Genomic DNA, 144179 nt, shown 5'->3' with positions numbered 1-144179 from the left:
CACCTCTTCTGACCCAAGAGAATAAAGCTTTGGCTCAGAGGGGAGTTGGGAAGCAATACAATCAAAATCAGATGCTTATGTAATGCCCATTACACGACAAGCTGGCATTCTAATGCACATTCCATGCACTAACAGCAATCCTATGGGCTGGTTGTTGTTATTATTATTATTATTATTATTATTATTATTATTATTATTATTATTATTATTATTCCTGCTCGTAGTGCTTCCAGGAAGGACTATTGTTATTTACCCTATAGTCACAGAAAAGGAAATACAGGAGGAAAGAAGCTTGTCTAGGGCCCCACAGCTAGTGAGATGGGTGCTGGGCTCTAACCTGGAACTTCGACTGATATCCATGGCTCTGATGAGCCATGGGGAATGGGGTATACTGTGTGCTGCTTTGGAAGCCAACCTTAACCAGTACCTTAAGGCATTGCTACTGAACTACAATTCCCAGCATGCAGCTGAGCTAGCTATCATCTTAACTCCTTGTTTACCAAAAGTTCTTGTATAAAAATCGTGTTCAATGGCAAACTCCAATCTCTCTACAGGATGACTGTGCAATTGTACAAATGTAGGTGAAGGGGCAGTAGATTGTAGAATGGGCGAGTTTCTGGGTTAAAATAGCTCCTGCATTTCCATTGTCCAAAAGAGGGCATTGGAAACAGCACAATGAAGATTTAGAAATGTGCACCATGAAAACTTAGTGTGGCTCTCAAACTTTGGAATCGCATGAGGAATCTTGAAAGCCCATGATGCTTATGTCACATAGAGGTTATAGTTTAGCCATTGCTGTTTTGAGACAGAATGGTCTTACTATATAGCTCTAGCTATCCTGGAACTCACTATGTAGCCCAAGCTGGCCTCAAACTCACAGAGATCTACCTGCCTCTGCTTCTGGAGTGTTGGGACTATAGGCTTGAGCCACAATGCCTACCTAGGATTTGGTTGTTTTTAAAAAGTTCCCTTATGGAACTCTAAGGCATCATGCAGAAGCATAAACTAGGAAGCATGGCTTGATAACCTAACGAGGCATCAACGTTAGTCATGAGGCAGGCAGAGCAAGGAGGAAGAGCCTTTTCTGAGGAAATGGGTGAGGCAGAGTAAGGCTGTTCCTGAATTAATGGTTCTTGGCTGGAGTGATCAGGAGGTGGTGCTTGGGAGTGTGAGAGCCTGATAGAGCAGCGTTTAGTAGGGGCTGGAATCCGGATGACTGCTTTGTGTGTGAAAGATGTACCCACCTTGGTAAGTCAGTTGTGATCTCTGGAGATGGGCTACAGAAAGGTAGTCCCTCCAGTTCTACCTGGCCCCGGATGCCAAAGCATCAGAGTCTAGGAAAGAAGACATGCTTAATTACTATTTTTTACCCACCCTTCAGTAGGAAACTGATGGGCCATAGAAAAAAAGATGGCACCTTGAAGACCACCCCAAGAGGAACAGTGGTCTCCAGCAAAAGGACAAGAATGAAGGAAAGTGGGGACTTCAGTGCAGGCTGTTTTGTTCACCCAGATTCCTAGTCCATCCCTGTCAACTGAGAAGAAGGGCAGCAAGTCTTAAGATGTGGCTTAGAAATGCATCTTTGGAGGCAGGACACACAACTGACTTCTCTGTTCCTTTAAGGGAGTGGTCACTAACCAGGAAAAGTCAGTAAAAACCATTTTGTGAAAAGAAAAGTTGGCTTAGAGATGTGAGCTTGAACTTTTATTTAGTCTAAGGAAAAAAAAAATTGAATCATGTTTTGCTTAATCTTAACCACTGGTCTTTGTTTCTGACGCTATACATTTTCATATTCCTCCTCAAGATTGAGTAGAAAGTGAATGGTGGCTCTAGCCTTCAAGGGCGGAGTCTCTCCTAGCTGGTGCTGGCAGCAGAAATTGGACCACCCTTGTTTTCGTGTCTGATTCAATTCCTTCTCAGAGAAGTAAAGACAATGTTGTTGATCGATCATGGTGACGATAAATAGCGTGATATGATGATGATGATGAAGAAGAGGAAGAGGAAGAAGAACTTACGCAATTGCTTTATATTGTTATGAGAATTGTTTCATATGATTTAGAATCAAATACCCCATTTAGTCATTGTATCACAGTTTGGCTGTTGCCCCTCCCCCTTCTAAGTCAGGAAACTGAGGTTCACCAAGGTTAGGCAGCTTGCTGAAGATGTCTAACTGGCTTAAAAATATAACATTCAGACCTGAGATGCTATGAATTTAATAATCTCTCCCTCTCCACAGAACCATCTCCTTGCTTCACAGCGGTTTCCTGGAATACAGGTAATTTCACCTCATTCCCACAGGAGCAAGCAAAAGCTGTGTGAGTGTAGGACCGCCATGCATGGTGAGTACTGGGCTTGTACACTAGTCTCATTGCATAACCAGGACTGGGTCTTGGAAATACTGGCACATGGGAGGGTTGTCTCTGAGATACAGAAGAAAGGTAATAGACCAAGGTCAGATTCTGCTAACCTAGTTAGAAGACTCCATTTGTATGTGTGGGATGGAGAATGCTAAAACTACAATTCTTGGGTCCTTCATACACAATAAAGATTATCCCATCCCAACTGTACTTAGATCCAAGAAGGAACTAAAGAGGATTGTATGGTTGAAAACAAAGCAAACCTTTTGGTGCATTTTTCTGAACACTGATCAATAAATTAACCATTAACTTGGAGAACCTGAATATTGCCCACAAAGAATCCAAAACAAATGGACGGTTCTGATAAGAACTGTGGAACGCCCATGTGGTCTTGGCCAAGACATGTTCTTTCCTTAGGCTTCAATGTCTCCATCTTTACAGCACTAATATCCTTTGACTTCCTAAGTTCTTTCTCTAGAAAGAACAATACTGTACTGTGTTTAAAAACTGAGGTGTAACCCTGCCTCGAAAAACCAAAATAAAATAAAATAATAAAAACTGAGGTGTAATCTGGGCATGATGGCACATGCCTTTAATCAATTCCAGCACTTGGGAGGCAGAGGCAGGTGCTTCTCTGTGAGTTCAAGGCCAGCCTGGTCTACAAAGTGAGTCTAGGACAGCCAGGGCTATGCAGAGAAACCCTGTCTCAAAAAATCAATCAAACAAACCAATTAACTAACAAAACCCTGAGGTCTAGAAAAATTTTCACTTTGTTTATAGCCAACATGTTTATCGCCTTTAACCAAAACGCATAAGTTTAAACCAAAAATAATCAGAACAGGCCATATGCATAAATAGAAATGCCACAGTGAAACCCTTAATATATAGCAGTAATAGTTATAATAACCCATACAAGGTGATCCAAGCCTGTAATCTGGACTGTGAGAAGCCGGAGAATAATAAATTTGAGGCCCGCATGAGCTATGTAGCAATTTCTAGTTAGTCCTCCTTAGGCTACATGGAAAGACTGCCCAAAAAACAGCAGTAAACAAAAACAAAAGTAAACAGGACAAAGTGATCTCTGATAATCAAGTGTGATTTTAACTTTTAGTGGTTTTTTGTTTTTGTTTTGTTTTTGTTTTTTTTCAGAAACATGTATGGTTAGTTGAATTTTAACAGATCCAAGTGCTCTGCCCACAAAGTACCCTGGGACAGAAGTCTATTCTACAAAGAAAGGTTATTTGGGAATAAAACAAAGATAATTCTAAACTATGGGCAGAATAAAAATAATTTAGTTGGAATGTATTTTGGGGTGGTGCTGTGGAAGAGCCACGCTCTCAGGTGCTGCCACAGAGCAAGGCTGGGACACTGAAGTACAAAACAGAAAACAGGAAACAGAAAGCACAGTAGCTCTTCTGCCTTCTGCCTTCTGCCTTCTGCCTGATGCCCACCCGAGGCACTCCAAGGACAGTTCCCAGGAGCCAAGAGAAAGCCTTAACTGTCCTTTCAGCTTTCCGTTTAAAAAAAAATTTCATGTTTGTGTTTTGGTTTAAGATTGTGAAATTAAGTGGAAAAATCACACAATGAGACTGTGAAAGCTTCGGAAACTTGGACTGTGCATTGTTGGAGTTTAGACTTTTGTCTTATCCCTTTGGAAAGCTTCTGTTTCATTTTGTTTCCCTTTCTACTCTCATTCTGGAAGAACTAAGTGAGTTCAATCACTGCGATGACTTGTGGCCTCTATTACACCCCTTAATTTCAGTAGGAATGGTGACCCAAGAAGCAAAGAATTTGACCCCAGAAAATAGCAAGGGGATGAGAGAACTGACTATGACCATAGGATTAATGCCCTGGGGGTCCAGGGCAAGGGTGAGTATTAACAGTTTTGGAGCCAGGCTTTAACTGGGCCTCACATGTGGCAATGCCTCACTGTTCTGAGCAGTGGGGGCAGGAAGATGGAAAAAGCCAAACCTTTGGGCCTCCTGCAGACCTAACGCTTTTTATGTGGTGTCTTGGTGGCTATTTCACCTGCCTTGGACACAAGACACTAATGCCCTCATTGTACAAATGAGGAACTGCAGTGATATTCCCAAGAGCATATATTTTGGATTCTGCCTACCATATTTTTCAGACTATAAGATGCACCTGACCATAAGACACATCCAGGTTTTAGAACAGTAAAACAAGAAAAACAGTAAAAAACCAACAATCACACCACAAGGTGTACCCTAATCCCTCTCCCCCCCCCACTTTTGGGGGGAAAAGGTGCATCTTATGGTCTGAAAAATATGGTATGTCTGTTTCCAAACTGTTCATTGTGTGATTCCTAACTAATGGGGTCTATGAAGTAAATCTTGCATGGTTCTTATGTTTGTGAGTCCCTTCTGGCTCCAGAGGCTCTCGAGTGACACCTACTGGCTCTCAAGGCTCTAGGGACACCTGAGGGACTCCCTATGTCTTCTGTTTAGCTGTGGGCATCCATCAGCTGATGTGGCAGTGGACAGCTCCCCTCTCAGACATTTTGCTCCTGAAAAAGCAGGAACATCCCTCCGTGCTACACCTTCTAATCCTCACAAAGAAGTTTTGAAGGGTTTCAGGACACAAAAGAACAAGGAGAAGAGTGACGAGCAAGGAAAAAGCACAAGAAAAAGCGCCACGCCCATTGCATCTTCCATTGAACATGGCACTGAGAACCTTAGAATGTACTATAGTCCTTCACTCATTTCTCACAGCAGATCTCTGGGATCTGCACTGAGGATGTGCCCATCTTCTCAGTAAAGAAAGAGGTGAAACCAACCATTCCTAAGCCTGGCAATGGCAGAAGGAAGATTTGGACCTAAGGACATATAATTGATCATTTCTTCATAATAAAATATTTATTTGTATGTTATATGTGCACACATGCGTCACAGTGTGTGTGGGAGGAGTCAATTCTTTCTGCCTTCTGGATACCAGGGATTGAACTTAGGTCACCAGGCTTGAGGGCAAGCAGTGTTACCAGCCGAGCCATCTTTCCAGGCCTGGTCAGTTTTCATTAAGACCATTTAAAAAACAATCCTCCCAAAGACAAGAGTGACACTATTCCTAAAAGGCCTTTGGGTAAAATGAAGGCAGAGATTTTTGGTAGGAGTTATCAATGGCAAGAAGCACATGAAGAAACAAATGGAGTACCTCAGTCTCTCTCAACTTGTCAGACCCTCTCCTGGCTTTTGTCCAGTCACAGACCAGTACCCACACCCTTGTGTCTTCCATCCTGCAGCTCCAGGACTTTCTGTCAGCCTTCTCAGTGGCTCATCTCTTTCTCCTCTCTGTTCCTTGCAATCAGTATTCTTAGTACTCTGGCTGTACTGGGGACTCAGTCTTGGAGGTGTTACCTGGGAAAATAAGCCTCCAGGGTCCTTTCATTGTAAGGACTGCAACAAATGGTAAATAGAAGGAAGCACTGAGGTTGCAGAACCTTTCAGTTCCTCCACAAATGGTCAGAGCCTGCTGCATGCATGGCCAGCTCTTTTAAACCTTCCTGATCACATCTGTAAAATGCATCTCAGGATGGGGTGAGCATTCAGACAGTTGTATGCTTGCAAACCACTCACCAACGGAAGTTCTCTGTCCCCTAAAATCTACACATGGAAGCCATCCAATGACAGTTTACTTGAAGACAAGAGCTTTAAAAAGGTAATTAAGTCTAGATACAAGAAAAGTGCCTAGTTGAGGAAACAGTTGCTGGGGCTGGGACCTTGAAAGATATGTCTTCATACCTCTCCATTGCTGGTGGGAGTGCAAATTTGTACAACCACTATGGAAATCAACCTGGAGGTTTCTAAGAAAATTAGGAATAGATCTACCGCAAGACCCAGCTATACCACTCCTGCCATATACCCAAAAGATACTTCCATGATATCACAAGGACATTTGCTCAACTGTGTTCACAGCAGCTTTATTCGTAATAGTCAGGAGACAACCCAGATGCCTCTCAACTGAAGAATGGATAAAGAAACTGTGGTACATTTACACAATGGAATACTACTCAGGTATTAAAAACCAAAGACATCATGGAATTTGCAGGCAAATAGATGGAACTAGAAAATATCCTGAGCAAGGTAACCCAGACTCAGAAAGACACCCATGATATGTACTCACTTATAAGTAGATATTAGCCACATTGTACAGGATAAATGTGCAACAATCCACAGACTCAAAGAAGCTAAGGAGGGTACAAAGGAAGATGCTTGAATTTCACTCAGAACAAGAAAGTAGACTCAAAAATTGGCTTACAAGAAGTGTAGGAAAGATGGAAGAGAGATTGAGGGAATGGCAAACCAATGGCTGGCCCAACTTGAGACCCATCCCATGGGAGAGAGCCAACCCCTGTCACTCTTAAGGATACTCTGCAGACAGGAGCCCAGCATAACTGTCTTCTGAGAGGCTTTACTGGGCAGGTGCCTAGAGTGGCTCATCCTGTGCTATTCACATGTAAGCACAGGGCTTATAACTTAGTTAGCTTCTGTGTTTGGTTTCTTTGGCCTGCCTCTAAGTCCCTAAATTACTAATACCAGAAAGTTTCCAGTTGTATATTAAGGTTCAGGTAAGATTTTCATTTGACTGATTTACTTAGCAAATATGTCATCCGAAAGAATGAAACCCTAACCGTGGCAGACTCAAATATAGCAGAAAGACTGTGAAGCCTGGGTATGCGGAGGAGTTCTTGCTTTGCCCTTTAACAGCTATGAAGTCTTGTGCAAATCACATGATTGTGTAGAGTCTTCTTGTTCATGACTGTATTTATGCTGTGCAGGAGAATTGTGAGGGTTAAGAAACATCACATATATAATCCTAGCACTTGGGAGGATGGGGACATGGAGGATTGAGAGTTCAAGATCAGCCTGGACTACACAGCAAGACTATATATATCTCAAGAACAAAAATTTGAAGTGGCATATAATTAGGGTTGCCATAAAAAACTTCAGGCATTGCCAACAGTGAAGGAGATGTCGGAGGTCCTCCAGAAAGCAACCCCTGAAACTACTCTGAATCATATTGATTAAGTGCCACCATCAATCACAGTTATTGATCTTAACCTTAGTCTGTGAGCATTTGCTCTCTAGTTACCTTAAATTCCTCTTGCCACCCATCTGGTCCTCCTGTTTCTAATTAAAAATTGGAAGTTGCACGAAAATTCGACAGGAACGGTTTCTATGAAATGTTTTCCCCAGAGGAGCAGATTGTACTGCCCATGGAGTCAGTTCCCAAACTAATTTAACTCTCAGCCCTAGCCTTCGTACAGAAATGTGCAAAGCAAAAATGGAGTTGTGGCAAACCGTGCCAGTTGGACTGCCTCACACTTCTGACTCACTTCAGAACCATTATCATGTCAATAAAAACATCCCCTCCGCACCCTTCCCAGGGTTTTGCAAGGAGATGTGGTTAGAAAGTCAAGGTCTGGTGAGAAGCCCTGCACTAAACTTGTGATCAGGCTAAAAGACAAGGTGGCACTGTCCCTTCAGGGGGCACCATGGTCATGTGGTTGACGGGAGGAAATAGCAGTAGGGAAAAAAATTCCATATGCTTCAAGGGAGGTAGATACATACTAAAAATAGCCATTGCTTATCAAGTATTTAAGATGTATATTATCATTTAATATGTGTGTTAAATTGTTTTATTAGTCAGGATAGGTTGGTTGTGCTTTTAAAAACGTCCCCAAATTTCAACAGCTTACTATCATAGCAGCTGATTTCTTATAACATAGTAGGAACAAAAGGGAGGAGAGGGAACGAGCTGCTTCCTGAGAAACTGCAGCCTCTCTAGGATTCTAGAATCATTCACTGAATCATTTGCATGTTTCTGGGAAATTTGCAAAGAAAGAAGTGCAGGTGTCAAGGACCTCACAGATTTCCTAAGACACAGGCCTGAATGTAGCACATTTCATTTCCACCCACCTTCTAAGGGCCAGAACTCAGTCACATGGTTGAAGAGAAGCTGGGAACACCCACAAGGAAATGTCCACTGGAAATAACCAGAGGGAAAAGGAAACACAGTTTGGAAAACTGATATGATCACTCACTCTTGCCCCCATACTGAAGATGAAACTGGGCTTTAGGCAGGTCAAATAACTTGCCCAACACTAAACACTACACAGCAAACAAGTGGCAGAAGCAAGACAAGTTCTTGGTGTGTGTGTGTGTGTGTGTGTGTGTGTGTGTTAGGGGGACCTAAGACCCTGACTACAGGTTATGTCATCCCTCCTGAGCACACTCTTCAATTGTGGGCATTATCTGACATTTGCAAGGTAACATGTAGATGCTACATTTTTCAAGGCCACAACAGAAAGACAAAAGTGACAATAGTGTGAGGACAAGTTGGCCCAAGTGTGTGTGTCCTAGGGATCTGATCTTCTCACAGGCATCACCCTAGCCTCCCGACTCATTCCCTAGTGCTAAGAAGTAGAACTGAGCTCATCTTGCAGCATGGCTGTGCTCTTAATTGTCACACCCTACTTCCAGGACATTTTTGATTCCCTTGTTTAATGCCATCTGCTGTCCTATAACTACAAGGATCCCTACAACATTCTAGACTTACCACATGAATGTCCAACAGAAGAGCATCAGCCCCAGCCCGCCCTCGTGGGTCATCTGAGATCTAAGATGAAGAGTTTATATTCTCATTTTGTGTTCCAGCTATGCAGAACTGTGCATAGCCTCCTAAGTAAATATATCCGGCATCTTACCCCAGACCTTCATACTCTTTGTTCCCTCTATATGGCTCTAGAAACACTGCTGTGGATCTGACCATTGGAAACCCACGTCTAGCCTCCCAGAGAGCTGGTTTCATTTTATAGACACGGTTGAAGACCAGGGGCAGGATTGACATAACCCATTGATATTCTCCTTGGTCAGATGGACAAATGAATCTATTCTTTGCTAACCAAGATGGATTAATGGCTTTAAGGGGGTTCCACTATCCTGATCTGCCATCTTTCTGATTGTCCTAGGCCCACTCTAGTATGTTTTCCAGGACTCCTATCACATCTTTAGCAGGTTTCTGTCGTAGAATCAGTCCATGCTAGACAGATTTGCCTTGAGGGTTCTTCTCCATGGATGGCAAAGATTGTCCATTCCATGCACCATTATAAGTCATTAGTGCCATGCTGGGACCATCACTGATCTACAGGACACTGAAACCATAAAAGTGGCTTCTATTTCTTCCCCTGGACTTAAAATTGATATAAATAGAGGCACTTTAGAACTTTTTATCATGCCCTGAGGCAATGGAGACTGCTTTAAGTTTTGATCCCTCTTTTCTCTATTCAATCTGTACTGTTAGAATCTTCTATGGCCCTGCCTTCCTGTAGCTCTCATCTGTCCACCACAACCTGATTATGTGTCCAGAAAAATGAAGATGGCTTGCGCTCCGGGTCTCCTGCTACTCTGTCATAGGTCAGTTTCCCTTTCCTACAAGCTCATCTTCTCTTTCCCTTTCCATTTCCAAGGTTCTGCTTAAATGTTATCCCCTTGAACTTGAGCACAGGAACCCCAGGTTTTATAGGAGGGAGAAGATTAAAGCAGGTTTCTGAGCATTCTGGATGGATGCTGCATAAGGAAGACCGGATGGATGCTGCATAAGGAAGACTGGATGGATGCTGCATAGGGAAGACTGGATGGATGCTGCATAGGGTAGACTGGATGGATGCTGCATAGGGAAGACTGTATGGATGCTGCATAGAGTAGACTGGATGGATGCTGCATAGAGTAGACTGGATGGATGCTGCATAAGGAAGACTGGATGGATGCTGCATAGGGAAGACTGGATGGGTGTTGCATAGAGTAGACTGGATGGATGCTGCATAGGGTAGACTGGATGGATGCTGCATAGGGAAGACTGGATGGATGCTGCATAAGGAAGACTGGATGGATGCTGCATAGGGAAGACTGGATGGGTGTTGCATAGAGTAGACTGGATGGATGCTGCATAGGGTAGACTGGATGGATGCTGCATAGGGAAGACTGGATGGATGCTGCATAGGGTAGACTGGATGGATGCTGCATAGGGTAGACTGGATGGATGCTGCATAGGGAAGACTGGATGGATGCTGCATAGGGAAGACTGGATGGATGCTGCATAGGGAAGACTGGATGGGTGTTGCATAGAGTAGACTGGATGGATGCTGCATAGGGTAGACTGGATGGATGCTGCATAGGGAAGACTGGATGGATGCTGCATAAGGAAGACTGGATGGATGCTGCATAGGGAAGACTGGATGGATGCTGCATAAGGAAGACTGGATGGATGCTGCATAGGGAAGACTGGATGGATGCTGCATAAGGAAGACTGGATGGATGCTGCATAGGGAAGACTGGATGGGTGCTGCATAGGGAAGACTGGATGGTGCCTGCATAGGGAAGACTGGATGGGTGCTTGCATAAGTAGGACTGGATGGATGCTGCATAGGGAGACTGGATGGGTGTTGCATAGAGTAGACGGATGGATGCTGCATAGGGAGACTGGATGGATGCTGCATAGGGAAGACTGGATGGGTGTTGCATAGAGTAGACTGGATGGATGCTGCATAGGGTAGACTGGATGGATGCTGCATAGGGTAGACTGGATGGGTGTTGCATAGAGTAGACTGGATGGATGCTGCATAGGGTAGACTGGATGGGTGTTGCATAGGGTAGACTGGATGGATGCTGCATAGGGGTAGACTGGATGGATGCTGCATAGGGAAGACTGGATGGATGCTGCATAGGGTAGACTGGATGGATGCTGCATAGGGTAGACTGGATGGATGCTGCATAGGGAAGACTGGATGGATGCTGCATAGAGTAGACTGAATGGATGCTGCATAGGGAAGACTGGATGGATACTGCATAGGGTAGACTGGATGGATGCTGCATAGGGTAGACTGGATGGGTGTTGCATAGAGTAGACTGGATGGATGCTGCATAGGGTAGACTGGATGGGTGTTGCATAGAGTAGACTGGATGGATGCTGCATAGGGTAGACTGGATGGATGCTGCATAGGGTAGACTGGATGGATGCTGCATAGGGTAGACTGGATGGATGCTGCATAGGGTAGACTGGATGGATGCTGCATAGGGTAGACTGGATGGATGCTGCATAGGGTAGACTGGATGGATGCTGCATAGGGTAGACTGGATGGATGCTGCATAGAGTAGACTGGATGGATGCTGCATAGAGTAGACTGAATGGATGCTGCATAGGGAAGACTGTATGGATGCTGCATAGAGTAGACTGGATGGATGCTGCATAGGGTAGACTGGATGGATGCTGCATAGGGTAGACTGGATGGATGCTGCATAGAGTAGACTGGATGGATGCTGCATAGGGAAGACTGGATGGATGCTGCATAGAGTAGACTGGATGGATGCTGCATAAATGGGTGTTGCATAGAGTAGGACTGGATGGATGCTGATAGGGTAGACTGGATGGGTGGTGTGCATAGAGTTAGACTGATGGATGCTGCATAGGGTAGACTGGTTGGTTGTTGCATAGAGTAGACTGGATGGATGCTGCATAGGGTAGACTGGATGGATGCTGCATAGGGTAGACTGGATGGGTGTTGCATAGGGTAGACTGGATGGATGCTGCATAGGGAAGACTGAATGGATGCTGCATAGGGAAGACTGGATGTTGCATAGGGTAGACTGGATGGATATTGCATAGAGTAGACTGGATGTTGCGTAGGGTAGACTGGATGCTGCATCTGCTTATCTGGCTGCCTAGGCACCATAGACATACTTCAGGGACAAATCAGTTTCACATTAGTTTGTGAGTGAGGTGGGGGTCTCTCTCTCTCTCTCTCTCTCTCTCTCTCTGTGTGTGTGTGTGTGTGTGTGTGTGTGTGTGTGTGTGTGTGTGTGTGTCCAAAGTTCAATATTCCATGGATGATACAACCTGAAGCTCACACCCGTTTGTTTGGTCCAGGCTTTCCAAGAGTGGTGGCCAAAGAGAAGGGACAGGGAGAAGACGAAGAGGGTGGGGAGAGAAATGGGAAGAAAAAGGAGTGAGGGAGTGAGATGGAGGAAGAAGGGATGGAGAGAAAGAGGGAGGAAAGGAGGCAGAGAGGGAGAGAGAGAGACCTTTAAGCTCTTAAGTCTTTAGACTATCAGGACTTTTGAGACTGACTAGTCTTTCTGGTTTCTTTTGTGAAGTATTAACTAATTAACCACTCTAGATTCTGCTTATAGAATGCTGGGTCTTATTCACAAGACAAGCACCTGTTAGGAACAAGATAAGGTGTCCCCATCAACAAACTAAAATGTAAGAGTCACAATTTAAACAATAAGACAAATGTGGGACACGCCAATGAAGTTGACAAAATGAAACAACTTTGGTTTCCTTCCCCTGCCTCTTCCTCCTGAGGCACTGAAGCCATGCAGTAACCGCACACTGAGTGCTACTGTGTGGGGGAGCATTCTGGAAGCTGCTGTGAGATGGCAGGGGTCTGTAGGGGGGGGGAGGGCAGGCAGGCATAGAGGTTCCTGCCCTCAGGGAGTTTTGAGCTGTAGCCAGGAGCTCTGTGTTCCACGAAGTTCTCTTAACAGGTTCCCTGCTGTGTTAGCAGGAACTCAAAAGCAGATTAAAAAGAATTTCTCCCCAGGGTAACAGAGTAGTTGGAATCGGATGGAAAGAGAATTGTTAATTTGACATTTAAGATTGAAGGACAAGTGGGTATTTGTCTCACTCCCTCAGGTTTGTTTTCTCCCTGCGAGAAGCAGCCAGCTTCACTGATTGTCAAGTCTGAATGGCACTTTCCATTTTTCTCTATTGAAAGCGCGTGCTTGAATGCGAAGCATCTATTAGTGGACTGCGAGCAGGAAGAACTCTCTGGATAATGAACTTGATTTTCCATGTGAAACGCAATTCATATCCACGAATTATCTTTTTACAAAGGAAATGCGGAGCAAAGTGGCTCACACATGCTATCTCAGTCGACCTCACAGACACCTCTGAAATGAGCATCATTAGCTAGCTTCTATAGATGACAAGGGGAAATGAGAGTCCAGGCCTTTCGATGGTGTCAGTTCACTTCTGGTGGATGAATAACGCATTATTTTATTCCCTTTGGTTGAATTTTTATAAACAGTTTAACATGAGCACCTGCGTTACATTTGCACAATTCAGCTCATCACAGCCTGGTCATGTGTCTTCTCTGACTACGCTGGTAACAGCCTCATCTGTAATAATTGGTAAGCGTTCAACTCTCTGTAACCCAACTTGCTTTTGTTCTAGACTAAAGTCAATAACACTCCAGCCCCCAGAAGTCTCATCTATTTCTTCATTTGCAGGATCTCTCTGGGGTGACGCCACTTGGCCAGAACTGGGGGAACATTGTCACTCTCCTGTCAGAGTATATTACCGTGCGTACAGCGGCCTCGCCGTGTCTCTGAAAGCTCACAGCTTAGGATGGAGGTGTGGTTACCCTATACCTTGCCTGGAGCTTCCTGCCACTCCATCGTCTGAGTCCACAACAGCCAAGGGGACAGAGGAAATGTACAGATATGGGAAAAGTTAGGTCTGTATGTTTGCAGTGAGTTGCAGATATTTTCAAAAAACCTCAGAAAGCAGCCCAACTGAAGCAGGGACGCACGGGCAGCAGACGAAGCTGGAAGCAGGTGTTTGCTTAATTGCTCCAGCTGCTGCCAAGTGTTTGGCACAATTTCCCCCGTATTTTTCAGTTATTGGCACGGGGAGCTCGTTTCATTTTTCAGCTGAAGTATGTAGGAACCCTTCCCTCTCTTCCTCCCATTTTTACAGGGAAGCAAGCAGGCCGATTTTCTCTCAAAAGTTGCAAGTAAACACAGCTCCTTGGCTATGTTATTATTATTTGCCTCAAAACAACACATTGACTATTGAAAGGGAAATTAGCTTAGATGTAATTTGGTGTTTGGTTTGATTTCGCCAATGTTGCTATGGGTTGAAACTTTAATTTGCCTCAGAAGGTTTTGAGCCAATGCTTCCGACTCCTCTTGTGACTTTGATTTCTGAATTGTGTATCTGAGCCTGTCGCCTCCTCTCTTGTTCTCTCTTTAAAAGGCAGTTTGTTAAATTCCTCCACTGAGGTGGCACATTCGTTTTGCAATTTGACTCCCCTTTAAATCTGGAAGGCAACCATTGCAAAAAATATTGGCTTTGGGTTCTTTTATGACTTACCATCCTGCAAGTATTTATGAACACTGAAAGCCATGTCGAAGCCTTAGAAGGGACAATGTGACAAAACCAGGCCAAGCAACCAGGAAGAATACAGAAGTGCATAAGACGTGGCCTCTCTTTCAGCAGGTTTGATCCCTAAAGGGATATAAACCGCGAATCAGGAAAACATAACACAGTTCTGAGAGAAGAACCATTGTGATGTGTTAAAGAAGGGCCTACGCATAGCAATTACTGCTGATGGTAGATACAACATAAAGAATAGATAATTTCTCCATTTTCTCCCCTTTCTAAAATAATTCTGCTTAGAGAGTGATGTTTGATTATTGAATTGTTAGAAATGTTGAATTGTGATTCATCACTCATACTTTTAATCAGACTAGGGTGAGGGGGGTACTTTGAGTTAAAAATATTTTAGTTTTGGGCTTTTGTTTGATTATATTCCAAGGAGAAAGAAGGAGGAAGCTGATTCCTCCTAACCAGGGCTTTAGGAGACCTGGGTCTGGTTTTGTTTTCCCATCAGCCACTTAAGGTTTTGGTTCCCCATGGCCTAGCCTGGATTGTTTCCATCCATATAAATGATTTGAGTATGATGCCGTAGCCTTTGTCCTGGGTGGGTCTAGTGTCCCCCACAGGGGGCAAAGCAAACCCGAGGCCAGAGAAACCACCCTAGGCACCAAAAAAAAAGAGAGAGAGAAAGAACAATCTTTGGGTTTCTGAGTTTTCAACTTTAAATCCCAAACTCTTTGTAGAAGTCCTGGAGGCCAAAGCCACTCAGTTTTGAATAAGTCTGACGCCTTCTAATTCCCAGTGAGTGTAGAACAGGCTTTTAAAAATATTAATGAATGGCCTGGTCAAAAAAAAAAAAACTTCTACAAATGTCAAAAAAGATCAACAAGATGCCTCATTTGTGCTGAATTGTGCCTACACATAAGCCTTGAAGGTGAAGGTAAGTGCGTGAAGGTAGCTGCGTGCAGGAGGAAGTGGCACAGAGGACAGACGGAGAAGGGCTGTTTCTCACCAAGGTTTTTCTTGTTCTGTATAATAGGCAGCAGTGACCCGAGCCCTGATTTAACACAAGCCCACATGTTGCAGCTGGTCCCCCAGCCATCCCCTCCCTTCTGACTCTTCCTGTCCAGGTGACATGTCTTGCCTCTCCCGCAAATCCTGCTGTCACCTTATTGTTTCCCTAGGCAGTCATTTACCATGTACCTCTCTGCCACCTGCCACTTTTCATCACAACTCTATTTTTATTGTGTGTGTATATATAAAGATTACAGCATGCTGTTTTGTTATAATTATAGATAATTACCAAAGTTAAGAAAATTAACACATTTACCACCTGAAGTTATATTTTTATGTGTGTGAGTCTACATGTATATGTAAGTAGAAAGCACCTAAAAGCTACATTCATACCCAATTTTCAATATGCAGTACAATATAATTATTCATGATACTATACATTTAGAAGTCAAGGACTTGCGCTTTTATTGCTACTATTCCCTAGCCCAGTGGTTCTCAGACTTAAAGTGTACAGAGGTCACTTGAAGAGCTTGTTGGGGGCTGGGGAGATGACTCACTGGATAAAGAGCTTGCTATGCAAGCACGAAGACGTGAGTTCGAATCCATAGCACCCACGTGAAAGCTGGCCATGGCGGTGCACATCAATGACCCTAGTGCTGAGCGGGGATCTGAAGCAGGCCAGAGACAGGCAGATTCCCTGAGCTTGCTGGCCATAAAGTCCAGCCAGTGAGCTCTGGGTTCACTGAAAGACCCTGTCTCAAAATATGAGATGAACTTCTAGACACCACATGTGTACAAATGCATATATACACACATGCACATGTATATACACACAAAACCACAAACAGTCTCCCACACACACACTGCTAGGCATGCCCTTCAGAGTTTCCGATGCAGCACGTCTAGGGTGTTGCCTTGAAGTAGGTATCTAAGAAGCTCCAGGGTGGTGTCTGCTCTGGGGTCACACTGGTGGCTGTTGCAATAACTCCTTCCTGGAATCTCAGGGACAGTGGGACTAGTTTCTCATAAACAATCCAGTGTTCATGCTTGACACATCCTTCTCATCCTCCCTGTGAGCGAGCTCTCAGTCCTGTCTGTATCACAGAAACTTTACTAGTCGTTGCTGTTTAATTTAACCTCCTAACCACTTTCTATCAGCTAATCACCTTTTCTTGTATTGAATTTGTTACTCACATGTTCTGTTGAGTCTTTATCTGTGTTACTTCCATTTTAATTTCTAGAAAATCTCTTCTGCTCATACCTGATAGGATTTCTTTTTTAATTAAAAAAGTAGGTCAATTGGGGGGGGGTTGTTAGTTGGGTGTAGTATCATGGCACATGTGTGGATGGCAGAGGACAATTTTATGGAGACAATTTTCTCCTGGTCTCTCCTTCTATCTTTATCTTTACCTGGGTCCTAGAGGTAAAACTCAGGCCCTAAAGCTTGCACAGCAAACACCCTTACCCACTGAGCCATTTCACCCGGCCCCGAGTGAATTTCTTTATTCTATAGCATTAGTTCTCTGGCTCCCAATTGTGTTTCAGGCATGTGCTAAGCATTACATAGTTTGTGTTCAGAAATACCATATGTGAAGGCTATCCTAAGCCAATCTTATGAATGAATTAAGTATTGCTTTATGAACGAAAACAAAACAGGCTCAGAGAATAAGTAATTTGTCTAATAGCCTAATGTCTTTAAACACTCCAGTTGCAAGACTTTCCCATGTCCCACGGGGGATGAATGCCAAGCTCCTGGTGAGTGGCTAAAATTGCACGAAACACTCACCCTCATGTTTGCTGTGTGTTTGCCTCATACACAACACACCATAAAGGTGAATGTATAAATTAGGCAGTCAAGGGACTGACAATACACAACGAAATAGGACAACAGTAACCATACTGTAAAAAAAAAAAAAAAAAAAAAGTGATGTGTTTATAAACTGAGGATTTTGGCACTACCTGTATAAACTGAGGACATGGCCACTCTGAGTTATGGTTAAGAGAAGGTTTTTATTATAGAAAGGAGAGAGGGTACAGCCAGAAGCATCTGGAATAGTCCAGAGCAGAGAGAGAGAGAGAGAGAGAGAGAGAGAGAGAGAGAGAGAGAGAGATGGACTGAACATGGCCAGCAGATTAAACCTGAGACACAGAGAGAGAAAGGAACAGGAAGAGTGAGAAGAAGGCAGAGAAAGTGTGGGTGGAGGAGGCTCTGGGGAGGAAGCTGTGGAGAACTTTAGGGTAAGGGACCGGGTGAGAAGAACCAGGATGCCAGCAAGGGACTCTGGAAAGTGTAACAGGCCCTTGTGATAAGGAGGGGACCAGGAAGCCAGCATATACTTCGGTATACTAATAGGAACTACAGACAGCCATTGGTCCTTTCTGCCAGTGGTAAGGGAAATGGCTTCTTTGGTAAAAGGGGAACTGGCTTCACAAGCTCCTGAGGAATGTTGGCTTTGTTTAACTGCAAATACTTGCATCCAACACTGTGAATATGGTCTTTCATCTCAAAAGCTCTTCTAGATGTTTCTGGCCTTAGCATGCCAACCCCCCTCCCCCCACCTGCTTTCCTTATTAAAAATTTTTGCTGTTTTTCTTAAAGGAATCACTTCTCCACTTCCCTTTGTGTGTCAGGATTGCTAACATCAATATTCTTGCACTTTGAGGACTTTTAAAGTTAAAAATAAAAGTTGCTTGAACATCAACACTCTGGTACGACAGTTCAACATTTCATCTGATAACAGGGCCAGGGCCCCACTCAGCGATTAACGGGCAAGGAAAGTATACAGTGTGCACACACCGGATGAAGAGACAGTTCATACAGCCAGTCTAGAGGGATAAAGTGAGGACAGGATCACTCCAAAGAATGGTTGAGAAGGATTTTTTACTGCAGATATGAGGGAGGGTATAGCCAGAGGTATCTGGAAGAGTCCAGACTAAACCAGATCATGAAATGAGAGGGCTAAGGGATTGGGGGTGAGTGTGGGGGAAAGGATGAGAAAGGAAGAGAAGAGAGAATAGGACAAGTGGGCCGAGAGAGCCAAGAGAGAGCCAAGAGAGAAAGAATAACCAAGAAAGCTAGTGGCCGAAATGGCAGGATTATATAGGAAAGAGAAGCCCGGGGAAGACAGGTCCCTGGGCAGACAGATCCCTGGGCTGTAGGAGTTTGGAGTAGGGAGCGTGGTGAGAAGAGCTGAGAGGAGACAGGACGCTGTTGCTGGTACTTGCAATGCTTTGGTTTGCTAATAGGCACCTCATCTAGCCACTTGTCCTGAGTTTGTTTCATAGGGATCTCACAGCCAGGTAGGCTGAAATTTTATTACACTCCTCAACATGGCAAACAGCTTAGAACTCATTATTTATTTATTTCTGGGGTTTTTCCATTTAACAGTTTGTACAGCAGTTAGGCAGGTAAGTCAAATCGCAGACAGCGGAACCCCAGAGCCAGCGAGAGAGCCCCTGAGTGCCCATTAAGCGTCTCAGTTCTGGTTCTGACGGCAGAGGTTCTGAAGCAGGCACTGCCAGCACCCGCAGAATTCTTACCAGCCCCGAGTGACTTTAATGTGGGCGTTCTCAGAACCTCATTTTGAGAAACAGTCCTGCGTATTGACATAATTGGCAGCATCCCTTTCTTCAAACACTTCCCTTTGGTTGCTATGATACGCCCCCACCCCCCTCCCTCCCAAGTCTTGTGGGCTCTCTGATTCTGCTTTCTCCCACTTCCTCTTCTGCCTATACCACTGCCCCCAGACTCTCCTGCTCCTTCCCCCAACTGTCTGTCCCCTGAGGCATGGCTCCAACTTGGACAGATGGTTCCCAACCTTGCCCTTCTACTGCCAGCCTCCTGGTGAGATCCGTGGAGCCGCGTGGAAGGATTTTGGAACAGAGTTGTGCTTCATTCAGCCTGTGTCCAGGACTTAACTGTGAGGCAGGTGACATTGACTCTGCTGCTTCATCACCCCCACCCTGCTCTGGACCTCTCCTCTTCCATTAAGATCTCCCTGCTCTGCAGTTTTCTAATCAAATCAGTCCTGCGGGGAAGCAGTCTGGCTTCCCTTAGCAGAAGGGCGCTGACCAAAGGGAAGAGGGAGCTCGTTTGAGAAGGATTGGCTCTTCTCTTCTCTGCCGTTTTTTAGGAGCATAGACTGAAAACCAGCCAAACTGCTGGGAGGGCAGGACTTGGCCCTTCCGGGTCCTGGGCAAAGATAAGCAGTACCCGCAGTGACTATAGGCCTGCCCTTAGAATCACACAGGGCGAGGACAGACTACGGGGCTCTGGGCTGACTTCCTGCCACTCCTACCCATACGCTTTTACTGGCTCCATATCACCCTTTGCTCGCTCTTGGGAGCAGCGTGCCCTGGCAGCCAGTCCCTTTGTGTGAACCTTGCGTCAGAAACCACTTGCCTTCGTTGCACTGATCACAGCCTGTAATTATTTGATTTACTTTCTGCCTCTATCTGGAGAGTAAGGCTCAAGGGGAGTGGGACCGAGCTGCCTCGCAACCTTTCTAGCACAATGCCGGCCCATAACAGATGTCAATAGCAGAAGGAAGGCTGGCTGCACGGTCAAGCCCTGCCACCCGCAGTCCCCAGTAGCTAGCCTGGTGCTGAAAGGCAGAGGCCATGGAGAGCCGATGTTCTAATTGTGTCAGGTGTGGAAAATGCCTTGGAGGCCATGGGACAAACTATGAAACACTTTGGAGTAGGAAAGAAAAAAAAAAAAAAAAGAAATCTCTTTTTGCTTTGAACGGTACACTGTTGAGCTGTTCAGATTTCACTGTCTTCGAACTATTTTACAATGTAAAAAACTAATACTAATATAAATGATTCTTGTGTGTAAAGCCGCCTGTAGGTTTTTGCCCAGTGGAGTGGTAATTGACACTTTCCCTGCTTTCAACCAGTTTTTTGTTTTTTTTTTAATCAAGGTCTAAATGAACTGTAGCTTTCCTGTCTGTCTATGCGTGCTCTTAGAATTCTCCTTTGAGCCAGTTACATCTTACTGATTGCTTCGTTAGGCAGTGAAATAAAACCTCTGAACCATTAGTTTCATATTTGTACATGAGTCAACATTTTAGCTTCTTAAGAATATTTTGTTTTAATTTGAGCTTCATGAAAATCAAGTGTTTTGTGCAACAACGGGTGCTATCAAGAAAACTAAAAGTCCTCCTACAAAATGGAAGGAAATACATGCAAATCATGTCTAGAATTATGTGTCCAGAATAAACAATACCAACAACAGCAGTGGCAAAAAAACAATTAAAAAATGTCAAAGGTATTAACTGGACAGCTCTCCAAAGGAAATACATAAGCACACGAGAATGTTACCAGAGTCGTTGGGTCAAAACCTGAGCTCTCCTGGCAGAGAAGGAAGGACAAAGGAAAGGAGCAAGCTGGCAGAGGATGAACGGAATTCCGCACCTGGCTTCCCATGACTAACACTGGGCTGGAGAAAAGCCCTTGACATATGAACCAGAGAGACGGCTGCGGTGCAAATGTACTATAAAGGGATGCACGCCTCCTGGCCCACTGCTTTGTTTTGTTTTGTTTTGTCCTCTTAGTATTCCAGCCACCCCTGTCCTCAGGAGTGTTTTCTCTCCTGTCTATTTCTACCTCCAATCCTGTGTCCCTGGTGAACTCCTTGGACGGAGAACACAAAAGCCTGGAATGGGGCCCTCTGAACTCAGATTTATCTCTCTGTCTGTCTCTGTCTCTGTCTCTGTCTCTGTCTGTCTGTCTGTCTGTCTGTCTGTCTGTCTGTCTCTCTCTCTCTCTCTCTCTCTCTCTCTCTCTCTCTCTCTCTCTCTCTCTTTCTCTCTCTCCTGATTTATTTTAATTGGCCGAAAGCCCGAATATGTGTTCCCTTACACCGTGGGCTTCCTCACTCTTTCACTGAAGGCCCTCTCCTCGTCTGCCATCTAGCTGCTTGCCCTTGCTGAGCAAGCTGAGCCACTCTGGCCCTAACTCAAAAAAGCGTGCCTTTCTTCTTCTTCTTCTTCTTACCTTCTTCCTCTCCGGAGCTGCTGAGGTTTACGGATTGCCTGCCTTGTTTTTCTCTCAAACACTAAGAAATTTGTGCCTGATCCTCCTCCTGATTCTGTTTTAAAATCAGTTTCTCAACAAAACCATGAAGCCAGCCAGCAGGGACTACCATACTGTTTGGTGACACCTGGGCACCCCTAACAAGCTAGGCTTCACCATCCATCTCCTACAGCCAGTTAGTAATGAGGGAAGAGAAACAACTACAGAGGACCAGTGACCCACTCCTAAGGGCCATCTTCAGGTCCTGAGGTGAGGTTTAGGTTTAAATAGAGAGCAAGAGATAGGCATAGCTAAGTGGTTCTGGTTGAGTCCCGGTTCCTCCGTTCACCGTTGTCTTAATAAGCTTCTCCACCAAGGTGGTCTCTGGCAAGTTAACCTGACAAGCCAAATCCCTCCTCTGGCTAGCAATAGGCTCCGGCATTTTCCTCGTCCCATCACAAAATTCCTGGGGAAATTCCTATCCCATTTCCAGTGTCTTATAGTTCAACGAAGGGGTGTGCTCTCCTACAGTGTCAGCTCTCCTTCAGGATGATTTCAATAATGTGCTCAGTGTTACTGGTCACATGATAATCAAAAACTAAAATGAAATACCTCTCACACCTGCCAGTGAAGAGCCAGCCTGCCTCCACTGCAGGCTTAAAAGCCATCTCATAGCAAAGACAAACTAGGTGCATTCCTGTTTATGATTAAATCTGTTTCTCAAGGATTTGGCTGTGTCCCATCTGTAACCTTCACTACAAATGGTTCTGTACTGCCTGTTCCAGGAATCGCAATCATATCTTTCTCTCAAAACGTTATTGTGACCATTTTGTAACCCTACCTTTGTTTCAAAAGGGTTGTTCTGGCTACCTTGCTATGGCTACCTGCTGTTACGACCACCTTGCAATCACGTCTTTGTTTAAGGAGATCCTTAAGACTAACCTGTTATGATGTTCTGTTCCTGTAACCCTGCCTATTTTGCCCACCAAATCTCCAATTTGGGAGCCCCTACCCCTGAGCTATAAAAAGCCTCGTCTTCCTGGTTGTCCTGGAAATTTCCCTGTAGACCAAAATTCTGTAGGCCTCAGACTCACAGAGAGAGAGATCTGCCTGTCTCTGCTTCCTGAGTGCTGGGATTAAAGATATGCACCACCACCACTCAGCCCCCAGCCTGCTTTCTCATAGCACCCAGGACCACAAGCCACCCATAGTAGGCCTGGTCTTCCACCATAATCACTAAATAAGAAATTGCCCTACAGGCTCTCCTACAACTAGATCCTACAACCAGAGGCATTTTTTCTCAAGGAGGTTTCCTCCCCTTGATGACGATAGTGTGTGTGAAACAAAGCAAAGGTTTCGCTTGAGCGCTTCTGGTACCTTGCTAATCACAGCCAATTCTTTAGCTCCAGCTAACCAGGACCACAAATCTGCAATTCAGATATGCAAGGCTCAAAGCTAGAGTCTTTAGGTGACTCTCAAATGCTCCTCTGGAAAGTCGCAGCCAAGCCTCAGTTATCTGCATTTCTCTCAGCACTCTATCTTCCAAGTGACCATAGAACAGCTTACCAAAGTTCCAAAGTCTTTCAACAACCCGCCCCTAAACAACACAGTCGGGTGTGTCACAGCAAAACCCCGCGTTCCTGGTACCAGTTTCTGTCTTGACATGAAGTTGGAGGCAGCTGCAGGAAGATATGTGTAGGGGTAAAGATGTGGGTCTGGAGCTCAGTGGTTGCTAAGAGTAATATATGAAGAATATCCATCCCTAGTTTCAAGAAACAGCATCCTCAGAGGGCATAGACTCAGAGGAAGAGGGGACACTGGGTATGGTGTTATGACAGGCATATCCTCAGATTTGTCTCCTACGTCAAACTGACAAAGAAGGTTAACTATCACTTGACCATCCCTTGTCGAATGGACACCCAAACACGTGTTTTAATCCAGCCAAGTTGACAATCTAGATTACTCTCACAGCCTTTTTGTTGTCTTATTTAAGTCAAATGGGAAAGAGAGGTTCTTTACAGAAAGCTGTTTTCCAGAACACAAGAAAAGATGGGTTCAGGAAGAGAAAAAAATCATTTAACTCTTGCACTGTTCTCCAGTGTCAAAGAATGCAGCTAAACGCACACATGGTCAGCATCCTCTGAGATGTGAACTCAGTTGGGTGACAATTTTATCTGCTGAGGCAGCACAGGCTTTGGTCCAGGGCTTGAGAACCATCTTGTTTTTCTTGAATGCTTAAAATGTTTACATTTTTATTTTTATTTTATTTTATTTTATTTTCTGTGTAGGTGTTTTGCCTACACAAATATCTGTGGACCACATCAGTGTATAGGAAGAAGAGGCTTCAGAATACCTAGAACTTAAGTTACAGACAGTTGTGAGCTGCCATGTGGGTGCAGGGAATTGAACCTGGGTCCTCTGAAAGAGCAGCCAGTGCTCTTATCTGTTAAGCCCAAGACCTTTGATTCTTCCATTGAAGGAGTTCCCAGGTTTGACTTATCAGAATCCTATCTTATACTCTGCTTTGAAGTCTACCCTGAAGGGTCAGCCCAGGACTGAAAGCAATGGATTTGCCCTTTGGAAGGAGGGTTGTAGCCTATGCACAGAACTCATCTCACATTAGTGTTCAGTTCCCAAAGGGTTTGGCTTTGATTTTTTTAAACTTTTGTTTAAAAGCCCATATCAAGAATATTGATATCAAGAATAGTCAATATCAAGAAATATTGAATAAAAAAATCCAGATTCTAACTTTTCTTAAAATGTGGATTGCTCCAGCAATTCTGGTTTATATGTACTTTTTGCCTTCTAAACTAGTTAACAATATCCTAGACAGTGAAGCATGCTATTAAATACTTATGAAAACAGCTATTACTTCGGATGCTGTTGATTTTATACAGTCTAAGTGAAGAGAAGTAGGGGCTCGGTGTGTCCTTTCTACTCATCAGTATTCACCTGACCTATTCAGTCATTCACGCCTCCTGCAGCACTCTCCATTTCCCGAAGCCAGCTATTTCCTCCTTGCGCAATGAGGCAAAGGGAATTTGCTTTCATAGACTTTGTTAGTCGGGATACCAGTTGGGGGAAATTGCATAGTGTTTATGCTGACTCATCTCATGAAGACTTGATATCATTAAATTAAGGTCTTCTGTGTCCTTAACCACTTACCTGGACATATTTATTTGTACAAGTACACTGCCCAAAGACCAACTTAGATCTCATAAAATGTGAAGATGCATGCTTTGGTCACCTCCTACTTCTAGCTAGCTTCTATACACCAGGAGAGGCTGTTGGGAGTCATTGGTGGGTGTGGGAGGCCCGAGGGAACATTTCCATACTATTTTTTTGTTTTGAACACAACCCTACCTTAACTTCTAACATAGGCTTAATTCCCGAAGTTTAAGCATTTTGAACATGAAGTCTTTGATCTCTGAATTGTTTATGGTTTCCCTTCTCTTGGGATACAACATAGTGTTTCCATAGCTTCCTCACTCACCATAATGTGCTGTATAGCCTGTGACTGTGCTCCACTTATAGGACAGCCATGATCAGAGCCCCCACCCTAGTCAGCCTTTGGTCTAGGGACACAGTACACATCCCTGTTCACCCCCTACACTAGCCTTTCACCAGAGCAGTTCCTGGGTGAGGCTTGAAGCCTTCATAGCCTGGATATCATATGACAAAACACAGCACATCAATTTTCTAGTGGCAGTTAGTGCTCCTGAGCTCTGCCTTCTATCTCATCGGTGCCATTAAGTAGCCCCCTATCTCTAGATCACAAAGTTCCGCAATCACTACTGCCTCACAGAAGGGTCTTATAGACAGTGTGTCTCTACCATCGTCTCCTGGGATGAGACCTAAAAACAAAAACCAATTCATTTAGCTAGTTGGTATACGGCTGTCTCTGCATAGTTTCCCGGTACATATTCAAATCACAGCATTCACTCACCCCAGCCCAATCGGCAGCGTCCTCCAGGCTTTTACACGAGTGAGTGCATGACCTTTGGCCACCTGGCAAAAGATCTGATTGCATTCTTTTCCTCTATCCAAGGGCCGAGCTTTACTGTGGACGTACCTTCAAGATCTGGGCTTGTGAAGTACAAGCCGCTAATGCCAAGTTCAAGGTCCTCTGGGTGCTGGCTGTGTCTTCTCGGCATTCACAGAGCCCCTGCCCCTGCTCAGTCGTGGTACCTACAGGGCATTTCTGAGGCCACACTGAATGCTTCCTATCCACTTTCCAATCTGTTTATTCATGCTTGAAGTTGCTCTGACACAATTTTCATTTACAATTAAAGTTTTTAGAGCCATAGACACAGCTATACACATATATGTATATGTAGATATATTACATGTTATTATCTTATGTATATAAGCATATATTAACATAAACATTTCACTGGCTACAACACATATACATGGACGTATATAAATCATAGCTGTAAAGGAGCTACTAGCATCATGAACACCAGTCTTGGAGAGACCACTCTCATTTTCAAAGCACTTATCTCATGACTTCTTCTTCCCTTTCTAGTCTTGTTCTCTAGAGCCCCCACCAATGACTTATAGCAAGACCGGTACATTCATTTGCTTTTGTCAAATTGCTGGATAAAATTTTATCTACTTACCTGCACAGCATATTGCTTTGAAATATATTTAGAGTGTGAAAGGACTAGATGTAGCTAATTAACATATGTATTCTTTACATAAGCGTCACATTTGTTTGCTTCTGCTCTTGAAGATTCATCTACATGGTTCTACTTAGTTGTAGTTTGTTCAAGATTTTTGCCACATAGTATTCTACTGTGCACTTAACCCACAATTTATTCAACTACTTTAATTTAGGTTGCTTCTAGCTTTCTTCCTTACTAATAGATTTGCTATGAATATTGGTCTTTCAGTGAATATGAGCATTTTGCTACTAAAGAGTAAAATTAATGAAATATTGGTATGTGTAGTCAATATTAGTCAGTGTTACTCAGCACCTTTCCCAAGTCTCAGCACCAGCATGTGGAAGCTACTGTCCAAGCACATCTTCACCATCCCTAGGCCCCTCCAGGTGCAATCACGTGCTCTGACTGCACTTGTCTGCACTTGTCCAGTAACATTGAATGTCTGTGCTTTGCTGTGTGTGCATTGGCAAGGGATGCCTTCTGTGGATGCATGTGTTTAAAATAAACTTATTTATTTTTATTTTTATCTGCACAGGTGTTTTACCTGCATTTATGTTTGTACATAATGTATGTGAAGTGCCCATGGAGTCCAAAGAGGGCATTTGGATCCTCAGAACTGGAATTACAGATGGTTGTGAGCTGACATGTGGACACTGGAAACCAAACCTGGGTTCTCTGCAAGAACAACAGGTACTGTCAGCCTCTAAGCCGTCTTTACAGACCCTAGCATTACAGTTCTTTAATTTATTGGCTATGTATACATACTCATTCATATGTATAGATATATGTGTGTATGCATGCATTTGTGATATATATGTGCACACACGTGTGCACGCGCGCACACACACACACACACACACACACACACACACACATTATAATGGACCTGAGTTCAGTTCCCAGCACCTACATCAGGCAGCAGCCAACTGCCTATAACTACAGCTCCAAGGGTTCCAGTGCCCCCCTCTGGCCTCCTTCAACATCTCTTCCCACATACATATGCTCATACATGCATATAAATAATTAAGATGAAAATAAATCATATGTACATATATCAGACTTTTCCTCCCACTATGTAACTTAACTTTTCATTTTCTTAATAAAAATCTTCTAAGTGAACAGAAGTCTTAACTTATTTATGTTTCCTTATGCACTCTATTTAAGAAAGTCTGGCTCTCAGAAAAATATTTAAAAATACCGGGAAGCTGTTTTCCTGTTTTATTTAAAACTGACTCGTGAATGGCGTAAGGTAGGAATCAAGCTTAACTTTTAAAACCATATGTTGTACAGCAATTTTTTTTCCAAATTAAACTATTTCTTTTTATTTTTTAAGGATTTATTTTCATTTTAATTATGTATATACATGTGCTGGTATGTACATGTGGGGCAAGTATTGGAGGAGGCCAGAAAGGGGCACTGGAACCCTTGGAGCTGTAGTTACAGGCAGTTGGCCATTACCTGATGTAGGTGCTAGGAACTGAACTCAGGTCCATTGGAGGAGCCATATGCATTCTCAACCACTGAGCCATCTCTCCAGCCCCAACTTCCTTTGAACTGAAATATTCCACCCTGGAAGGAAACTCCTTAAGTCTCTGTAAGTTCTGAAGGAATACTTGTTAAGATTCTGACAGTAAACAACTCCCAAGTCTCAGAAAGTCCCTGAAACCTACCAGATTTACAAGGCCTCTCCCTCCTCAAGGTTATATGCTGCTGAGGAGGAGGGACTCCGACCTCCTGAGCTGCCTGTAAGTTGATGCCTAGCTTGTGGGTGGAAGAGAGCTCAAGAGTTCTTGCTTTCCTGAGTCACCACCTAGGCTGGGGTGAGCTTTTGTACATGCAGGTGCGTTTGGGTTGTCTGTGCGCCTGTGAATAACCCTCATCATGCTCCTCTCAGTGACTCCAATAAACTCACTGATTCACTGATCTGGGCTGTGATGGTGTAGCTACTTTGGTCTGTTGCTGGTCCCCTATCCGGAATGAGTGGCAGGGATGAATATCATGTTTCTCCAGAAAAAGTCTCACACAGTATTATTTTTATTCAGCCGAGCCAAAACTATTTATTAACCAGACCGTGCTTAACTCCATGTTGTTAACCTCAGACTGTGTATATGTATTGATCTGAGGTGTGCGTGAGAAGTGGTTGGTGGTTAAACTTATTCTGTGTTTGCGTTTGGATTGTTTTCTCAAGCAGCACTTATTACAGTCATTACGAACAAGGCATCATTTTATCGGAATCACTTCATTTTAAATTTCCATCCATCCAAATAACATGGATACTGATATCATCCTATTTTATAGGTAAGGAGATACTTTGCCCAGAGCTGCCTAGCTTGAGAGTGGCAGGAGCAGGACTCCAGGGAAGTTCTAGTTGACTCTGAAGTCAGAGAAGCTTTTTGGGGGGCCGGGGGGGGGGACGCAGGAGAAACAGTGATGCTATTATGTTGGCAGGAGAGACAGCGAGGAGAGAAGGGCTCCACAAACAGACAGGCTGGAGAGATGGTTCCGTGGTAAAGAGCAGGGAGTGCTCTTGCAGGGTCTCTCTTCTGGTTTGAGTCTCAGTACTCACCAGGCAGATCACAGCGGTCTGGAGCTCCAGTTCCAGGGATTCCGACGCCATCTTCTGGCCTCCATTGGCACTGCATGTATGTGATGTGTATACATCCATGCAAGCAAAACACTCATGCATATACAATCAAAATGAATTAAAGATCTTTAGAAAAAAATAAAGAGGCAGAGAATGCTTTAACCAAAGTATGAAAATATCAAAGTTTTTCACAGAAGAGGTATTTTAATCTTTTTGTGTTTTTTGTTAGAGTTTTCAATTCCTTCCAAGGCAAGTTTATTACTTCTCCAAGAAAAAAAATTTTTTTTCAGTTACCCTCTTGGGTTCCGTTGGAATGCTTATGAGCCTGCAGTCTTTCCAGCCTTAGAAGCACTTTCATTCCTCCATCCCTCATCCTGTACACTTAACTAGCCACAACGTCTACCATGTATTCCTTCAACTATTAAATTCTTTCTCAGTTCCCAACACTCGCTGCCATCTGTTCTGATGAACTCCCCACTGCCCCTCCTGCCTCCAACCATTCCTGTCTTTCTGCAGTCTATTAAAGGGATGATGCACTATTAAAGCACTACACATAGTGTCTCCTTTTCAAAGCAACAGTCAACTTTGTTTGTTTGTATGTTTATTCGAGACAGGATTTCTCTGTGTAGCCTTGGCCGTGCTAGATTCTCACTTCACTTTGTAGGCCAGGTTGGCTTCAAACTCACAGAGATCCACCTGCCTGTGCCTCCCGAGTGCTGGGATTAAAGGTGTGTGCCACCACACCTGGCACAAGAGTGAACAATTATTAAACCTTACTATGTGCCAGGAATGACCCTGAACCCTATAATTGCAACATCTAAGCTGCTTCACACATCCCTGTCCATCCAAATTACCACCTGTATTTTATGTCTCCTTCATCACTGACCAAGTGCCAAAGCCCAGTATTCAAGAACATTCTAGATCTGCCCTAGAGTCCCCTCTGTGGCTTTTCCTTCACTACTCCTTTAAATTCTGCTCCTGATGAAGTGACTCCTCATGTTCCCCTAAACAACTCATAGATATTTCTGCCTCCAGTCTTTTACTGAAAGTCCACTGTCTTGACAGTTGTGCATCTTCTGGTACCTTTTATTATTTAAGAGCTACATTTAAATTACAGCTCAAGGCTGATTTCTTCTAAAGTCCTTTCCACATTTTACTAATCCCATTTTCAAGTTATCTGGTTACTTTTCTCCATAAAACATAGTTCCTAATCTTCTCAAGTACCAAAACTGTCATGGCCTTATTGAAAGGCAGCAGATATATTAGACACTAGCATGCAACTCAGAGTCAGTTGGATTTGTGCCCGTTTACTTCCTCATGACTCTGGAAAAGTTAGTTTCTCTAAATCGGCTTTCTTGTCTGTAAAATAGGGATGATAGTAATTTGATTGTTTAATATTTTTAATGTGTATCTGTGTTCATTTTTGTGGGTGTGAACCTGTGGATGTGACAGCATGTATGTGCAGATCAGAGGACACCCCAGATGTTGGTCCTCAGATGCCTTCTACCTTTCATTGAGACAGTGCACCTCTTGGCCCAGAACTTTGCCAGGTAGGTTAGTTTGGTATGAACGCCCCCAGGAATTCACGGATTTTGCCTTCTTTCTCCCCATTGCTGAGATTTCAGGGGTATACCAAAATGCTTCTCTTTTTATGTGGATTCTGGGCGTTTAAATTCAGGTTCTTGTGCTTACAAGGCATGTGCTTAACCCACGGAGTCATTTCTAACCCTTCGACAAATGTTTAGAATAATTGGATGTCTGGCATTGTGCTGGGCACTGAGGGTTGCAAAGGAGAGGTGTGGTCCTACTCTTGTGGAACTAACAGCTCAGTGGTGGAAACTGGGATAAATCACTGGTGTATATATTTGTAAGCAGTAGCTATTGAGAGTGAATTGTGGGTTATGATAATCTCACCAGGCCAGTTTGGTTATGAAAAGCTTTTCTTTTATCTATGCTGACGTTGGGAGGATAAGACGGGGTTATGCAGGCAAACAGGAAGGGGATTCAGGATATAGCAAGAAGTGAATATGAGGCCTGGGTGAGTGTCATCCATTGCAGTGAGCACTGAGATAGCAGATAGTTTGGACGATTTCTTGGTGTTGCTGGCATTAAAAAAAAAAAAAAAAAAAACATAGCTGTGACCTCAAAGGGACTAACAGAGTCTATTCTAGAACTGAATAAGGCTAACCATGCCCAGGGAAGACAGATTTAGGTTATCTCAAACACTATGTTACAATTTGGGAACAGTTTCATGAAGCTTTATTGTAAAGAAAATCATAAATCAAGGAGCTTTCAGATACATTGGTGGTATAATGGGCTTCCTTTGTTGTCAACTTGGCTGCATCTGAAATTAAATAAAACTCAAATGGTTTGGTACATCTGTGAGGGATATTTTTTCTTAATTGAATCATTGGAAATGGAAGGATCCACTTTTAATTTAGATCTTCTGAGGTGGGAAGATCCATCTTTAGCTGGCAGCCTATATAAAGGACGTGGAAGAAGAAAGCATGTGCTCTTTGCCTGATTGCTTTGCAAGGCCATGCCTCAGCATATACTGAGACATCTAGCCTTGTGAGCTGAACAACTACTGGATTCTTGAAACGTTCCTTGGATGGTGGCCATTGTTGGGCCAGCTGGACCATAGACTGTAAGCCATTCAAACAAATCACCTCCTTACACACACACACACACACACACACACACACACACACACACACATACACACACACATATATATACACATGCATATATATACACATATATGGGGTGTGTGTGTGTGTGTGTGTGTGTGTGTGTGTGTGTGTGTGTTCTGTTCCTCTATAGAACCTTGACAAACACAGGTGATAACATCAGGTAGATGGGTTACAGCCAAATGGGAGAAATCTCTGCTACAGGCCTCAGACGCTATCTGATGCCATTCTTCACCATGGGTTGGTGAAAGGTAGGAGACTGTTTGTACTTTCCTAAAGGATTTATCTAATCTTCACAAGGATCTTATAAGATTTTATGTCACACACAGGTGGGTAGCACATGGTTAGTTAAAAATAGCCCAAAATATTTGGCGCTGGATCAGCAACATTTTGACTCTTCATAAATTAAAATGATTGTTGGTCAAGTCAATCAACCTTGTAGAATGATAAACTTGGGTTGGTTGCTCTTGTTTTTCCTGGGCATTTCAATTTATAACATATGGCAGACCATCCCAAAAGTTGGTTGCTTGAAGCAGCATTTGATTTGCGTGAATCTGCAGTGTGGGTGGAACTGAGTGAAGAGGGCTCAGGTCTGACAGCAAGGAGACAGAAAGGGTCAGGCAGAGGCTGCATCATCTGTGACAACTCAGCTTTAGAAAGCCTTTCAGCATCATTTCTATGCAGCACTGACATCCAAGGTAGGTACCGTAGATATCAGGTTACCATGGAGAAGTATCAGTGCTGTATCATTTTTAATGAAAAAGTACTCATATGACTGTTTTTGGAAAATGAAATATGTTCATCAAGTATCAGGAGAACGTCCATTAAAAATACGACTTGATATTTTTACCATCAACATCATCCATCTCTTGACATTATCTCATATCTACCATAGCAGTTTGTTGCTTTGAGGTGTATAACATCAAGACACATTTATCTTTTTGTAATCATTGATAACACATCTTAAAGCCATAGGACCCATATGTTTCCATATGACATATACTTATGGAATATAATAGAATAATTAATTTTATTAGTTTTTATATTCTGTCTTTCTAACTAGCCAGATTTCAAGGTAATGGAGTTCTCTCTCTCTCTCTCTCTCTCTCTCTCTCTCTCTCTCTCTCTCTCTCTCTTCCTTTTTTTGGTTTTTAGAGACAGGGTTTCTCTGTGTAGCCTTGGCTGTCCTGGACTCACTTTGTAGACCAAGCTGGCCTTGAATACATAGCAATCCACCTGCCTCTGCCTCCTGAGTGCTGGGATTAGAGGCTTGTGCCACCATGCCCAGCTTGTTTTTGTTTTTTATATATCTAATCCTAATGACTGCCCTGCCCAGAGCAAGTACCTACTGCGTGTTTGTGTCTTTTAATATTGAACTGTAACTGCTTATATAAGATTTTTTTTCCATCAGGTAGATTTTCTGTCCTTTGTTGTTTCAAATTCTGATTATTTGCTCTATCTATGGCATATATTTTATATCTAACGTCTCCAGTGGCTACTGACTTCAAAGCAAAAATGAAAGCCTTTGATTGAATGGAAAAAAGAAACACATACCAAAGCAGAAGCTGCTTCCCATGGAATCATGAGCTGAGGGATAGGAGCTAAACTGTGTAGAAAGGACAGTACTGCCAAGCTCCAAATCCTCATTGGCCTGTAGAGTCAAGATCTGTCTGTGTCTATCTCCCACATGTGGAAAACAAAGCAGGTGTTGGGGAGATGGCATCTTACAGTTCTATTGCTCTGAGGACACACCATGAACATGGTAACTTATAAAAGAAAGCATTTAATTGGAGACCTGCTTACAGTTTTGCAGGGTGAGTTTATGACCATAATGGTAGTAAGATTGGCAGCAGACAGGCATGGCGTTGTGGGTAGGGAGGAGATAGAGACAGAGACAGACTGGACATCTGGGCTTTTGAGACGTCAAAGTCCACCCCAGTAGCACAGGGTTGTTGGAAAATGAAAATGAAGTCAACAGATAAAATATGCTTAAAAGGAACACTAATGTATGGCAAATATTGTTATAGTGGAATTGCATATAGGCTACAGATATTCTTGACTTATTAGTAAATAAAAGGACAAAGTATTTGGTTTTTAGTTATCTATCAAAATGATTGCTTAGCAAAATAACTCAATATGTTATAATATTAAATCATGAGGCTTCCTGTTGTTTATAGTTTCTTAAGGAAACATTTTTATCACCATATAGTTCAAATGCATCTTGAAATATATGAATTTATAATCATGGAATTAACAAGATCACACTTACTGCTCTGGGTAAATCAGGGAATATCTATAATTTATTGCCAGAAATGGAAAAAGTCTTGAACTCATTGACAGGGATATTGTTATTAACTGTTTAGTATAAAATATGTAAAAAGGAATGTGTATTAAGTGTCAATTTTTTTTTTCTTAAAATTGGGCTGCTGTAAAAGCCAGAAGCACGCTAGTCTATTCAACAAATGTTTTAGTACCTCCTGTGATTTCAAAGGCACGGTGTTGGTGTGGAAGACAAGATGAATAATCGCCGCTGCTGGGGGGTGGGGGTGGGGGTAGGTGGGGACACGGGGACAGGGGACAAGATCTGAACCCATTGGATAGAGGAGTCGGGCATCACCGTGTAGGACAAGCACAAGGCAGGAAGAACCTGGTGGGGCTTTAAGTAATTTAATTTTGCCTACCTGCCTGTCTTTATTTATTTTTAAATTCTATATTGGATGCCCTTTACGCATGGGCTAGGTCGCTTATTGCCAGAGAGTACGCGACCCTCTGAAATCTTTTCCATACCCTATTTCTTCCTTTCCTCACCAATTTGATCTCTTCAGCCGCCAGCACTGCATTTGGAACAGTATCTATTATGTGGGTGGCGGAACGCGGAGAAGCTATTTTTGTTCTAATTTTGAGCACTGTTTTCGTGGGGGAAGAAGGGAGGGTGATAAGGCTGATCTGAAGCTGAGCCAAGCGGGCGAGGATGTTCCGTGGAGGCGTTACTAAGGTTACTAGAGAGAGGACCGCAGGTGACAGGCAGGGTTTTTTATATAGCAAGATACATTTTCCAATGAAGGACGTGGGCTGGGCTGGGCTGCAGGCAGTGTCACGTCGTAATATGTGTTGGATTCCCTGGAGGGAAATGAGAGATTAAAGCAGGCAGCCTCGGCTTCCCCCCTCCGGGCCTTTTCTTCCGTTGTCATTGTTTCCCCCGAGCCATTATGGCTGCAGCACAAAGTCGCCGCGCAGGAGAACGGTGCCTTGTAGTTGTAACACGCCTCTAAACCGGGCCGGAAGTTGCTCCCAGCCGGTACCCGTAGGGACAGGCGTGCGGCGGGCGGTGGCTGTGGCGCTGGCTGCGGTGCCTGCGTGGCTCTAGAGGACCGACGCGGACCTGCAGCGGCTCGCTGAGGCCGTGGGTCGTCGCTGCAGCTGGCCAGGACTCTTGGGGTGAACTTGCGAGACAGAAAGGAGCAGAAGGGAAGGGGTGTGTGTGTAAGGAGGGCCGTGGGCGTATTTGGTGTCAGAGAGAGGACTTTGAAACTGGTTCCTCATCGTAGAGGATTGTAATTTTTATTTTGACAGATTCTGCAGGCGGCAGATGCCCCATTATCTAGCTTTTCTTAACTGCAGTCGATCGATAGTATGATTTGAGTGAGCTTTTTTAGTGAAGCTTGCTGAGTTAAGATAGCTCATGGGATGGTTGAAGCTGTCAGAGGGGGAAAAGTATGGGGAGTCGGAGCAAGGAAGTGGGTCCGGGATGAGGAGTCAAGACGATCTACTAGTTCATATTTACAGGGTTTGCTGTACCAGATACCGTTCCCAGGCCCTTTAAGTTTGATCGCTCATTTACTCCTGCGAGGTCTGGACTCCTGCGCCAGAACTTGGATTCTGCTCCTCTCCAGGCTCCACACTCCGGCTTTCCACCATCAAAATAGGAAGAAAGTAAAGATACAGTATTAGAGGATAGTGTAATCTGAACAGCTGTGATGAGATGTGCTAAAGGGCGTGAAGTCTAGATGTACAAGGCAGTAGTAACAGATGCCAGACAGGGAAGGTGGAAACTGTGACCCGCAAGCCTCAGTCTCCAAGCGTGGCTGTGGTCCTCAGCATTTGATGGGACAGGGAAGAGAACTATATACTCAGAGGCTCACAGAACTTAACAATTTGACGTAGCTACCTTATTTAACAGATGAACAAAGTCCCAAGACGTGGAGTGACACACTGAAGGGAATCAGGACTGGAGGCATTGTCTGTCCTAGCTGCACTTGCTAAGGTTGAAGTGAATGTCACTTTACCCCGACTGGTTCCTTTGAGCTATAGAGATTATAACATACCTGTACCCCTGTTAATGGGTTTCCAAAGTTCTGTGCACTTGCTGACACAAATACTGAAGCTAAAAATAATATAACTTGACCCGGACTGGCTCTTTTCAGCTCTGGGAGTTGAATATTGATGGATACAACAGTGAAATATGCCATCTCTTTGCCTGTGTTCCAAGTGCTGGGCGTTGCTGCAATCAGATGTCTTTTCAGACATAATTGAGTGAAAGCCGAGGCTTTTCAGCAACTTTAAGAATGTCAATCTAGAAATAAACAATAAAACTGACTAAACTGAGGGGTAAGGTAATTTAAAAAAAGGAACCTCAACTGATGTTTTAAAAATTAAGGGAAATTTTTAATCAGTTAATAGTGCACTGTTTACAAACACTAATTCTGGGAAGTTGTGCCTAATCATATTGCCAAGAGACTGTTGAAACTGGGGCACGCCTGTAATCCCAGCAGAGGCAGGCAGATCTCTGCAAGTTCCAGGCCAGCCTGGTCTACAGAGTGCATCTAGGACAACCAAGGCTACACAGAGAAACTGTCTCGGAAAAACTAAGAACAAAACCCAAGTAGATCAGTTTAGCTACTTGCTTTGTAAACTTGGTTTTGCCTTGACTCTTCTCATTCCTAAAATGTGCATACCAGTTTTTACCTTGAGAAACTGTAAGCATTGTTTGTAAGGTACTAATCACCATGCCTATTACAATGTGATAAGATAGTCATTCCTTGCATAATAAGAGAGACACTTTAATACCCCTCCTTGAAATTTCTTCATCATTCAGACATCACAGAGTAATGCTTACACTGTGGTACAGCCATCACACACCACAATACCGACAACCTCAAAGCAAGGATCTTTCTAGCCTATGAACCTATTCAGCTTGTTACGGTAATTGTTACTGGAGATAATCACAGTACAACAGTATTTGCACAGTTAGGCAAAGCTACACATGTAAAGGGTATAGCCGAAATGCTAGGCAATACTTTCTCAGCTTTATAAATTTTTTTTTCTGTGGTCTGTCAATGACGGAAGCCTCTTTAGGGGGTACATAACTCTAATCAAAGTCACTTTGCAGCATCCAGGCTTAGGTTTCACTGGAAAGGACAACGATTAACTTCCTTGTTCTCTTAACAGCAGTTAAAGGTGGGAAAACATTTGCGCATTTCTGAAGTATCAGTTTGTTATTTCAAAGGGAGTGGAAGTTTTAGACAACTGCATAGCCACAGACAGATAGCTGTCTACCGTATGGTAAAGCCGTGGCTGTTCAAGATCACTGAGTTCCCATTCTTGTGTTTGCTGCCTGTTTGGCAGCTCAGGGTCTACACAGCTGAATTCATACTTCTTTGCAGATGCACGGGCATGGAGGCTACGACTCTGATTTTAGCGATGATGAGCAAGGTGGAGAATCCAGCAAGAAGAAGAAGAAGTAAGCCTTTATTGATCATGTTCTTTCCAGATGGACATGAAGTATACGTAAATGATACTAAAAGGTTTTTAGATTGACTTTGCTTATGGAAACAGTTGTAGGAAGTGAGGTTTTATTCATTACACTGTAATAAATGGATTTAAATTTGGAGGTTGTTCTGGGGGGAAAAATGAAGTTTTGTTGTGAAGGGGTTATTGGAAAAATGGAAGGAAAGGAAAGATTTCTCTATTCTGTTTGTTTCTCCCCCCCCCCCATTTGTTAAGACTGTTTCTGCAGATGTCACAGCTTAAAGGGGCTTAATCAGAATTGGCATGACCAAGATCCTCTAGCACACAAAGCCTGGGTGTCACAAGGAGGACATATTCTTTTCTCGTTGTCATCTTTGTTTTCTGAGACAGTTTCATTATGGCCTGGAGTTCTTTATATGGCCCAGGCTGTCCTAAACACAATCTTCTTGTCTTCACTTCCCAAGAGCTGGGATTCGGGTACGGGCTGCCACGTCCAGCTGGAGGCTACATCTTCACCACGTCACTGCGCTTAGGGGCATTGTTCTTAGCGTTTAGTGTATAGACACTTCATGTCATATATCAACATAGGAGTGTTTGAGACATGCTGACAGAAATTAGATAAATTGGTTTATTATTCCACAGTGAGACCAGTATGTTAGATGTGCTAACTAGGACTGAACATTTCATAAGATCATCAGTCTTCCTGAAAAGAAAAAGAATAATAATAATTATAAAATACTATAACAATATATGTTTTCTAGATTTCCATTAAGAAACATTATTTTCCGGTCTGAGGGTTCTTTTGGTAGAATGCTTGCCTAGGATGCATGCAGTCCCTGGTCAGTCCCCAGTGCTGTGTAAAACCAAGAATAGTGGCACATGCCCCTGAGAGGTAGCTGCAGGAGCATCAGAGTTCAGGCTTTTCCTTGGTTACATAGTGAGTTCAGGGCCAGCCTGGGCTACATAAGGACCCTCCCTCAAAAGAGATATTTTAAAGAATAGAATCTGAGCAGACTTAGTGGGTACTATGGTCTAGAGTTCCCATTGCCTATACCAGTCAGGGTGACCATTTGTGTCCTCTGAGTCAAGCTTCCTTTCCATATCTTTTTATTTAAAAAAAAAACAGCACTCTTTATTATCGCTAATACAAAGTCACATTATAGAGAAATACACATAGAAAGCCCTATCTCCCAATAACTAATTAGAAGCAAAGCATAATACTCAAAATAAAATTTAAATTTATCTTCCTAATTTCTATATTAGGTTCATACTACTAATTTACTGTATATTTCAGTGATGTCATAACACTGATATCTAAAATAAGAAGACTACATGTAATTATCCACATCTGCCTCATTAACATTAGGATCTGAATAGAGCCTGTTCATTAATTATGTGGTCTAATCTCATAAAAAGAGAAAACTAGGCTGTGAAGTTCAGTCATACCATTTTATGCATAGCATTTTCCAAACAGGAAATTCCTGAATTTCAACTTTCATGACTAAAGAAAGAAATGAACTAAATATAGGCTCAAAATTGACCATGACCTTTCTGCCGCTCAACCCAACATGATGTTTAGTTTCAATACAGGAACGGTATTAACCGTGCACGTACATGTTTATCTAGTATTGTACTGATGTGGCGAGCACATTATTTTTAATATAGTTTATTAATTTATTCATATTACATCTCAATGGTTATCTCATCCCTTGTATCCTCCCATTCCTCCCTCCCTCCCATTTCCCCTTACTCCCCTCCCCTATGACTGTGACTGAGGGGGACCTCCTCCCTGTGTATATGCTCATAGGGTCTCAAATCTCTTCTTGGTAGCCTGCTGTCCTTCCTCTGAGGGCCACCAGGCCTCCCCACTTTCCATATTTTTTAAATGTTAAATCTTCATTATTCCTACTTGTCGGATAAGTAACTTTATAATAAGATTAGGGTGGTAAATGATTGAGTCGAGAAGTGAACTAGGAATCTTGCTGGTTACAACCAGCCATTTTATAAATATTAAATAAAATTAAGATCCAAAATGTTTCATTAAAGATCAGTGAATCTTTTAAAGTTTTTAATTTTTTGAACTAATATGTTAGTTACTTCTCTGGTTGTGACCCAGTGCCTGACAAGAAGAAACTGAAATGTTTATTTTGGCTCAGGACATAAGAAGGGGTACAGTCAGTCATGGGTCACACCTGGAGGTAGCTGGGCACAGTGTTTCAGCATTCAGGAAGCCAAGAGCAGCTATAAAGCGAGGCCCGTGTTGTAAAGCCTCAGTCCTTCTGCAGTGATCCGTTTCATCCAGCCTTCCTAAAACAGCACCAGCAGCTGGGACCAAGTGCATTTCACCTTCAGACTGCCGCAGCCAGGTGCAGGTCGCTGGTAGGATGCTTGCTGAGCAATCACAAACATAGGAAGAATTAAGCAGCGTCCTTCAAAAAATATTAACTCTTAATAATTTTTTTAATATACTAGGACAATCGAAGATGAGTTGCTGCTTACAAAACCATTTCAAAAAGAAAAACATGGAAAGGTGGCCCCTAAGCAAGTCGCTGCAGAGCTCCTGGACAGGTTTGGTACCTTGGTGTTATGACATTCCTTGGTTTAAGCTGTTTTATAATCTTGGGACAAGCGGATTTGATTATGCTAATAAAATATGGACATTTGAATTTACTTAAGTTTTTTTTTTGAACAGGGAAGAAGCAAGAAATAGAAGGTTTCATCTCATATCTATGGATGCTGTATCCTTTTTATAGGCTTATTTTTGTAATTAATAGAGTATGTAAAAATATGCTTGTTAACCATGTTTTCTAATTTTTAAAATCAAAATCTTGTCAAGTTAGGTAGACTAGTTTTATTTTACAGGCTAGTAATTGTTGATATAGAAACTTACATTTATATTTTCAGGTATAATTCTCTTTTGCTAATATATAGGAAAAATGTAGAAGTAAAAACAATGAAAAATATTAGTTGTGGTCTATAAATAGACTTTTAAAAAGTCTATGAACTTACAAGTGTTACAGTCTGTTCTTGTCAGGCTTCCAGCATTTCCCTTTTCTGTTCTTGTCTTCTTTATTTTAATTTATTCCCTTCCTACCTGGTTTTTGGCTATTTTAAGTTTTCTGCAGAACTTCTGGTTTAAAATCAAATCTGTCTGCGCACCATCGCTAGGCCTGGACTGGAGGTGTGACTGGAGACTGCTTAAGCTCTAAGTCACTCAGACTGTGCTGTGGTGCCACCTTGCTGACATCACACTACCTCGGGATAGGAAAGAACAGGAGAGGCCAAGCAGACCTGAGGTGTTTCTGAGTGTTTGCTCCCAGCTCAGGGTCGAGGAAAGGAAGCCCCACACCAGAGTCATTTGGCTCAATTTGTGTCATTCTTTTCCTTTAGGTTATTGTGTCCTAGGTTTTTGTTTGTTTGTTTGTTTTTTAATCTCTCTTACCTTTTAACCCATTGGAAGCTTAGCCTAATAGTCTTATCTCCCACAAATGTCTAAACACATGTTCTCCCTTCTCTGACACTTTCATTAAGCATGTTAGGACACCTAGTGAGAATGAAAAGTAGGTGCTGCTTTTCTGGCATGGATGGTAGAGGACCCGGGTTTAATGAAGATATGTTTAGCTACAGTAGAGTAGTCATGGTAAAGGTCTTGCCGGGTGTGGTGACACAGCCCTTCATTCCCAGCATTCAGGAGGCAGAGGCAGGCACATCTCTGAATCTGAGGCCAGCTGTAATGGTTTCAGTCTGTGTCTATTAGTGTTTTCAAGTTGCTAGCCTTTCCTCCAAGTCTGGGATAGATGAGGCAAAAAGGAAGCCTGGGAAATGTAGTTCAGCACAGGGATGGTCCCTGCTGTGCCTTTTAATCACCACCTTTTACAGGCTTGTATTTCTTTTATATATAATGCCTGAGTTGGAGTTGTTAGTTTAAGGAATAGGGAGGGATATGTCCTTGTCTACTCTGTCTCCTGGAAGCCAAGCTTCCACTGCCATGGTTTTGCTCAAGGAGAAGTTGTGTTGACCACAGCCCTGTCTATTGTCCATGACTGTCTCATGTTATACTAGTAGTGCTGAGGAGTGACAGCAGAGACCATTGAGCCGCAAAGCCTGCAGAATTGGTCATATAGCTCCTTGGAGAAAATGAGCCACACTAATAGCAAGCCCATTTAGTGATAGTTGGAGAGTTTGAGCCCAACTCAAGGTGTTTGGGCTGCCTCCCCATCAATTTCATGTTTTCATTAAGTATTCTATTAGAATACAGTATGATCAGTGAAGGCACTCTGTCTTTATGGATGCAGTCACAAAAGTTGAGACAGCTCAGTTTTCACGTGCTTGAGTATGGAGAATGTTGCCAAGGTTTTAAAACGAACATTAAATATACATATATCTTGTTATTCTGCATGAAAATGTATATGATCGTGTGAATTCTTTGAATATTAAAAGAAAGTTTAAAATTTGCTGTGATTTATTTATTTCATTTCTTTTCTTTTTGAGACTCTGTCTTACTGTGAGGAACTCTTGTTGCTCCTCCTACCTCAGCCTCCTGAATGCAGGCGTTGTAGTTGTCAGCCACCATACCTGCCCTTCTCACTGCTTATGGTTGCCTTTTGTTTTTGAAATCTTAGTGTTGGTAGGATTTAATTTTATAAATATTATATCTTATTTTTATTTACTTTATCATTAATTATTATATTGTATAACAATGGAAGATGAAGTCTAATTTTTACCTTTAACTTATAAGCCACAGTTTCATTATTTGTAATCTTATGGGTATTAGGCTGGATGAGAGAATAAAGTGATGTGCAGTCTAGAAACAGAACAGGAAGCTCCATCCTTCCCCTGATAGTTACACTTTTATCACGAGAATGAAGTATGCATGAAAACGATTCCAGGCGTTCCAGACATTGCAAACATGCTTGAAATGTTTTCAGCAGAGAGTGAAAGTCTATTGGACAGCTGTCCCTCCTGACTGGCACATTTAAACATGGTAGGTAGACTGATGCCGTGCTTTCTTTTCATTTAGTGGTATATTGCAATGGGGCAACTTCTGAACAGTTACAAAAATCCTTAATGTTTGGCATTTCAGTATCAAAGGCACACAAAGCTTGTAAATGACTATATTTTGTACTATGGTGGCAAAAGAGAGGACTTTAAGCGGCTGGGGTAAGTATTGTGAAGTTTACCTGGGATGGTAGGGCAAGTGTGGATGATTTTTGGCTCTCTATTGTAAACTCCTTGGCAACAGGCCTCAGATAGCTTCCTCATCTATTGAACCAGGTATGATGCTGGAAATAACAGTTGGTGTGAGGAATGTTCTTGTCTAATGTCTGCAAAAGTAAGGCAATATCCAAGAGACTCCCTAAGCATTATAGGCTACTGCTGCCGCCCTTGGTTGCTCCCTAGAGGTTGAAGGTAAGTCCCTACTGCTGAGGACACCAGACACTTAGACACAGGATTCAGATGACCTGAGCTGGACCCTATCTGAAAGCCTCCTTTCTAAAGGCTACCTTTCATGGTACCAGAAGGTGCCATGCAAGTATCCAAAGGAGGGAAGCAATCAGTAATTACATGCATGTGCGTGTGCGTGTGTGAATAACAATTGAAAAAGTGACCCTGAATTTGAAGGAAGGTATGTGAGAGGAGTTGGTGGTAGAAAAGATCTAATCATATTTATAATCTCAAAAAAGTGAAAACATTATTTTTAAAAATTAAGGCAAACAGGAAACTTTGCTCTGAAATTTCCCACACTTGATCATTCTTCCTGTGTTGAGGCTGCTGGTCTTGCATGGATTCCCCTCTGACGTAATTTCTGAGTAGGTAGGGCCCTTAAGGACTGTAGCACTCTGTGAGCTATCCCAGTTTTATCTTCACTGTTCACTGAGCCCATACTGCTCAAATGTCTATTCTATTTCCAAACTGAAATTCTTCCTCTATTGGTGTTCCCAGGGAACTACTAAAATGCTGTAACATTACTTGGGTCTATTCTGAAACTTGTTTGCATTCACATTTCCTCAGTCGGTTGAGCTACAGAGCACCATTTGTATAATTAGACAGCCTTAGAGATGAATGGATTTGTTTCTCTACTGAACTTGCTCCATTCTTGCTTTTTCTTAAGTAGCTTCTGAAAATATTGAAATAGTTGTTTTATATAAAAATGTCCAAATAGAACTATACTTTTACTTATATTTCACTCAAGCTTTCAAAAATTTCAGCACAATTTAGCCTAAATCTGACTAATTTTATTTTTATACTAAATTAAAATTTTTATTTTGTAGGGAGAATGATAAGACAGATCTGGATGTTATACGAGAAAACCATAGATTCCTATGGAATGAGGAGGACGAAGCAGATATGACTTGGTAATTTTACTACATTGTTTATTTATTTTGTGTGTATATGTAAAGGTCAGAGAAAGCCTGAAAGCGCGCGCACATGCCCCATATGTGTGTGTGAACCCATAGAGGCCAGAACAGGGTGTCAGATTGCCCAGTTTGGAATTGCAGTGGTTGTAAGCAATCCAGCATAGGTGCTGGGAACTGAACAGCGCATGCTCTTAACCACGGAGCCTTCTTTCCAGCCCCAGTATATGTAGTCTTAGTTGTCATTTTTCCAAGGCATTCAGCTCTTTCATAGACAGTTTCTGAGTCAAGGATAGAAACTTAAACATCTAGGATTCTTGATTCTGGTTTGCTTCCTTGGGTAATCTTTGACAATTTTAATTAACTTCAAATTGTTTGACCTAGTCTTCAAAGATAATTATGCTATTGTTAGTTATCTTATAAGTTATTGTATGTTTCTTATAAAATGTTTTGAATACTTTGGGAAAAAGAAATACATGAAAGTGGCTTTCAAAGTCCAGACATCACTAAGGATAATAAATGAAGATAATTCTCCTTCTCGTTTCTCTCAGTCTTTGAGTTTCTGAGAGCCGTCATTAACAGTTCACATCTAGACAGTCAGCACATCTGTCTGTATTAGACCTCTTTTAACATTAATATTTATATCATATATGTTACCTATTTGATATTGCTTCCAAGTAGCAAACTATGGTTGGATTTCTGAATGAATAATACATACTTTTTATGGATTTAGGGAGAAGAGACTTGCAAAGAAATACTATGATAAATTATTCAAAGAATACTGCATAGCCGATCTCAGTAGATACAAAGAAAACAAGGTATGCCCTATGAATATTTATAGCTGGATCTCTTGTTCAAGTACAGTATTTTTATTAACTAGCATGATCCACACTATCCTTCCATGTCATTGGTTTGAATCTGTTATCTTGCACTATGACTGCTTGACCACTAAGATCATGGGGTTTGCAGAGGGTCTGTGGAATTTATGAAGGATGGGGTGCTTTGTGTTTGTGAGATCAGCCATAAGGTCTAAAATTGCACACAGTTGGCAACTGGCTTCCATCTGGCTCTCATCTTGAGCCTCTAGTGATTAAACACTACAGAATGATGTCTCATTTGAAATCAATAGTTTTTTTCATAGATTGACATTTATGGAGTGGCAGATGCACTTTTATTACATAAATATTTCTATTTTGGTAAAATTAACTTTCAGTCAGTGCTAATTAGAAATGGCAGATTCCCATTTCCACTTTACATCTTTAGTTAATATTAAAGCTATTTTTATTCCTAGTTCAACTTCCATGGGAACTAGAGACGGTAGTTCAAGAATGGTTGATCTCAGTTGGAAATGTCAAAAGGAATGAGAGAATACTCATCTTTATTAACAGCTATAGAAACTCTAAGTATTTCTCTTTCACTTCGTTTGCTCCCTTTAGTGACTTTAGTTTGCGAGCTGTTTTCTAGTTCTGTACAGACAGGATTGATAATTGCTTTGCGTAATCCTGTTAGAAATCTGTGTGGTTGCTGTAGCCCAGAGGCTTGTCAGTTTCTTACAAGTTATTTGCGGATGCTGTTGGATAGCATTTGTCTTTACCAGCTAACTATCATAACAAATCTGGAATCACCACAACAGCTGGGGCTACTTGTAGTTACTACATTGCAAACCAAGTCTAAAACACCTTCTTTCTAGAGTCATGTGACAAAATAGCTGCTCAGCCTTTTTAAATTTTTTTTATAGCACATTCCAGTATTATTGAAATTAGACTGGACACTGTATAGTCTCTATACAGTGACTACCCTTCTGAAAAAACTTTAGTCTCGTTGGGTGTGATGGAGTAGGATTGTAATCCCAGCAGTGGCAGGATTATGAGTTCAAAGCCAGCCTAGGCTGCATGGTAAGTCTGAGGGAGACCCTGTCTTATAAGAGAGAGAGAGAGAGAGAGAGAGAGAGAGAGAGAGAGAGAGAGAGAGAGAGAGAGAGAGAGAGAGAGGAGCTGTAGTCTAGTTGAGGAGAACAGGTGTACACAAATAAAAGTGCTTAAAGTTTCTATTTAAAAAGTATTCCTAGAATCAGGGAGCTGGAAAGATGGCTCAGTGGTTAAGAGTGCTTGCTGAGAGCCTGATGAGGGGCTAATGAGACCTGATAGGCTGGGGTCAGATGTTAGGGGAGGGCAATAGAGTGGAAGAGGAAGGAAGTGTGGGAACTGGAGGATAAGAGTAAGGGGGTAACAATCAGGATGTAATATGAATAAATTATTTTTAAAAATAAAGAGTGCTTGCTGAGGAGTCCTCAGGGCCTGAGGACCAGAGCTTGGATCTTAGCACACAAGTACTAAGCCAGGAATATGTACACATGCACACATGCAGGAATGCATGCACACATGCAGGAATGCATGTACACATGCATGTGCACATCCCTCCCTACCTCTGCAGTACCAGCCTGGATGTGGTCAGAGATAGGAGGATCTCCGTGGCTTGCTGGCTTCCATCCTAGCCCCAACTCCCCTCAAAACTGCAAGCCTGAGGCTTAGAGAGAGACTCTGCTTCAAAGGAGTAGATAAAGAGTAATAAAGCAAAACACTTAATGTACTCTTCTGGCCTCTCTGTGCCACACCACCATACACATATTATTGCATTGCACTTAGATAGCTATCTTAAGGAGACTAATTTTGTATTTTGTTAGAATGTGGTGAGTAACTACATATGAAATGAAAATAAGTGCTAATAAGAAGTCAAATATGACTTGGGTGTGGAAATGAGAGGAAGGAAATTTGAAGATGTATTTTGGGGATGTAATGGCTCTGTGTTCTAACATATCATACTTGAAGTGTTGGAGAAACTTATACCACTGTTCCAGTGTTAGGATGCGTTTTCTCTTGGCTTTCTTTACTCATATAATACTTTATTCACTTTTAATTAAACAGCTCTTAATTCAGTGCCTACTATATGTAGTAGATACTTAAGGCACTTCTAGTGACTCCTTTCTTTCTTTTTTTTTTTTAAGATTAAAACAAATTTATTTATTATGTATACAGTGCTCTGTCTGCATGTATGCCTGCAGGCCGAAAGAGGACATCAGCTCACATTATAGATGGCTGTGAGCCACTATGTAGGTGCTGGGAATTGAACTCAGGACCTCTCAACCACTGAGCCATCTCTCCAGCCCGTGACTCTTCCATTGTTCCACATTCCTGCTCCTTTCTTTGAGAAACTTTTCATGACAGAAAATGTATTTGGGTTAGTCTGTCAACTAGAATTTGATTCAGCCACAAGGAAAAGAGAAAAAGCAAAGTAAAGAACAACAAAAGAGCCCACTGCCTTAAATGCGCCAAAAGTTATTTTTCCTTTACAAAAAATCCAAGTAGATAGGATCTGTGTTGCGGGAAGCAGAATTCAGGACTGACCCTGAGTAACTGCAGCTTGAATACAGTGAGAAGAACTGGTGTTGGGAAAGGGCATAAAGGAGGATACAGAAGTTATGTATATGACACAGTGCAGTTTCTTACTCCCCATGAGATAATAACTTTCTTGGTGATGGATATTGCCTTGTAAAGATTTATTGTTCTATTCTGCTATTTATTTTTGTCTTATGTGTAAGAGTGTTTGCCTGCACATATGTCCGTGTACTGCATGGGGCGTTGTGCCTGTGGAGACCAGAAGAGAATGTCAGATGCCCCGGTACTGGAGCAGTGCACGGTTGTCATCCACTCTGTGGAAGCCGGAAACCAAACCTGCGTCTTCTGCAGCAGCACTAAGCACTCTTTACAGCTGAGCCATTTCTTCAGTCCCATTTTTTCAAAGATTTAACAGATACTATTTTTAACAATTACTTGTTATCATTTGAATGCCAAGTTCAATAAGTAATTGCTTAATAAGAATATTTGTTAAATAGATTAAATGAATGAAAGAAAAGGTTTGAGAACTCTTGCTATACATTTGACTTTGTGCTTTAATAGATATTCCAAGACAATGTTGAATGGTGCTTAATTGCTTCACATATATAAGCTTAAGCATACAACGAAAAGAAATTATTTTAAAATTTTACTTCTTTTTTTGGTGGGGGGGGGGGTTTGGTTTTTTGAGACAGGGTTTCTCTGTGTAGCCTTGGCTGTCCTGAACTCACTTTGTAGACCAGGCTGGCCTTACAGCGATCCTGCTGCACCTGCCTCCTCCTGAGTGCTGGGATTAAAGGCATGCGCCACCATACCCGGCTACTTCTTTTTTTTTTTTTTTAATACTGATTTTTTCCCACAGACTTGGAAAATTTTCATTTTCATTTTAACTAGAATGTTTTGACATTTAAAATTTTTTTTTTATTTGGGGCTGAAGAGATGGATCAGAGGTTAAGAGCACTCACTGTCTGCTCTTCCAAAGGTCCTAAGTTCAATTCCCAGCAACCACATGGTGGCTCACAACCATCTATAATGAGATCTGGTGCCCTCTTCTGGTGTGCAAGTGTACATTCAGGCAGAGCATTCTATTCATAATGAATAAATGCATCTTTTAAAATTTTTTTATTTGAATTTAAGAAATAAATTTGACAAATTAAGAAATAAACGATTAGCCAAATGTGGTGGCTCATGACTATAATCCCAGCACTCGGGGAGGCAGAGGCAGGCGGATCTTGTGAGTTCCAGGCCAGCCTGGTCTACAAAGCAAGTTCAGGACAGCCAAAGCTACACAGAGAAATGCTGTCTCAAAAAACAAACAAACAAAAAAACAAAACAAAACAAAACCAAAAAAAGAAATAAATGATTAAAAAAACTTAAACTGAAAATTAACATGAAATTGAATGCTTTATCTGACTTTTTTTTCTTTTAAAAAAATGTATGGCCATTTTGCCTGCATGTATATCCATGTACTACATGTGTGGAGTGCCTGTCGAAGCAGTAAGATGTCATATGCCCTGAGCTGGAATTGGAAGCAGTTATGAGCTGCCACTTGGATGCTGGTCATCTGTTATAGCAGCCAGTGATCATATGCTCTGAGCCATCTCTCCAGCTCCCTGAATTCTTTCTTAGTACACTGCTCCTGCAGGGTTAGCATGTTGAAGCAGTGCCCTTAGTCATAACCACAGTTCCCTGTCCTTGTCAGTGCCACACACCACACATATAACATGAGCGCTGGTACTTTCCTGCCTCAACACCTGCAACTTTTAGAGCATTTTAAACTTTGTTTTTAACAAAGGTTGGTAATTGTCGGGAGGTATCCTCAAATTCCTGTAAAAAGAAAAGCCATTATGTTGATAATTAGGTTATTTTCAGGCTGAAATTTGAATTTACTTGGCTTTATGTTTAGATGTGTGTGTATATTGTAGGCTTTGAACTTTTCCAACCCTACTTTATTTGGTGTTTCTTAATGCTTAAATCTCCCTTCCAATGCACCCACCCTAGATGGGAGAGAAAAGAGGCTAGTAGGAACAGAAGAGATAGACATTTTTTATACTCAGTTCCTTGGAGCGATTCCACTGGAGTAGTTGGCAGGATTCCAATAGACCAGTTAAATAGTAAACCAGCAATTCAGTGAAGGTGACTGTAAGGACAACTGCTGGAGCCCAGAGCAGCAGCTGGAACCTGGAGCAGCAGCCGGAGCGGTTCTCTCTAGGAACGGCTTACAGTGGAGTGATGAAAGCCAGGACCAAAAAAAAAGCCCTGCCTCTTGTTTTTGGCTCATATATGTATCTCCTCTCAGAGTCTGTACTAGGATGCTATCAGTTGGCAAAGACCATGCCCCCACAAGAGGCTGTTCCTCTTCCAGTAGACAGACATCACCTGTTCTCTCACAAGTCTTTTTTCAGTGGAAAAACACCGCTCACCCTCACACAAGTCTGTTTCACATCTCACACTTGGGATCAAAACAAAAACATGTTTACATCCACTACAATATATGTAATTTAAATGTTGTATTTTCACTTGTTCTCATATAAATATAAATTTTTCTTACCAGTTTGGATTTAGGTGGCGAATAGAAAAAGAAGTAATTTCAGGAAAAGGTAACTTTTAAAATTTTTTCTTTCCAATAGAACATAGCTTATTTTGATGTAGAATTGAAATCATCCACTGAGAATTTTCCTGCTGTAGACAATAAATTATTATTTATAAAAATAAAGTCAGGTAAAATATATTTCTGATAAATACATTAATAGCAAAGATCAGGATTTAATGGTTTCATAACTTTTTCTTTAGAATTAGACATTTAGAATATTTAAGGATATGTGGAAGATGTTATAAGAATTAAAGATTTAATAACAAGGAACAAGTGAGTACTTGATTACCAATTATAATAAAATATTGGTAGTACTATATTCCAACAAAAAAAAATCATTATTTTGAAAGTAGAAGTTAAATATCACACACGAACCCAATAGAAGTTTTGTACAGACTAGTTCTAGATTGAGCCCAGATTTTTAGTCTAATATCAAGAACTCAAATATTTGGAGTAGTCAAGAGCACTCCAGTCCCAGGGCACTGGAAGCCCTGCTCTGACCACTCCCAGGACCAGGCACGCCTAAAGCGCACATGTGCATGTGGCAGAGATGTTGTCTATGAATGAGGAAGGCACTGGAGAGGAAAAGGAAAAAGAATGTCAGTCAAGCAGCTCTCCAGTCAGTGAGGTTGTCAGTGGGTAAGGGCACTTGCCACGCCAGCCTGCAACGACAGTTCAATCCCTGGAGGCTAGAGTGGAAGGAGAGAACTCACCGGGTAGCATTGCCCTCTGACCTCCACATGCATGCCACACAAGCACACCCACACACGTACCCGTGCATGCATTTGCACATGTGCTACTGATTAAACTTTTTTTTCTTCCTGATAGAGGGTTTCTCTATGTAGCCCTGGCTATCCTGGAACTTAGAGATCTGCCTATCTCTGCCTCCCGAGTGCTAAGATTAAAGACATGTGTCCCCCACCCCCACCCCCACCAGCTCTCTACCTCCCCACCTTTCAACCCTCCGTTAAGAAAACATTTAAAAAATAAGGCAATGTAAAATTTTTCTTAAGGTCATGTTTTATTTAGTATCTTTATCTAAAATAATGAGAGCTCTGAAATGTTTTTCTTTAATAAAAATATCTATTAATTTTTTTCAAGTGGAATTTTTAGAAGAGTATATAAAAGTGACCTTAAAAAATAAGTATTCTCTAAGTTTGTAAATGAATACAGGACTAGTTGGAAAGCAGAGAGCAAGCTGTTGCTCTGGTAAAACAGAATGTTATGGTTGCTGTTTAATAGTCATTACATGCTAAACATCTGCATATTTAATTAGCTCTTCATTTGGAGTGCCTTTTTAAGTCATTCTGTGATTTCCTTACACATATGGAATGACATATATGTACATACACATGTGTATATTCACTGAGCTATAACTAGCCTTTTGGATGCTGATTTTATACATTTATTTTGGCAGTCTTTTGTATTTTATGAAAAGAATTTTGTGGTTTCTATTTGTTACTCTCGGTGCAGATTATTGTGGTAGAAATAATTCACTGTATAAATTATTTTTATTATTTTTTTCTGCCAAAATAGATTTTGAGTTGTCCCTTCACCTCCAAATCATCAGTTTTTTCCTGTCTTAGAAGTTTTTAGTATATGATAGACAGAGCAATGAGGTGTTAAAATTTAGAATATCAGGTTTAAGTTTTCAAAATGTTTTTCATGGGCAATTTTGTTAGAGTTTTATGTAAATGCTATAATACTATGTGAAAACATTAATTTTAACATGCAGTTAAATGCTGAAAGGACTCACATCTAAGAGCATGAATTTTGGGAAATGGTCTCTCAGAGCTTTAGTGAGTACACTTAATATTTCACTTTCCAAAGTGTAAGATTCTCTAATGGACTCACTAAAATTCTATTTAAATAAATAGTTTATCAACAGGAATTCTATGAATGTTTTTGTTAAGAGTCAGCTTTTCAGCCAGGGCTGGTGGCTGAGACAGGATGTTTGTAAATTCAGTCCTGACCTATAGAACAAGTTCTAGACCAGCCTAGGCAATGCAACAAGCAAGCAAGAAATTAATGGTGATGATAACAATAACAACAACAACAATAATAATATTTTTAAAAAAGATCTGGGAAGTGGCTTAGTGGTAAAGCAAATGCTTTACATACACAAGGCCCTGAGTTCAGTTCCCATTGCAAAAAAAAAAAATCTTTGAATTCATACTTAGATACATGCATACTGTAACTATTGTGGTCAATTATTTTAATGCTGAGTTTGTGTAATAATTTATTATATTTATTTTACAACTTTTAAAATAAAACGTTAGAGAGTATACGTTTATAGGCAATCATATCATGTATAATAACTGATAGTTCTTTGCTCTTGCAGGTCAATTTTTTTGTGGAAATAAATGCTGTGATGAAAAAGAAGGCTTGAAGAGCTGGGAAGTTAACTTTGGTTATATTGAGCATGGTGAAAAGAGAAATGCTCTTGTTAAATTAAGTAAGTTGTGTTTCATGGAGTTATGGTTAATTTCTTCCCATTTTATTTTTATTTTAAAATTGAAAAATGTGAAGACTATTTACAATTCAATTTAAAAAGAGTCAGTGTGTTTTCATGAAAGTTATTTTTTCCCTATGGTTTCCCCAAACCTCAAATAAAATTTGAACCTAAAGTTTTTGTATTATGGTAGCACTTTGATAAAACAATTCTAACGTCAAATTTCAGCTAACTTGTAGAGTGAAGATGTCACAAGCTTGAGGATGACACTAGGTATGTGTCTGAGTAACAGTATCAGAAAAGGCGATGTAAACCTTATGTCTGATTATGTAGCCATAACGTGATGTTGACAGTAAATACGTTTTCTCTTTGACAGTGAGTGAAAAATTTGAGAAAGTATCCTTTAAAAAAAGTTTTACCTAATATATATTAATTTTACTTAATATTGAGTTTCACTGTGATAGTTTTATGCCTGTATATTTTGACCCATTTACTCTCTCTCGCCCCCTCACATACTGCCTGATCCTCTTTTTCTGCTTCATTAGTTTAGTTTTCCCACTTTCATGTCTTTTTTCCTTTTATTATTATTATTATTATTATTTTATTTATTTATTTATTTTTGGTGACCCGATAAGTGTAGTTAGGGTCACTTACAGAGCATGGTGAGGGATTATTTATGGGAGCATGGACAACACTTCCCAGTGGCTACACCACTGAAGAAATCTTCAGGAAGGTACAGAGCCTCGTGAGTCTCCCCACTCCCTCAGTGATGGGATGTTCATGCATTTGATCATCTGCAGATCACAGGACGAGTAGTCACAGCTGCAGAGAGTTCAAGAGTGTAGTAGTTAGGTCATGCCCAGAGGACAATGGTATACAACATACTGTGCAACCTCTCATTCTTACCTTTTTTTCCTGCTTTCTCATTGGAGATGATCTCTGAGCCTGGGAGGTGATAATATAGGTGCCCTGTTTAGAACTGAGCATTCTACAGCAAGTTGTTCTCAGCAGTTTGGCCAGTTATGAGTCTTTTGCAGCAATTGTCTCCCACTGCAAAAAAAAAAAAAAAGTTGACCATAGCATCATTCTAAGTATTTGGAAGACAATTTGACAAGCACATCGGGCTATTTAGGAAATAACAGGACCAGCCACAGGCTTGTGGCCAGATTTACAGTGAGATTTACAATACTTCATGTGACTTTCCTCTACAAAGTAAGCCTTAAATACTATCCAAAATCTATTGGTTACTGCATAATAGTCATGTCGCTACCATACCAGTGGGCACATCTTGCCAAGCAGATGGGTTGAGTAGCATGAAGGAGTCACAGCTGAGTTAGACCATTAATGACAGTTCTCCCTTAGCAACTTGCATCATACCTACAGGCGCTGTGAAACCTAGCATGTAGAGAGAAGGCTTCCATCTCCATTGTAGCATTGTTTGTAATATAACCACTGCATATGCTGTCTTCAGTAGAGCCTTACCTTCTGGTTCTGATGGACAACTAACAGCAGCAGCACTAGTCAGTATTGTTTAAAAGTATAGAAATGGGCTAGTGAGATGGCTCAGTGGGTAAAGGCACCTGCCACCAAGCTTGACAGCTTGAGTTTATTCCCTGGAACCCACATGGTGGAAGTTGACAACTGACTCTGTAAACTGTCCTTTGACCTCCATATACTCAACTGTGATGCATAAGCATCCCCTTGCCATTAAATAATAAAATGTAATTAAGAATACTTGTAGAGGGACTGGACACGTAGCTCAAAGGTCAAGAGCATTGGATGCTCTTCCAGAGGCCCAGGTTTGATTCCCAATAGCCACATGATGGTTCACAGCCATCTGTAGCTCCAGTTCCCGGGGATCCAGTGCCCTCTTCTGGCCTCCACTGTCAGTATATGTGCACATGGTGCAGGTATATGTGTAGACAGAACACCCATACATACAATGTTTACAAAGGAAGAAAAGGTTCAGAGATAAAATGTTTCTTTGAGTGTTGTGCTCTCTGACTTTCTCAGCATTACTCACTGAAGACTAGGTTTTTCACTGAACCTGGAACTTCCTAGCAGACAGCAGTTTCCTATAACCATGGTTTACAGTGTTATACTTTTCTTTTCTAAAGTTAGTTTTCATCTTCAGATGCTTCCCTCCTTCCTTACTGTTATGGACATCAGCTGTTTCTGGTTCTCTAATAACTTCAGTTTTCCTTCCACTCCTGTAGAAACCATCACTTTACCCATGTGCTATCAGGTCACACTGGTTTCTGCATTCCTTTTAGAAGTGCCTGTCTGGAAAAGCCAGCCAGTTTGGAGTAAGATTAGGGAAAAGAAGAGGTCATGATAGTGGAAGTATTTGAAAATTCTCATTTCTGCTTTTTTGAAAGTTTTTGAACATCTCAGAGGAAATGGCTATGCCCAAATAATAATAATATTGCTATTATATGCATTTTATTATATCATAATTATATTAAGGTGTATCTTTGATGTCAGATATTAATTCTGCCTATGAAACACAATGGGTAACATTTTTCCTAAAGTACCTTTAAAATTGTTTCCAGACACAACAGGGATGATACATAAACTCAGAAAGACAGCATATATACAGCCATCACAGGGGCTGGAGAGATGGCTCAGAGGTTAAAGTCTGTTCTTCCATAGGACTTGGTTTCAGTTCCCAGCACCCACATGGCAGCTCACAACTGTCTGTAACTCCAGTTCCAGAGAACTTGACACCCACACACAGACATACATTCAGGGGGAAAAATTGCACATAAAATAAAGTGAATAATTTTTTAAAAACCCAGCACAAATTCAAACTAGACAGAACCCCAGCACCGATCTGGGGAAGTTACCCATAACAAGGATGCTATTTGTAATTGATACCTGCTGTGAAAAGGAAAATAAGCTTTCTTCAATGGAGTGGAGAGAAAGAGTATAAAGTCGGATGGGTAGTGAGGGGGGATCTTGGAGGAATTGAAGGAGGGGAAAGAATATGACCAAAATAGATTGTATGAAAATTTTAAAGCAAAGTATTATTAAAATATTTTCTTTTCTTTCTTTCTTTCTTTTTTTTTTTTTTTTGTTAAAATATTTTCAATCTTTAAACATTTAATATAATTTTGAGGTATAATGTTAGCTTATTTTCTTCATATGATTCCCTGTATATAGTAATGGGTATAAAAAACAAGAGAAATTACAGTTATAATAGAGTACAATATAATCACAGATTCAGAAGCTCATATTTTTTTCTCTTTTAGGATTATGCCAAGAATGTTCTTTTAAATTAAATTTTCATCACAGGTAACTTTTTTCTTTTAAAATGGCATTTTTAATGTTTAGTAATCTAGGCCATACTCATTTTATTGCACTGAGTATCTAAATCTCAATTTGGAAAGTGCATTTAGTTTTTAGTTTATGGTTTAGAAAATAGAGCATAATTGTGTGACCCATAGAATTGGAGGTCATCGCTGCCGTGATTGAGCCTGTGAAGATCTGTGTGGGGTAATAGATGCCTGTTAGAAGAGTTGTCAGTTTGGAGCCAATGGCCAGACACTGTAATAGTCTTAGAGATGATGTTTTAAATCTGACTGCATAGAATAGTGTGTGTGTGTGTGTGTGTGTGTGTGTGTGTGTGTGTGTGTCTGTCTGTCTGTGTGTGTGTATCTGTCTGTGTCTGTGTGTCTGTGTCTGTATGCGTGCATGGGTTTCTTTAGAAGCCAGAGAAGGACTCATGTTTGCATTGCAGACCCTCTTACCTATTAAGCCATGTCTCCAGTCCCTCTCGTGACATTTTTTTGTTATTGTTTTCGGTTTGGTTTGGTTTTCTGAGACAGGGTTTCTCTGTGTAGCCTTGGCTGTCCTGGCCTTACTTTATAGGCCAGACTGGTCTCAAACTAACAAGAGATCCACCTGCCTCTGCTTCCCTGAGTGCACCACCGTGCCTGGCTTCCCTCTAAACAGACATTTAACTAGAGTTTCTCAATGATAGAAATAACATTGGTAAAATCAGCCTCCTATTAAGTTATCTGGAATGTGGCTGCTATGTTGAGTGAGTAGGAGTACCACCACTGGCCTGTACTATGCTGCTCATATGAGATCACTGGCCTTGGTTTTGTTTTGTTAATTGTTTATTCTTATTGTTTTATTTGTCTTCTGTTTTGTTTTTGAGGCAGGCTGGCCTTCAATTCATAATGTATCTTAGGCTAGCCTCAAATTTATGATTCTTCTGTCTTAGCCTCTTGGGTGCTGGGATTGTAGGTATATGCCACTACACCTGGCTTAAAATCAGCTTTATTATAATCATGTCTACACAGTGTTTTAGCTGCTATAAATAATAAATTCTTAAAATAAGCAAGATTGTTTTATGCTACTTGAGTAGCCAGCCTAATTTTCTCTTTCTGTCAGTCATGCTGAGAGAGACTGAAAGTATTTTGTGACTTTCCCTTTAGATGTCATTTTCAAATTGAGATGACTTTAATAAAAGAACAAATATGATTAATTGCCGTGCCAGTATGATAGTCTGAGCATGGGTGTCTTAATCAGAAGTCTGTGTAGCACATATTTGAGAGTTGTTTTCTCATGTTTTTTTAAGCAGTTAAAATTAATTACCTTTCACCTACTGCACTGACCAAATTGTAAATCTCGCCTAGAAGAGGTAAAGCCAGAGCAATAGGAAGGTACATTATAAGTTGTCTAACATTGATGTGCTTAAAAATAAGCACTTCCTGTCTCTACTCCAGGATACCGTTACTGTTGTCTTTACGCCCAGAGGCGAGCATCCTCTCCCTGTGGCCTGGACCGAGCCCAGCACTTGGTTCTTGCTCCTGCTTCTCAGTGCTCGGCAGATATGAGTTACATGCTGGGGAACAGAATGGGCTCAGTAAAACTTTGATTTACTAGCTCGTATAGAGAACATATAAAATAGTTCATAGTTTAGGCTTTATTATCTTACAGAATTATCTTAATTTGCATATTCACCTAAAATATTTACATACTCTAGCCCAGCAATGGTGGTGGCACACACCTTTAACCGCAGCACTCAGGAGGCAGAGTCAGGTGGATCCCTGTGAATTTTAGTCCAGCCTGGTCTACAGAGTGAATTCCAGAACAGCCATGGTTACATGGAGAAACTCTGTCTTAAAAAAATAAAAATTATATACTCTTTCAAGGTTCTTTATTACATAAATCTATGTACTTTAACTGTTTTTTTTTAATTCATTGGATTTAATATTTTATAAAAACCAGTTGGAAAAATTAACTTCAATATTATGTTGTTTAACATAAAGGAGAAAAGAAATCAAGTCAAAAAAAAGAAAGGCCAAAACCAAGACTGAGTGTGATGAGTCACCACATAAGAAATCCAGATTATCTTCTTCAGAGGACGCCTCCACGGGGAGGGACAAAGGTAAAAGACGGTCAAGGGCTCTCATCTGAGTGGGAGACACAGTCCTCCGCAGGGCACAGCAGCATCTAGCTGGGGCGTTTAGTACTGGGTTTTATAGCAGGTGCAAGGAAAGAGGTCAAGAGTTCAGATATGAATTTATGATCACTTATAGGGGTTTAAAGAACAGAATTGATTTTGATTCCTTTTGGGCATATACTATAATATAATATAAACTGTAAACAGTGCTCAATTCCTGGTATATCCAAGCCTTGTTACCCAAATAAGACACTGACTCTCTGTAGTTTTCTTTCGTTTTATATGCTGGGGTAATGTGAACACCTCCTCCCTCCATGTTTGTCAAGTTGAGAAGAGTCAAAAGAGAATGTAAATGCGCAGAACTGCAAAGCAGGTTACGGCCTGCCATTCACTCTCAGGCCGTGATTGTAGTAGCTGTCTTACAGGGTTATGACAAAAACTGAGAGAATTTATTAAGCAATTTGACTAATGCCTGCCACAGAATTAGCTATTATGAAAGTTACTTCCAATTGCTTTTCAGCAGCAGGAGTTAACTGGCTATAATGTCTACTGAATCAAAGTTAAAGCTGTGGGCAAGAGTCAGCTAAATGTAACCCAATGCTGAGAGAAGATCCGGACAGGAGAGGGCTCCCTTGCTCTAGATAGGAAGACAGTTGGCTCAAGTGCATTCTTGTGTGCATTTTTTCCTTCTTGCATATCATGATGGCTATGCTGTTAAAGTTTATAGTAAAAAGTATCACTGAGTTGGAGTTGGCGATTAGGAGAAAAACTGTTATGTGTTGTTTATTGAGAATTGGCATTTGAAACTGAAAGCCTTAAAAATAAATAAATAAAATAAAATGGAAAAAAAAAAAGAAAAGAAACTGAAAGCCTTTTCATGCCTATCTTAATTATTTCATAACTCCAAAGTAAATTTCAATTAATAAATTAATAAGTATGAAAATCTCATCTGAGCTTAAAACTTTGTATTTATTCTAATATATACAGTAATATGCCATTTGAAATTTTGGTTGTATCCATCATTGCATTGATAATACTATCTTTTTACTGTAACCATGCCATGTAATCATGGCTTATCCTAAGTTAAAGAAGAGCTCATCTCTACCCAGACGTTCTTAATTTGGCATAAACTTTAATAATGATTAAGTATCACAGTTGCATCTGGACAGCTGGCACATCTGGTTTTATCCCTGGACGTCCTTGCCCCCTTACAAGAGACTATATACTTCATAGCTCCATGTTACCATCATAGAAAGTCTGCATGAGTGAATAGCTGGGTGGACAACTGAATGCCACGTGGTAGGTGAGTGTGTAGAGAGACAACTGAGACAAAGCAATAGCCTGTGTGTGAAGAGCGGTTTGCTTTTGTAAATCAGGAAGAACAAAATACTTAGATACAGATATACTCTCTTGGCCAAAGAGTCAATATCTTCCCTCCCTGTTTCCTTTTCTCTTGGCTACCTCAGCCTTCACGTTTCGCTGCAGCTCAGTTGGAAAGGCCCTTCCTAACAATGTCTATCTCACTTCCCCGAACTAGATCCAACCCCTGTTATACATCCTCAGAGCAGCCTGTACTTGTTTACTTGAAATACTCACTTTCTGTGAGAGAAGGGGTTGTGTGACTGTTTAACTTATCTCCACTTGCTAAGACTGTAGGCAGTTAGACGTTTAGTGAGTGGAATCAGTGAACCCACTCATTTTTCTCATAGTTGAAGAAATTCAGTTCTAGAATCATAATCAAAAAGATGTCTTACAGTTTTGCTTTCAAACTACAGTGCTCTGGACAGCAGTGTGGTGACAGCTGTAAGTTGCTCTGAAGTCACTGTCTGAGACCCCTGTGGTCTGTGGGGTCCGAGAGCCCTGCCCTGTGGCGTGTCGTTGTTCTGAGTTTGCTTCAGCATCTCAGGGAAGAGGAACCCGCTCCCACCCACAGTGACCGTCACATGGCGGATGGTGGGGATTGCCAGCAGGTTTCCCTTGACATTTGGTCCCAACCCACACTTTCTCACTTTGGTTCTACTTATGTCAATGGGCTTGCAGAGTAAGCTTAACCTTTGCACCTACTTTTTAAATACCCATTGAACACATTTCTGTGTCTTTACCCTGCACTTCTTACGCCCCCTTTAGCCTCTAAAAGACTAAAACTCAGGCATCTTGGCCCTCTCATCTAGTTTGGCCGAGGTGTTGTTTTGTCACATATGCTTTTATCACTGTCCAGAAATCTCTCTCCTGAGTGCTTGTTACAGAGGGCTTGGTACAGGGGTAATTTAAGATATATATATATATATATCTGAGTATACTCGAGAGGCAGAGGCGGGCGGGTCTATGTGAGTTTGAGGCCATTATACGATATATGTATTATACAATACAGTGTAATAGATAGATAGATAGATAGATAGATAGATAGATATAGATCTTATGTACTTTTTGCTTCTTGCCTCCCTCAGTAATTACTGCAGAGATGAAATTTTTAAATTTTTGACAAAATGATATCTTAATAGCCGCATATGACTCCGGATAAGGCTGGCTGGGGATTTAGCTTAGTGGTGGAGCACTTGTCTAGCATGACACATGGAAAGAGGAAGCCCTTACCACCTCCCATTTCTACCTGTATGTTACCTTGGAAAAATTCTTAAGTATTTGTATACTGTGTTCAGTGGAAGAGCCAAACACCTCCACAAAGTAAAAGAAATCTAACAACAACAATAATAATAATAACAATAAATATTATTATACAAACTATTAAGTATCTTTTAAACCATGTGAGATTTTTCATAGGCTTTCAGTTTTTAAATTTTAAGTTAGCTGTCCTAGGCTCTGTGCTGTCCCAGGACCTAACATTCAGGGAAGAATGGGAGGATACAAGGGATGGGATAATAATTGAGATGTAATATGAATAAATTAATTAAAAAAAAAAATATATATATATATGGACCTAACATTTCAATTGAGATAAAACCAAAGGACCAAGAGTCTTTATTTTATTTTATTTTATTTATTTGGTAGAGCATAAGAAAACCAAACTTAGAAAGAATTTATGGTTTTAGCTACAACTATCAATACACTCAAAGATGATGTTTGGTAAAATTATGTTGTTTTTGTTTTAGGACATTCATCCTCAAAAAGTACAGAAGATTCTAGAAACAGTAAGTATCATGTATTTCTGTCTGTCTTTTTTTTTTTTTTAGTTCACACTCAAGATTTATTTAAAAATTCCAAAAAACCCACAAAAATAGACTTGTACGGTAACAATGTATTACTTTATATATTTTAGTATACTTAATATAGCATTCATTTTAACATTATGAAAAGAAAAATGAAGTAGATGGCCATATATAATATATATTATATATAATAAAATCTTATTACAATAAATAAAGTCATCATAAATAAAGGGCCCACTGGTTGGGGGAAGGGATTTGGCAGTGGCTTTGGCTATTTGCTTTGGGAGGGAAATTTGAGCCCCAGGATTCTCTCTCAGGAGAGGCTTCAACCACCAGACACTAACCTTGGGGTCTAGTAAAAATTGGGGTGCCGTTGTGGGAGCCAGCTCTTCACAGCACTTAAGATTCCAGGAGACCAGAGTTGGAGAGGGGCTGGTACATACCTGGAACCCCAGAACTTGGGAAGCTAAGGCAGAATTATCTTGAGTTCAGGGCCAACCTGGAGGTACATAATAAGCCCCTATCTCAAGAACAACCGAAGACCTAGGCCTGGAAGACCAATAGTCAACTGTCCCCTTCAAACATGCTACATCTTAGGTACCCTAGGAACCTGATCCACCCAAACACTGAGTTGGCAAACTAGGGACCTGCCCTAGCCCAGCACCAGGGTAGTGGGTTAATGCATCCTGGAATGTCCAGTGGAGGCAACTTACTAACTTAGGAGCCCCCCTGGGTCCCCACAGCAACAAGCAGTCCCTGCCCCCTATGAGATCGAGGCTGATCCATACAGGGTAGGCACTTGTCACTCAGAGACAGAGATGCAATTAAAGATGGGAAGACGGGGCACAGTGTGCTGGGGAGGCCCAAACACCCCAGCCTCAAAGATGGGTGAGTCTGACCCACCCAGGCTACTGGTGCTGCTGCTGGTATAATCATCAGGATCAGATCCCAGAGAGTGTGTAGATTGGCTCTGAGCCAAACCACCGAAGGGCCCCCAGATGGTGCTGGGGGTAGATCTTTGGCAGGAAGGGCAGCAGGCTGGGATAGGGTCTCTTCGAGTCACAGGGGCCCCAGGGGCAGCAGAGAAGGCAGAAGGGGAAAGGAGAAGGTCCCAGGTGGTGGTGGGGCAACTGGAGGGCGAAAAGGAACTTGAGGAAGGGGAAGGGCCGGGAAATCCTGGCGGTGGTGATGAGGTTCTGCGACCGGAGGGCAGGCCTGAGAAGCTGATGCTTTGTCGGAGCATATGGGGCTGGCCAGGGACAGCCAGGTCCTCGGGATTGTGGATGAAGTGGCAGTGAGAGCCGTAGGGACAGCAGCCCTGGAAGTAGAACTTGTGGCAGAGCTCCATTACGTACTTGGGGTGGCGATTGGCCTGGCACAGTTCAGCCAGGCTGTGGGCAAATTGATACTTAGCCAGATAATGCCACGTCCGCTTTCTGAGTAGGTTCGACAGAGCTCGGTCTTTTATCGAGAGTAAGTGGTGAGAGTTGCAGTAGGCGAAGTAGGTGAGGGTGACAGTTCAGGGCCTGGGCAAGGAGCCAAGGGTGTGAATCCAGGAGATGGGGGTACTCAGCCACAGCTTCAGCCCTCCGCCAGACTGATGGAGCAGCCAGTAAGGCAAAAGGTGACCCCAGATGGGATGGAGTGAGAGTTTATGTTCCAAAGTCCCAAGTTCCTCCGTGCTTGGATGGCAGACAACAGGTCAGGGCTCATCCACAGGAGGCGGTCTCTTGTAGAGATCCATGGTGTGCAAATGGCAATGGAGAAGAGAGTGACTGTTGGGTCGCAGGAATCAGGCTGTATCATGTGTTTCTTTATCAAATAGAAATATATAGATTCAAAGCATTTGTAATTTAGGGTTTTTAAGCATTTATTTGTATCCTGTTCTGATATGAATTATATTTGTTTTTGTACATGAAAAGAATCATAAAGGACAAAAAGGAAATATTTATTCTTCAGTGAAAAATAATTAAAAGTTTATTTTAATTATAGAAGGTATCAGAATCTTTTTTCAGTAAATATCATGAATATAGATTTTAATTTCACATTGTACAGTGTTCAGGAAGAGATAGGGATAAGGTTGGAATGGGAAAGGAAAGGCAGTTAAAATTTAAAGAAAATTCCTTATTTTATATGTCTTATGTGCCCCTGGGGTGGTTTCGATTAGACACTTGGAGCGCAGTTCTTGTGTGAGAAGCTGTTGCAGTAAATGGTGCTTTAGTCTTGTTTTTACCACTTACATGAAAACATTGATTTTACCAAATATTTGCTACAAATTCTATATTTCCCATGAAATATTCCCCAAAGTGTCCACAATGACTTACAAAAAGTATGTAAGGCTGTTTCAAAATTGGTGATAAAGGAAAAATGGGAAACAAGGAAGAAAAGCAATATAAAGGTAGAGGCAACATTGTGTTCTTTCCTGAGGCATGCCATGCCTTTACATAACTGCACGGGCGTCTTCTCCCCATAGCCAAAGCAAGTAGTGGGGTTGCCAGCAGAACCACTAATGCCTCATGAAATAGTGAAGAGGCCCCAGTGCTTATTTAGCTTTGTCCTGGCAGCTTTGAGAGAAGACTCTCCTGTAGGATTGGAAAAGGGGCGTGCATTCTTTTCACCTCTGTGATAGAAAAACTACTTTTATTTTTTACACTGTAAAGGTTTATTTTTAATATTTTAAAAATTATATGGGTGAGTATACCTACCTGAGTGCAGCTGCCACTGAAGTGCAGAAGAGAACGTTGGCCCCTTGGAGCTGGAGGTATAGTTGTGAGCTGCTGAATGTGGGTGCTAGGAACCAAACTTAGGTCCTTTGAGAGAGCAGTATTCACTCCTTACCACTGAGCCATCTCTCCAGTGCTGCTCCTCCCCTCCATTTGTAAAAGATTATTTTTATTATTTAAAAAAACTAATGTACATATTTATTTTGAGACAAGGTACCCAGTTAGAGGACATCCATTTGTGATGCTTTAAGTTCTATGCTATTTGTTACATGCCCTGAGAACCAGAGAACTCAAGGAAATTAACAAGACCAAATAGTTAATGTCGAAGATAAGGTTAGACACAAGTTTATAGTCCCAACTCAATACTTTGTTGCTCTTACCATCAATAATTGCTCATTATTGGTGAGCCAAATGGAAGCCTAGTAATTTCATTGTAATTTTGACAATTAGATGATAGACAGATGATAGATCAATCCATCTTAAATGATTGATCTGTCCATGTCTTGTTTCTTCTGCAGAATGTGTGTAAACAGGCTAGCTTTATTGAACTATTGTCAAAAGAGAAGACACACACATAAAGTCTGTGTCTCAAACAGAGGAAGTCCTTGATAACCTGTAGCTCTGTTGCAATGCCAGCAAAAAGAAGAATGCCAGACATTAAACAGAGTCTCTCTAGAATTGATCACATCAAAAGTTAATACCTGTCCATTTTTTACAGTTATTAGAGACATTCACCATTTCCTCAGTTGAGTTTCTAATTATCATATAATAACCACAGAATGGAAGCATTCGGGAAAACTCAAAGCACTTAAGCATCATACACTAAGCAAAACTTTGAAGGCTTGAGCAGATCAGACACAGAGCAGCCAGTGTGCTGCAGAACTGAAACTGTGCCGTGGGAAGAATGTTGGCGCAACTACAGATGTTTAGTTTGGAAAAGGTGAAGGAGTGAGAGGAGGCGAGAGTGAGGATGAGGACATAGAAACTGGGGGTGTTCGGAGGCTGTTACTACATGGGAGATTTAATTTTAGTGATTGATGCACAGAACTAGAGTCTATAGATTAAAATGGCCTGAAAGCTGGGCGGTGGTGGCGCACGCCTTTAATCCTAGCACTCGGGAGGCAGAGCCAGGCGGATTGCTGTGAGTTCAATGCCCGCCTGGTCTACAAAGTTAGTCCAGGATGGCCAAGGCTACACAGAGAAACTCTCTGTCTCGGGGGGGGGGGGGGGAGAGGCCTAAAGACATGTTTTGCCTCAATTTGAGGAAAGCTGTCATTTGGACTTCTCTGACAAAAGGAATAGAGGATGTGAGCTGTGGCAGAAGACAGACCGGACACTACTTGTTTTATCGGAAGTGTTACAATGAATGAAAAAGTTCACAGAGACCAGGAGAGCAACAGGTTGTGGCTCGGCAGATAAAGTGTGGTGACCTGGGTTCGATCCTCTGACATGCACACATTCACCTTGCGTGTTCACACTGTGCCGCCGCCCCAAACTCTCTCGCTCTCACTCTGTCTCACACAAATAAATGTGAAGAACTACAGGTTATTCCAGTTCTTGCCCATAATTACTGCAGAGACTTGACAGTGGTGATGTAAGGTCACTGTGTATTGACCATTCTACCTGTCATTCCTTAGCAGTGCTTTGTTTATAGTGACTCTTACCCTCAGGGAACCAGGAAGTTTTAGACTCATAGGGTGGAAGGGACTATACAGATAATTTAGTCTGGTTTTATAGATTTGATTCCCTGAGGTAATTTGGCCACTTTTTTGATATATACTTTTTCAAAGGGATTTGTTTGTTTGTTTGTTTGTTTGTTTTCAAGACAGGATTTCTCTGTGTAGCCTTGGCTGTCTTGCACTTGCTTTGTAGAGCAGGCTGGCCTTGAACTCACAGAGATCTGCCTGCCTCTGCCTCCCTGAGTGCTGGGATTAATGATTTAGCATTTAAAAAGTAAAACTTCATTATCTGACATCAGAAAATTGATGAACAGGGATGGAGCAATACTCCACCTGGTACAGTGCTTCCATGAAAGCAACATTAAAAACTGGGCCAGGGTCAGCTCAGTGGATGCAGATCCTTGCCAGCAAACCAGACAGGCTTAATCCCCGGAACCCACATGGAGTGTGGAGAGCTTCACAGCTTTTTGTCTGGCCTCCATACTGTGTTCTGCATGTGCACACCTGCATGCCATATACATAAATAAGCATACGGAAATAAATATAAGTATATGGAACAAGTATAAGAAATAAATGGCCCAGGTATAGTAGCAGCACACACTTTGAATCCTAGTGCTGGAGAGGTGGAGACAGGCAGATCTCTGAGTCCTTGTCAGCCATCCTCACCTGTTTAGTGAGTTCAAGCCCAGTGAAAGACCTCTTCTCTGCCGGGCGTGGTGGTGCACACCTTTAATCCCAGCACTCGGGGGGCAGAGACAGGCAGATCGCTGTGAGTTCGAGGCCAGCCTGGTCTACAAAGTGAGTCCAGGATGGCCAAGGCTACACAGAGAAACCCTGTCTCGAAAAACCAAAAAAAAGAAAGACCTCTTCCCAAAAACAAGGTGGACGAACTAGAAATTAACCTTTGGCCTCCATGTATGCATGCACACGCTATACCTATACACACCACACACATAGACAAATACACTCATACAGAGGAAATTAGCATAGGAAAGTTGACTTGTGGAAAGTATTCTTAGGAGCAAACAGTAAACAACAGAGAAGTTCATAGTGTAAGACTTAAAAATCAGCTGCTTATTTTTAAAGGCCATGTAAGCTATTCTCTGACATCTTAGCAATAATAGAGATAGCTTTATTAGGCATAATTGAATTTTCTATTCTTATCTCAGTGAATAGAAGATTTTCTTTTCTTCTTGTGTTAGCAGTTCAGGACACTGGGAACCGTGGTGACGGTTGTCATGGAATAGGACTCTTCCTCTAAGACTTTACAGTTTCATCATCATGTGCACACAGCTCAGTAGACAGCACCCTCCCCCTGCTATTTGTTAAAATTGGTGCCACAACAGATTCAGTTAGGATCAAAGTTCAGGTATACATATTGATTGGAGGATCAGAGTCTAGCAGGTAAAAGGCTAGAACCACCGTGGCAAATCAATGCTGCTTTATTTTTGTTCTGTGCTGAACTGAGGGACGTTCTGTCCCAGCAGGCCAAATCCGAGTTAAGTCGGAACTCTAGTGCTAACACTACAGGGCAGTTATCTGTTGCAGGTCATCCTTGATTTAGCGTCTTTTCATCATTGTGTAAGTTACGGCTTGTACAGAGCACATTAGGTTAGGATGAACACATCAAGAACTGAGCTTCTATGTGAACTATGCAGTTACATTATGAAAAAGTCAGACATTCTGTAAAAATAATGCTTATTGCTTTAATTAGAAAAGCCTGTTCTGAGATGAAAAGGGCTTTTTCAGACATTGTTTGGAAGAATGGAAACTAAACTTTTTTCTGGAGGAAAACCTCACCCTATAACTGGGTTTAAAGCAATGTCTGGTAGCCAGTGATGCTGCTTTTGGAATTTGATATTTCATTTAGGATAGATAAGCACCTCAGATAAATGTGGGCAGAAATGCACACTGTGCAACAAGGGAAACAACTCAGCTGGACTGTGGACCCACAGTGGAGCCTTTGCCAGCATGTTTAAGACCTTGGGGTTGATCACTAGACCCCCCACACACTAAAAAGAAAAAAAGAAAAACAGACTAAATCACCAGCAATTTTGGCCATCATTTAGGCAAGCCTAAATTGCCCAACCACTTAAGGATTGGTTAATCAGATTCTAAATAACTGGTTTTGTTTTGTTTTGTTTTGTTTAAAGCTTTCATAGAGCTAGGTAGATGGCTCTGTGGTTAAAGAACACACTGGTCTTATAGAGGATCCAAGTTCAGTTCCAAGCACGTTTGTTGAGAGTTCTGACACCCGTAGACACATGTGAACCATTAAAAATAAAAATAACTGGCGGCACTCAGAGGAAGGATAGCAAGTTACCAAGAAGAGACTCGATATTCTAAGAGCATATATAGGGGGAGGAGGTCTCCCTCAATCACAGACATAGGGGAGAGGATAAGGGGGGAAGTGGGAGGGAGGGAGGGAAGAATGGGAGGAAACAGGGGAAGGGCTAACAGTCGAGATGTAATATGAATAAATTAATAAAAAAATAAAAAATAAAATAAAGATAATAAAAATAAAAATAAATTCTAAAAAAATTTCACTATAAAAAATCTTTAGCATATTTATATGTATTGTCAAGAAAAACTATGCTATCTCAAATCTTTTATAGTTGCAGAAAATATGCACAATATAGGTCAATTTATTTAAAAGGCCGTATGTTATGTACTTATATGTAAACTTATATATCATGAGTTTGAAAGGGCCAACCAAACTTAAATAGTGACTGTATTACCTGTGCCTTGGGACAACTTTTCTTTAGGACTATAAATATTTCCACATTGCTTTTATTTTAGACAGTGGGCATCATCAGCAAAATACAAATCAATAAAATAATATATTCTTATTTTTAAAGTATAATAAAATAGACCTCAAGTACTAACTAAAATTCAAGTACTGAACTAAAATTTATTCAGTATTGGCTAATGCAGTGTCAGGCAGGCAAACTATCCATAGCATAACTACATCAGTAAGTGACTCCTGTCCAGTGACACCTGTTAGTCTACAGGAGCTAGTCTCAGTGCTGATCCTAACATACAAACCTTAATTTCAGTTCTGTTATATGATCAACTAGAAGTTGTTCGTCACACATTAGTTTCATGCCCTTTTTGTTGAGACTCGTATTTCTCATATTGTTTGGTTTTTTTAATTTTTTGCATCTGGAGGAATAATTTGAATTTACAGGAATCATAGAAGTTGAAACTAAATCGATGTTAAATTCATAATTAATTTAGCTGGTAAATGATTCAAAATGTGTTAACATTAAAAGCAATAACAACATTGTCTTCTAAATGAACAGGAAACAGCGATGAGGAAGACACTGCTTCAGAGTCTGAGCTCTGGAAGGGTCCACTGCCGGAGACAGACGAAAAGTCGCAGTAAGTGCTGAGATTTGTAGATGCTCCATTCTGTCATCAGCTTAGGAGGCTGTGGATACTGTCGTTCTCAATATCAGTTAATGAAAATATTTAATGCTGTGAATGTCTGTGTAGTGCCAAAGACTCCCTATGCTGGTAAGGCGAAAGTTTTGAACTGCAAAAAGCCAGTGGGTCCAGGATCAGTTCACTTTAACAGACAACTCTCTGTTCTTGCTTGGATTCATTCTGAGAGGGCTGTTCAATTGCATCTAGGGCAGCCTGTCACATGACGTTACGATTCTCATAACCCACGCTGAGGAGCCCCTTGAAGATTTACACAGGTGTAGAGGAATCCTTGCCAACAGTCATCTCAGCCTCCCAACAACAGATAACTTGGTGCACTTGCTCTCTGCTGTGGTTGACTTCAAAGCCTGAGCTGTTTGGCTGCAAAGTTATTTATTTAGTACTTGATACTTCTCACTGTATTTGACAGGCTACACTGAATGCAGTGTCCTTCAGAGTTCTAGTCTTTCTTTCAGATGTAACCTCACTAGCTATAAAAATGTGTTTGCTGTTCTCAAACTGATACAGCACTCTGGCGTGGGCACATGTCCTCCTAGGAGTAAGACTTGTATCTTTTTTAAAACATAGTTTATGTTCCATGTGTTTCTTAAGCAGATTATAATTTTAAATAGTGAGTAGAGAAGGTAAAAAAAAATCAAAGAGAAACAGTGATACTTCACAAAGTACTTCAAAGAAGACTGAGGGACTTTGAGAGAGATGCTAGCATGTACAATACTACAGTTTTAGCTGTTTGAAGATAGATATGATTGTTTTGAAACTCACAGTCACTTGAGTTATGGAAACATTGGTATGCAGAACAGTCAGCTACTATACTGAGTGATAATATTATATTTTTATTAGTCTCATATAATGTATCTCTTTTTTCTCTATTGATTTTTTAAACTCAATCTTTATTATTTTGAGAACTCTTCATTATAATCAGTGTTTGTCCTTTTTTTAACAGGGAAGAAGAATTTGATGATTATTTCCAGGACTTGTTTCTGTGAGCTGGGAGGAGAGCTACACTCTGTGGTGAGGGAAGGCACTCTGAGGCTCTGTGAATGTGTCTGTGGTGTTGAGTCTCGCCAGCCGCTAGGACAGACACCTCAGCATCCTGGGGCTGCTTCTAACCCTTTCTCCTTCACGTATGTAGCTTTTCAGCTGATGATCTAAAAACGTGGTTTGGCTCTAGCTCTCCGGGATAAGATTAGCTGTTTTAAGTGTCATTTGAACATGGAGTAAGCTGTAAATAAATTATTTAGTGTTTTATTTTAAAATGGTTGGTGTCAGAGTTTTTCCTTTTATTAGATAATTATTATTAATTCACATATGACTGCTTACCAGGCTTCCATTGTACATGAGGCACTGTGCTGGCACTGCTTCGAAAGAGCTGTTCTGTACTGATGTTAAATATTGTGTGAAGGTCTCAGAGCAAACCTGGCAAGACTTGTTTCTTGAAGGTGTGTTTCTTTATCTTACTGCTTATACAAAGGGAAAAGAAATCTTGATTTCTGAGATAAGTTACCTGAAATGTCTAACATCAAAGTTGATATTAGTAGTAGAATTCCTATAGCTAGGCTATTTTGTTTTTGATTTTGGGTTTTTTGTTGGTGGTGGTGGTTTTTTTTTTAGTTTTTTGAGACAGGGTTTCTCTGTGTTATCTTGGCTGTCCTGGACTTGCTTTATAGACCAGGCTGGCCTCGAACTTACAGTGATCCGCCTGCCTCTGCCTCCCTGAGTGCTGGGATTACAGGTGTGCGCCACCATGCCTGGCACAGCTACATGTTTTTATATAAAAATATATTCCTTATTCAGCAGCCATCAGAAAAGGAAGTTCTCTAAACTAAATGGTAACTGGGAAGACTGCACACCATTTTACAATAAAACAATATATATTGGAATGAAAATACAGTTTATGATATCAATCTGACATATACATTTAGGTAATTATATAAACTCCCAGCAATCTAGCATGTTTTGAGAAGCCTTTTCAAAGTCTGAGGTGGTATTGGGTATCAGACCTATTGCTGCTTCCTGCTTTGGCTCATCGCAGTCAGTGATGGTCATCGGGCCCTTACAGGTCAGGAGGCTGTGAGGTTCTGCTTTCAAATTACACAGACAAGTTCATATAATTGAGAACTTCAGCAGACAACACTAGCCTCAATTCAGTTCTGGTAACTAAGGGGGCGGGGAAAGTTACTTGAACTGACTGGGATTTTGGAGTAGAAAAAAAATTCACACAATACTAAGGGAATATGAAGGGAATGAAATGATGGGAAAAGGCAGTGTACATGCATCACTTCTCAGACAATAGCTTAGTCACTCCTCATAACTGTCTCCTGTAACAGCATTTAGAGTTCCACATATTCATATCTACCAAGTACCCTGTGCAAGGTACTGCTGTAGATGCCAAGACGGAGCTCAGAGCAAACCTGGCAAGACTCCCTCATGGTATTTTATGTCCTAACAGGAAAGACAAAGCAGCTAGCTTGTAAAAGCAAAGCAGATGTTTATTTATTTCTTGCCTGTTTAAAACTGAATCTTCCCCGGGATAATGAGAGTAAGAGAGCTGCCCCTTGCCAGCTGTGGCACTCAAGAGAGTGGGCCCAGCACCTCACCTGGCCAGCACAGTCAAGGGGGCACAGGTAAGCTAGGCCCAAAGGTGAGAGCACAAGAGAGCTGGCCCTGCCACTCATCTGCTGTGAGATTGTGTGGGTACAGAGGTGATGCCCTCCTCCCATCTTGCAATTTACCACCTGAGACAGGAGCACTGGGCCTGAGACCATGAAAGAGGGTGAGCTGGTCCTGTCCCTGCCAGCTGCAGCACTTGGTAGAGTTGGCCCTGCACCTCGTCTGGGCAACACAACAGAGTTGGCCCTGGTGGAAGGGGCAAAGGTTAGCTGCTCTTGTGGGAGAGCCAACCCTGCCAGATGTGGGTATGGGGGTGGTGCCCTCCCCCTCTTCCCCTCGACACCTGCAGTAACCAAGAGAGCTGACCCTGCGGTCATGAGAGCAGGAGAGCTAGCTCTGCCCCCTCACTGGTGGTAGCACTAGGGAGAGTGGTCCCTGCACTTCGCTTGGGCAATATAGAGTTGGCCCTAATAGTGAAGACATGAGTGTGCTAGCCTGGAGGGTGTGAGAGCAAGAGAGCTGGCTCAGCCCCTCACAGCCTGCAGCACTTGAGAGATTGGGCCCCCCAAGGCTTGTCTGGGCAGCACAGTGGAGCTGGCTCTGGGGGCATGGATGAAGGTGAGCCAGCCCTAGGGGCATGAAAGAAGGAAAGCTCACCCTGGTGATACACATAAGGGAGAGCTAGCAGGCTGATCTCCTCAGCAACTACCCAGGCCCAGATCCAGGCCTCTGAATTGGCCCACCTCAAAATCTCTATCACCTGCAAATGGTTGGGATGCGTGAAAGGGCCACTCCTGCTGATCCAATGCTGTAGGGTCTGCATGACATAGGACAATAGCAGGATAAGCAGGTGGAGTCTTGCTGAGGATCTAATATTGATGATGGTATTATAGAAGCCAAAGATCTCAAACCAGATCAATAGCTCATTGCAGTGAACATTTGCAAGTGAAGATGTGTAGACAGGGATGCACTGTGACATGACTACAGCTTTGGGTTCCATGCTTTATTTTTTGTTGCTGGTGTGTGTGTGTGTGTGTGTGTGTTTGGGGGAGGGGTAAGGTTGCAAGGGCAAAGAAGGGTGGATATGAGAGGGACGAGGAGCTAAGTTGGACTCATGATGTGAAACAAAGAATCAATGCAAAGTTGAAAAAAACCAACTGAATCTTATTTGTTTGCTATATAATGATTTATTTTTAAGGGCAAAGCTCTCAAAGACAATTTAAATTCAAGCCTGATGGGTTACTGGTAGGCAGCCATGATCCCACAATGTATTCTCACTTCCAGGTGCTCACCAGTGTTACCCGAAGCCTGTCTCAGGGAGAAAAGGAAGCTGGTGTGTTACCGTATTCATCCTTCTCACTTGCATGCAATCTTCAATTTCTTGTGGCTGTGTGAACTTTTCTGCACTGGGATCAGGATTTCAAACCCGTATTCATATTCCATGACCATAGTAATCTCTACTTACTGAAACTGTCTAAGCCCAGATCTTTTATAACAGGAGTTGCAGAGAGCATTTCTAGATCAGCCTTGCCTTAGAGCTTCAGGACAGAAAACTCGATTCTTGATTACTTTGAATGGCAAAGCAGGTGCATCACCACACTGGCTGTGCGGAGATGTGTGACCCTCCCTGGCACCTGCACTACCACTGAGATTGGCTGTGTGGTTCTGGTCCAGGCCTCTGCAGAGCATAAAGTGATGCTGAGCTGTCCACTGAGAGTCAGCATAGGAACTCGGGCCCTGTGAGGGCCGTGGGGAGGTGACAGACACAAAGGAAAGGACATGAGCCACCATGGTTACACTACCCGGAATGTATTGCTTAAAACTGAATTTTACCTTGTGTGTAACATGACATACTTGAGGTGCATTGATCTTCAATGTAGTGTACCTTTTTTTCCTTACAAAGGCCTGGCTAACATTTATAGTGTTTTCTGTTTTCTAGTTTCATCTGTGATTACATTTAAGAAGAAATCTTACATTTTTCTTATACCCAAGCAGACATATATATCATGTCTTGGAACTGACTGATAGTCTTTAGTTTCTCTTGGCAATATAATATTTCTATTTTAGGTGGTTTTTTTTTGTGCCATTGGGGTGTGTGTGTGTGTGTGTGTGTGTGTGTGTGTGTGTGTGTGTGTGTGTGTGTATGTGTGTATGTACACAAATGTGTGGGTATCTGTGTGGATGCTTGTGCATGTGTATGACATGTATTTAGAGCCCAAGGTTGATGGTAGGAAGCATTCTCAATCCACCTTACACCCTGAGGCAGGTCTTTTAATCAAACTCAGAGCTGGCAAACCTGCTTGCTCAGGGATCCCCCGTCTCTTCCTTCAGAGGGTGGAACCATAGGTGGTGGCTACACTTACCTCACATTTACATAGGTTCTGGGGGTTCAGACTGCTCCTTATGCTTGCACAGCAAATGCCTCAACCATAAATACATGCCTAAAAGTAATCTTAACTGGTCTCTCTAGACTTCTTTTGATATGTTCTTGCCCAAATTAAATACTTAATTCTGAATATTGATTAACTGATTTAACTATCAAAATTCTATCAAAAGAGTAATTCTGTATGGTAAAACTATTCTTAGTTGTACAAAACAAAATAATTTATTTTAGACTTTGAAATAGGGAAAGCTACAGTTTTGTTTTGTTTTTTTATAAACTGCCAAAAATAGTTTGGACGTCATGCCTTTATGAAAGGAGGAAAATAGAAGGGCGAGAGTATGTTGATTTCTTCTGACATCGTTTTCTCTTTGTTTTCCATACTGTATTTATATTCGTGGCTCATTCTATACTTATCTACTCTGAACATGGAGACATGTTGATAGAAGATTTTTAGTTTAGAAAGTAGAGTATGGAGCACGATTATGAATGTTATAGGCCGAGTCTCCTCCTTCACCAGTCATATACAGAATCCTAACCCTCAGTACCACATGTTGAAGATGAGGTCATTCATGAGGCTAAAATAAAGTCAGAGGTGTGATCCTAATCCAATAGAACTGGTGTCCTTAGAAGAAAGGAAATGAGGACACAGAGCTGCCCACATGACAATGCAGGGTAAATGGCCTTCTCACTAAAAATCAAGCATGCCAACACATTGGTCTTGAACTTCTGGGTTCCAGCCCGGTAATTGTGAGAAAATAAATGACTGTGGTTCAAGCCACATAGTGTGTGGTACTTTGTTATAGCAATTCTAGCAGTTGAATACAATTAGTAAGCTATTTTATACTAGTGGCCCAGGCTGAGAGATGGTTCAGTAGTCACTAGTACTTGCTACTCTCCCAGAGGACCTGGGTTGGGATCCAGAACCAACTCAGGCTGCTCACAACTGCCTATCACTCAAGTTCCTGCGGATCTGAAGCCCTCTTCTGGCCTCCACCAGCAATGGCACATATGTCACATAGACTCACACAGACACACACATACACATAGAAATACATCTTAACACACAATTATATATAAAGCTTGTGACTCATTTCAAGATAGCATATTCTTTAAAACAAACTGGCATAAAGTCCATTGTTTTTGTCATGTTTTGTTTTTTGACTGAACTTTATTTAGCTCACAGGGTTTCCAGGTCAGCAGTAGATATTCTGTGCACAGTCACATGGCAGTGTCTCTGGAGATGTTTTTGTTCTGTCACCTCACGGTCACATGACAGAATTCAGTGATGAGGTTCTTTGGATTTTTTTTCTTGGAAACTAAGATGATACTTGAAAGATAGACAGTGGGATTATTTTACAACATTAAGCATGTTTTGGACTTTTTGTCATTGGTGTCACTTCCTAAATCTGTGGCAGCTAGTGAAAGACCAGGAAAAAAAAAACATTGTCAGGTGTCAGTATGATACAATGCATGTATTCTAACATTCTCATGGTATTTGCATCAAATCTGTAATAATATTACCTTAAAATAATAACATATATAATCATCATAATAACAACAACTCCAAAGGTTTGACTGTTGAAAGTCAATTATTTATTCACAATTGGCTCACTTAAAAATAAAATTCAAGGGGCTGGAGAGCTGGCTCTGCAGTTTAGAGCACTTGTTTGATTCCCAGTACCCACATGGTTGCTCACAACCATCTGTAACTCCAGTTCCAAGGATTCTGATACCCTCTCTGACCACGGTGTGCAGCAGACACACATATGGTGCACATATACATGCAGACAAAACACTCATAAATTGGGAAAAATTGAAAAATAAAATTCAAAAGCCAAGTGTGGTGGTGCAAGTCTTTAATCCCAGCACTTGGGAGTCAGAGGCAGGTAGATCTTGGTGAGTTTGAGGCCATAGTAAATTCTAGGACAGTGGACACTACATGTTGAGACCTTGTTTAATTTTTTTAAAAAAGCCATGTGTGGATACAGCTATAACCCTAGCACTCAGAAGGCAGAGACAGGCAGAGCTCTGTGAGTTCTAGACAGCAAGGGCTACATACTGAGACTCTGTCTCAAAATAAAATGAAATCTGATTAGTAGTTACCCAGTTACCATCTCAGTATTTCAGTGAAATTAAGCAACCAGGAATATGAGTAGAGACACAAAACGTGAAGCCTGGATGCACAACGGTCCTACTTCTCAAAAGAATTCTCCAACTAATAGACAAAAAGTAGAAATAAACATATGCAAATACAGTACAGAAGACCAGTATGCAATTTGGGATACTGCATATCTAACAAAGCCTTGTGAGAACACACATCCTGTGGATGCTTTAATGAGTGAGCACGGAGACATCAGAACCCCCTGCCTTTATCCTGTTGAGGGACGTCTATAACCATGGCAAAGCAAATATATCCTCCCACAGTGAACTGATTAAAATCTGACCAAGCAGTACAGTTGTCTAAAAGCTTGTTTCAGTCTTCCACACAGAGGTGGCTCCTTTGCCAATAGGAGTTGCTTACAACACTTACAATGCTAACCTTTGGAGACAGACATGAACATCCAGGCTGAGGAACTAGCACAGGAGGAAAGGGCTTGCCACTCAGGCACAAGGACCCAAGTTTGAGACCCTGGATGCATGTGAAAAAGCTGGGCATGGTGGAACATACTTGCTGTCCCAGTACTGGGGAGGTAGAGACAGGCAGATGCATGAGACTCAGCATCTTAGCTGACTAGGTGAGCCCCAGGCCAATGACAAAAGCTGTCTCAAACCACAAGATGTACAGTTCCTCAGGCCTCCACCTCAACACACACACACACACACACACACACACACACACACACACACACACACACACACATGCATGAGTAACCCATCACCTCCATCAGATTAGCATTCTGCTTTCTGCGATGCCAGCGACCAAAACTAGGGCTTTTGTGCATGCCAGGAAATGCTTTACCATTTAGGTACAGTCCCAGCCTGGCATTCCACTAGCAATATGAACATTCAATCGAGGAACTAATAATTCATTGCAAGCACTTTAACAGGCTTTCTGAAAGCAGTAATAAACCCAACAAATGACTTCAGGTGTAGATATTTTAAGCCAGAGGAAATAGCACCATGTGAAGATATTTGGGGGACAAGCAAAGATTTGGAGTCTCCTTCAAGCCACCCCTGATGTGGTTGGCCAACTTTAACTTTGCCTGTAGGACTTCCTTAAAATGTGAATCTATAAAACCTCTGGTATAACCTAGAAAGTTTGAGCAAGTTGTCGAGAGTTCCACATAGCTAATGGAGAGTGTCAGGTTTGCACTGTCTTCCCTGTATTTCTGACCCCTGACCTCTCTTTATAGAGAAGCCCTAGTGTCCCATTCTAGAGGGCCGCTAATACCCAGCTGTAGCCTCTGTTGTACCGGGACCAGAGTGGACCAGTCATCTCCACTTGGAGTTATGCATAAGCTCTTGTCTGGGAGCAAAATAACCCTGAAAACCACAGACATCTTACACTTACCTGCCTGCATCAGCAAAGAGGTTTTGTCATGTGACAGCACCCCCCCCCTTTTCTGACGTCATCCCACTCGCACACAGCAAACGTAGATTCGCGCTAACCTTTTCCATTTACTGGTTCTTCTTCCTGCTTTCCCACCTCCTCTTCCGTCACCCTCACTTTTGCTTCATACTCCTCTGCTAGGGATTTCCACTCCACTCTGTTGTTCTGAAGGCCAGTCAGCATGGGTGTGATTTCTTTGTGAAACCGTGAGAACTCCTGCAGAGAATTTGAGGTGGGAGATGGGTGAACAGAAGAGAAGTCATGAGGTGGGCCCGTGCTTGGAGCTGCTAAGGTGAGCCTGGGTGCTTCTACAGCTCGGGCAAGGTCGGTGCTCTTTGTTGTCTGTCAAGTGAGTCTGTGTGTGGCTCATTTGCAAGTTCTTGTACATTTTAGTCTACTCTGAATAAATCAAAATCAGTGCTCAAACTACTGTGGAGCAAATGACCTCATGGCTTTCTTCATTGGTAACTTTGGTTAGTTTTTTTGTTTGTTTGTTTTGTTTTTGTTTTTGTTTTTTAAAGTAAGGTCTTAAAACTTACCACATAGTCCAAGATGACTTTGAACTCTTGATGCCCCTGCCTCCTGAATGCTGGGATTGCACCTGGCCCACTCTAGTTATAGTTTGAAAGAAAAATTCTCAATGAAATGATTATATCACTCATTGAAATAATTTGTTTACGTACCTTATACACAAAAGTACAAACAAAATCAATAAATCCCACTTGAAGTTTTGGGAGTTCGTCTTTCTTGTTTCTGTCCATCATAGGCTAGAAAGAGAAGTAATTCCTTTTAAGATGTCTTCCCGAGATTTAGGGGTGATTTTTTACTAAGTAACGTGGTTATGAAAAGGTCCTTACAATTGGTTGCTGCTGCAGCACTGTTCTTTCCAGGTCACCTTGCTCCCAGAACTCATTTGCAACCAGTAGCGCCACCTGCAGAAGAGAGGCATGGTTTCTGATAGCCACTGTTTGTAGAGAACTCACGTCACGTTAGCATGAGCAACACCTGAGGGTAGGGCTTCAAGCCAATGCTTGCGGTGTCATCAAGCCATCTGCTCTGGAGTCATAAAAAGATTCCAACTTGAGGGTTCTGAACGAACTCTGAGAGTATGCCTTCCTATGCCTTCTATTTGTATTACTATCACTTCTCAGTAAAGAGGGAACACAGGAGGATTTTGAGTTTCTCAAACCAAACTGTCTCTGGCCATCATGCTTTCCAATGATCTGTTGGCAGTGGTCATCCTGCATAGGTGTATGGTGAACACACACACACACACACACACACACACACGGGGGTGGGATAGACATGTATCTTAACAGCAGTGGGAGGATAATCAAGTGTTAATTCATACAATGAAAACCAATGGACCATAATGATGGACATTGGTTAGGTGATTGATGTTGGCTTAAGCCAGGCTTGCCAAGAAGGATGAGATGAGATGCTATCTTTCAGATGCTCACAGTGTAATGAAGACAGTTGGCTCCCAGTGTGGTATGTACTACAACACTAATAGGCTTACTGCTGTGGATAAAGGACAGGGAAGGAAAGAGACACATCATGCCAGAGGCTGTGTTTCTGTGTACCATTGAGAGTGAGTAGTAGGTCTCTAGATTAAAAGGGAGAATACACCGGGAGAAACAGACTACATGAGGCTTATCCAAGAGTTTTGAGTGCGTGGTGACAGCTTGGGGCAATGGGAAATGAATCCAGGAATGAGAGGGAAAGACAGGCCATGACAAGTGTGGCTCTCCAGGCCAAAGCTTCCTTCTCTATCATATAGTTATTTCTGTATACGTTTTATGAAAAGTAAGTAGACTTCTTGTTTGGTTTTTGTTTTTTAAGACAGTGTCTTGTTATGCTACCCAGGGTAGCCTCGAACTCACAATCATCCTGTCTCAGTGTCCTGGGTTCTTGCATTAACAGGTGTGAATCATCACACCCAGCTCAAAAAACAACAACAACAAAAAGTGTTTCCCAAAAACAAGTAAGTGCAGCTTGGAACTTCCCAGCCATGGAGCAGTGAGCAGAGCCTCTGGGTAATTCAGGCAGCAGGTCAGAGGACAGAAGACAACCACGAGTCTTTGATGAGGATCAGCTAGGAGGCAACACTAGGCTTCCCATCAAAGACTGGATAGATTTTTTTTCTATTTGAGATGGGGTCTCATGTAGCCCAGGTTAGCCTTAAAATAACAGAGAGAGAGAGACAGACAGACAGAGAGACAGAGAGAGAGAGAGAGAGACAGAGAGACAGACAGAGAGACAGAGAGACAGAGACAGACAGAGAGACAGAGAGACAGAGGGAGAGACAGAGAGAGACAGAGGTGGAGAGAGAGAGAGAGAGAGAGAGGGTACAGAGAGAAAGCATAATGTAAATGCTTCATTTTGACTTGCCAGTGATACAGTTCAGAATGAACGACCTCAAAATATTTCAAGCTGATAGAATTTGAGAAAACTTGCCTCCCCTAATCCATTTCCCCCCTAAAGCAGGCTATGAAGCTTGAGCAAGACAGCTTGACCTTGACCTTCACCTTTCCCTGAAGCTGAACCATGGGCCTTATTCAAGAGGTTCCCCAAACCGTGGAGGAAGGGAGTCAGAGGCAGAGAGGTCAAGACCCTGAGTAGATGGTGGTGCTGAGATTCCTGGGTTATTACTGTTGTCCAGTTGTATTTCTCCACAAACCACAGCTTCATCAATTCTGGCATTAAAATATGTGCGGATACAGGCCCAGGGGTTAAGGGTACACACCGCTCTTCCAGAGGACCTGAGTTCCATTTCCAGCACCCACATCAGGCCACAACTTCCTGTAGGTCTAGAAGGTCCCGTGCCTTCTCCCTGAGTACCACGTGCCACATGCACATCCACAAACTCACTCTCTCTCTCCCTCCCTCCCTCCTTCTTCCTCCCTCCCTCCCTCCCCTCCCCCTTTCTACACACACACACACAATTTAAATGTTATTTTAAAACACACGAGGGATACCTTACTTGAGGCCTTTATTTACTCATAAAGGCTCCTATGCCATGTAAAACTTACATAAATTAATATACTTTTATCTTTGAAAACTATCTTTTACTCAGTGCCCATAGCCACAAACCAAAGATGTCTGGGAAAAGAAGATATTTGCCCTCTCCCACAGTGGGTTCCATTTCTTTCTAGTTATAATCAGGATAGGCGGTTGAACCACAGTAATCCTGGTTTCTCTGCTGAAGGAGACAGATAGACAGACACATAGAGACAGATTATGTGTGTGTGTGTGTGTGTGTGTGTGTGTGTGTGTGTGTGTGTGTGTGTGCATGTGGTATTCAAGGAGACAGGACCTCCTAGAGCTGGAGTTATATCAAGTTGTGACCTGGTATGGGTGCTGGGAACAGAACTCAGATCCTTTGGAAGAGCAGTATTCACTGTTAGCCACAGAGCCATTTCTCCATCCCTGTTTCACCTAGGTGTCATTGAAAAGGGGCAGCTTCTTCCATCCAGTTAAAGAGAGAACAGGGAACTAAGTACCACCTCATCGCCTTCACCCTAAAGAAGATAAAGAACAGCCCTAAACATACACTCTCAGTCAGCGCCTTCCAGTAACTGAAAACACATTGTAGATGAGACCCTTGGGAGCAACCCACCAACCAGGGTCTGTTCTGACTTATCTCCACACTGAAAAGCTCACACATTGAGTTCAGTAGCTATGTCTTATTATGTAGCCCAGGCTATCACTGAATCCAGTGTCCTCCTGCCTCAGCCTCCTCATGAGTAGTCAGATTACAGGACTGAACCACCATGTCTGGCGACTTCTACATAAAAATTCTATAGCTTGTCCAATAATAAGGAATTCTGCCTCCCACTTTCACCTTCACATTTTCTTTCCAAGGCCTTCTGTATTTTCCCTGTTTTAGGACATGGTCCAGTGACCTTCTGGCCTGCTGCTGTTTGTAAACATGAGAATAGGACTCTGGAATTGCCAGAGATCTCTGGGTGCCTTTCATGGGATTTAGACAGCACCTGATGTGTGACAGGAAAAGAAATGTCACAGGACATGTCCAACTTTGTACCTCCTAGGGCTTGGTGATGGCAGACAGGTCACAGGTGTTTGACAAGTCACAGGTGTGGGACGGGTGACAGGTGTGTGACAGGTCACAGGTGTGTGATGGGTGACAGAAAAGGAAGTGCTGTGGCACTTGCCTGACTCTGTACCTCCCAGGGCTTGGTGATGGCAGACAGGTGGTCACAGGTGTGTGACAGGTCACAGGTGTGTGACGGGTGACAGGAAAGGAAGTACTGTGGCACTTACCTGACTCTGCACCTTCCAGGGCTTGGTGATGGCAGACAGGTGGTCACAGGTGTGTGACAGGTGTGTGACGGGTGTCAGGTGTGTGACAGGTCACAGGTGTGTGACAGGTCACAGGTGTATGACAGGTCACAGGTGTGTGATGGGTGACAGGAAAGGAAGTGCTGTGGCACTTGCCTGACTCTGAACTTCCCAGGGGTTGGTGATGGCAGACAGGTGGTCACAGGTGTGTGACAGGTCACAAGTGTGTGACGAGTGTCAGGTGTGTGACAGGTCACAACTGTGTGACGGGTGTCAGGTGTGTGATAGGTCACAGGTGTGTGATGGGTGACAGGTGTGTGACAGGTCACAGGTGTGTGATGGGTGACAGGAAAGGAAGTGCTGTGGCACTTGCCTGACTCTGCACCTCCCAGGGCTTGGTGATGGCAGACAGGTCACAGGCAGTCATCATCATGGCCCTAATGAAGAAAAGGAAAATTCCTAAGCTAGAAAGAAGTACAAGACATGTTGTTTTGCTAACTAGGAGGTAAGATTCTGACTGCTCACATGATGATCTCCTTTTTGGTCGGGTCGGCAGTCACATATTTGATGGTTTCTTCTTCCGTTTGCATCTGTTCACAGGCATCAACAATCTTTTGAAACATGGTTCTCTTCCTGGAAAAGATATAGCCGTGCAACAATTTTTTCCACAGAAAATGATCATAACTGTGTGCTTTTCATAGTCTATGTTTCCACTCTGTCTCAGGCTGTCTGCCTAGCAGGGGCTGACAGCCAGGATAGAAAGCAGGCAGTCTGACTGTCTCTGTCATAGAAAGGATGGGAGGCAGAAAAAGTACAAGCCACAGGGTGGGGAAAGCCCACAAAAATTTGAATACTGTAAAGCCAAAAGTTCAAACAAGAAAAACAAAACAAAACAAACAAACAACAACAACAACAGCAAAACGGAGGCAGAGAGGCCATGGGGCTGTGCCAGCATAGAAACACAGAAACCAAAACACATGGATGGCTGGTTTCATTGGTAACTGGTGAAATACAGATCTAAACTAAACAGCAGCATCTCACACTCAGCAAGTTAGCAACTAAAAATTCAAATGCACACAGACCCAGAGTACATTAGAGAATCCTGGCATGCCGCTGGTAGGATGTCAATGGTGGAGTCCGATGCGGCAAAGCAGCATACACATACCATGCATGGCCCACACTCCCACTCCCAGGTGTAAAAACTCACATATATATGCACAAGGTCCTGCAGTGTAGTCACGGGCAATAATGGAAATAAGACAATAATCTGAATTTATGTATATAGAGGAGTGTAAGGGAATTGCTTTCCATCCAACAGTTAAACACTACAACTGAAGCAAGTGAATTGGCTTGCTGCTGATTGCCAAGGGTAAGCCTTTTCTTTTCCTTTATTATTTGTTTACCTGTCTATTTATTTATGTGTGTGTACTTGTTTGGGGGGAAGGTGTGAGTAGGGATGAGAGGCAGGTGAGTACACTTCTACGTGTGTACACCAGAGGTGGCCATCAGGTGTCTTTCCTTGATGGGACGCTCCCCCGCTATTGTCACTAGCATTCCTCAGCTCTTTGTGTGGGTGCTGGGGAAGCCAGACTCAGATCTTCATGTCTGTATGACCCTACTTTACCTACTGAACCCTCTTGCCAGCCCTTTTATTCGTTTTTTTAACCCATTTTTCATTTCATGTGCCTGTATGTATGTCTGTATGAAAGCGTTAGGTCACCTGGAACTAGAGCCACAGACAAGCATGAACCGCCATGTTGGTGCCAGGAATTGAACCCAGGTCTTCTGAAAGAGCAGCCCATGCCCTAACCACTGAGCCATCTCTAATTGCATTTTTGTTTGGCTTCCTCAGGGTCGTGTCTTGAATCTGATGTGCTAGTGCATGCCTTATAATCCACTTGTCGTGCCTCAACACAAATATTTTAAACCAGCTAGAAGTGTCATGTCACCAAAGGCAAATATTTATAACACAACACTGTGTGGGAAAAGCAAGGTACTGAAAGACATTTGCAGACAGTATGGTTGTTTATATATGGGAAATTTTGAAACGCCCTCAACAGTACCACGTAAGACACGAGTGGAAAGGGTGGAGTGTATAGGTATCAGACAGCTGTCTTTGGAAGGGGAGAGGACTTTCCATGACAGAATGGGGATGGAGAGCCCCAAGTGCATCAGCACTTCAGTTTCTGTCTTTAAAAACTGAACTCTGAAGCACAGGTGACATGATGCGTTACCACTGCTGGGATGTGAGCCTGAATGTCTGGAAGCCATGTTATTCTAAGCACTTGTTGTCATAGCTGAACTGCTGAATAGTAGGTTTTGAAGGAGGATTTGCAAGGCCAAACCTGACAGTGCCAAAACGCCACCTAATACTTGGGTCTTATAAATTGCCCACCTCTTTCTAATCAATGTTCACCATGAAACTTTATATTTTACTTAGAAGAAAATGTGCAGATACTTGGCACATCTGGTCTCCTTGGCCCTCTGCTGTTGTAAAACTCAAGTTTTGTGAGTTTATTTTGTGTGTTAGAGTCAACAAGATTGTTCAACCCAAAACTCTCACAGGATCAAATTTCTGAGCCTGAAATGTCACCTACCAGATTTGATCACCGAACAAGTCCAATTAAATCCTTGACTCTGGAGCATGGTGAGTCACGGGGACACACGGCCACAGTGTGCAATTTTGTGACATTATTCTTTCAAACTGTATTTCCAAAACATAGTGCGTTCACTGTCAGTCTGCTTTGTTGAGGAAAACTGACATCCCCAAAAGAAAGCAGATTTGTGAGCCTGTTTTAAAAAAATTTGTGTATGTATTCCTACAGAGGCCATATGGGACATCAGAGCCCCCAAGCTGGAGTTACAGGCCATTGCGAGCAAGCAGCCCACCACTGGCCCTGGGAATGCAACTCCAGTCCTCTGAAAAAATATCCAATGCTCTTTTGTAATGAGCTGTCCCTCCATCTTCTGTGCAGTTCATAGATGGCAGAACACGGGGCTCAAGAGCTTTCTGACACCCCCAGTCTTGTACTTACTTGAAATACAGTGCCAGGTCAGTCGCTATTATTGCCACCTCAAACAAGTGGATCGCTGTTTCAAACTGCCGCTTGCTTAGGTTCTGGAAGATGTTTAAACTCTGTAAGATGAACAATGCACAAGAAGAGATGAACAATTTCCAAATCAACACAGCCACTTTGTTCAACAAACAAAGCAAAACACACTTGGTGAGATGATGGCCTGTCTTTCTACCCTTTTTTGATGTCTGCTTTTTTATGCTTTCTTTATTTTTACTTTATGTGTTTTGCCTACGTGTGTGTCTGTGTAAGGGTGTCAGATACTCTGAAGCTGGAATTGCAAACAGTTATGAGCTGCCATGTGGGTGCTGGGAATTGAAAGAGCAGCCAGTACTTTTAACTGCTGAGCCACCTCTCCAACCCCTGATGGGGTTTTTTTTTTCTCTCTCTCTCTCTCTCTCTCTCTCTCTCTTTATGTTGTTTTTTTAATCTCATGGTTTAAATAAACCTCCCCACTCTACTTTGAGTAAGGTCATTTAAACTCTAAAAAAAGCCTCAGCCACTTCATATCTACAGTTTTAGATTTTAAAAATTGGCCTCTTTCAGGACCATGTGAAAATATAATAGCATAAAAAAACTTACTTGTATTAATTGAGGCACTGTAAAATTGGATTTTGGAATGTCCAGTGCTTAGCCATGTGGCACTGCTGACCACCCAATTCTAGAGAAACCATGAAGCCACTCACCTCTCAGAAACTGCCAACTGTACTAATCTTCATGTGTACAGGAAAAACCATGAGCCTCATCATGAGCCTCATCATGAGCCTCCCCCATGTTGTCCTTAGGCTGTTTTCTTGCAACATTCTACAAAGAATTAGTAGACGTTGCCCCAAGCTTCTCATTACTAACCTCTTCCTCTATGAATCAGTTTTGTTTTCTGGATTACCAGAATATAAAATTCAGAGTGATTATTAAAAAGCCATGGTATTCTGGATGGACCAATCTAGTTATGCAGGACAGAGGACAGATGTACAATGGTATTGCCAAGTGAAGGCGACAGTGACAAAACACAAGACAATCCTGCTGGAACTTGAGAGGCAGTAGTCAGTAGGCCTATGTGGGGAGGCAGGAGGGATGTAATTCAGAAAGAAGTATGGAACCGAATTAAAAACTAATGAGAGCAAATGAGTATTTCCTATGCCCCACCAGCTTTCAAGTGCTTCACGAATGTTCTGAGTCTGTGCCAAGCCATAGCACTTGTCAAGCAACTTGCTATGGGTTAAGCATAAGGAAGAGGCCAGATTTGGCATCTGTATCAGTATAGCCTGTCCATACTGGGTGGTCTCGGGTTTTTTACCTCACACTGCCTTTCGGCAAGATGCCTAGGACCAGGTCCCAGCCTCACTATTGACAGCTGTGTACCAGGGACACAGCCCTAACATCTGCCTTTGTTTTTTCAGTTGGGTAAACTTGTCCTTCCAACTGCCTAACAGTCTGTGCTCAAAAGGACTCATGCAAGGTCAACCTCTGTGAAGCCAACCTGGACAATCCCTCAGAAAGTAAAATTGATACAGTAGCTTTGTTATGACAACACACACACACACACACACACACACACACACACACACACACATTACTATATAGAGTTTTGAGACCAGCTTCAGGTTAGAATATAATTAAACAAAAATTTTGCCCCAATATTCAAATCTGGCTATCAGTCATTCCAGAGAACTTTTGAGGCTTTTTACTCAAGTTCTAGGTATAATAAGTTTTCATGGAGGTTATCATTTTTATATCATCTGAAACAAGAACTGGCATTTCACAAAGCATGTGTAAGTGCTAGATAGATAGGAATCTATCATTTATGTTGTTAAAACATTGAGTTCATGATAGGCAGTGGTGGCACACACCTTTAATCCCAGTACCCTAGCAGGTGGATCTCTGAGTTTGATGTCAGCTTGGCCCACAGAGTGAGTTCTGGAACAGCTAGAGCTATACAGAAAAGCCTTGAAAAATGAACCAACCAACCAACCATAAACCCACTGAGTTCATTGTTGCAACAACAGTCAGTGTTTTTACATGGGTGGAGTCAAGCCATGGCCAGCAAATTCCCAGATTACAGGGTGAGGGGTACTGTCTGGATTAAAATCGTATTCCTATTTGGAACTGTTCACAAAGACTCCACTAGGCACCTCAGTCCAGATCCAGTGTAGGCTTTGCCTATATGTTTTGTTTTCTTTTGAGGCATGTTTTCAAGTAGCCCAGGCTACATAGCCAAGAATAACCTTGTATTCCTGATGCTCTTGCCTCTGTCTCCTAAGTGTTAGGATCACAGGCATGCCACCACACCACTATGTCGCCACCCACTGTGCCACCACACCACTATGTCGCCACCCACTGTGCCACCACACCACTATGTCGCCACCCACTGTGCCACCACACCACTATGTCGCCACCCACTGTGCCACCACACCACTATGTCGCCACCCACTATGCCACCACACCACTATGCCACCACACCACTATGTCGCCACCCACTGTGCCACCACACCACTATGTCGCCACCCACTGTGCCACCACACCACTATGTCGCCACCCACTATGCCACCACACCACTGTGCCACCACACCACTATGTCGCCACCCACTATGCCACCACACCACTATGTCGCCACCCACTGTGCCGCCACACCACTATGTCGCCACCCACTGTGCCGCCACACCACTGTGCCACCACACTACAGCCATTTCTGGGTGGTAGAATTTGAATGTTGTCATTTCTGTTATATTTTCTTCCATATTTTACCTATTATTTGAATTTTTATAGTGTATATAGGTAGAGGCTTTTTAAATTTCTAAGCTATTAATTCTTAAAGTATATAACATGAAATATTTCATCTCCCTATTCCTGCATGTTGTTCTGAAAACATTAGGTGGAGAGAGGCAGGTGTGTCAAAACAAAACAGGAGGCCTGGTCTCTAGCCCAATTCTGGCCAAACCAGCCCCTAATTGTTTAGCTCTGTGTGTGTGTGTGTGTGTGTGTGTGTGTGTGTGTGTGTGTGTGTGTGTTCTCCCAAATTTGACTAACAATGTCTCCACCTATTCACTCAGATCACAGGCTGATTTTTGTCTGGTTTGTAATACAGACAGTACCAAGCGTTAAACTCTATGAAAGATAAGGACATTTCAGTTCAGCGTATTATAATATGAAAAACAAAATGTCTGAGTGATGCCCATAAGAGCTAAGATTTCTGAATAAATCTCAAGGATTTCTTACATCAAAAATATGAAAACTTTCAGTGGGCTTTCTTTACAGAATAATAGAAAGAGCTACACTATTTTCCTAAAATGTAAAAGACATACATTATTAGCTAAAGTGTCAAATTTTTTGCGGTCAATTTGACTGCTCATAAATGGGCTGTGTGATTGTATTGTCTAGCAACCATGTTGACAGAGCTTTAAACATTTGCAATTAGAGGTTGAATAGCATTGTAGACAGGTCCTTGAAAAGACAGTGTACATTACTGAGAGGCAATATTCCTCTTTAGAAAGACTAACAATCATTTACGTGGCCTTCAAAGCCAGGTGTTCCAGTTTGTGTCTCCAATGAAGGTCGACACCGGAACAAAAGCAACACGGAGAGGAAGGGGTTTGCTGTAGCTTGCAGACTACAGTCCCTTGTTGGGGAAAACCATGGCAAGAACTTGAGGCATAAGCTTGAGGCGGGCACTGATGGAGGAACACTTTTCCCTGGCTTGTTCCTCAGGCTCATGCCCAGCAAACTTTCTTGTACAACCCAGGATCACCTGCCCAGGACTGGGTGGTGGTGGTGGTGAACACTTTTAGTCCCAGCACTCAAGGCAGAGAGCGCAGGCAGATCTCTGATTCTGAGGCCAGTCTGGTCTACAGAGCAAGTCCCAGGACTACATAGAGAAACCCTGTCTCCAAAACAAAACATAACCCACACTAGTTCTTTAGGGGCTGGAGAGATGGCTCAGGAGTTAAGAGCACTGGCTGTTCTTCTGGAAGACCTGGGTTCAATTCCCAGCACCCATATGACAGATTACAACTGTCTGTCCAGTTCCAGGGCTTCTGACACCCTCGCACAGACATACGCGCAGGCAAAACACCAATGCACATAAAAATAATAAAATCATTTTTTTAAACGAGTTTAATAACAAAAGAAGCACAGTATGGCTGACAGATTATAGTTGACACCGCCTCACTGTAGGGATGCACAGAAAATACTTTCTCAGAAGTACCACCCTACAAAGCTTCTAACAAACTAGACATTGACAATAGATTCTTACTTCCAAGATTCCCTTTCATCCACCCCTAAAAGAGGTATTTCCCATGCTCTGAACTCTGTGGTCCTCCCTGCACATCAGCATTGACAGTGGTCTGGCTTGAAATGCACAGTCCAGGTTCCAACTCAGGGGAGTCTGGTCAGGAAGTGGGAGATGGAGTCATGGGTCTGTGCATTTACCCACTTCATCCTGATAAACAGATGATTCTGGGGCAGCAGGGCTAGGTGCCCACATCTGAAACTTACCTTCTAGACTCACAAAGGACTGGCATACAGTTTGTCCCTTCCCAAGCCCACACAGACATTTGACATGTGACAGTGTTAGGAGGAGACTCGGGACCTTTAAGAGGTGATTGTATGTATCATTAGGAAGAATTGATGTCTTTCTTGTGGGCCTGAGTTTGTTGCCACAAGAGCATAAAGCTATTAAAAAGGAGATGGGCCCTTGTATTTTGTTTGCACATGTGTGTCCCCCCGACCTTTCCTCATGAGGTCCTTAGCAGAGGCCAAGGAGCCATGGCTGCCTATTCTTTGATGCTTCCAGACCTGAGGACCATGAGACAAAATAAATCTCTGTTCCATATAAATGACCCAGACTCTGATATTTTGTTATAGAAACAGAAAATAGACCAAAGTATAAGGTTAACGATCACATCAGCATTGTGGCTTAAGAACTATCACAGCGGGACACTGACGCTGGATCAGACCTGACAGGATTCATTCCTCTCAGCATGCTGAACGCTGCCATCCTGCATCCTTCATGTCCCAGCCTCAAGTGCTTCAGTTGCTGTGCCTCATCAGAACAGGACAGCTCCCAGGACAACTTAAAGAAAGCTTCTGATTCCAATTGGTCCAGCATTTCAAACTGTCCCACACAGGACTCCCATTAAGCCTGGAATTTCTCTACATTTAGAAACTGGACCACAAATGCTATTCCTGGCTTATTTAACCATTTCCCCCAATTTTATTTGGGCCCCTGCAAAGGTATTATTCATCCCAAATCAGCCAGAAGAAATCTTAAGAGAACAACACCTCATTTCCCCTAAGGGGGGTTGGGAAGGTTTTTGGTCGTTGGGAGTTAGTTGGTTATAAGTTATTGTTGGTCTTATTCAGAGAGAAAACAAGGATGGACTTAGGAATGTCTCCCTTTTTTTTATCTTTCTTCCTTAGGTATGGAGATAGGGGTTGAAAAGAAAGAAGGGAGAATATAGACATATGTAGGGATAATAGGATAAAAAGTAGATTACTGAATCTACACCTCAACGTAAAACCTTAATTGTTACTCACAAATAAGGTTATTTTCAATTTATTGGCATCTAATTTTATATATTGATGCAAAATAAGTTTAATTTTGATGCATTGGTATAAAACTAAAATTTAAGATTATTCTTCACACATGCATATTTCTACTCTAATATGAGGTATTATACTTATACAATCAATTATAACACAAGGTTTATTTCCAATACTTTGCAAGTGCTTTTGCAGGCTGTTTAGGATAATTAAGTTATACAAGCTAATTGTTAGTTGATCAAATCATGGTCATGTCAATTACTAGTCTATTTTTATTACAAGAATATACATCCTAGGTTTAACAGATAGACAGGATTCTACAGACATATAAGGTAGCATAAGTTAGATAAGGTCTTCAAAGCCTCACAGACCTACAGAATATGGCATTTAAAGATGTGTTTATTATTTTAAAGATTCTTTGACAACAAGACAAGTTGACTCCTGGCAACACCCAGCCTACTTCAAAGAAGATGATGCGTATCAAAGAACCTCCTTATGGAGATGGCTTCAAATGCGGCAAACCAGCCACTGGCAAAATGTCCTCATTTCTGCCACAGACAGAATTCTGCCTAAAAATGAGCGAGCTTGGATGTAGGCAGAGTCAATGGCCGAACTCTGCCAAGACAGAGTAAGCAAGTCCTCAATAGTTCCTGCCTCACAAATATGTCTGTCAGATATACTGGGCCAAAAGGCTGAAGAAGATGCCCCAACATTATAGAGATGTGGGGGTGACTGTTCAGGCATCAAACCGTCTCTGCCATTTTTATCATTTTGGAAGCTGCTAACCTGCACTTCCAATTTACTTGGGTAATTAAGTTTTATTCCTTCTCAAGTCTCTGATGTGGTTGAAGACCAGATAGTTTAATTTTACAATTAAACTTAATTGTTTAGGGGTTAAGATGTTTTAGGTTGATAGAGATGAGATATGATAGATATTGATTTACATTCAGAATTTTAGACTCACCAAGATAGGAAAGATGTTTTCTTCAAGGTTGCCAAATACAATTAGTCAAAACACTATGAATGTAACATTTATATAATTCATGATTGTTTCGTGGTTCTTCTTGCTGTATGTAATTTATTGTATTTATATGTAATAATATAAATGTATATATAACAAAGAAATATAATAAAAATAATTTTTGAAAAAGAACTATCACAGCGGGTTTAGGGTGGACATGGTGTTGAGTGATGCATTAATTAATCGTGATTATTACAATCAGTCATGTCATTTTCTTCTTTTTCTTACATGTATGTCCAAGCATTTTGCCTTACAAAATGTCTCCACTTGGCTTTCATGGCCTTTCATCACTTAAAGGAATGGTGATCTATCTCTAGACTGGAACAGGTCTGTCTGTTCAGTTCCTCAGCCTGTTTTGTTTTGTTTTGTTTTGTTTGAGACAGGGTTTCTCTGTGTAGCCCTGGCTATCCTGGACTCACTTTGTAGTCCAGGCTGGCCTCAAACTCACAGTGATCCTCCTGCCTCTGCCTCCCTGAGTGCTGGGATTACAGGCATGCTCCACCACGCCCAGCTCAGTTCCTTAGCCTTTAATAAGACGTTATTGCAGAAGCTGAGAAACAAAGCCGACTCCCCAGAGGGCATACTTTTCCTCATGAACATGTAATTCTAAGCAAATTCTCTGTGTAAAACACAATTTCTTCATTCTAAAAACAGGTCCTTTGAGTTGCTTGTGGTTTGGAACTGTCTCAATAGAGTATATTTTGATCATTTCCACAATTTTTCCATATGCCCATAAACCCTTGAAATAAAGTTAATAAAGGGAAGTGGCCTGGCCTCTTCCTATGGAAAGTTAGCTATGCACAGTTGAGTGCCAGTTCTAATGTGTTCTAGGGGCTGGAAGCCACGTCCTGTAGAAGCCATCCATACGCCTCCTCCCTTCCCCCTACAAGTGGATCTTGATTCAGGGCCTCTCTCGTGGAAGCAGTTTGATTTTATCTTATATCTCGATCCTAGCCTACATCTTTTACCAAAATTTGACTTGCTCCAAGGTCTACACCACACTCTGCAGGGTGTGCCCCACGAGTGAATAAGACAAACCATGGCCGCACAGCTATTATTCCCCCTTTACATTTATAAGCAGATGCTTCAAGGTCTACAGAGCCTATGCTTTCATAGTCTTGACGTATAGACCTAGAGATTCTGTGACTTTCTGTGCCTCTTTCCTTCTTTTCCTACTTACAGCTTGGCATTTCAAAACCCAAATGCAGTATAGCAACTTCTGTCAGTGGGCTGAGATGGAGACACATTGCCAGTGTTGTAACAGAAGGCCACTCTCCTCCTAAGTATGTAGGGTGGTCTCAGATCCAGAACCTATAAGCTTTCCTAGAGAAAACCTCTCATACCTCATCCTGCAAGAGAGTCTTGCTGTATTCCAGATGATGTCGCTCTAAAATGGAAGTCCCATGAAGCTTTGCAAGGGGAGATGTGGACCTAAGAAGAAAAGAACACGGCACAGCATCATCGGCTTAGAGATCACACAGAAACCCATATGCTTCTAGAATTCTTGTTCATGTCTTGTCTCCTTCCCTACTTAACATCTATGGAATGGCCAAACATAAAATATCATAAAATGTTATTTTTAACGTAGAAGGTAAGAATGTGTCACATGGTGGAACACACCTTTCATCCTAGCACTTGGGAAACAGGCAGGTGAGTCTCTGTGAGTTCAAGGCCAGCCTACTCTACATAATGAGTTTCAGCACTACACAGTGAGACCCTATCTCAAAAAAAGTGGGATGACTCCAATGTGTAAGTGATTGAATTATGTGAATTATTTAAACTATTAAGTTTGTTCTATCCCACGTGTATGAAATCTCTAGGTTCTCTAGGCTTGTGGCACTGTCCTATGACGTGTAACATCTAGCAATTGTGGAAGGCCATGAGCTATGTCCATAGAAAGTTAATTAAATAGAAATAAATTAAATATAATTTATTATGTTTAAATGTTAATAAATTAAATATAATATATACTTACATATAAATAAATAGATAAATAAGATTCAGGAAATAAGTGCAAATGATTATAAAGTGTCATTTCTTTCCTTCCCAAGACAGTAGCATATATTTAAAGGTAAGATTCCCATTTATTAAGAACTAAAGGTAGCTCTTCAGGAGTGGGGACCACACTTCTCCATACCATTTTTCCTCAGTACCTCCTATTCCAAGAGGGGCAGAAAAAGTGAACGTAACAAGGTAAAAGCAAGAAACAATGACAAGAGTCTGAGACCAAAATTCTGCAGGTTGTGGAAAGATTCTCCAGAGAAACACAAATAAATATTTTAAGGAAGATGTAAGCAACGTTGGTGGCAGCCTCAGAAAATTTTTGTTTTGCTTCACAAAGAACAGAGCTTTGTGGAGGAGGAGGAGGAGGAGGCATTGCCACATCACCAACAGGTGCGGTGAACCAATGTTTTAATTGATCATTTAAAACAAATACTTCAATATCTACATGGTGTCAGCACCATGTTTTTTTTTTTTTTTTTTTTTTTTTTTTTAAGTTCAGTTTCAAACTTGTGGAAGAGCAGGAGAACAGATTGAGGGAGCCGGAGGAGTCATGGACACCACAAGAAGACCTACAGAGTAAACTAATCTGGGTCCATGGGGGATCCCAGAGACTGAGCCAAAAGCATGGGCTGGACATAGGCCCCCTACACACATGTAGCAGATGTGCAGCTTGGCCCTCCCATGGAGTGGAGACTGTCTCTGACTCTGTTGCCTGCATTTGGATCTCTTTCCCCTACATGGATTGCCTGGCTTGGCCTTGGTGGGAGAGGATGCACTTAGTCCTGCTGTGACTTAAGAAGCCAGGGTGGGTTGGTACACGACTGGGGGCAGGGTTGTCTCCCCTCAGAGAAGGGAAGGGAGAGTGGGAGGAAGGGGAGTGGGAGGGTGGGACTGGTGCCATTCAGCATCTGGTGGCAGGTGGCCTGGGTCCCATGCAGCAGGCTGGTCCAGGGCTACTTGCTTCTGGACAAGAATGGACGGACCTTGAGATCAAAGGTCCGAAGGTCCCATTTCTTGCTCAGGAGCAGCTTAGAGTGCTCAGGGCGAGGCTCGTGGTCGGGCACTAGGCCAGGTTTCCAGTGCCTGGGGAGAGGTGGAAAATGAGTTTTCCATGGACTGTTACAGTTTAGCTCTTTTAGAATGAGATTGCTGGTATCAGAAGGCAGCGGAGACTTGGGAGCTCCATAAGCTGGTGGTGATACCAAACGTGTCACAGCTCCTTGTTTGAGCTGCCGGGCTAGGCACAGCAGAGGAAGCAGGCCGGTGTCTGAAACCTGGCAGGCAGGGCCGGTGAGACACAGGCCCTGCAGTGCTTCACCAGGGGTCAGCACCGAGCTGGCCACAGCATTGGTGATGGAGCCGGCCTCAGCAAGTGCAAAGGCAGTTCCACCATCACTGACTGACCACCGGGCATCCAGCTGTGGTTTTCCCCAGAATAACTGGTCATGGTGGAGGAATGGCAAACAAGAGTGCAAGCCAAGCCAGCCAGCCTTTATTTGTAAACCTTGGGCAGTGGGAGGGGTTTGAAGGTGAATGTCTCTGATTCGCTAGAGCTAGGGGTGCCAGGATAATTAATCTACATACAGTGGTAAAAAAATATATATATATATATCTTGTTTACATGCAGGGTCCTAGCACAAGGAAAAAACAGTGCTTAATTATCCTATGGGGGAGGGGATAACTTCTTGGTACCATTAAAGTTCATTTGCCGGAGGCTAGGATCTCCTCAGCATAGGAATTCCCTGTGCTTGCTGAAAAAGTTTTGTATCAGGAAAGGGTCGGGTCTGTAATCTTAAGCGGTATATGACATTTCTTACAAGTTCTGGGGTTACCAGATCAGGTGGAGTGAAGATCCAGCTGAGTAAAGGGAGGCTACCATCATAGACTGGATACAAAATGGCTATCTGGAGAAGTCAGACTTCAACCTTATCCAGCAGAGTCCCACGGACTGGGAGGAGAAAAGGGAGGGGGGCTTCGATCAGGCTGTAAAGTGATTAAATAAATAATTGAGAAAAATATATTGCATGAACATTTTAAAGTAAAAAATTACTTAAATACAGAAAAATAGACAAAAACAAAATGTTTAAATTTTTAAGAGATTGGAGATTGTTCACCTCAAAATAGAATATATATATATATATATATTCTGCACCCCCAGCTCCTTGCATGGCTCAGGGGTCATTGTACAAGAAGAAGCAGATATCTAAAAGCAGTCATGAAAAGACTAAGAGTCAGAGGCAGTAGATGATTACAAGGAGATAGTGTCTTCTGGACACAGCAGGGCGACTGTACATATGACTTCACACAGTGGCTGTGACACCATGCACAGGACCTGGGCAAGCCTAAGCCAGACTAACTCCCAACAAGTCGTGGGAGTTGAACACAGGGTCTCACTCCTAAATGTAGTGCTATCAGCGATTGTCAGCTGCTGGGAAAGGAAGAGCCAACTTTCTCTAAGTGTATAGCTCCTGATAAATCAATCAGGCTCGAGTGGAAGACTAGACGTTGGAGAATATTTAGGCAGCACAAATTGGTTTTGGTGGGTAAAGAAAAAGACATAAATTTGGGTGAACACAGAGAGGGGTGGATCAGGGAAGACTGGAAGAGGAGTAAATATGACTTAAAAATCTACAAAATTCTCAAAGGACTACTAAAAATTTTAAAAAAATTTTTAAATTGGCCGTTCTCAAAATAACCCTTGACATATTACCACTACAGAGTTGGGGAAAGTTCCACTACACAGAAAGATTGCCAAACAACAGATGGCGACATGACTATCTAAACCACAAGCAGTTTAAATGCTAGAAAATAGGATACATTGATACCTGGGCTCTTACCCCGGGTGGACACAGCAGCACATACAAAGAACTGCCAAAAATATTGATAACGCATTCAGTGGTCAGGAAGCAATTGGGTACCTCCAGACGGAAAGAGATGCTGGAGACTAGGTAGCCTAGACTCTTCAAGAACAATATCCTGAGAGAACCTGCCCCAGGTGAAAGGAGAGTAAAGGTATTCAACAATGACATGCAACAAATGATCCTTCGTTATATCTCAAATCAATTGGAGGAAGGTGTTGTGAAAGACAGTATTGAGATAACAAAAAAAATAAAAATACAAATAAGTAGTTTGTATCAGATTACTATCACAGAACAACTGTAAATTTTACTTGGGGGTGAGGGAGGAGCCGCTGTGTCTCTCTGTGTATATCCCTCTTACACTTGGGAAGCACATGTTGAAATAATTAGAAACAAAATGCCTGGGTGTCGGCAGATGACTCACAAATACATAAGTAACATAAAAATAATTGATATGCATACATATTCATACATATGTTTCCGACTAATTTGACATGGTAATGCTCTAGAATGGGGATTTTCAGAGAAGTTTCTGAGGGTTTTGAAGATATTTTAAGAATAACAAAAAAATATAAAATTCAGTAATAATTTTCTATTTTTAGAATGTCTAGCCATGGTGAGCTTGAAGCAGTAAAACTCCACAGTTCAGACTGATGTTGTCTAACTGTGCAAGCAAAAATAGCCAGAGAGCAGCTTGGACCACAGAGGGGATATGTGCAGGGTGATTGTTTAACCCTCTGGGCTTCCTTACTTTCCAGAGAATAATCTTTCAAGGTTAAATTCCAACAGGAGTGACAAAAGCATGAAATGGAGGAGTGAGGTTTCAGCCCATTTGACTGACACCCGTTCATCCCACAGACATTTGAGGATATGTGTGGCCATTCGGAGACCATCTACAATCTTCCTAGGAAAATCCTGAGATGACGGTTTGGTGACCAAAGGCTGGACACAAATAAAATTTATCTTAAAATTCAAGAAGTTGAGAGTGATGGGGTTTGTGCAGGAAAGGAGAGGGGAGAGCGGTTCTGAGATTCCTTAAACAGATGGTCTATAGACAGACACTGTCACCAAGAGCTTGAGAGAAGGCTGGGGTGAGAAGATAAGGCCCAGGCAGTGTGAGATGCCCTTCTGTTGGAGGCCTAGCGGCAGCTGCGTAAAAATTTCAGCCAATCACTGGGGAAGGCACCTCATAAAATTTTCCATGAGTGTTGAGATAAGGATTGTGTTCACCCAGCTTTCACTAGCTACCTGGAAGGAAGTGCCCAAGAGTGCGGCGTCATTGAGAGTCGACTTCCTGAGGCATCTTTCTAGTCGTGTGCCAGGAGACCTGCCCTTGCTCTGCCGTGAAGCATGGTGTTACCCACCCTCAAATGAGCATCAGTGGAAACGTGAAGACCTGACTTCTATGTGACAGAAAACGGGAGGTTGAGGGGGGGTGGGGTTGACAATCCTAAGTGGTGGTCTAGCAAGATGGTTCTGTGGGTAAAGGTGCTTGCCGTGAAGTCTGAGTTTGTACCTATAGGCCCCACATTGCAGAAGGGGAGAACTGACTCCCAACAGCTGTCAAGTATACTATGGTGCTCATACACACACACACACACACACACACACACACACACACACACACACACACACACGCATGCACACACACATGCACACATCAATAAAGGCAATTTTAAGATTTTTTAAAAAAGAATCCTTGCCTTGGGACCCACAGTTTGTAAATAACATAAAAACTCTTTAGCAAGTGTAGAAAATCATGATAAAGAAAACCATGCAGTGGGGACTGTTGTTTAAAGAGTACTTCAAGCTGGGTGGTGTGATACACGCCTCTAATCCCAGCAGGCTGGAAGCTGAGGCAGGAGGATCATGAGTTTGAGTGAGCTTGCCAGACCCTGTTCCTGCTAGGCACACCCCTCAAGGTTTTTTAAATACTTTGGGAAGAAAGAATAAAGATGTTCCAATTCTCTTTACTATATAAAGGAAGAGGCAATGGGTGAGAACCTATAGGTATCCCTGCAGATCCAGACCCCCAAACCAGGAGAAATAGAAATTATAGGGAGATCAAGTTCAGTTCAGCATCATGGAGAACATGCTGTCATTAGAATCATCCCAGGCCAGGTGGGCACTAGGGCTTTGACGTGTGAGCAGTTTGCCATTAGGAAAAATAATCGAGTGCAGACCACAAAGTACAGGAAGGTATACAGGGGCAGGGGAAACTAAAATTCTTACTACTTCTCTGAGGGCTGCATTTGTCCAGGGAGATAAAAATATCAGAGAAAAAACAAACAAACAAACAAACAAAAACCCAAAACAAAAACAAACAGAGAGAGAGAGAGAGAGAGAGAGAGAGAGAAGGAGATGAGGGGGGAAAGAAGTCTGCAAACATACAAAAGATGAAACAAAGCCAACTGGCTGGGAAAACATGTTGAACAGAGTACACAGGACCTCGGGGGAGTAATAAAACTGAAAATGGGAGCTTTCAAGTGTTGTCAGGGTGCATAGTCCGAGTCTGAGAAGATAAGAGGTCAAACAGCCTGGAGGGAAGTGATCAGACCAAAGGCACAGGGTCAAGCCAGGAGGTGTCCCCTGTGTCTCAACAGCTTCTGGCCACTCTGCAGGTGGTCTTCCTGCCACCATCAGAGCGAGGACAAAGTCTAGTTGTTCTAGTCTTAGTCAGCCTTTCCAGGGACTGCAGTATCTCTGAGGAATCCTGAGCAATTATTGCTGGGCAACAGGTAGGGGCTAGCTGAGGCTTTGGGGGGAGGTTAGGGGAGGGTAGTTTGGGGTTGCATTCGATTCCAGGAACTTAATGAATCTATGAGAGGGCACCACCTGTGTCAAGGCTGAAGAAGATGGGCTTGTCCCCAGTCTGATGTCAAGAAACTTTCTGTCACCACACATTCCTTCTGTTCAATTTGCCCGAATGAAATGGCTGGAAGACACCAACTGATTAGATACCAGGCCAGTGTGAGGCCCGGGATGTGGCCCCATCCATCTTGAAAATCCGCAGGCCTCAACCTAGCTCTGCTGCTGACTACAACCTAAAAGACTCCATGTTTCTCAGTCTGTTTACTTAGGCAGGAAAGAGGGAATAATGCAAGGCAGTAGGAGGTGAAACAAGGCAAGGCTACAAGTGCTTACATCAGCGCCAGCACAGAAGGGGTGCTCATCACAGCAGGCATGGCGGGCAGTCAGCTGTGAGTCCAACTGAGGTGGGATGATTGCAAGGATAAGGTTAGCCTAGTGTACATAACAACCCTATCTTGGAAAGAGAAAGAACAGAAGAAAGAAAATTAAATAAAAAAAAGAGATGGGGGCAGAGCACAGAATGAGAGAAGACTCCACTGACCCCAGGACCCTTTTCTTAGTGAGGACAGAATGGCCAGCACGGGCTGGACCCTCAGGGGATGTCCTGGGACCAAACTTCAGTACAGATGCTACTTTCTGAACAGCACAGCTGTTCAAAGTCAGGAGAGACTGCTCAAAATATGCCCCTAATTCGCCGAGTGCCTTGACCTCAAGTCCCTGGTACACAGGTCTCAGGGAAGTAGTCTCACTTGACTCCCACAACAGTCTGTGACAGGCCACTGTTATACCTATTTCCTAGTTAAAAAACTGTGTTGCAATAATAATAACAACAACAACAACAACAATAATAATAATAAAATGGTGGTGCATGCCTTTAATCCCAGCACTCGGGAGGAAGAGGCAGGTGGATTGCTGTGAGTTTGAGGCCAGCCTAGTCTACAAAGTGAGTCTAGGACAGACAAGGCTACACAAAATAATAATAATAATGAAAAGAAAAATTGCATCACAGACAGAATCAGTGAGTTGCCTAAGTTTTCAACCAGGGAGCAGTTGTAGCCCACAACCTCCCATACCAAAGCCTATGGTCTCTGGAAGGCTTCACTACCTCTGAAGGATGTGGGTCAGCGTTGGAAGTGACCCACCATGTGTGATGTGTGACTGGAGATTTTATATGCATCGTGCAATGTCATCTTTGCAGCTGTAAATCATTACTATAATTCCTACTGTCCAGATGAGGAAATCAAGGATTGGAAAGTAATGGCTCATGACTCCAAATCTGCCTGATGGTAGTCTGCACCTGCGATCGTGACTGAACTTCCTTCCTTGGAACAAGAGAAGGAACAGTCTGATGCTATGCTAGAAGACCAGCTGAGAGAGGACATGGTGGAACTAAAGGACCAGGAAGTGAGGGATTACAAGCCCCAGAAGACATGTTTCCCAGCCTGAGCAGGGCACGTTCCCTAGGTATACAGTAGTGTAAGCCTACGATTAATACCCTTGGATATTTGAATTCAATATTCTGATTAAAGTTATGTGAGCAAAGCTGAGGGCCCTCAGAAGTGGAGGCAGAAAGGAATGAGGTGGGCAGGCACTATGGGGGAAGAGCAGATGCTACGAGGTGGAGGGACACAGCAGTCCTGAGACTATCAATGCGGAGGAGGAGTGACCGGGCTGCCAATCAGAGAGGACAGGAGATCTTCCCTCCCTCCCCAGCACCTGCTGGCATGCATCGGCACAGGTGAACACAGTGCATGTCTTCGCTTACTTCATTTGGTACAAATTATTGGTGCCTCTGTGGTCAATGTCATGGCAGAAAGCAGCAGCAAGCATGGCAAAAGCTTCCAGGTCTGTATAATACTTCTTTAGTCTTCCCGTCTAGAAAGACGTAAAGATGTATGAACGTGTATTTATGGAGGTCAGCCCATCTCACACCAGCTGTAACCCAGTCTGACTGCAAGGAAGTGGGGCGGAGGGGGGCGGTTATCACCATATTGACACCAAAGATTAGTTTTGTCTTTAGTGAGTCTTGTGGCACCCTGGGCAGTTTCAAAACCTAGCAGGCATCTGGATTCTTTTTCCTTTAAAATGGTAAGCATGTGACTTTCTGGTTGATAATCTAGCCAAGTGCCCAGGAAGACCCATACTTCTGGCATCAACAGCACAAGGGCTGGAGTCTGTGGGATTGTGCCCTGGATGCCAAATAGTAGGTCTGACATGACAGGACATACCCCTTCCTCATCATCCCTCAAGTGGGGAATATTCAAAGGGGCAAAGACTTTCAATGGCTTCCGGCATCGGTGGCACCTACCATCAACAAAGTGAACATGGTCTGTCCCACATTGAATCCGTGCCGCCAGTTGTGGTAGGTGACAGGGCGGTACCCTTTCCGAACTGTGTACATCCACCTCGTGAGAACCTGTTACCCAGAGACAGCAACCCCAGTCAGACTTTAGAACAGAATTCTAAAAGGGAGGAGGCCTGGGGCACTCTTATCTAAAAGCCTGCTGAAGCTGTTCTGTTGACAGAGTTTGAGGTGCTGTAGTCACAAAGTTAATGATCATTTGAAATCCTAACTTGAGCTAATCTTTGGGGCTACGGAAAACATCAGTGAAGCACGGCAACGGAATCAAACAGCCTTTCAAGTGAAATGGCACCTGACCTCCACAGGTACTTTGAATTTCTCCACCGCATTTATCTCCAAAAACAGCCGCAGGCCGCATTTAACCAACTCATGCTCTGTATTGGGCAAGTCGCTGAAACGGAACTCATACAGGTCTGCTGTGCTCGGGTCCGGCAAGTCCTCTTTCTGTTGAAAGGACAGGTTGTTTCAGGATACATTCAGCCCGTGGGCCTTTAAGACTTACAGCCAATATCAGTGGTAAAGGGTGAATTGGAAGGGCTGGGGAGATGGCTCAGCAGACCAAGGTGTTCGCCCCCAGGGCCTGATGACTTGAGGCCAGTCCTTAGAACCCTCATGGTAAGAACAGAACTGACCCTATGAGTTATTCTCTGACCTCCACATGTGTACCATGGCACATGATACTGTGCTGTACATCACACACACACACACACACACACACACACACACACACACACTAATTAAAAAGAGATACAATGATAAAAGAAACCCATGATCAAGTCCCTATGCCACACAACCAAGGCCTGCCTCTTGGTGCTTTCTTTCCCACAATGCCATGGGCTCCTCTTTCTGACCTCTTCCTTAAACCATCTCAGTGTATACAATGACTGGCATGGGATAAACAGTAAAATCTCAATTTGGAGGCATATTTAAATTCTTCTAAGTGGTTTTGACTTCAATCCAATAGCAAGGGTTCTTGTTTTAAATTTTAAACCCACCTCAAAGGGTTAGGAATATGTGGGGGAAGGGAAAGTAAACAGGCACAAGGTCATGACTGTCGCTTGGAAGAAAAAAAAAGACTCTTTTCAATAAAAAAAATTAGTTTAGTGAGATGCTTATAAAGTGAAGATCAGCCAAGCAGTGACGGTGCACACCTTTAATCCCAGGAGCAGGCAGATCCCTGTGAATTTGAGGCCAAGCCTGGTCTACAGAGAGAGAGAGTTCTAGAATAGCTAGGGCTACATAGAGAAACCCTGTTTCAAAAAATAAAAAACAAAAACAGACCAATGAAGGACAGGAGCTTCGGGATAGTTAGAGAACAAGGCACTATGAGCTCAGTGCTAAGCAGGATGCTTGGGAACAGGTTCCCATCGAGCAAATGCTGGGGAATGCTGAAGGGACATCTCCACAGCTGAGCTGCTAGAAGGGAGAACAGAAGGAAGAGGAGGGAATGGAGGAAGAAGGAGATAGGACTTGCCATGGTGGGAGACAAGTCAGAGGGAGGTAACAGTCAGGAGGAGGAGGCACGGGAGGTCACTGGGAATTATCAGGAGGGAGCGGAGCACGAGGGAACAGCCTAGGCACCAGAAACCAGTTTTGCTTAAAACAGGCCTATGCCATTTGGTGTTCAAATGTTTATGAACTGATCTCAGGGAAGTTTCAACCCATGGAAGGAAGTGACCTGCTTTTCGGTCTGTTTGTGTCCCCTCAGCACAGTGCTCGCTGAGCTAAGTCCCCTGGAGGTCTGGGGTAGACCACGTAGCTGCTGCCGACCCCTCCCTCTTGGTGCTCTCTCCCACCATGGTCATTGGCCTGAGAAGGGCTGAGCTCTGTCACCTTCCCATGCCCTCTGGGATGGCCGTGCTGCAATCCAAAGCTACTGAGATCAACGTAGCCACGGTCTCCCCAGATCCTGCGGTGCCTATTGCTGTCATCTAGCTTAGCTACGATTGTAAAGGATCTCTGTGGGCTGACCCATACTGCACAATGATGGGGAAAGAAGCAGAAAACCAAAAGACCAGTCTTTGGAAGAAATCTCCTTTCTTTCCAGCCTGGGAAAATGTCATGAAGAAGAAAGTCAACATTTATTGAAAAATAAAGAGAGTATGTCCAAATAGATCCTACTAAAAGGACATGGGGCTCAGAGAGAAACACTTACCAACATGGCCAAGAGCTGTCTCTCTTCACACTCTTCAATTACATCTACATTTAATTTCTCCTTAAATTTCTAAAATGGAAAAGCAATAGAGAAATTCCTATGTAGACTTCTGTCTGATCACTCTACTACTAAAACCAGTTAAGAAAGTTTAAAAATAGGCTGCCCATGTGTTTACCTATAAAAACATTCTGTATGGGAAGAGACTCGTAGCAAATGATTAGGAAGAATTGTTTTTAAAGAAATAACATAATGCGATTGAGTCCTCTCCAAAATGTTAAAAAAAAAACCAAGCCATCCTGAAAGCAAGGTACAGGCTCCAGGCAGGCAGAAAGGAAAAAGGAGACAAAGTGGCTTACATCTCTTTTCCTGCTTGCTGTAGCAGTTTCATGTGATTCCTGCACATGCTCTCCTCTTCATCATCTCAAATACTTTAGCCAAATATCTTTTAACTCTTTTTTTTTTTTTTTTTTTTTTGGTTTTTCGAGACAGGGTTTCTCTGTGTAGCCTTGGCTGTCCTGAACTCACTTTGTAGACCAGGCTGGCCTCGAACTCACAGCGATCCAACTCTTAATGGCGCCAGCAAGCCCAAACCAAGCCCCCAACATCAGACTACACCTATATTCACACTCTAAAACTTAGGAAAAAGCAAGAAATGAAAGCGGCTATACGATGGTGTACCCTTACTTTTATGGTAATTAGAACATTTTCAGCAAAAATCCACAGGCTCCCTCATCAGAAAATGATACTGGACTCAATCATGTGACTTGGTTTAGTCAGTGAGACTTCCTAGAGACTTGTCATGTGAGCAAAGACTTTAAGTCTCCAGGTTGCTGCTGGTCCACAAAAGGTGAGAGGTCAAAGAGCAAACCAGACTCACAGCTTGGCCTCCAAGGTCGATCTGAGCCTGCTCAACCCACAGCTATGTAAGCAAAAGATGGGTGTTTATTAATGTAGGTCAGCGAGGTGCTGCTGTGGCTGATACACACACAGCTGGCTGATGCATTGCTCTTCTTCAAAGTACTGTTTTCCTCACTAACAAACTTGGATCTAGATGTCACTGTTTCTGCTCCTCCACACCCAGGAGCTGGTTTTCACTAAGTGCTAATGTAACACTGTGGTCTGGAATCCCCAGGAAGGGTAGCTCTCTGGCCGACAGGCTCCTCCCCCACCTCCCCTGTGTCTTCCTCTCCTTATCCCAGAAATAAGCCTCTTCTCATTAGCCTGACTTCCCAGGCAGTAGGTGAGTCACAGAAGCTGAGGACTGGATTCCCCACTCACCAAAATAGAGCCGATTTCCTCGGGGGTGGCTTTTGTGAGGTTCATGACCATTTCCTGAGCAATGTCCTTCCTGCTTTCCAGCTTATTCACTCTCTCGTAGGTATCCGTATTTAAAAGAGACCATCCAAGAAACTGGGTTAAAGTCTGAAGTGTAAGAACAGTGACTCAGAGCCTCCAAAGTTAAATGAACATGGCCTTGTGGACATACACGCTTTCCTATAGTGCCCTTCTTCCACCACCACCACCCCAGTTCTATTCTTTAGAAAATGTTTTTATTATTGCTTGAGAGATCCACGTGTGCATACAATCTCTTTTAATCAAATTCACCTCCGTTCTCTTCTTCCCAGTTCTTCCCCTATGGCTCCCACCTCCCAGCTTCTTTTGCTCCATGTTTAAACCCACGGGACCCACTTAGCTCTGCCTGTATGTGCGTGGGTGTGGGACCATCTCCTGGAGCATGAGTAGCTTCTCAGGGTGTTTTCCTGAAGAAAATTCACCCTTCTCCACCAGCCACCAATTAACAATCGCTCCTCAGCTAAGGGGTGGGGCTCCACCGGCCCTTCCCCCACCCATGCTGCCAACCCAGATCTTTGTACAACATAAGAAAAAAGAAATTCTGAACTTCTTGTCTAGATGATAAAATTGACTACGTTTTTCAAAACGCCGTTCCTCAAGAACCTTCTGCTGCAGGAAAGGAATTGCAAACAGAATAAAACAAAGGCGAGCCTAAAAATTAAACAGAAGTGTGAGGCTGAGGATGGGAGAGAGTATAAAAAAGGAAGGGAGCAATAATAAAAAACACTCTTCACTCTTTTTATAGGATTGGAAAGAACCTGAGTGAAATAAAAAACTTCGCACTTGAACAGAACACGTTGGAATTCATAGTAATGTGTCACAGATACAAGTGTCATAGACACATGTGTCACTCCTCCCCGGGCTTTACCTCCATAATGTGCTCATCTTGCTCATCGAAGGGTTTCCCGTCCTTCCTGTTGTAAAACGTAGCTACCCCCACAATGTCTTCTTTCTTGTTGACGATAGGCAGGGACAGGACATTTTTAATGACCCAGCCAGTTTCATCTACTGGTCCTTTCTAGAAATAGTAAGAATAGAATAACAATAGAAGCTTGTTACTTTGATATTTTCACTTTTTATTCTTGAAACAACTATGGATTTACAAGACATTTCAGAAGAAACGTACAGAGAGGCACATGGACTCTTCATGCAGCTCCCACCAATAAGAACACCCCGTGTAACTGTGGTACAGCACCAAATCCAGGACCAGACAATATTCAACCCAAAGAACTTACTTGGGTCTCACTGGATTTATATGTGCCTTTGGGCTTATGTGTATGCTTATGTCTTATGGAAAATCTCAACTACTATTAGAATCAACCTAACTATCCCATCACTGTAAGGCACCCTTCTATTACACCTACAATCACTCCACTCACCTGCCACCTGGCTTATTTTAAAGTAAATCTTGGGGTCAGAACATGGTTAGGACAAGTCCTCTAGGTCTTCCACTCAAGTGCACCAGAACTAGGGCAACTGTGTTCTGATACTCTAATGTCCTCTTTGGTCCCCACCCCTGGAGATGGAAAGAGTTTCTTAGCCTAATGTTACCTCTTTGTTTCCTTTGCTGTGTCACCATCTTACAATGCCTATGTAGGTTAATTTCTTATGTTAAGGTCTCTCTGTTAAAGGACTTAGCATAATTTCTATCTAATCCATTAAGACAATCTTCCAGTTGATGATATTTCATGATTAATAAGACCTGTGAGACCCAATGACAAGCCAAGAATCAGGCCAGGTTGCTAGAGCTGTAGGCTAGAGTCAGCTATAGGCTCTGTGTCAAGATAGTCTCACGCTAGTGGGAAAGATGCAGACAAATTCCTTCAGAAATGTTTCTCAAAGTGTGGCCAAAACAGGAAAAAGATTTTTAAAAAATGTTTATATATGTATAAACATTTAAGTTATATTTATATATGTGGAGTGGTGAGTGCATGGGTGTACATTATGTGTCTGTGTGTGGGTTTGTGCATGTAAGTGTAGTGTCCACAGATGCCAGAAGAGGGCACCAGATTCACTAAAGTAACAGACAGTGCCCAACATGGGTTCTGGGAATCCAATTCCAGTCCTTTGGAAGAGAAGAAGAAACTCAGCCACTGAGCTATCCCTCCAGCTCCCACAATAGATTCTTTTTAGGTATACATAGTCTCTGGGAAAACACCTGAAACAAAGTCCCATGCCAATTCTGATGCCCCTCAATTGAGAGAACTATAGTGTGTGGCCAAGGCAAAGCCGCCACACACCACAATGGTGGGTTTTCAAACATCTGGTGGCTTATATAGCCCTCTACAGAGGTTTGGGTTCGGTCTTGGCTCACACATGAAGCTTCCTCTAACTTTCCAAACCCACACAGAACTTGAATTTTCAAAATTCAAACAGGACTCATTGCCTGGAACACACATTTTGGCACCTTGCTGTTTCCCAAATACTTCAGAACTGCGAGTTTGGATCTTTGGAACCATGTTCTGATCAAAGGGCAGAGACTATTACATAAGTGCTCAGTTTCATGTACGCAATGGAATGGTGCTGGGCACCTAGTTGTCAACACGTGATTGTTTTTTATACCAACAAGCAGTGTGGATAACTCATTTATTGCTTTTCATGCTGTTGTCCTTGGAGGAAAAAGCAGAAGCCCTCAGTGGAGGGGCCGTACTGGCCAAAGCTTTAGAAAAGCATTCAGTTTATAATGTTCTCAAGGCTCCATCCTTGGAAACTACCAAGGAGCCACATCCCGAGCCTTCATGTATAATTTTAAGCCTTCCAACATAAGCTTTACAGACCGTTTCTGGATGTTTTAGGAAATATCCATTTGCTATTTGTTCATTTTCACTTGTTTTGCTGGTAATTAGAGCTTTTGACAGCAAAGTGATAAAATAAGTCTAAAATTTAAGGTAAAACTTTTAAGCAAGACAGTTCTATGTACTCTTCTACACACACACACATATACACATACAACATGCATACACACATATATACATACACTCACACACAACATGCATGCACACATACACATACAAACACACACATATACACATACATACATGCATGCACACATATATACATACATGCATGCACACATACACACACATGCACGCGCAGGCGCCCGCGAGTTGAGGGTCTCCTTAAAGGAAGGATTTCTAAGTCTCACTGACTGGTGAGTAGAATGAAGCCTCCCTGGCCAAAGATGCCTACAGCTAATGTGCAGCACCCATGGGTGTGGTCTTAGCGGTGAGCGGAGAGCTATTCATCAGTTAACTGTGAGGTAGAAACTATCCTGGATCGTACAGCAGGACCCAAACAACCCGAGAAGTAGTGACATCAGACTCAGGGAAGGAACACCTGGCAGAGCAGAGTCTGGTGGTCCATCTGCTGACATGGAAGATGCTCACAGATGTGGACAAGTAATCCAAGTAGCCTATAGGAGCCAAGGGCATGGGAAGATGAGGAAACAGGCCCTTCCCTAGAGTCTTCCCAGAGGAACACGGTCCTCTGACATCTTGATTTTAGTACAGTATGAACCATATTACACTTCTGTCCTTAAGACTGACAGACTGGTGTCTATCCTGTTGTTTCCAGGAATAGGTGCTGATTCATTTTGTTTTTGTTTTTTTCTTACAGCAGCATATGAAACAGATACACTGTCCTCAGGGAACACAGTCTGAGAACCACTGCCTCTGTTGGTTTGCTCCCAAAACAGCTCGTCTTCCATCTTTGGTTTTTCTATCCAACACTGTTAGATAGAAAACAGGGAATAAGGAGAATCAGGGTAGAGCATGAGAAGATGGGGTAAGAATGGGAAAGCGGCCGGCGTGGTGGCGCACGCCTTTAATCCCAGCACTCCACTCGGGAGGCAGAGGCAGGCGGATCTCTGAGTTCGAGGCCAGCCTGATCTACAAAGTGAGTCCAGGACAGCTAGGGCTGTTACACAGAGAAACCCTGTCTTGAAAAACCAAAACAAACAACAACAACAAAAAAAAACAGAGGGTGGATGATAGAGGCTGATGCTTTGGGGAGGACAGATGCCCCATCCCGTATCTGCTCTGGGGACTAATACTCAGGGCATGCTTAGGATGTGGTGGGGGTGTGGGGAGACAGCTGGGAACTGCTGTAGATAGACAGGGTCTTCCCCAGGGTATGGGGGAAAGGATGACACAACATGAGTAAAATCACCCCAGCGCAGCTCTGGAACAATCTGCAGGGTTGCTGGGGTTCCTTAGACTGATGTTGCCCATCATCAGAGTAGCCTGGTTGCCTCTGAGATGGGCCCGCCACACTCAGTCACTCTCTGGGAGGCCAGAGCCTTAGAACAAACATGATGACAACGTATAGCAGGCCTGAACCTTTGGGGTTCTGACAAGCATGTTTCCATGGGTACCACACTAAGTACGCTGGATTCTGAGAGATCACGGGAGACTAGAGATTTGTCCCAGTTCAGGGACTCCCTAAGGCACAATGATGCCCCACCCCATCCTCTTCACAGTGTGGCTCCAGGGCCCCCCAAAACCTCAGGGGGCACCTGCTTATGCTGCACAAATCCCATTCTCACCCTCTGCTTCCACAGCAGCTGCTCCAGGGCCCAATACTTAAAAATTCACCGTTTACCTTTCTTATCAATGCAGCCCACCCTGGCTCACAAGTGCTATAGATTTTGGGGCAGGGCTGGGCACACCATAATCACAGTCAAGCTCTGGTTGCAGGAAGGGAGGGGAAAAGAAGCAATGGGACCATATGGTGTTTGTGTGTTTCCACATCAGTAAACAAAGGGAGGGGCAGGCAGAGCCAGGGGAAACCTCCACTTAGCCAAACAGCTGTGTCTGGGTTTCCCCAAGGCAGGGTTTATTTGCTGCCCTGGCAGGATCACCCTTACCCTAAGGAAGCTAGCTCTTCCATTCGGGCATTGATGGGACTCTGTGTGTCTAAACAGCACAGAGAAAGGTAGACATTAGCGGTGCTCCTGGGGGGAGGGCAATTTCTACTCTTAACCCTGATCAGGGATTTAATGTTTATAAAAGGCAGGGCATGGACTGCCAACATGCAGAGATGGGAAGGAGGCTGCAGCATGCTGGTCCAGCAATTTCATCTAGTTCTCTAAAGGGACCAGGAAGCAGATATGATGGGCAGGTCCTTGTGTAGAATTAAATAAGCTATAAAGAAGAAGATGAACTCCAAAGTCCTTTCGTTGTTTTACTCTCTTTTCTGTTGCTGTAATAGTATACCGTGGGCTGGGTGATTTATTAAGGAAAAAATGTAAATTTATATTTCTCACATTTTGAGAGACTGAGAGGTCTACGAGCATGGCTCCATATCTCAGACAGCCACTCACTGCACCACAACATGGCAAAGGGCATCACAGGACAAAAGGGACTGAAAAAAAAATGCCAGCTTGAGGCTCTCTTCTTTTTCTAACGAAGCTAGTGATGCCCTGTGCCTTCTGGCTCCACTCACCCTCTATTCTGAATTACCTCTCCACTTCCCCATCAGGAAATAGAGTGTACATGAACATGGAGATCAAGCTTTCAGCACAAGAACTTTAAGGGACTCCATGGGCACCACACCTGTGACAGTGGGCGGAAGTAAATCCACCGGGGCTGGTTGGGGGACTCCCCTCTCCAGGATGTGATTTTCTGAATGGTGATGAAAGAGAGGTAAAATCCAGAGAACCAATAAGAACTTTTTTTTTTCTTTTTTCTTTCTTTCTTTTTTTTTTTTTTTTTTTTTTTTTTTTTGGATCACAGTCACAGTATACTATAGGAAGGGCTGCTGAGAAAGGCATCACAGGGCTGGGCTGGGGCGGGGCCAATCATTCATGCAAACAAGGGCTATGGAGGACCAGTCATGTACCAGGCTTAGTTGTTGCCTCTAAAATACCAAGAGTAGGAGGGAATGAAAGTATGGCAGTGTGCAAGCATGTGTTCACACACAAAGGCACACACACACACACACACACACACACTCCCCTTTCTCCTTTCTCTTATTTTTCTTCTCTTAGGCTCCTTTTTCAAAACTGCTTCTTGATGGTCATTGGCCCAGCTAGAGTTTTGGAGCTTTGGGCCCTGTGTGTGCCCGCTGATTACACCTAAGGCGCGCATAAGGTAGACCCTGTGGATAAGGAGGAAGCAAGAGCACCCACATTGTCAGATTCTGTTCAGTCCTGAGGACTGAGGCAGGCCCATGGCTACCCTTACCTGAAAAGTGAAGTACTCATCTGCAGGCGCATTCAGCATGTTACAGATCTGTGAAGCAAGAGACAGAGTCCTTTTTGCAACATCGTGAGGCTGGGGCCATGTATGCCCATGAGGGAGGAGGGTAAGAGAGGGCATGCTGGGAGTGAGGGTTTCCCACACCTCTCTTGGCTGCTTGGTGAACACACTGACACACACTCTCTAGGTCAGGCCGGATTTGCTAACAGCTCCCTGAAGTGACCTCCTTTTCTTTTAAGCCATTGACTGACATTAAGTGCCATATTTGCTTCTCCTCATTCTCCCACTTCCAAGTCCTTTGACTTCCAGATAAATCCTTAGCCCAAACATAAGAGAAAGGTGACTAGAAGCACCGTCCTGCTGAGGCGGGCATTGGCATGGCTGCTGGGCTTGGGTTCTATTCTTCCACAAAGTAAAGTGGCTGAGGGGCTAGGAGAAGGGGCCAGGCAGGGTTTCTGTTCCTCCAAAGTAAGAATTCCCTATGAAATACGGCTGCTCTTAACTTCCAGGATTTGGAGACTGTTTCTCACACCCATTTTGAGTTGCTCTGAATTATCTGTACCTGGGCCATATGGACAAACTGGTCTTAATACAAGACTGTATTTTCATCTCAACCAGAGTTCAACTTAAAATGATAGCATTTCTAGCTTGGATGGTAATGGGTGAGTAACCTTCTTCTTTTAAAGATGAGGACCTTGAAGTCCAGAAAGACTTAGTGCTCTGTTGAGATTCACTGGGTGAAACTCAGATTGTGATCTCCAAAGAGGGGGATGGGCCCTCCCGGCTAGGGCCTGGGGAAAGCCCTGGGCTGTATAGGTTGCCCATTCACCTCATGTAAATACTTCTACCATGGAAGGTGCAGGCTGCCAGCATTTACCTGCTCACAAAATTCCTGAAAAAAACAATCTGACAGATTTGCGTTGAGGTCTGGAGAGCGTCTCGCACACCACTCTAAGCTCTGTGAGCCACACGCCCTGCTGGTGTCATGTGCTTTCTCAGGGTGGATGACACATATCCTTTGTTTTTACACTAGCCTTACAAAGAAAATGTGGAAGTCTGGAAGTCGTCTGAAGCCTTTGTTTATTTATTTGTGCGTATTTACTTTTGGGGTTGTTTGTTTGTTCTTCTTTGTTTGAGTCTGGATTTCTCTATGCAGCTTTGCAGGGCATGGGATCAGCACTGCTCCCCCTCTGTTGGGATCACAGGCATGCACCCCCACACCCAGCACCTTCTGTTTCTGTGATTATGTATAATTTAAGAACTTGAGGACTCTTTGGTGCCATCATTGACTTCGTGATCTAATTGAATGTTTGTCATTACCGCATGGACTGCCCATCTCCCAAATGTGGTTTAAAGATGAGAACCGATCAATTCTTTTTTTCTAGCCTTTTGGTTATGGACATGTTTTTCAGCCTTTATTTTGAGGTCTCACAGAAAACATTCGTGATCATAGTAAGATCCGTGAGCTCTTGAGATGGAATTGAGCCTATCAGGAGTCACAGCCACCGACTTTGAATATCTCTGGTTTTAAACAGGTGCTTGAAAGTGTGTGGCTTCAGAGCAAGAGGTGGAGAAATGGATGAATCTTTCCCAAGTTAACTAAATATTCTCACATAATTTCAACATCCTGACTAGCCTACATTTTCCTTCCTGGATTCCTTTTACCTACGCCAATCATGCTTTACTGATTCAGCAATTGTATTTGTCTTGTGACTCGCAAGAGTCTCACACCCTTGTTACTTAGCATTTAAGTTTGTCTAATGACTTACAAACCCATTTTCAGCAACGTATGTTGGCAATCCACTGACGAGCGTCCAGTGGTCTGCAGGAGGTGACCTGGGAGAAGATTGGAAAAGTCATTGGCACATATAGAAATGATCAGGTACAAAACCCCAGTGGCAGCACCCATGGCTACTTCAGGGAAACACGCACGGAATCACGTTGATCTCTTCTTTTCCATGTAAAATGTAATCGATGACTTTGTAAAAGATGATTTCCTGGGAAGGAAGGAGAGTGTGGGCACAGTATTATTTCCCAAAGAAAATGATCTTCACCGAAGAACTGCACTTTAAAATTCTTATAAGTAGCACCCGATTTCCTAGCCACAGCTTTCTGTATAAGGTAAATCACTCAGCTACTCACATATTAGTTACAGGCTTGTGATCATACAAGAGACAGTATTGGCTTGACACACACAATAAGAATTGGCTCACTGTCATTTTAAAAAGCTGAAGTTACCCAAATAGCTTTTGTGAGAATCTGACTAGCAAACCACCAGTAACTTTGTCTTTACTTTTAACTGATTGCTTCTTGCTGTCCAGATGTAGCTCACAGTAATGACTTTGTTAGGGAAACAAAATCACATGCTTTATCAACTGCAAACAAGCATTTATCACTGGCTAATCTCAGCAGGCACCTCTATAGGTCAATGGACTCTGTCAAAGCTAGAAGAGTCTGGGGCAGGTGGAAAACCTGAGGCCCCGACAAACCTGCCGATTTCTGGTTTTCATGGGCTGAGAAAATGGTGGCGGAGAAGCAAACGCACTTCCTGCTTCCACAAAGCTTGCAGTTAAGTGTGACAGTAAGTCTACCCCAGCCCCCAGGAGGTCATCCTGCACTGCTGGAAAAGGGCCCAAGCACTTCTTAAAATGTTGTGCCAGCAGCTCTGAAACCTCCCTCCATACAGAGAACCACAGACCCACGCAGCAAGCTTAGGGTCTGTGGAAAAGGAAAGCAACAGCTTCGTGAGAGGCTAAGGTGCATGCTGCTCTATGGGACAGAGTGGGCAGGATCCCGCTGAAGCATCTCTCTTCCGGGCACTTCAGTCTATTGGTGACACACACAGACAGCACTGAAGATGTTTGCATTTACCCTGCCATCTGGAGTCTTTGGTCCTTTATAAGGCTCAACTTCTCCAAGCTTGATTGGCCACTCGTCGTAAAATTCCTAGAGGCAATTTAAACATTATGAAACACACTGTCCCATGATTCACCTTACCTTATCTGAATTAAATGCACTCACATGCTTTATGCTAATCTACCTGGTTCGGGAATTATAGATTTGAAAAACCTACCATTCTCAGCAATGTTGCTCATGAATCTGTGACTGTATTGTCCTTTATTCATATGTAAGTGAGAATAGCACAGCTTTCAGCTTGTTGTGAAGAGTAAATGAACAATATATGGCATATGCTTCCATAAGGTTCAAAACATTCCCCACAGCGTCTGTCATGTCTAGCATCTGTTTTGTAGACAGCTACACCAAAGCCAGGTCGGTTAAGAAGCTTAGTTGAGGCCACTCACAGCTTAGTCAGTCAGTCACCTTACCTAACATCCATCTCCCCCATCTTGCTAGTTGAATCTCATATTCCTTTAGATATCAGGCACTAATTTGTTCAGGAAAGATGGGCCCTGCCCAGTCCATAGGAGGTCTACATGAAGCACTCTAATTAACTTAAGGGAAGGTATGTGTTCAGTTTAGACCAGTGAAAGAGACTGGCGGAATAGGCTGAGGGGTTCCTGGATAAAGGTGTTCCTCAGATGAAAAGGGATGTTTCCCTGGTAGCCAAGAGCCTCCTAAGCCAAACCTTGTCCCACAGCAGGTGTTAGCACCCTGCCTTTCTGCTGCCTGGTCCTATGTTGCTCACTTGGAACAGTGACTTTGAAAAACAACTTCCAATCATATGAATAGCAAGGAACATAAATGGTACCGTTTCAGTTATATTGAATTCTGTCTACCAACAGAATTAAAGATGAGAATGGACAGCATACTAGAAATAATATGCTTTCCTTCTTTCTACTTTTTTTTTCAGATACAAAATGCCAAATAGGCACTAGCATTCATTATGCACCTACGATGTACTCAACACCCTGTATATCTCAGGTTTTCAAAGCTGATAAAAAGAGGTGTCTCCAGTTCGCTGATGAAAAAGCCAAGAACAGTTGAAACCTTGCTGAAATGAAGGAAGGAGAACTGACAGTGCCTGACTTAGATTCCTGCACCAGAGCTGTAGCAGCCGAGGCAGCGTGGTGTTAGCAAAGGAGGGAGAAGGGGAAGCAGTGATCTCTTCAGTAAACGGACAAGCCTGGAGAGAAGTTAATACACACAATCTCCCCTGATCTTCAGCAGAGGAGCAAAGGTCACAGAGACAAGCTAGTCTATTTAAAAAATTGTATTGGAGCAGCAACATCCATAAGGGGAAAGATCTTATTTCAAAAAAAATAACTCAGAATGGCTTAGAGTCCTAAATATAAAACACAAAAAAATTATAAGAATTCTGGGAGTTGACACAAGAGAAAATCTAGATGCACTTGAATTTGAAGAGACTTTTTAAAATACAGTACCAGGACACAATGTATAAAGAAAAAGAAGTAGTGAACATTAGTGCAATTTAAAACATCTGCTATAGAAATGTTTCTCAAAAAGAATGAAAAAATCAGGGGAAAAATATTTACAGTTTCAAGACTAGTCTCCAGAATATTCAAAATATAATGCATTCAGGCTGGTCCTAAGTTGGAGTTATTCTCCTGCCTCAGCGTCCAGAGTGCTGGGGTTGTAAATGCATGCTGCCATTTCTGGTTGCAAAGACTTCTTGAAATCTAACCATCAGGAAGTCGACAACTCAACTTTGAAACCGGCGAGAGATCTGAACAGCACTTCACAGGGGAAGCAGCCGCACGGGGTAAGCGCATGATAACTAGTCAACATCATACGTGGCTGGGGATTGCAAATTCAAACAATGACACGTCACCACATGTCTTGGAATGGAAGAAGCCCAAATGCAGAGAACACTAACTCCTGGTGAGAATGTAGATGTGAAGGACGGCTAGTCACTGGGGAAGGCAGATTGACAGTGCTTACAAAGATAAACAGTCTCCCTGGATGACCCAACAACCGGACTTTCAGCCATTAACTCAAGTGAGTTGAAAGTATGTATACACAAAAACCCATCCAAGGTGTCTACAGAAACCTTATCCATTATTGCCCCAAATTAGAAGCAACCACGACGTCCAACTACGGAGAAACAGCCTGCCTTAAGATGAACTATTATTTACTGATGAAACTATATGGAAACCATATGCAATTGGCCTAAATTGTCAGTCAGCGAATGAATGCATAAAGAAAATGTAGAGCATATACTCAATGAAATGTTATCCACCCTGAAAGGGGAAAAACCCCATTGTGACATCATTGTGACAGCGTTAGTAAACATAGAGGGCTGTGGGAAAAGATGGGCTGGGCACTGAAAGACAAACACATGGTTCAATGTACATGTGGAATGTGAAAAAGTCAAACCCAGGAGCAGAGGCTAGAACACAGTTACCAAGGCTTGGGATCAAGCAATTGTCAGGACAGGGAGAAGCTGTCCAAATACCACTATGTTCCAGCTAGGCAGTAACTTCGCAAGATTTATTACAGAAAAACATGACCAAAGTGAATAGGTATTATATACTTCAAAGCTGTTAAGAGACTAGATTTAGGCTGGGCAGTGGTGGTACATACCTTAAATCCCAACACTTGGGGAGATAGAGGCAGAAGAATCTCTGAGTTCAAGGCCAGCCTGGTCTACAGAGCAAGTTCCAAGACAAGCAGGGCTACACAGAGAAACTCCATCTTGAAAGAAACAAACAAAAAATAAAAAGGGAGAGACTAGATTTAAACGGTATCACTGCGTAAAATGATCAGCATGTTAACTACTTTAATGTAACCATTTCATAACGTAGTCAAATATGAAAATATCACACTGTATCCCATAAGTATGTGCACCTGTCACTTTTTAATATTAAGAAACAAAAATTGGGCCTGGCATGGTGATACACATCTTTAATCCCAGCACTCAGGAGGCAGAACCAGGTGGATCTCTGTGAGGTTCAGGACAGCCTGGTCTACACAAAGTGAGTCCAGGACAACCAAGGCACTTGTTACACAGAGAAACCCTGTCTTGAGAAACCACCACTACCACCACAACAACAACAGAGAAAAAAAGAAAAGAAAGGAAGGAAGGAAGGAAGGAAGGAAGAAAGAAAAGAAAAGAAAATAGAAAAGAAACAAAAATTGTAAAATTTATTTGAAAAATGAGTTATCAAAAAGTTAGGCATTGTGGCATATTCCTGTAATTGCAGAACTCAGAAAGCTGAGGCAGGAGCATTACTTGAGTTTGAGGCTACCCTGGGCTAAATATAGTGATTACGAAGCCAGTCAGGGCTACATATTGAGACTCTGTCTCAAGAAGCTATCAAAAAGGCATGGTAGAGAAGGAGCGTGAGAGACCAGATGAGATCCAGCCTCCAACTATCAGTTTTTGTAACCTATGCCTCCTCATCATCTATCCCACTGTGTATAGTACCCAAGGTCATCCTAGCAGGCCATCTTGGCTCTGTTCCTGCCCTCTATTGCTTGCTTGCTGCTTGGTTGCTTTCCTTCCCTTTTTAGATTTGCCTCTTCTTATTCTTTTGCTTCCCCGCCCCCCCCTTCCCAAAGAACATTATCTGCCTAGCTTGCAGGGCCCATGTGCCTCGGTTATTCTGCACTGTCCTATGGCTTCTCTATACTCTCTCTTCAGTCTACCTCTCTCCTAAATGCCCTGACTTTTTCACCCTCTTTATCTCCCTCTTACACTTTCTCCTGTCACCCCAATACTGCTCACTCTCTTATTGTGATTTCTTCTTATGCTCCCTGTCACCACTTACACCCCAGATAATTAATATGTTAGTGCACACAGTGCAATCAATACCCCTTTACTCCCTAAAATGATTAGTGGTTAAGGGGTGACTGTTGCACAATCAACTCTCACTGTTTCCCCCAAGCACCTAACTCTGGCTATCGATTGTTGTCACAGGGTGGGTCAGGGAATAGTCTGGTGCCCTGGTGTTTTACCAAGGAAAACGATGTCTCAGCCTACTATTCCCAGCCTCTTTCGAACATTGCACATGCTCCTAACTAAAGGGAAACAGTGACCTAAATTCAAAACAGCTTTAAAAAAATGCGAGCCATAGCTGAACTCCTGATACACCCATCTCAATACAAAACACAACATGAAAACCCAAGACCACATGTCTCCTCCAAAATCAAACAAATCCCACAGTAAATGCCCCCAATGACAGCGGCTGAGATAAAATTTCTGACAAGGAATTTCCAAAAGAGTAAGGATAAATATGTTCAAAAAAAAAAAAAAAAAAAAAAGAAAGAAGACAAAAGTAGATCCCTGAATGAATTCCATGAGAATACATAAACAGCTGGATAAAATAAGGAAGTCAATGTAAGATATGAAAATAAATTTGATAAAGGAAAACCAAGTGCCCGAGCCTAGTGGTGCATGCCTGTAATCCCAGCACTCAGGGAGGCAGAGGCAGGCAGATCTCTGTGAGTTCGAGGCCAACATGGTGTACAAAGTGAGTCTAGGACATCCAAGGTGACACAGAAAAACTCTGTCTCAAAAAACAAAACAAAACAAAAAAGGAAGAAAAGAAAAATCAAGCTGAAATAATGCTGAAAATCAAATTTCCACTGAAGTCAAATACAAAGCTCAATGGACAACATCTCTAATAGAATGAATGGACAACATCTCTAATAGAATGAATGGACAAGATCTCTAATAGAATGAATGGACAGCATCACTAAATAGAATGATTCACAGGAAAAGCTGGACTTGAAGATGAGATACAGGAATTGGTACATTCACTCGAAAACAACAATAAATTTATTTAAAAGTATTCAATCAGAATATGCAAAAACTTTGGGGCAAGGTGAAAAGACAAAATCTGTTAATTATAGGCATAGAAGGAGAATGCACTAGCCATATGCAATGCAATGGGCATAGAAAATAATTTCAATACAACCAGCAGAAAATTACCTGAACCTAGAGAAAGAGAAGTCCATGTAAGTAGAAGAGGCATATAAAAATCCAGATATGCAAGACCAGAAAAAAAAAAAAACCAACTCCGTACATCACATCACAGTTAAAACACTAAATATATAGCATGGCACAAAGAACACAGTGGCAAGAGAGAAAAAGATCACATATAAAGTCAGGCTCATGAGAATAACAGCTGACCTCTTAAAAGAAATTTCCAAAGCCAGAAAGCCTGGGAAAAACATTTCAAATTCTGAAAAACCACAGCTGCCAGCCCAGGCTCCTATACCCTGTAAAACTATCTATTGCAATTGATGTAGACATAAGGGCATTAATGATAAAAACAGGCTAAAGGAGTTTATGACTGCTAAGGGTGCTGAGGATATTAAGCAGCATTTCTCAGACAGAAAAGAATAATCAACACACTCAGGAATGGTAAAGAAAAAATTACAGGGGTTATGGCTGTGGTTAAACAAATGAGGACTAGGAAAACACAAAATACTACAAAATCAACAAAATGACATGAGTTATTACACACCTTTAAATAATAACTCCTCAATGTCTTAGTTTCCAAACCATAAGACACAGACTACCATATTGAATCAAAAAAAAAAAGACTCCATCTAGATTCTGCCTCTACGAAACACACTTTGCCTTCAAAGATAAATTCTATGTTAGGGAAAGGGAGGAAAAAGGTATTCCCAGAAAAAATAAACAAACAAACACAGAATGGAAATAAGTATCTTGACATTTGACAAAATAGACTTCAAACCACTTTAACTTGGATGAGATCAAGAAAGTCACCTCATACTGATCAATGGAACAATCTACCAAAAGAACATTTCGTTTCTGTAAATTAATCAAATTTTCTTCTAAAAAGGACATTAGGTTCTGCATGTGTCCACAGCACAGATAGACACAATTTCGTAGGACAGTATGGAAAAATCACAGGTTAACCTTAGCACAGTAACACTGAGTGATTCCATTATCCTACTCTCACGGATAAACAGGTCATCTTGACCAAAATACCTAGAGACCAGGGAGTTATATGGCATCCCATGTCGACAGAACATCCTCTCCCCACACTACAGAGTACACGTTCTTCTCAGCAGCCCACGGAGCTTTCTCTAAAATAAACTCACAGATTAGGACACAAAGCAAACGGATTGCTTTTCTCTTAAGGAAGAAAGGCTTTATTTTCAGCTTATAGTTTCAGTGAGACAGAGTCCGTGATGCCAAGGATGCCAAGGAATACGGGAGCAGGAACCTGGCAGATGACATTTCCACTCACACTCAGGAAAGCAAACTCAGAGAACAGGAAGTGTGGCAAGACTACAAACCTCAAAGCCCCTCCCCCCAAAACAGTGATGTACTTCCTCCAGTGAGGCTCCATCTCCTAGAGGTTCTGTAGCATCCAGAGAGAGCCCGAGCAACTGGAGACCACGTGGTAAAATACACAAGCCTAGGAAGAGCGTTGCTCATTCAAACCACCGCAGTCAGTCTCAACAAATATACAAAAACTGAACTAGCTGCTTGCATTACAGCAGACCAGATGGAATAAAGCTAGAAATCAACAGCAAGAGAAAACTCAGAAAATTCACAAACTTATGGAGATTACAAGTGAGTAATGAATGGGTCACTAAAGAAATCAAGAAGAAAATTTAAAAATTCCTAGAATTAAAAGAAAAATAAGACATAACATGCCCAAACTTCTGGGAGACAATGAAGCCAGTTCTAAGAGGGATGTCACAGCTGTAAGTGCCTACATTTAAAAAACAGATGTCTGGTGTGGTGGTGCACGGCTTTAATCCTGCACTCAGGAAGGAGGCAAAGGCAAGTGGGTCTCTGTGAGTTTGAGGCCAGCCTGGTCTACAGAGAGAGTTCCATGACAGCCAAGGCTACACAGGGAAACCTTATCTCAGAAAGCCATAAACAAGCAAGCAAACAAACAGATTTCTCAAGCGTACAACTTAAGGATGTGCCTTAGGGCTTTAAAAAAACAAGAACAAGCCAAACCCAAAAGCAGTACAAAAAAATAAATAATTTTGAGATCATGGAAGAAATTATTTAGGAAATTTTAAAAGTCCAAATAACCAATAAATTAAACAGTTGGTTCTTTCAAAAGATAAATAAGAGTGACCAAGTGTTAGCCAAACTAACCAGGGCAAGAGGTTTGGGGGGGCATATTAATAAAACTAGACAAGAAAAGAGGGGAGATTACAACAGATATCAAGGAAATTCAGAAAATTATAAGAACACACTTTAATTTATATTCCACTAGCCTGGGGGAAAAAAAATGAAAAGAAACAGGTGACTTTCTAGATAAATATGCCCTCCATATCGAAGTTAAACCAAGGAAGATCAGTAAGTTCAACAGGTCTATAGCCAGCAACAAGATTCAAACAATAGTCGTCGTCGTCATCATCATCATCATCATCATCATCATCATCATCATCTCCCAACCAAAAAGAAAAAGAAGAAGAAGAAGAAGTGCAGGCCCAGGGAGATTCATTGCAGAACTTTAGCAGACTTCTACAAAGAACTAACACCATTTCTTTCCAATTATTCCATAAAACAGAAAAAGAATGAATGCTTCTAAACTTATTTTATAAAGTCAGTATTACCATCTGACCCTAATAGCCATCTCTCTCTCTCTCTCTCTCTCTCTCTCTCTCTCTCTCTCTCTCTCTCTCAAACACACACACACACACACACACACACACACACACTCACACACACACACACTCTAGGACTGCTTCCCTGATAAACATAGATGCAAAAATTCCCAATAAAAGTTTGCAAACAAAATTCAAGATCACATCCAAGATCACTCATCGTGATCAAGGCGGCTTGACGTGGAGAGATGGTTCAACACGAGCAAATCAATGAATGACTGTAGTGCGTCTCATCCATGGACTCAAGTGCAGAAACCACATGGTCATTTAATAGAAGCAGAAAGGCCTTGGGCTAAATGCAACATCCTTTCATAATCAAAACCCTGAAAAGGCTAGAAATGAAAGGAATATATCTGAGCATAATAAAGGACATGTAGGATAAACCACAGCCAACATCGTGTTACGTAGGGGAAAAATCTAGAAGCATTTCCACCAAGACCAGGAATAAGACACTCATGTTCAATATGATATTTGGAGTGTTACCTAAGACAAATAAGACAAAAGGAACGAAAAAAGGGACACAAACAGGAAAGAAAGAAATCAACATACCTATTTTTGCAAATAACATCATCTTATACATGAAAGACCAGAGACTCCACCAGGAACCCCTTAGAGCTGACATCAAAGTGGCATGCTATCCTCAAGACCCGGCTATTCCACTCCTTGGAATATACCCAGAAGATACTCCAGCACACAAGAACATTTGCGCAACCATGTTCATAGCAGCCTTATTCATAATAGCCAGAACATGGAAAAAGCCTAAGTGTCCCTCAGTAGAAGAATGGATAAAGAAACTGTGGTACATTTACACTATGGAATACTACTCAGCTATTAAAAACAAGGAATTCCTGAAATTTGTGGACAAATGGATTGAACTAGAAATGATCATAATGAGTGAGTTAACCCAGAAGCAGAAAGAGTCAAATGGTATATACTCACTTATATCTGGACACTAGGCCAAGGGGCATATTCCATGAAAGTCTTCACTTATCAGGAAAGTGGGACAGAGGGGAGGACATCTTATTGGGACTCTAGGTGAGAGAAGCATGGGAGAATGGGAAAATAAAAGGAGCCAGAGGGTCCTAGAAACCTATAAGAAGAACATTATGATGGGCAGATCTGGGCCCAGGGGTCCTGCTCAAACTAAGGCACCAGCCAAGGACAATACTTGCAGTAAACTTCGAACCCCTACCCAGATCTAGCCAATGGACAGGACGCTCTTCAATGTTGAGTGGAGAGTGGGGTCTGACTTTCACACGAACTCTGGTGCCCCATATTTGACCATGTCCCCTGGATGGGGAGGCCTCGTAGCACTCAGAGGAAAGATATCAGGCTACCAAGAAGAGACTTGATACCCTATGAGCATATACAGGGGGAGGAGGTCCCCCTCAGTCACAGTCATAGGGGAGGAGAGTAAGGGGAAAATGGGAGGGAGAGAGGAATGAGAGGATACAAGGGATGGGATAACAATTGAGATGTAATATGAATAAATTAATGAAATATATTTTTAAAATCTAAAAAAAAAAAAGTGGCATGCTACAAAGATGCCAGTAGCCTTCCTGTACACAAGGGATCTTAGAGCTGACCTACTCTGCATGTACCACACAAATGCAACACTTCAACAATGGGAAAACTGGTGGTGGGAAGGGGGGATGTAACACTGGAATCCTGTGCTCTCTGCCCCACTTATTATATATATTAGAACTATTCTAAAATTAGAGGCTATTCATTAATCAAAACTAGGACTTGCTGGTGATAGATACAGGTATGGAATAGAAAAGCCAAACGTTAAGCCTGTGCCACTTTGTTCCTCATTGCTTTTATTAGCCTCTGTGCTATGTCCTTGTAGCACTAGTCTTGCTGTCCATTTGTCGTCGATGGACCACGTTTCATTTTGGCATGCATTCTCTAGGTGACCTGAGGGGAGGCGAGGCATACGGAACATGAAAACCTTCTCTTTGGTCATGTCCAGAAGACCAATGGAGTAGCGCTCGCAGTTCAGGTATGTTCTGACGGTATACAGTGCTTTGTGAAACTGCCGCTCAACGTCAGTGAGCTCTTCAAATACTTTATTGGCTGACCACATAAGGATCTGGAAGTGAGCATTCATTAGACAAAAGAACAAATGAGAGAGGGGAGGGAGGGGGAGAGACAGAGAGGAAATATTAGTTTGAAGAAAACATGAAGTGTATCCAAAAATGAACACGTCTCACAAGAAACTGACATTCTAGATTGAACCTCCAACAAACGTCACAGGTTCTCTAAGGGGGGATGATGGGTAGACCTTTCCCAAGGCCTGGGAAAAGGACAAATGCTTTCAATATTTGCAAAGGCTCCAGTATCAGTAGGCTGCCACTGGACCTCGTGCAGAGGGAGTCATGTGATTCCTCCATGCATCGTTAGCTAGTCAGAGCGAACCTAACCTGGAACGTTGGACTCGGGAGGGAAACCTAGATGCCTTCGTTTCAATGACCACTCCTACATGATGTGCATAAGGAACTTGAGGATCTTGGCCACAGAAATTCCTCTTTATCCCTCTATTTCATGGAAACAATAAACCACAAATGAGCGACTCTTTTCCTACAGTGACCCACAACCGGAGATCTTTAAGTGAGAACTAACGACTATTTAATAGTCATGCCGACCATGTGAGGTGGGTACTGTAGCCATCACAGGCACCCAGAACACAGACTTAATGAGCCAGTTGTACATCCAGCAGGAGGGCAGAAGGCCGGACAGGGAAGGTAGTGAGAGGACACATGCCACCAAGGTTAGGAGGATGGGCTCCACGCGGCTTAAGCCCCCATGAAGGACAAGAGGGGTCTGACTTGCCACTGCTTCTGGGTCCCTCTGGTAGAGGAGCTGAGCACGGAGTGACCACCCATTACCTGGCTTCTCCGGGACTCCACACTGTACAGGTAGCCAGTGTGCTGGAGCCTTAGGGCAACAGCAACAAAGCTGAGGTACTTGGAAAAGACCTACGGGCCACAGAAAGGAACAAGTTACAGTTGAGATCCCTTCCTGCTGATGTACAAGTCAGCTCCTGTAAGCCTGGTGGAACACTGTGTTAGCATTACCTCCTCGTCCTGCTTGGAAAACTCAGGAGCATTGGTTTTGTTGACTGCCATGATCACAGCGAGAACTTCCTTGCCCATCACAATTGGGGTTGCCAGCAGGTTCCTGGTGACATAGCCAGTTTGCTTGTCCATAAAGTCAGAAAAATGGCTGTTCTGGAAAAAAAAAAAAAAAAAAAAAGAATGTTCATGGCCTTGCCAAAATAGAACTGAATCATAGAATGGTAAATCTAAGACAGTCTCTAATTAAAATCCTGCGGACAGACGGCAGGGGCTCCAGCTCAGTGGTTCCACCTTCCACGCCCACCCCATGTCGTTCTATGACCAGCATGTGATGAAGCTATCCATTTTCCATTTTGGAATGTTCACTTTCCACCCAGGAAGAAGCTCATCTGGATCAGGCATGTACTGGACCAGGAGAAAAGAGGTGGCATCACAGCCAGGTAGAAAATAAGATGCTAAGGAGATGAAAAGGGGGCACAGGGTTACTACAGTGGCGTGCACAGAAAGGAGAAGGCACTGGAGATGGGGGACAGCATTCTTTCACTACAAATGCAAATGTACAGTTGAAACCAGCAGCCCCTCTAACAGAACATAAGAAAAAAAAGAAATCAGTAATCCCCTCAAGCTCAATGGTTCACAACCTGGGGATCCCGACCCCATCAACAACCCTCTATCTTCAAAAATATTTATGTTATGATCCATAATAGCAGCAAAAAAGTAAGTTATGAAGTAGCAACAAAAATAATTTTATGGTTGGGGGCCACCACAGCATGAGAAATTGTGTTAAAGGGCCCCAACATTAGGAAGGCTGAAAACCACTGTTCAAGGCCTTCTAACCTTTCCCACTTGAAGACTTTAGTGGTAACTGCAGGATGGCCTCCTTCCAGACCCTTCTCTGTGATCAGACAAAGATGTCTCTGTTTTCTGTAAGTTTATTATTTTTCTAATGTATGTGAGACTTTTATCAAGTCACATGGTCTCAGGGATGTCCCTTCTCCACACTCGGGTGCTCTGTGGGCTAAGCGTGCCCTCCGTCCTCTACTGAACAGTCTGCCACAGTCTCCGTCTCTGAGAACGATGCTTCATCAAACATTCCTGCTTTTGTTTTTATGACATTTCCAGAGTGAAGACCCCATTGGCTGGAGAAACAAGTTGCATGAAATTTTAATACATGCAGATTTGTTTATGAAATGTAAAACTTTTTTAAAAAGATAACCTGCTTTTACTTTTTTCCTTTTATTGAAAATAGATTTTTTTTTCTCACATACTGTTTCCTGAATATGATTCCCTCTCCCTACCCTCCTCTGAGCTCCTCCCCGCCTCCCTTCCAGTCCAGATCCACCCCCTTTCCATCTCTCATTAAAAAACAAGGGTTGGTAACACAATATAATGCAATAAGATAAAATAAAAACTAACACATTGGAATAGAACAAAACAAACAGAAGGCACAAGAAACTGAGACCCACTCCTTCATATGCTCAGGAACCCCATAAAAACATTAAACTCTACGTCCAATGTATACATGGAGAACCTGTAGGGTAAAAGGATACTATATATTATATACACATATAACATATATATGATAAAGTTTTTTTTAAGAAAAGAAATTTTAAATGAAGAGAAAAGTCCTGATGGACCAATCCAAGACAAGGAACCTCTTTAAAATGGCAATGTGTTCATTTTCTGTTGTTCATCTACTCCTGGGCATGCCGCCTACCCTTAGTAGCTTGTTTTTTCCCAGTAAGACTCCTCCTTTAGAGAAAAATAAATTTTCATTTGTAAGTGTCTATCATTTGGAGATAGCTTCTGAGTTAGGGATGGGACATCTGATGCAGACCCATAAGGCCTTGTGCATGCTGCCTCCGTCTGTGAGCTCACATATGTGTCCATCTTGTTGATTTCAAGGACTTTGTTTCTTTGAATCCTCCATCCCCTCTGGCTCTTGCACTCTTTCCACTCCTACTCCTCAAGCACCTGTGAGCCCTGAGAGGAGGGATTTGATAGAGACATCCATTTTTTAGGGCTGAATGTTCCAGGGTTTTTTACTTTCTGCATAATGTCTGGCTGTGGGTCTCTGTATTTGTTTCCATCTGCCACAGGAGGAAGCTTCTCTGATGATGGCTGAGCAAGGCACTGACCTATGAGCATAGCAGAAGACATTAGGAGTCATTTTATTCCTAGGATTTTGTTTTGTTTTAGAACAGCAGTGTTTGGGTTTATCTTAGGTCTTTGGGACATCTACTCTCAGGTTCTTGGTCACCCAAGTAATGCTGAGAATGAGTTCCATCCCTTGGAATGGGCCGTACGTCCAATCAGACATTGGTTGGTTAATCCCAGAAGCCTTGTGGCATCGTTGCCCTAGTATATTTTGCAGGCAGAACACCATTGTAGATAGAGATTTTGTGGCTGGGTTGGTGTTTATGTTTCTCCTTTGGAGGCATGCAGAGTAGCTTCCTGTACCAAGGACACTAGAACACAGGAGTGAAGGCTTTATATATGAACCAGCTTAACATGTCCCTGTTCAATGGCTTGTGTGAGTGTTGTCTTCAGCAGTGGGGCCTTGAAGCCAGTTTGTGGAGAGCAACCTGTAGACTTGGCAACAGCCTGAATTGTTTGGGGATTCCCATGGGACCCCTTTGGCCAACAAGTCAATTAGATGCAACCAATCCTAGTACTAGAAGCTTCATTTGGTGACAATAAATGGTCATTTGGGGCTTCCATCTCTACCATCATTTGGCTATTTTATTTAAATTGACCTCTTATACGAATATATTTTAAGAAGCTTCTATTGTATTAGGTTTCCATACTACCCTTCAAATGGCCCTTAATTTTAGCTGCCTCTCCCCACATTCCCTCCCTTGTTCCCCCCTTCCCTCCTCTCCATTTGATCCTTTTATTCCACTACCACTCCCATCTACCCATAACTATCCTACTTCCATGTCTAAGGAGATCTGTCTGCCCCCTAGTCCCTCACTCTATGCCAAATCTCTGTGGTTCTATGTATCGTAGCTTGGTTATCATTGAATTAATAGCTAATGTCCACATGTAAGTAAATACATATGAATACATACCATATTTGTCTTTCTGGTCTGGGATTCCTCACTCTAAAAGTTTTTTTTCCTCATTCCAGCCATTTACCTGGGAATCTCATGATTTCACTTTTTAAAAATAGCTTAGTAATATGCCATTGTGTAAATGTACCAGGCTTTACGCATTCATCTGCTGAGGGACCCGTAGGTTGTTTCTAATTTCTGGCTACTATGAATAGAGCAATAATGAGCATAGCTGAGCAAGTGCATTTGTGGTATGATGAAGCATCCTTTGGGTATATGCCCAAGAGTGGTACAGCTGGATCTTGAGGTACATATAGTCTCATCTTCCTGAGGAACCTTCAAACTGATTTCCATAGTGGCTGTACAAGCTTGCACTCCCACCAGCAACGGATGTGTGTTCGCCTTACTCCACATCTTCGCCAGCATGAGCTGTCACTTGTTTTGTTGCTCTTAGCCATTCTGACTAGTGTAAGATGAAATGTTAAAGTATTTTTGATTTCCATTTTCCTGATGATCAAGGATGTTGAACATTTCTTTAAACATTTCTCAACCATTTGAGCTTCTCCTATTAAGTCTTCACTCAGAGGGGGATTGGATCAGATGCTAGGACTCTTGCTATCAGACTCCAGGTGAGAGTGGCATGGGAGAATGGAGAAATAGAAGGATCCAGAGGGTCAGGAATCCTACAAGAAGACCATAAAGGCTGGCGGATCTGGACCCAGCATGGGGCCTGCACAACCTGCTGTACCAACCAAGGACAATGCATGCAGAAAACCTAGACCCCCCTATTCAGATCTAACCAATGGACAATTCATTCTCCATGGTTGTGGGGAGAGCAGGGACTACCTCTGACATGAGCTCTGGTGCCCCCACTTCCTCTTGGTGGGGAGGCCTGGTGGCACTCAGAGGAAGGGGAAGGAGGCTATCTGGATGAGACCTGATAGGCTGTGGTCATATGGTGGGGGACGCGGACCCCTTCTGTCATGGGTCTAGGAGAGGGGAATAGGACAGAAAAGGGAGGGAAGGTAGGAATGGGAAGACACAAACAAGGGGATAACAATCGGGATGTAATCTGAGTAAATTATTTTTTAAAATAAATAATATTTCTTATATAAAGATTTTAAAAAGAAATCTCTAACCTATTTTTAAATTGAATTATTTGTTTTCTTGATATCTAGATTTTTGTTTTGTTTTGTTTTTTGAGTTCTTTGTATATTTTGGATACATGCTCTCTATCAGATGTATAGTTGATAAAAAAAGAAAAAAAAGCCAAAAACAATCTTTTCCCAGTCTGTAGCCTGCTGTGTTGTCTGAAATTGTTCTGTAATTCTCTTTCTTTGATGAGTTTTTAAGTAGTTGAGTATCAGGGTAGCTATGGCCAGAAAACTAATTTGGCAATGTTCCTTCTGTTTTTATTTTGTGGAATAATCTAAAGAATGTTGGCATTAACTCTTCTATGAAAATTTGGTAGAATTTTATACTAAAACCATCTCTGGCCCTGAGCTTTTTTGTTGGAAGATTTTTAATGACTGCTTCTATTTCACTAGGGGTTATAGGACTGTTTAAATTGTTCATCTGATCTTGATATAACGTTGGTAAGTGGAATGTATTGAGAAAAACTACCCATTTCTTTTAGATTTTCCAATTTGGTGGAATTTAGGTGTTAAAGTATGTCCTTAGGATTGCCTGGATTTCCCTGGTGTCTGTTGTTATGTCCCCTTTCACGTCTAATTCTGTTTCGTTGGATCTTCTCTCCCTGCCTTTTAGTTAATTTAGATAAGGTTTGTCCATGTTATTGATTTTCACAAAGAACCAACTCTTTGTTTCATTGTTCTGTTTATTGTTTTTGTTTGTTTGTTTCTATTTTATTGATTTCAGTAAATAGCTTTATTATTTCTTGCCATCTTCTCCTTTTGGGTATGACTTATCCTTTTTGTTCCAGAGCAGCAGTTTTCAACCTGTGGATTTGACCTCTTTGGGGGTTGCATATCAGATATCCTGTGTATCAGATATTTACATTGCAAGATTATAAAGTATCAGTGAAATAATTTTATGTTTGGGGGTCGGTCACCTCAACATGAGAAATTGTACTTAAGGGTTGCAGCATAAGGAAGGCTGAGAACCGTTGCTCTAAATATCTAGAGCTTTCAGGTGTTCTGTTAAGTTACTATCATGAGATCTCTCCAGTTTTTTTATGTAGGCACTTAGGGCTATGAACTTGCCTCTGAGAGCCACCTTGTGTCCCATAAGTTTGGGTATGTTATTTTTTGTTTTTTTAAATTTTTATTTTATTTTATGTTTGTTTGTTTGTTTGTTTAAGACAGGGTTTCTCTGTGTATCCTTAGCTGTCCTGGAATTCATGCTGTGGACCAGGCCGGCCTTGAACTCAGAGATCCACCTGCCTCTGCCTCCAAGCTCTGGGATTAAAGGTGAGCACCACCACCACCCAGCTCCATGTTTTCTGACCTAAAGCAGAAGAGTGGTACTGCCTAGAGCCCAGAGTTCCCAGTTTAAACAGGGGGAGATATACCATGCACAGTAAGTTCTTGCACTCAGCAGACACTGGATACGTATAGGAAGAAAAGCATGCCCACCCCCCCCCCCCCACCCCCCCCCCCCCCCGCTTTTCACCCAGAGGAAAAGCAGCTTCCTTTCCACAATGTTCATTTTGCTGTTAGTCCTCACTTTTCTCACCAGTTCTAGTCACAGAAGAAGCTGGATGCTCAGCAGGGTGGTTGTATCCCAGTATGCCCTCCCTGCAGGGCCCAGTGCTCTGCAGGATGCCACAGTTCCTCACTGGCCCCTTTGTCTATCACCTCTGCTCCCTGTAGAATCCTTACCCTCAGCCCAAGACATCTCCAGACTCCTTTACATTCTTTCTCTTGACTCACTGCTTTGAGTGCTATTTTTTTTTTTCAATGCTGTTTTCCATTACTGGTTATATCAGCTTCCTTTTACACAGCTGTCACAGGCACAGACTGAAAAAATGAAATCTCAGCAACGTGGCCCAGCAATTGGAAGTAGGTTGTGTGTCTTTCCAGACACTTTTTGTACTTGACATCACTTTAATCTAGGTTCTTTCTTTTTAAATTTTTTATTAATTTATTCTTGTTACATCTCAATGGTTATCCCATCCCTTGTATCCTCCCATTCTTCCCTCTTTCCCATTTTCCCCTTATTCCCCTCCCCTATGACTGTGCCTGAGGGGGACTTCCTCCCCCTGTATATTCTCATAGGGTATCAAGTCTCTTCTTGGTAGCCTGCTGTCCTTCCTCTGAGTGCCACCAGGCCTCCCCCTCCAGGGGACATGGTCAAATTAATCTAGGTTCTAAAGACAAGCAAATGCTCTTAAGTCCTCTTGGGTCATTTTAACTTTCAAATAGATGCTGGCTTATTATAACATCTAACAGCCCAGGTTAAACTAGCCCTCAACATGAGGGGGGGACTTTGTAGATTTTTTTAAAAAAGTACCCCCCAATGATGTTCTTTTTTTCCATAAAGAAACTCCTGAGAGCAACTGGAGGACACCGGAGCAGCAAGACACTGTCTCTACTAACTCAGTGTGTGTAAAGGTTAAACCCGCCAAGACTCGAGGTCAAGAGGTAGAAAGGGAGACAGGAAGGGGAAGAGAGGAAGGAGGGGGATCTATAAACACCCAGTTAATTATTGGAAACATCAGCCTCCAGGAGCTTTTTTTTCCCCAATCAGTCCGATTGAACCACACCTAAGCAGCCGATGGCCAGCTTCCCCAGTAGAAAAGGAAACAGCATAAGAGGTTTTCCTTTCTTTCTCAGCTTCCTGTTGTTAAATGTTTTCCTCCTTTAACCTGGTCTCAATCAGCAATGATCGCTGACCCTTTTATTTGACCATGCACACCTGGTCTCCAAAGTCCTGCTCTCATAAAGATGATCATTAAGATCGCTGTGGTTAACTGAGGGTCTACTACAAATCATCTTATTCGGCTGTCTCCATTCCCAGCAGTACAAACTCAATCCTACTCTTCACTGACTAGTCCTCAGACATGGATATGCACCCAGACCTATCAAAGCATGGCCACGGCTTCCCTGTTACCACCTTCATGGCTCCCATGGTCAGGAGCAACCGACTCTGCATCTTTGTCTCGGTGTCACCTACACACTTACCTGTGCCCGCATTGCTACCCAGATGAGAAGTGCATGTGGTCAGTGATGTGTTGAAAAGGGAAGGCCTTGAGGACCTTGGGGACTGTTGCCGACCTGAAGTGCTGCCTTCCTGACCATGAACAGATTCTTACTACAGAGATGCAAACGTCAGTGATGGCCCATAGCATCTGCACAGGGTCTTTGTCAAAATCAAATAATGCCAAAAAAAAAGTGAAGATTCTTCAGGAACTGGCAAATATGGTAGAAAGGCGAAGGGTAATGATGACCCTTCGTTTACAGCTTCGGCTCCAACCTTTCCTTGCTGCAGACTTCACTGCAGTGGCCAAAGCATGGCGAGGAGCAGAGGGCACTGGCCAGAGTCACTCACAGACATCCGCCATGCATTCTGCAACAGAAACCATTCTGTGGCCCCAGGCTTCCCATCTGACATAGGAGAGGGTTGAGCTAGAGCTTCCCCAAGCCTTCCCATCACAGATACCCCACATTTGAGGAGAGGTACCCTCCATCTTCCTGCCTCTGCTCACCCTACAGCCCTGTGGTTTTCAGCACTGGTGGCGTATTTGTGCCATTTGGGGAGCCCATGGCCCAAACAGAGTCTGCTGGGAGTCACAAGCCTCAGTATTATTAGTTGGATTCAATGCATAGCTGGAGTTGAAAAGCATCACTCTAGTGGAGAAAGTGCTTATAATCTATAGACATAGGAAGCAAGGGAGGTCTGTCTCTCACACTCATGCCTCCCCATTCCGTTCTGAACATCAAGAGTGCTGAGGGAAGCGGGGAGACACTTTGTCCCCCGCCCTCATCATCCTTACAGCAAAGCTCCAGGGACAAGACAGCCCAGGGGCACATCACCCGCGGAGCAATTCTTGTTGTTATTGCCTCGCTATCAGAAATCATTTTACCCAATTCTCCTTGGCGGGGGGGGGGGGGGGGGGGAGTCTTAGAAAAAAAAAAGTGTGCACATCAGAGCCTGAAGTTTGATGTCTTTCTAGTTGTGGAGATGTGAGGAGGCATGCTCTCATTAGAAAATTCCAGGTGTCGGGACCTAGGCTATTAGCTGGAGTCAAGAGAAGCATCTTCAGAGCAGTATCAACCCTTGGACCCGAGGAGTGCCCTAGGGTGTTTGCGGAATGGCGCTAATGTTTGACACACTGATCCTCCGGCTCAGTGTAAGCCTTCTGTAATCAGCGTCAGGAGGTATTTGGAGATTATCTCTGACCTCTCAGCTGCCCTTAGTCACGAGCCAGTTTATGGATCCTGCACAGAAAGCACTTCGGGGCTGCCCTCTGACTCATCCTCTCCCCATCTGAACATCGCTGTCCCTGCCTGCTAATAATAGCACTCAGTAATGGGGTGTGGGTGTGGGAAAGCACTGAGGCTTTCTCAGGAAAGAATGAAAGAAAGAAACTGAGGCTGGTGCTCTCACTGCTTCCCAGGGAAAGATTGTGAACGGTCAGCATTTTATAACGCTTTTCTAAAATGACCATGTGGGGCAGTGGTCAGAAGAAAGAGCTGCGCTTCTTTTGTTTTCACAAGGAGCATAGATAGATAGCAATGCCTTGTGCTATGCCAGTGCAGTCTTGGTCTTTAGCAGGGTGCAAATGCCTCCCTATAGATTGTTATTTGTGATTGATCATCCTGGTCACGGGGGAGGGGCCAATTGCACTGAATCACTTAAACCAACATTTCATTAAACCAACAAATCAACATTTGTGTTGATTCAAATCAAATATTGTAACATTTGAATAGAAGTGCTTTGCTGCTTTTTTTTTTTTTTTTTTTTCACAGTGGACCTATGAGTGAAAGAATTGGTTTGGCCAGGCATGGTGACACACGCCTGTAATGCCAGTACTTCGGAGGTAGAAGCAGGTAGATCACTGTGAGTGTCAGGCCAGCCTGGTCTACAAAGCGAGTCTAGAACAGCCAAAGGCTACACAGAGAAACTCTGTCTCAAAAAACCAAACAAACAACAAAAAAAGAAAGGAAGGAAGGAAGGAAGGAAGAAAGAAAGAATTGGTTTGTGAGCCAGTTCATTCCAGAGAAACCTCCAAGGGTGCTGACTGAGAGGCATGGGAAAGACTTCCTGTGCTAGCCTTTGGTGTGCTAGCTGATCCTACTGGCCAGCTTGGCAGAATAATAGTCCCCAAAGCAATAGAGGCATAACTCTAGCCAGGAGTGCCTGATTTAAAAAAAAAAAAAAAAAAAAAAAAAATATGGCAAGGTGTGCTAACACTAGAAAGTTGTATTCAGCGCGCCTCTGAAATTCCAGCGTCACTGGGCACTTTGTATTGTGATTTGTTAACTCCAGCCTGGCTAGGTCAGCACCTCCTTCCCTTCAGTTGCCCCTTGTCTCTGGCAAGCCCTCTGCCCCATTACAGGAAGAGCCACCTACCTTTTTCACATCTGAGACATTGAGGGCTTTCTTCACGTGAGCGACCCAGCCAACTATCCCAACGTCCAACGGAAACACAACTTCTTTGTCAGGGGCCACGAGATTGTCCTCAAACTTTGAAGTCGGGGTGACGTCCAGCAGCCTGGAGGCTACCTCCGGTATGCCGTTTCTTGCTCGGCATACGAACATACTGCAGCAATCAGCCTGAAGAAGCTGAGCCAGCCTCTGCAGGCCCCTGTGAGCCACCTGCTCCACGCTGCCTGACTCGTCCTGCATATATTGCAGAAGCTCCAGGCACAAAGCTGGCTCGTCCACCTGCGTCGTCTCAGGGACAGACATGCTGGCCTGGACCCCTGGATGGCTGTTCGTGAAGACCGCCCCCCGCGCCTCCACCCGCAGCTTCTTGTCAAAGTAGTCCTTGGCAAACTGAGGGTTCTCTTCCATATATCGCTCCACTGCCTCTTGGCTGACCTCGCCCATGGTGAGCCTTGTGTTGCTGCGGCTATCCAAAACGGAGGGCTCTTCAGAGTGATACCCTGAGCAGCATGAAATACATCATGGCCAAAATAACCAAGCAATGGTGTGCTAACGAAGAACCAGGCAGTACTTCTTTAAACCCCAAGAAGGGAACCAGGAAGGTTGTTTAGTGGTTCTTTCAAACTGCCTGGGACGTGACACAAGACCTCGGCTTAGGATAGCCAGGAAGCAGTGGATTAAGGAGTTTTTTTAAGTCACGAAATCCTCGGCGTTATTAGCCTCTAAGTCCTCAGAGAATCATCCGAGCCAGGTGGCAGTGTCTGTCCCAGAAGAGTACCTCAACTGCTGCTGTCCACAGGCAGGAAGAATCACCTGCCAATCTGTTGGCCACCTTACAGTAGCACAGAGAGGCTTTTTAAATTTCTCTTGTGTGACAGCTATCAGACCTCAGAAGTGCTGGGGTGTTTGCGTTTGTGTATGTAGCAACTTTAACCATTATAGTGAGCACTAGAAAGGGAGACAGTAGGTTTTAGTATCCAAGCAGAAAAAAAAAAAACAAAACAAATACTAACCCTTCCCTCTCCTCAAAAGCCCTTTGATCCCCAGGTTGTGCAGTCTATTCTTTCTCTGTAAGCCTTCCTTCTCAGTGGCCCCCGTGGTAGGAAGCTCTCTCTTAGAACTGCTTTAAAGGAGCAAAACCGAGGGTTATTAGTAAGAGTGTTAAATGTAGTTTAAAAATAAAATATGCCTACAGTCTAAGTACAGGGTGCATGATAACACCCGTCAAGGACAAAACTACAGAATAACCTTTGCTGTCCCTAACTGGCTTTTCTGCCCCTAAGCATATTAGTTAGGATTTTGTTTTCAGTAGTAGTGGCTGGGCATCATGCATTTCCCCACGCTCTGAGGCAGCTGATTAAACCGACAGGACATGAGCTGTGTCTTCCGTTGCTAGGATCCCTACATCTCAGGGGCTGTTAGTGAGCAGAGCACACACCGCACCACTAAGTTTTGTTTAATGTTTATTTTATCAAGCTTTAATGCCTATTAATCACATTTCCTCGAGCAACACTGTCACACATCTCCTCAGTCAAACAAAACATTTTCCAATCCAGTTGACTTGAATATTTAAGTGCTGACTCTAAGTCTTGATGAGTCTTTTAACTGTTTCATTATAGCTTTAAACATCGCAAGATACAAGTTAAAATGAAAAGCAGTGAATACTAATCGTTAGTGTGTCCTACTTAGATTGGCTTCTAAAGGACAATGTGCAGGTGTCATTTAAGTCTATCAGTGCAAAGCTCTGCCTCGCTAGAATACAGTAACCTTAGTAGTCACAGAAGAGAGAGTTTGAGGCTGCAGAGTCAGGTCATGAACTGATATTCTTAGTTATAACATGGTTTCCCCAAGGGAACAGAATTCACACTGGCATTAATAAGCTATGCCCATTTGTATAGCAGTGATTCACCAGTTAACCCCAATACAGTAAGGTACCCACCTTTTCTTCTGTTATGTGACACTCAAGTCTCCTCTTAGGAGGGCTTTTGCCAGGTGACTATTTCCTTCATAACATCCTTAGAGAAAGGCATTAGGTCCTAATCAGAATATAAAAACCCTAGATCAAGCAACAACAAGCAGTGAGATTGAATCAATAATAATCCTTCTCTAAAAATAAAAGGAGAGCAGACAGAACAAGTGGAGAACAGTCCAGGAATGTCGAGTGAGCCCTAATCACAGGACTTCAGAGAGTATACTAGGGGCTTTAACACTTTTGACATAGGAGAGGATGCTTTGCAGTTTAATCTGGTAGCAAAGTGATGCTGGATTTGTACAATAAGTTTGGAAGAGTTCCCTCTATGGCTACCGATGCATCAGCTATTAAGAGCACTTTGCTTACTGCTCTTGCAGAGGGCCAGAGTTCAGATCCCAGCACACACTCAGGTGGCTCATAACTCCAACTCCAATGGACCCAATGCTTGCTTCTAGCCTCTGCAAACACCCTTACACCCATGTGCATATACTTACACAGACACAAACATGCAAAAAAATTAAACACCTTTTTAAAAAAGAGATCTCTTTCTTTCAATTACACAAAACAGTTTGAGAAGCATTAGTTCTTCTTTAAGAGTTTGGTAAAATTCTACAATGAAGCCATCCAGTTCTAGCAAGCCAATAACATAACACTGGGGCTAGAGAGAGAGCTCAGCTGTAAGAATCTTTACTGCTCTATCAGAGGACCCAAGTTCAGATTTCAACACCCACATCAAGTGGCTCACAAACACCTTTAATACCAAGGACTCATATGATGCCCCCATCTGGTTTCTGAGAGAGCACGTGCACACGCACGCACACACACACACACACACACACACACACACACACACACTCACACACTTTTTTTTTCTGAAATATATATCATCTTTTTTTTTATTAATTTATTCTTGTTACATCTCAATGTTTATCCCATCCCTTGTATCCTCCCATTCCCCCCCCCCCCCCCCATTTTCCCATTATTCTCCTCCCCTATGACTGTTCCTGAGGGGGATTACCTCCCCCTATGTATTCTCATAGGGTATCAAGTCTCTTCTTGGCTACCTGCTGTCCTTCCTCTGAGTGCCACCAGGTCTCCCCCTCCAGGGGACATGGTCAAATGTGAGGAGGTAAACTTTAAACACTTTTTTTTTTAATGTAACACAGCACATAAATAAAATTACGGGTAAAACCCATCAACCTCCACAGGACAAGTCTATCCAAATCCATGGCCACACAGATGACCCTGGTTAAACAGAACAAAATTAAAAGGACGTGAATATAAGAAAGGGATTTGCTAGGTATGGTGGCTTACAGCTTTAATCCCAGCATTTAGGAGGCAGAGGCAGATGGATCGCTGTTCAAGGCCAGCTTGTTCTACAAAGGGAGTCCAGGACAGCCACGGCTGTTACACAGAGAAACCCTGTCTCGAAAAAACAAAAACAAAGAACAAAAAACAAAAGACACACACACACACACACACACACACACACACACACAAAGAAAGGGAGGTGTGAGGAGGAGTATATAGGTGACAACAGGATGAGAACAATCAGAATTCATTACAGACATATATGAGACTGCCCAAAATCAATTTTGTAAATTTTGTTTTTATTTCCTCAGATGAGGGGGATGAGATAAAAAGCCATTCCCATGCCTTTCTAGCTCTTTCTGAACTCTCACTGGCTTGTTCAATTTAGCTCTTCTCTCCCAAACTCCTCGCCAAGCTGACTGATTCAAACTGGCTTCTCCTGGCTTCTGACTGAATTGCTCTGCCTGGCCTTAAACTAATTCTGGCAGTATGTATTAATCTTCAGGCTCCTTCTCATTCTCTGGCTCATTTGTCTCCACCTGCGTTTACCTTGTTCTCTCTGCAACCTGTCTTTGTAAAACTGTCCCAGAATAAAACCTCTCCCTCTCTCTCTGTGCTGCTCTTAAGTAGCCTCTCTTTCCTGTCCTGTTCTTGTGAGGGTTGGGCATATCCTACCTCCGACTCATTCTGTCAAATCTTTCTCTGATTCATCACTTTGTCCATCAATTAGACATCTCTTTCAAACATGGCTGCTTCCATCTATAAACGGTCCTTACCTTCATTTTTGGGATTAAAGGTGTGTACTAAGGGCATGTCTGTCTTCCAGCCAGATCATGCTGTAATCCAAAGCATGTTTGCATTCCAACCAGATCGCATAGACCTAGAAGTCTTTGGATGTGATCCCTTGCCAGAACAGCCTTATTACTGGATTAAAATTATTCTACACAATTTAACAAAAAATATTTTAAATGGCATAAAGATTAGCAAATGATCTGAATAGATACTTTTCAGAAGGAGAGATACAAATTGTAAGTAGATATAAGAAAAACACTGGATATAGTTATGTATGAAAGGCATGCAAATTAAATATATATTGAGACTGTATCTCATCTAGGTAAAATGGTTACTACTAAACCACCCAATGCTGGTAAGTATGTGAATAAAAAGTGACCTTATACACTGGTGGTGTGTATGTAAATTACTATACTCACTGTGGTAAACAGGATAGAAACTCCTCAAAAACAAAACAAAAGAAAACAAAACAAAAACTCAAAACTGCAGAACTACCAAAAGATCTAGTTAGCCTTCTCCTGGATATATATCCAAGGAAAATAAAGTCAGCACATCAGCAACACTGGCATGCTAATATTTGTCTCAGCATTATTCACAATAGTTAAGAGGTGGAATCAGCTTGTATGTTCATCTACAAATGAAGAAAAACTATATGTAATATACCTATAAGTATATAATTCTATATAATATAGTTATATGATATATTTAGTAGAGTATTATCCAGCCCAAAAACTGAAATTCTATCTTTAGTAAGAAAATGGATAAAACTGGAGTCTGTCCAATGTGTTAAACAAAAATAAGTCAGACGCAGAAAGACAAGTATCACATGTTTTCTTTTATATGTAGGAACAAAAATCCAATGACCTGAAACTATAAGAGCACTTACTGGGAACTATGAAGGGGTTTGGAGACAGGGAAAAGAGGGTCGGGGGAGCACCGATATGTGTCATATGAATGTATGGAAATTCTACTGTGAATTCCATTAATTTGGCACAATAACATATTAAAAACTATAATAAAAATGTGATCTTGTAGTGTACTGGGCAAGATAAATGGGAAAAAGCAAATACTTGGCATTGATATATGGACTTAGAACATATACCTTGAAAATGTGAGTAGGTCTCAATCCTACACTTATACACTTTACATTATGAAAATAATTAAGTATATGTGATTAATAGCATTGCAATGTGTTTGTCATAAGCATGGTGATACAAGCGAAAGACTAGAAATCGTTAAGGCAGGCTTGAGGGCTAGCTCAACAGGAAAGGGCGCTTGCTGCTGAGCCTGATGACTTGATGTTTGGGCTTCAGCAAGTGTGTTTCCCAACTCCACACACAGCCTGCTCTTGTCACCTTCTCTGTTCTGCCACTGTCCCATGGAAAGAAGCTCAAAACCAGGGGCTCAGTCATGTCCACCAACTGTGAAGGCGCTCGGACTGCAGGAGCCCCCAGGAGATTGCTCTGCCTGTTCCTAACTGGCAAGTATGACTGAGTGTCTTAGAGACAGCTTGCATGATGGGACCCAAATTATTTTCAACTAAATTGATGATGTTGGTGCCTTTGTGGCCATTAGTTTTGATACAGGAAAAGTGGGGTGTCTTTGAGTTCAGTGGACATCTTCTCTCTTGCCTCAATTGGGCCATGGCCCAGGAGTTAGGATGTGGATGCTCACAGCCAGATAAAACGCCACTGAGTCAGCCACGTTGGATTCTTGTTCCACAAATTCAAAGAATGAAACTCATGGGTCAGAAAGGATGAATTTTATAAAGAAGTTTATTATAGATCTGTAGATGAGAGCTTAGAAGGTAGAAGGCAGAAATGCAATAGAGCAGGGACCAGTACCTGAAAATAGCATCCATTGAACTGCTTGTGTGGGACCTCTCTAAAGGACTTAGCAGAAGCTGGGATGAAGCATGAGACCCAGTCACGCAATTGCCTCATGCAATTCTAGTCACTTCTGCACTAATAGCTTCCAAAAGGAGGATTACAAAGAACCAGGTACCAGGAGGCTCCTCTGGCTTTCCTGGCCTCCAGCAAGAACATTCTTAGACTTTCTGCTTTGGAGTCCTTGCCTAGAGGGCCGACTGGATTCTATCTCCTGTTGTTGTCATTAGCTCCTCTGAAGAGGGAAACCCAACTGCTGTTAAGAGAATTTAAATGGCCAATATGGCTTCTTCAAGCTGAGTGGGGTTGTTGAATGTGGCAGTTGGGGGTACCTTTCCAGTGGGTCTACTGACGGGATCTCAAAAGTGCATCAATCGGTACTTTCATCTACACAACAGTCAAGTGTAACTGGAAGGAAGTCCTGGGCCAGAACCCAGAGTCATGATTGAGGGAGCATCAGGACGGAGTGAAATTAGAGCCCTTGAGCAGAGGAAATGAGTCCATCCCACTGGGAGTCTGCATGAGTTAATTAATAGAAAGCTTTAACATTATAAGCCCTCATCAGAGTTGGGCGTGGTGGTGCACGCCCTTAACCCCAGCACTCAGGAGGCAGAGGCAGGCCGATTGCTGTGAGTTCAAGGCCAGCCTGGTCTACAAAGCGAGTCTAGGGCAGCCAAAGCTACACAGAAAAACCTTGCCTCAAACAAAACAAAACAAAAACCAATACCTCAGCAGAGAAACAAGTTCTCCCATAGGTGAAGCAATAATGAAATTGAGCCAAGGTCAAATGCCATGTATCTGGGCAGCATTTTCCTCATTGAGAAATTGAGAAATGGCCATCCAAATAACATCTCACATGGTTAGCTTAAGCCTGATGTCAGTGTGGTTCTTGAGACTGTTAAAAAATCATCCTTTTTAATCTTTGGTTATTCTTTCCTGATGGGTGTTAAGACCATGTAGGTGGCCAAAACTAATCCTTTTATTGTTAAAGCCAATAGAGGGTCGGGTCCTCAAGGCTTACATAAGCTTCAGAGAAACCCTGTCTCCTTTAATTAATCACTCTTCTCCTCTCCTCTCTCTCTCTCTCTTTCTCCCCCACCCCCGCCCCGTGTGTGTGTGTGTGTGTGTGTGTGTGTGTGTGTGTGTGTCCCTTCCTTAACTTCTTTCTCTTTCTTCCTTTCTGTCTTTCTTCCTCCCTTTTCCTCTCTCTTTTTAATGTCTTGCTCCTTCCTTTCGTTCTTCTTTTTTCCTTCTCCCTTCCCCTTTCTTCTTTCCTCTTTTTTCTTAATTTCTTTCTCCTTCCTTCCTTCCTTCCTCTCCCCTGACCCCTGCCTCTTTCTTTCTTACCAGTTGTATCCCTTGTTGGGCAAGAGTCAGGCTCTTTCTGACTGTAGTATTTCCTTTAGAAGCATGAAGGACATTTCCTCCTGTGTTGACTCTCTTCTTTTCAAAATATGCACTGGTTAAGTCTAGTCTCTTGCTCTGATCACCATCAGACAGGGAACTTGACAGCTTCAGGACCCTTTGCAGATGGCCCATAATATCCTTGGCCATAGTTGACCTTGGAAGGCAAAGACCAAAATATTTGCTCTTTAGTCCTTATAACCACACTGATATGATCTCAATCATGGATACTGAACATGCAGAAAATCAGTTGCACCAGTCTGGTACTTTTAACTTCCCCTCCCGCATTTAAAAATATTTACTTTATGTTATATGTATGAATGTTTTGCATACACACACACACACACACACACACACACACACACTTGATGAATGGTTGACACCTGCAGAGGTCAGAAGATGGTGCCAAATTCCCTGGAGCTGGAGTTATGGATCATTGTGAGCTGCCATGTGGATTACAGGAATCAAACCTGAGTTGTTTGTAAAAGCAAAACATGTTCTGCACTTCTGAGCCACCTTTCTGGCTTCAGGCACTTTTAACTTTTGTGTAACATTTAGATAAAGCTCAGGTAAAAACCAAACACTTTAAAATAAATGCTAATAAGAATTAGACACATATTTTGTTCTTTAAGCCATTCCTTATAAATGCTGCTGTCTTAGTTAGGGTTGCTAGTGCTATGATGAAACACTATGACCAAAAGCAACTTGAGGAGGAAAGGGTTTACTGGCCTTGCATTTCCACATCATAGTCTATCATTGAGAGAAGTCAGTACAGGATCTCAAGCAGGGCAGGAACCTGGAGGCAGGAGCTGATGCAGAGGCCGTGGAGGGATGCTGCTTACTGGCTTGCCCCTCATGGTTTGCTCAGCCTGCTTTCTATAGAACCCAGGACCACCAGCCCAATGATGACACCCCCAACAATGGGCTGGGTCCTTCCCCATTAATCACCAATTAAGACAATTCTCAGTAGGCTTACCTACAGCCAGATATTAAGGAGACATTTTCTTGTGGTTCCCTTCCTCTCAGATGACTATAGTTTGTGTCAAAGTGACAAAAAACTAGCCAGTACAAAGAACAGATCAGTAACTTAAGAGAACTCTATAAATGTATAAATAACGGTTTGGTTGAACTTTGACTCTAGATATTTTAATAACTTTTAATCGTCAGGAATATATGATCTTTAAGTCTCCTTGTTTACATGTCTCGTCTTAATTGGAACTCTCGTGACTTGTTTAGGTGTTATAGCTTGTCTTTTTTTTCCAAATCTAAAAGAAAAAAATCCATCCATCCTATTTTAAGACAAACTCTTTGCAAAAAAAAAAAAAAAAAAAAATAGTTTAAGAGGAATCTCAAAAAGAAAAAGCTGACTATGTTGGCTTCAGTATGTTGGAGTCAAAGGACAAGCTTGAAAGCCAAGTAATTACATTATATAAAAAATAATGCCTGAAATTTAGAAGAACCTCTCACAGGGGTCTGGAACACCCTTGTTAGTCTGGTATAGGAAATGCATTCACCTTATCACATGGCAACAGTGAAACCGAAAAAATATTACATGAGATTTCTCTCATTGAATTAAAAACTCCCGAGTTCAGTTAACATGGCCATAGCAGATGATACAAGGAGTTCAGTTAACATGGCCATAGCAGATGATACAAGGGAGTAGGAGAATGTGCCTCAGGTAAGTTGCCTCAAAGTAGCAAAGTAAAGAAACAGAAGGAAAGAATTCCAAGACTTCTATCCAAGACTGAGGAGTCGCCAGAAATAGGATTCCACTGAACTGGTAATTTAGGGGCTTTTATTAGAGGGCTTATAGCTGAAGTTGGGTGCCATGTGGGGACGGGCCAGTCTAGCTGCTTGGGTGCCTCCTCTTTGTCTCAATTACATCCTCACAAACAGCTGTCGGGTAGGGAGTAACAAGGAATGGAATCCCTCCTGGCAGGTCCTGGCCTCTGGCAAAGACTCTCAGAACTGCTGCTATGGGAATCCTGGCCCCACTGGACCACTGTCTATCTCCCGTTCTTATCGGTTTGGCCCTCTGTACCCCTGAAACATTAGCTAGCTCACATTTTCATTCTTCAACCATTACTTATTGTTTGGTTTGGTTTGGGTTTTTTTTGTTTGTTTGTTTTTGTCTTTTAGAGACTCACTTTGTAGACCAGGCTGGCCTTGAACTCTGCCTCCATGAATGCTGAGATTGCAGGCATTCGCCATGGTGCCCAGGTCTTGGTATCTTTTAAAGGCTGCCCCCAATTTTCTTGTTTTTCATTATTCTAGGCCTCTTTGACAGTCTGAGGAAGTCAATGTCACTTCATACAAAATGGAGTGGTCAAAGATGGCTAATTTGTTTGATGGCAAAGATGTAAATATCTTGCATTAGTTCTTTCAATTACGGCAAAACCTCTTCTAGCATTTTTTAGGAGGTGACTTGCTCTTCGAGGTTAGTGTTAATATTAATATTAATATTAATAGCTCTTATAGATGATCTTTCAGCATATCAGAGGTGGGTTTTTTTGTTTGTTTGTTTGTTTTGTTTTTGTTTTTGTTTTTTTGAGATAGGGTTTTACCATGTAGCTCTGGATAACTTGGAACTCACTATTTAGACCAGGCTAGATTTGAGCCCCCAAAGATATGCCTGTTTCTATGTCTTGAATGCTGGGATTAAAGGTGTGTGTCATCATGCCTGGTTTCTGGTTGGTCTTTAAAAATATACTTTTTAATGAAGTGAAAAGGATAACTCAGTATCTATCATGTGCAAATGGTGTGTCTCATGGAGGAAAGGCCATAGCAGCCATCAGCCTTACAGTGAGGAATGGCAAAGAAATGAACTTTATATGCATTGTATGCAAACTCAAAACACAGCTTTACTTATAAAAAGAGCTGGGGAATGTTGGCAAATGAAGT

The 144179-nt window shown here is 42.5% G+C and overlaps 2 protein-coding genes and 1 pseudogene across 4 annotated transcripts; 1 reads left to right on the top strand and 2 right to left on the bottom strand.

Moving 5' to 3' along the window:
* The first annotated feature begins 34789 nt into the window (after window positions 1-34789).
* LOC127189533 (protein FRA10AC1 homolog) lies at window positions 34790-68424 on the top strand. Of its 2 annotated transcripts, none has more exons than XM_051146414.1 (13): window positions 34790-34979; window positions 37168-37244; window positions 39725-39820; window positions 39945-39990; window positions 42336-42412; window positions 43525-43608; window positions 44342-44426; window positions 49555-49600; window positions 51935-52048; window positions 55297-55339; window positions 57325-57443; window positions 60566-60604; window positions 68327-68424. In XM_051146414.1, exons 2-13 carry the CDS (start codon window positions 37168-37170, stop codon window positions 68407-68409), a joined length of 909 nt encoding a protein of 302 aa, XP_051002371.1. In that variant the 5' UTR covers window positions 34790-34979; the 3' UTR covers window positions 68410-68424. The 2 variants fall into 2 exon arrangements, with proteins under 2 accessions (XP_051002371.1, XP_051002372.1); XM_051146415.1 differs by having other exon boundaries at window positions 34792-34942.
* Window positions 61425-62428, bottom strand: LOC127190146 (mRNA decay activator protein ZFP36-like; annotated as a pseudogene).
* A 6258-nt stretch (window positions 68425-74682) lies between the features above and the next one.
* Window positions 74683-134357, bottom strand: Pde6c (phosphodiesterase 6C). 2 transcript variants are annotated; one of them, XM_051146412.1, is made up of 22 exons: window positions 133878-134357; window positions 124291-124443; window positions 124102-124191; window positions 123165-123305; window positions 113558-113632; window positions 112619-112683; window positions 112456-112522; window positions 110672-110719; window positions 105358-105507; window positions 104415-104558; window positions 103137-103205; window positions 101279-101425; window positions 100928-101035; window positions 100385-100494; window positions 92290-92377; window positions 84349-84449; window positions 81839-81946; window positions 81687-81750; window positions 77869-77943; window positions 77695-77778; window positions 77071-77227; window positions 74683-74876 (listed from the first exon to the last, which is right to left on the bottom strand). In XM_051146412.1, exons 1-22 carry the CDS (start codon window positions 134355-134357, stop codon window positions 74815-74817), a joined length of 2586 nt encoding a protein of 861 aa, XP_051002369.1. In that variant the 3' UTR covers window positions 74683-74814. The 2 variants fall into 2 exon arrangements, with proteins under 2 accessions (XP_051002369.1, XP_051002370.1); XM_051146413.1 differs by lacking the exon at window positions 77869-77943.
* Between the last annotated feature and the right edge of the window lie 9822 nt (window positions 134358-144179).

The sequence above is a fragment of the Acomys russatus genome, chromosome 5 (assembly GCF_903995435.1).
Source record: "Acomys russatus chromosome 5, mAcoRus1.1, whole genome shotgun sequence".
Classification (NCBI taxonomy): Eukaryota; Metazoa; Chordata; class Mammalia; order Rodentia; family Muridae; genus Acomys; species Acomys russatus.
Note: the sequence above shows the minus strand (reverse complement) of the source record. Positions and strands in the feature narration are given on the sequence as shown.

Bases quoted from the DNA above. Each gene is read 5' to 3' on its own strand.
- LOC127189533 (XM_051146414.1), top strand. From the start codon at position 37,168: ATGCACGGGCATGGAGGCTACGACTCTGATTTTAGCGATGATGAGCAA. The intron at 49,601-51,934 runs GTAACTTTTAAA...TTGCTCTTGCAG, and splicing joins AGAAGTAATTTCAGGAAAAG to GTCAATTTTTTTGTGGAAAT. The intron at 55,340-57,324 runs GTAACTTTTTTC...TTTAACATAAAG, and splicing joins AAATTAAATTTTCATCACAG to GAGAAAAGAAATCAAGTCAA.
- Pde6c (XM_051146412.1), bottom strand. From the start codon at position 134,357: ATGGGCGAGGTCAGCCAAGAGGCAGTGGAGCGATATATGGAAGAGAAC. The intron at 103,206-104,414 runs GTGAGTGGGGAA...TTTCCATTTTAG, and splicing joins AGGAAATCGGCTCTATTTTG to AAATTTAAGGAGAAATTAAA. The intron at 77,944-81,686 runs GCAAGTGCCACA...TCTCTTCTGCAG, and splicing joins CCTGGGAGGTGCAGAGTCAG to GTGGCGCTACTGGTTGCAAA.